Source organism: Rousettus aegyptiacus, unplaced genomic scaffold (genome assembly GCF_014176215.1).
Source record: "Rousettus aegyptiacus isolate mRouAeg1 unplaced genomic scaffold, mRouAeg1.p scaffold_m13_p_10, whole genome shotgun sequence".
In the NCBI taxonomy this organism is placed as follows: Eukaryota; Metazoa; Chordata; class Mammalia; order Chiroptera; family Pteropodidae; genus Rousettus; species Rousettus aegyptiacus.
Genome location: NW_023416285.1, coordinates 85,954,121 through 86,076,016, shown reverse-complemented (window position 1 = coordinate 86,076,016; position 121,896 = coordinate 85,954,121). Strand labels below are relative to the sequence as shown.

The following is a 121,896-nucleotide window of genomic DNA, read 5'->3' as shown; positions in this document are numbered from 1 at the left end:
GGTTAGCACTCTTATAAAAGAGATCCCTAGCCCCTTCCACCACGTGAAGACACGGGGAGAAGGCACCAGCTATGAAACAGAAAGAGGGTAGAAACGGGAACATGGTCATGCTGGTGCCTTGATCTTGGGCTTCCAGAACTCCAGAACTGTGAGCAATAAATTTAGGTTGTTTATAAGCCACCCAGTCTGCAGTATTTTGTTACAGCAGCCCAAATGGGTTAAGATGCCTCCTGATTACCCTGTGAGGTAGATACTATTATCATCACCAGTAACCAGATGAAAAAAATGAGACCGAGACGGTCTACATTACATGTCTACTGTCACATAGCTAGTCAATAGTCTCTCTGCTTCCATCTCAGATCCTCCTGATCCAAGAGCCTAAGCTTCTAACTACTGGTGCTGCCTGTGAGGTGATGGTGGGGAAGACGAGGCCTCTGCTGTTATTTGGAGCTCCCAGAGGTTTGAGTGGAAGAGCAAGATCAAAGAACTATTTTAGAAAACAAATTCTTCATTCATTGTCCTAGACATTGTGGATACAAATTTCCATTCGATCACATTGGAAGTGTCAAAGGTCGGAAAACATTGTGAAATCAAAACAAACTGAAATGAGTTGGTGGTTACTTGCATGGAGAGGAATGAGAGAACAAGGAGAAAAAGAAGAACCAAAGATAAGTGCAAACCCAAGATTTTATACACACACACAACAACAACAACCACAACAAATTAAAACCATGAGAACTAATAAATGAATTCAGCAAAGTTGCAGGATATAAAATCATCACACAAAAGTCAGCTGTGTTTACAATGCAATGTACAGATGATGTATTATAGAATTGTACATCTGAAACTTATATGTTATTACCTAATATTACCCCAATAAACTTATCTAAATAAAAAAAATTTTAATCAATTGTTTCTATATACTAACAATGAGCAATCTGAAAAAGAAATTTAGAAAACAGTTTCATTCCCAATAGCATAGGAAAGAACAAAATATTTAGGAACAAACTTAACCAGGTAGGTGAAATATTTGTACACTGAAAACTATAAAACATTGCTGAAAGAAATTAAAGGAGACACCAATAAATGGTAAGACATCCTGTTTTCATGGATTGCTAGAGTTAATATTGTGAAGATGTCGATGTGACCAAAGTGATTTACATATTCAATGCCATCCCTGTCAAAAACCCAGTGTTTCTTGCGGAATTAGAAAATTTAATTCTAAAATTAATATGGACTCTCAAGGGACTCCAAATAGCCAGGACAATCTTGAAAAAGAAGAACAAAGTTGGAGGTCACATACTTCCTGATTTCAAAACTTACTAGAAAGTTACAGTAATTAAGACAATATGGTACTAGCATAAAGACAGTTATATAGCTAGACCAACGGAATAAAATAGAAACCAGAGATACATCTTCATATGATCCAAGAGTGCCAAAACCATTCAATGGGGAAAGGCCAGTCCTTTCAACAAATAGTGCTATGAAAACTGAATGTCCACACGCAAAAGAATAAAGTTGGACCTTACCTTACATCATATAAAACATTAATTCAAAACGAATTAAGTCCCAACATAACACCTGAAACCATGAAACTTTGGGAAGAAAACATAGGGGAAAAGTGTCATGACATTAGATTTGGCAATGATTTCTTGGCTATGTTACCAAAGGTTTAAAAACTTTTGTCGATCAAAGGATAGATAATACTGCCAGAGTGAAAAGGCAATCTACACATTGAGAGCAAGTATTTACAAATCACATAACTAATAAGGGATTACTACCCAGAAAATTCAAGCACTTCTACAGCTCAACAATGACAAAAACAGATTTAAAAAAAAAAACAAACAAAAATGAACCAAAGATTTGAATAGACATTTCTCTAAAAAAGGAATACAGATGGCCAACAAGCTCATGAAAAGACACTCAACGTCACTAATAATTGGTGAAATGGAAATCAAAACCATACTAGACACCCCTTTACACTAGCTGGGATGCTATTAGCAAACAAAACACAAAACATAACAACAACAACAACAACAACAAAAAACAGAAAATAACAAGTGTTTGTGAGGATGAGAAAACATTGGAACTCTCGTGCACTGCCAGTGGCACGGTAGAAACCAATACGGTACGTCTTCAAAAAATTAAAGATAGGATTACCACGTGATCTAGCAAGTCTACTTCCGGGTGTGTACCCAAAATAACTGAAAGCAGGGACTCGAACAGATATTTGTGCACCACTCTTCATCGAAACATTATTACAATAGCCAAAAGGTGGAAAAAATGCAAATGTTTATCAACAAATGAATATAAGACAAATGTGCTATATATATACATATATATACACATATACACACACACATATACACACACAACGGAATATTATTAAGCCCTAAAAAGGAATGAAATTCCGATACATGCTACAACATGGGTAAATCTTATCCATCGTGCTTATCCTCTGGAATATGGGCGATGCTTACACATTATGAAGACATTGTGCTAAGAAAGCACGACTCATGTAAGATTCTGCTTATATGATGTCCTTGGAGTAGCCACATTCAAGAGACAGAAGGTAGAGTGGTGGCGGCCCGGGGATGGGGGAGCGGGCATGAAGAGTTACCGTTTAACATATACAGCTGAGGAAGATGAAACAGTTCTGAAGATGGATGGTAGCACAGCAATGCGCATGTACTTCTGCCACTGAATGCGCATTCAGAAATGGCTGAAATGGTCGATTTCACGTTATGTATTTTTACCACAATAAAAATATTTTTAAAAGAATGTGTAATCTAAAACCACACGACTGTGCACAAATGACCGCCTACAGTGACCTCTCTGACTGTGGAATGTCTTCTTTTCCCTCAGCATGCCGTGGGTACCACATGTGACATTTAATTCTCTGATGTACCAACTAAGTGAGGGCGTCAGGACATAAATGTGTATTACATATTAATAAAGCTTAATTTCTTCCTTATTTTTTTAGATAAAAAAATAAGTAAAAATAGAAGCTCTAATATTGTCTTCTCAGGCTGTACCTTTTTAAAGGAACCACTTGTTTTAAAGAAGGGGTGATGGATGTATTTCCACAGTGTAGTGGTTAGCCAGTGTAGTAGTTAGCACATCTGCTTTACATGCAGAAGGTCCTAGGTTCATGCCCCAGTGGAGCCACAGTCCATGGTCTATGGTCATGTCACTCTGAACAAGCCTGATCCCGTCTGATCTCAGAAGGTAAGCAGGGTCGGGCCTGGTTAGTACTTGGATGGGAGACCACCTAGGAAGACCGGGTGCTGTGGGCATAAATAATACAAAATAAATAAATCAAGGAAGGGGAGGAAAGAGAAACCAACAAAGACTGCGAAGGGACAGATGCTCCTTGACTTCTGATGGGGTTACATCCAGATAAACCCGCTGTCATTTGAAAATATAAATTGAAAATGCGTTTAATACACCTAACCTACCAAACATCATAGCTCAGCCCAGCCTACCTTAAACACCTCAAAACACTTCTATTAACCTACAGTTGGGCAAAATTACCCCCTGCCGCTGCCCAGCATCACGAGAGAGTTTTCGTACTGCACGTCGCTGGCCTGGGGAACGATCGAAATTCAAAATCCGAAGTATGGTTTCTATCGAACGTGTATCACTTTGCACCACTGAAAGGCTGACAAATCGTAAGTCGAACCATCGTACGTGGAGGGCCATCTGTGCCGTGAGAGGGGCGTGAGGAAACCGAAAAGAGCGTGTGCCCTGGACGTGAGGGAAGACGGATAACCGGGGTGCGGAGCTGTGTCCGGTGCTGTGTGAGGCAGAAAGACGAGAACCGAGACGCGATCCCGGAGCTGGCAACAGGGAGCCGGGAGAGACCCTGACGGGAGCAGCGTGGGTGGACGGGTGTGGATGGAAACCGAAGAGGGGCTGCGAAAGGAAGCAGTGGAAACAGTAATTATAATCACAGCCTTCAAAACATTTTGCTTTGAACGGGAGCAGAGAAACGAGAGGGGAATTTGACAGTTGTTATGGAGTCGAATAAGGTGTTGTGTTTTCAGTTTTCTCCTAGGACAGATTACAGTGCGTTTGGATGCTGGCAGAAAAATCTAGACGCGTTGGAGGAGCTGTAGGAGCACCGTCCTCAAGAACAAGAAAGAAGATGGGATCCAGGGCCCACATGGAGGAGTTGGTGGGAGCTTTGGGGTAAGGTGTGTGTGGGTAAGATAGTAACTTCGGTGAAGGAAGGACGATAAAGCTCTTGGCTGGGAAAGAGAGGTGTTGGGAGGGGAGGATGCATAGGGCATTTGATGGGAAAGAAGGTATAAAATAACTATTTTGAGTTAGAAAAGCAAATACACCAGAGATGTAAATTAGGACCCTGGGCAATACTGAAACTCACAGTCACAGATTTACAGTGAGACTGTTTAGCAAGGCAGAGCGTTTTTTCCCAGCCCCACTGGGCTGCCCAGGGATGGGCGCCGAGCAGGCTGGTGTTTGGCTTTAACCGGACTGAGGCTTTGCTGGAGAACAGAGGGAGAGAGAGGACGAGGAAGTTAACAGGTTTGCGAGGTGTGTGCTGGTGTTTGGTAGTGGGAGAACATTAGGGTTTGGATTGAGTTTGGTTGGTGTCTAAGTGGGTTGAGAAAGTGGCCACAGGAAGCGAGCGGGCAAGGGGCTTAGAAGCCGAGGTGCATATATGCGACAGTGGGGGTGTGTCAGTGAGGCACAGAGCTGAGGAAACTGACCTGATCCTCTTCAGTCCCACTTACTCGGAAGGTGCAACTTCCCTTCATGCCTCTACCCCATGCGACGTGGCCAAGTTCCCCACCCTCCGGTCAAGGGCAGGACCGTGCCCAGGAACAACAGAATACTCCCAGTAAGTGGGCGCTTCCTTCCCACGTGAGGACAGCTTGGCACCGAGTCCCGTTCACGCCACCTCCTAGTTCTCTCTCCGGAGGATGCTTCTCACCCATCCCACTTCAAGAACTCTTTTAGACCACAGCTGGAAGAGGCGAGGCGTGGATTCTCTGCTAGGGCCACTAGGGCTGTGGCCCTGCTGTCATTTTGATATTGGCCCAGTGATACTGATTTTAGAATTCCGACCCCCAGAACTGCAGACAATAAATCTCTGTTGTTTTGAGCCATCAAAAAAAAAAAAAAAAGAAAGAAAGAAAAGAAAAAGACTCATTCTGTTATCATGAATTTCTTTTGTCAAATTGATGGCCCCAAAAGTAGAAAAAGTGTATTCTAATTTTTACAAGCAACAGCAAACACTGTAAACAAGTTTAAATTCTGTATTGTTGTTACTCGTGTACAACATACTGAGTTTGTCTCATAAAAAAGTAACTGCTTTTTCACGGATTTCCTCATCTTTGTGAACCACCCTCCTTTACCTGCTCTGTGCTGTTTCCGGAGGCCCACCTTGCTCAGCTTGCCCATGTCTGAGTCTGTCTCGTTTTCGCAGCAGAGGCTTCTCCGAGTCTTTGTTTCTTCCGCACTGTGTGCTGCGGGAAAGAAAAACAGGGCCCTAGAATGAGAAAAAGAGGAGAGACGTACACAGAAAGCACACAGGAAATCAGAGATACACCCTGTATCAGATGGATTACCCACGAGACTGTTGAAGTCACCCCAAAATGAAGACAGAAGTAGAAGTGGTAGAGAAGAGGATGAACCAGGTGATACAGTCACCAGTGACTGAGTAGAGTGATCAGGGCAGGCGTCGGCCACAGAGCGGCGGCCGGTGAAAGCTTTGATGGCATGTACTTGGAGGTGGGGTGGGAAAGGTTAGGACTGGAGATGGCGTTTGGGGAGCAGGGAGGGCCCTGCCTCTTTCAGGTCCTAGGTATATGAGGTACAGGCGGGATCCTCATGGCATCTAGTATTCATGGTGCCTCACGGAGGATTGATGAAAGACTGCTTGACCATGTCCTCACCTCACCACCAGCAGCTACAGGAGAAGACAGTCAGTCATTCAAGTGTTTCCTGCTCTTCTGACTGAATTGGCTTTCCATCGTTTTCCACTGTTAGAGCTTAAGGGAAGTTTAGGGGCCAGCAAGTAATAAGCTTTTAGTTTCTCGTTTAGTTCGAAGCCAAATGAAAATCGATGCTGGAATCAGACCGATTGAAATAAAGACATCAGATTTATTTACACTAGGCTTAAAGATCATGATTTGAGCTGTGGCCATTAGCAGAATCCCTGATAAGGTCCCCTTCTCCACAGACTGTACCAGCCCTGGACAGTTTAAGGGAAGGTGAGCAAGAAGTAAATCTCCTAATTTCATGCTGTATCCACCAAGGGAGCCCAGAAGAAGCTGGACCACACATGCTTTGTTCCTTCAAATATAAATTGTTCCCTAGCTTTGGCGAATGAAGTGAATGAAGGGGCAGAAAAAACCTGGAAACTTCCTCTCATATTTTTCTTCCCCACCAAATGGACAACACTTATTATTTTCTGTTCTTTAAAATTATAGCTCTTCTAGTAAGTATGAAGTGGTATCTCTTTACAATTTTAATTGTATTTCCCTAATAACTGATGCTGAGCACCTTTTTATGAACTTATTGTCCATTTGCATATCTTTCTTGGAGAAATGTCTATTCAATATCTTCGCTTATTTTTAATAGAGCTAATTATTTTTTTTGTTACTGAGCTGTAAAATTCTTTAATAATTCTGGATTTTTTTTATGAGTTCCCTAATTCGATATATGATTTACAAATATTTTCTTTATTTTGTGGGCTATCTTTACAACTTCTTGATTGTGCCCTTTGAAGCGCAAAAGTTTTTAGTTAAGATGAAGTATAATTTATCTTTTTTTTTCTTTTCTAGCTATGCTTCTGATGTCATATCTAAGAAACCATTGTCTAATCCGAGGCTATGAAGACATATACCTATGTTTTCCTTTAGGAGTTTTGTTTCAGTCTGCACCCCTCTTGGTAACAGCTTCATTCATATGTAATTCCTACATCACACAATTCACCCATTTAAAGTATACGATGCAATAATATTTACTATATTTACGGAATTGTGCAACCATTACCACAATCAATTTTAGAACATTCTATCATTCCCTGAAAAAAATCCTATCATTTAGCCATCATGCCCTATTTTTCCCAACCCTTAGGCAACCACAAGTCTACTTTTGATCTCTATACTCCTGTCTATTCTAAAAATTTCATATGAATGGAATCATATAATAATGTGGTCCTTTGTGATTGGCTCGTTCACTTAGCATGTTGTAGCATATCAGGATTTCATTCCTTTCGATGGCTGAATAATATTCCGTTGTATGGATACACCACTTTTCCTTTAACCATTCATCAGTTGATGGACATTTGGGTTATTCCTACTTGCAGGTGTTGTTATAAATAATGTTGCTGTGAAGATTCTCTCAAATTTTATTTATCTGAGAATGTCTTCATTCTCCTTCTTTTTGAAGGTCAGTTTTCCTGGATAAAGAATTTTTGATTGACGGTACTTTCTTTCATCACTTTGAACATACCATGTCACTGCCTTCAGGCTTTCATAGTTTCTGATAAGTAATTAGATGTTAACCTTACTTAAGACCCTTTGTATGTGGTGAGTTTCTTCTTTTTTGCTGTTTTCAAGACTGGACCATTTCTTCCTCTTGGCTTTATATCCTTTTGATTATGATGTGTCTAAATATGTATCTCTTTGGATTTACCCTTATTGGGATTTGTGTAGCTTCTTAGATATGTAATGTTTTTCATCAAATTTTGGAAATTTGGGGTCATTATTTCTTCCAGTATTCTTTTCCTTTTTCTTTCCCTTTCTTGTAGGAGTCCCATCATGTGTATGCTGATATACTTATTGGTGTCCCACATGTCTTTGAGTTTCTATTCATTTTTCTTCATTCTTTTTTCATTCCTCAGACTAGATCAAATGAATCATTTTATCCTCAAGTTCACACTTCTGTCAGCTCAAATCTTCTGTTGAGCCCCTGAAGTGAATTTTCACTTTAGTTACTGTACTTTTCAACTCCAGAATTTCTATTTGGCTCTTTTTATAATTTCTATTTATTGGTATTCTTTATTTAGTGATCATCATTCTCATACTTTTCTTTAGCTTTTTAGACATGATTTCCTGTAATTCTTTGAGTATATTTAAAAATAGATGATTTAAAGGCTTTCTCTAGCTAGTCCATGATTTAGGCCATACTTTCTTGTTTCTGTGCATGTCTCATAATTTTTGGTTGAAAAGTAGAAGTTTAAAATTATATAATGTGACCAATCTGGAAATCAGATTGGCCTCCATTCCCCAGGGGTTTGCTGTTGTTGCTGATGCTATTCGTTTTTTAGTGAGTTTACTGAATTGATTCTGTAAAGTCTGTATTCTTTTTCATGTGTGGACACTTAAGTTCCCATTTGGTTTTCTTAGTGGACAGTGAAAAATTGTACACATATTTCCTCCAGTGCTTGGAATCAATAAGTCTGCTTGTCTTTGCATGATGTTGGGACATGCCTTCAAATGCTCTAGTAGGCAGTTTGCACTTCTGCCTAGCCTTCACTTCCTGCTTGCACAGAATCTAGAGGTGAGAGTTCAGGGCCTTCTCAGATCTTTCCTGGGCATGTGCATAGCCCTGCGCATTCCCAGGAATTCCCAGGAACGTGTCAGCTTCTCACGGCCTGCTATTGATATCTCATTCCTCTGATTTGCCTTTTAGGTTTGTTTTTGTTTTTGTTTTATTTTGCTCTTTGCTGCAACTGCTATTACCATCTCAGGAAGCAGTGATGTTACACAATTGTCACTGATTGTTTTCTACAAACACCCCTGAAGAAAATGCTTTTCACAATGCATTGGGTCAAATAACGACAAACCTGGTAAGTGGGATTTTCCAGGGAACTGCCAGACACGTCACACAATGACAGCTATCTGGGAGCGGAACTTTGGAGGAAATCCAACATTCTGCCCCTTCTAGGGCTGCCATGCTGCTGGTTTGCACCACGATCGCAGGTCTGCCTGTTTTCAAGGCTGTCCTGGAGCTGGGGAGAGCAAGATGGGAACTGGGTAAGTTAAAACGCCACAAAGCTCACTGTTCTTACCATGATTCAGTGTTTTTTTTTGTTTTGTTTTGTTTTTTGAATAAACACCTCTCAAATTGTTCTAAGCCTCTGGTTAATTTCTAGAGTTCTGAAAAGGTCGATTTTGACCATTTTTGCTAGTGTTTTTTTCACTTTTATGAAGGAGCGAATTTTCAGAGGTCCATACTCTGCCATTCCTAAAGGATTTTCCAGTTCCTATCATTACTTTTAACTTTTATTTTGAGATATTGTGGATTCACATACAGTTATAGGGAGTGATACAAAGATCCCATATACCCAGTTTCTTTCAGTGGCAACATTTGCATGACTAGCGTACCCTATCCAGGAAACTGATACTGCTATAATCTACTGAACTTATTCGGATTTTACCATTTATATGTACTTATTTGTGTATGTGTGTGTGTGCATTTAGTTCTATGCGATTTTATCACATGTGTAGATTTGTATGGCCACCACCACTGTCATGATAGTTACCGGTTCTATCATAAGGACCCCTCATGCCGTCCCTTAATAGTCACAGTTACATCACCCCCTCGCCCACAACCACCACTCCTAACACTCGGCGACCACTAATTGGTTCCTCATGTCTACAGTTTTGTCATTTCAAAAGCGTCGCAGAATATATTACACAATAAAACATTATTCGGCAATAAAAATAAATGAAGTACTGCCACACGCCGCAACATGTGCGAACCTTGAAGATGTGCTAAATGAAAGAAGCCAACTACAAAGACCCACAAACCGGACCGATTCCATTTCCATGTAATGTCCAGAATAGACAAATCCATAGAGACAGAAAGTAGATTGGTGATTGACTGGGGCTGGATGGGATGATGGTGGGAGAGGAAAATAGTTGGTGATGACTGATAGGTACGGGGTTTCTTTTTTGGGGTAATGAAAATGTCCTAAGGTGAATATGGTGATGGTTGCACAACTCTACGACTACATAAGAAACCACCGAATTGTATGCTCTAAATGGGTGAATTGCATGGCATGTAAATTATATCTCAATAAAGCTTAGAGAACGCTATATAAATAGAACCCTACAGTATACAACCTCCTGACACTAGTCCTATTATTTTTAAACAAAAGTTTGGTCCTAAAGAAAATATCTGTTACCAGAAGTGGTAGCTACACATAATGTCTGTAGTACAGAAAATTTTATGTATAAGATATCATAGTTGAGCAGGACAAAAGGCAATCGGGCGTGACCAAACAGGACTCTGTCCTTGCTCTCTGAAGAGTCTGGAGAGCATTACTACTCACATACAAATGTAAACAGGTGGGTATCTTTTCAAGTCTACTCGAAGGATGGGATTTCTCAACTGTTTATGAGCTAAAAATGGTACAAATGAAAACAAGCTGTTTCAGCTCAATTCAGTAAGATAGATTTTTATTGGAAGAGAAAGCCAGCAGCAATCATAGCAACCCACAAACACTCTGAGCTTCACAGTCAGCTGCTTCTCGATTCACAGATAAAAAGTGTGGCTAAGACAGCCCTTCTGTGCTTGGCACAGAAATGAAACACTCTCCTTTCATACGTAGCTTTTGTTTTCTGGATTCTTATTTCCCTCCACACAAGATCATTACAAACCTTTCTACAGGAAGAACCATGTTTGTAGCCCTAAGATAATTATTTTCTGGTGGAAACAAAGTGACTTGCTCATCTACAAAATGCTGTACCTTGATCACTGTTATCGTGATTATTCACCAATGGCATTTAGTAGAAGTAAACTTGGTTGGGTCTATAAATATGAGTGTGTGATATAGTTTCAAAGCTAGAAATTTGGGAGCTTAAAATTTTCAAAGAGAGCTCCTAAAGGCAAATTCTTTAATAATTTCAAAATAATAATAACTCTTCATTTCCTAAAATACACAGCTTACTTGAGCAGTATTTAATCCTTACTTGAGGGGTGGAGTGGGGAGAGCAAGAAAGAGAGTGAATGAGAGAGAGAGAGAGAGCGAGCGAGCCAGACAGCCAGCAGCGTTTATTGCCATTATCCTGATTCCTTTATTCTCTTCCATTGTGTACTGCGTTTTCACTGTAGAACAAAACTACATGAGTAATTAATTTCAACTGGCTTAACAAACTCCCTTCCACCCAGGGGTTTCTTCTCTGACACCAGAGAAATTAACTACAATAGAAATGATCCACAAGTGTAGCATTTCATGAATGGTAGAACAGAGTTCACTCCCCAAGCCAGGGGTTGCCAAACTTCTTCTGTAAAGGGCCAGACAGTAAATATTATAGGCTTCATGGGCCAAATGGTCTCTTGCAACTAGTCAACTCTGCCACTGTGGCATGGACACAGCCACAGGCACTAAGTAAACGAACGGGCATGACTGTGTTCCAACAAAACTTTTTACGGACACTAAAATTCAAATTTCATATAATTTTCAACTGTCTTGAAATATTTTTCTTCTGTCTTTTTCTTTGGAAAAATTCCTTAGCTTACGGGCTGCACGAAAACAGTGGAAGGGCCAGGTTTGGCCCGCAGGGCTTAGTTTGCCAGCCCTGCTCGAAGCAGAAGGAAAAGCAGAAACATCGGATCCGTGTAGCAGAGTGGTCTGTGACCCACACTTTGGAGTCAGGCAGAGATGGGTCTGGATACTGGCTCTGCCACTCACTAGTTGCGTGACTTTCATGCAACCTGCCTGAAACCATGTCCTCATCTGTAAAATGAGGATAATAATAGCTATTCCATAGGACTGTTGTGAGAATTTACTGTAGTAATACATGTACATGTAGCACATGCAAGGTCATATTGAATGGATTTACTACTATAATGAATGTCTCGAGGAGTGCCACCAAGCCCCGACTTTCCCCAAATCTGTTCCACTGTGGAATTTATAGCAGGAGATTTACTGAGATGGCGTATATTAGGCCAAATCTTAGCATCAGCCCTGAGTCCTCATTCTCTCCCCACTCCGTTCATTAGCGACTCATACCTGCTCTACCCAACATACGCCCGGAATATGACCACAGCTCTACAACCACCACCCTGATCCCTGTCACCACCAACTTTCACCTGGTCTTTCTGCTCCCACCCTTGCTTCTGTATTTTCTACAAAGGTTCTTTAAAAATATAACTCAGATGACGTCATTCCTCTGCTCACAAGCCTCTGGTCATTCACTCAGAGGAAAAAATCCTAAGTCCTCACTGTGTGAACCCTCAGACCTGCTACCACCCTCTTTCCCTTGCTCCCTCAGCCCCGACCATAGTGGCCCTGCTTTTCTTTGAACCCATCCGCATATAACCAATCTTTTCAATTTTACTACTTCTTTCAGGTCTGTGCTCAATAGTCTCATCCTACTTGGTGGTCACACTATCATATCCTGCCATTTTTCACAATTGTTTGTTGATTGAATGCCTCCCCTCCCCGCCCCCCCCCCCCAATAAAATGCGAGCTCATGAAAGCAAACATTGTGTGTGTGTTCAGTTGTATTTTCAGTGTCTAAAATATTGCCTGGCACACAGCAGCTTCAAATTTGTTGATTGCACCAATAAATGAACTTTTGCTGCTCTATAAGATTCTGAAAAATGAGAACTTTTTGAGTATTATTCTTGTATTGATTAGAATATATGTTTGGCTGCATATAAACCACAGCAGCTTAACAAGAGACCAATTAATTTCTTTATTACCTAAGAGGCTGGAGGAAGGTGGTTCAGACAATGTTCTGTGAGGCTGTCCAGATAACCAGGCTTCCTCTATTTTGTTGCTTACGATCAATAAAGTGCATTGCCCTTGTCTGGTCCAAGATGTCTCTTCGTTAAATATATGTTTCAGGCAACAGGAGGGAGGAAGGGTAGGAAGGCCACACATAGGCTCTATTTAAAGATACTTTCTGTAAATCATACAAAACATTTCCACTCACTTCTTATTGAAAAGTTAATCACATGACTATACCCAGTGTTGGGAAAGTGTGGAATATGTCGTCTTTCTTCTGAGTGGCCATTTGCTCAACTGAAAATCGGCAGTTCTATTTCTGTAAGGGAGAAGGGGAAATACGTATGGCGGGGGGGGGGGATTAGTTTTTGTCGCAGTTCTCTACACTTTTCTTCCTCTCATTGTGAAAAATGTAGCCAAACTGAGGAGGCTACAGCCCTGTTTCTTGGCCCAAGTGTTGGAGAGACTGCCTGGGCTGTCAATATTCCTTTGCTGGAATAAGATGCTAGGATATTGCCTTTGAGTTTATCAATTGAATTGACCATTCGTTTGCCTCAGGTCCACTTTCTAAGAAAATGGAATTGTTTTCTGATTCTTTGAAAACATCTGCCCTGGTTTCCACAGTTCAATACCTGAATTCCTCTGAAATAACCATTCAGGGCCCACTTCATGGGCCTGTGATCTGCGCAGTCACACAGGACCCCACACAAGGTCAATACTCTGCTACCTCCATCTTGAAAGACTTAATAATGTTATCTTTGAATCTGACCTTTTTAAGTGAAGTCCAAAGGGACAATGCAGCAGAGACAGTGTACATTAATATAAGAGCGATTCCTTCCTGCCCTGTTTGAATATAGTGTTAAGATGGTGGTGGGCACAGAATTCCAGTGGACATTTGACGGAGGGGAGTTCAGTGTGACTCAAAGCAAATAGGGGTAAGCGTGTTGCATGTCTTAATTGTATGATGGGGCGCTGACATCCCAGGGAAGCCAATCTTTCTGTTCAAACCAGAACTGACTTTAAACACAGAAAGAAAACAGCGGTGTTCTAAGCAACAAGGATGACCAACTAAACTTACCATATCCTGTCTCACTCACATTACTTCTCCATGTTAGCCAACTACTTACACTGAAAGGATAACACATAGAAAAGGAAAGATAAGGCAACCTGTAGGTCTTTTCCTTTTGGTCCTTCCTTACTCATTAGTAAGCCAAAAGTAGAGAGTGTTGGTAGAATGTGCATGTATCAAGAAGCGAAATAAAAACAGATGAGTTCATTGTGTACAGTGTGTCCACTTTTCTGGTGAAAGCAAAACACAAAGGCACATACTAAGTACAAAGTACAAATTGTATTAATTTGATAATTCTGCATAAAAATGAAATGCTCTTCGATTTCCATTCAAAACTAGCTACATGCACCATAAAGATAAATAATATTTATGTTAATGATACAATTTTTATTTTTCTTGACATAAAGTGACATTAAATAACAAATAGAGAGCACCGTGACATGTCGAGAAAAAGGCTGCAGAAGACAGGAAAAGCTTTATATTTTAGCTCCTTTAATGGCGCTTTCCCTCCCTGCTTTTTGAACAAAGACCCTTGCATTTTAATTTTACATCAGGCCCTGCGAATTATGTAGCTTGCTCTGTATCCATTTCAGTTGAACCTTGCTTAAATTTCAGTCTTTTTATGTCACCTGAGTGAAGAAAGAAAAATCAGCAGCCAAATAAAGCAGAAAATAACAAAACCCTGTCCCATGCCAAAGGCACTTCACAGCCGTCATGTTCATCTTCTTCAAGCCTCTCTCCCTTTGGTGGTCACTTTATCCCCTACCTTGGGGTTCTTGTGCCTTGAATTGAGAGCTGTTCTAGAATACTCTGGTGACTCCCAAGCTGCCTTTGCATCCAAATCCAGTAGTGTATTACCCTTCCTTTAATTTTCTGATTTGCCAAGAGTTTAATTGGTCATCTGGTAGATGCAATGTCTGTCTTATCACCTTGCTTACTTTTCTATACGGTGATTATAAAGGGAATATTTAAAAGTATCAGAACTCTCTAAATGACATTCCATCTCTAAGTCTGAGCCATGAGCCTAGTCATCTAGGGATGCAGAAGTAAATGGGTACAGAGCATAGAGGTCATTGTCCAGCTTCATGTCCCTGGATGACTTCTTTTTTTGAAGTGTGTGTGTGTGTGTGTGTGTGTGTGTGTGTGTGTGAGAGAGAGAGAGAGAGAGAGAGAGAGAGAGAGAGAGAGAGAGAGAGAGAGAGAGAGAGAGAAGATGAGAGGACTTTAATGCTGGGGTTTTTTCAACAGAGGAAAAAAATTCATCTATTTATCTGTGCACATATAATAGGACCAACTTACAAATTACCTGGGCAAGAGAGTTTTATCCAGACAGAAAGTGAGGAAAGAAAGTCTGCCCTTTCCTGCTATGATAGCTTGAGAGAAGGAAGGTAGTAGAGGCAGGTGCAAGATTCTAGGGTATTTACTGCATGGTTTTCCAGGAAAGCACCCCGGCTGGAGGTTGGGGGATGTGGATGGAATATCTAGATTGTTATGGGTTGAGTGACCATATGTCTCAGCTTGCTCAGGACTGTACTGATTTATGTTCAGAATCTCAATATCATTTATTAATAGCTCTCCTATTCACTTTCAAAAGTGTCCTGGACTTGATAATAAACTATAAGGTCTAGTTTGGAGAGCATGAGAAGTTAGTGGCTACTTTGCTTGGCAGGGTAGGGATAGGCAGTCAGACCCCAGTAGGCTCAAGTATGAAGACCCAGAGACAGTGAGGGAGGTGGCTGAACAGATGAGCCTAAGGCAGTATGACTTGCTCCCCATGTCCTGCTGGGGACGTGTAAGGGAGCCAGCAGCACTCCTGTGCCCAGGGGAGGGAATCCTGGGGTCAGGGTGAACTCAATAGAGGTATTTACGAAAACTACAGACAACCACAGCACAGATCATACTTAATCGGGCACTTAATGAGAGGATCTATAGAACATTCTCGTTCAAGTTAAAAAAGATAAAGGTGCCTGTTCTCATTGAAAAATGAACTGAAGGCTCCAGCCAATGCAATGTAAAGGATTATAGCAATTCTAACAGGTCGTATTCACCCAAAATGACAACAATATTTCTAGTTTCACATGCTCTTCTAGCACCTTGCCACCATCCCATCAACAGAAGTCTATGTCCCCTGCCCCCGGGACCTACATGGGTCTGTGTGGCTGTCCCAAAAGTCACAAAGTTATGGAAAGGAATGATGTGTGACTTCTGAGGCTAAGTCATAAAAAGCAATACTTCAGTTCTCCCTTATCCGTAGTTTCAGTATCTGTGGTTTCAGTTGCCTGTGGTTAACCACAGTTCAAAAATATTACATGGAAAATTCCAGAAATAACCATTTATAAGTTTTAAATTACATGGCATTTTGAGGAGTGTGATTAAATCTTGTGCTGCCCCGCTCTGCCTCACTGGGGACATGAATCATCCCTTTATCCAGCGTATCTACACTCTACAGTCCCCGCTGTTAGTCACTTAGTAGCCCTCTCAATTATCAGATCGACTGTCATGGTATCACACTGCTTGTGTTCAAGTGAGCCTTATTTTACAAAAATTATGGAACATGATGCTCAGATGGAATGCAGCATCAAAGTCACCCGTATGATCACTGAAGGATTACAACCCCTGCAGCAACATTTTGATGGAATTAAGAAGAGACAACAATTTCTGATTATAGTGTTCTTCCAAAAGGTTTCAACAAGAAAACCTATCGAGCATCTCTAGCCGTCGACATCATCTGCTCCTGACATCCAGCCATTGACGCTGTCATGGCTCGACTATCCAGGATTGCCTGAAGCAGATGGTCCTCCTGACCTATCATCAGAAGGTCAAAAGCAATCTTGACACTATGTCACGGTGCCCACATTATTCACCTCACTTCATTTCATCATGTAGGCATTTTATCATCTCATATCCTCACAAGAAGGGTGAGTCCAGTAAAATATCTAGAGACAGAAAGAGACCATATTCATGTATCTTTTATTACAGTGTATTGTTTTCTTTGTTCTGTTTTATTACTAGCTATTCTTGTTATTGTCTTACAGTGCCTAACTATAAGTTAAACTTATAGATATGCATGTATAAAAAAAAACACAGTATATATAAAGTTTGGTACTACCTGTAGTTTCAAGCATCCACTGGGGCTTAGAATGTATCCCCCCCAAAATAAGGGGAGACTACTATATGCTGTAGAGCCTCTCTCCCTCTCTCCCTCCCTCTCTCTCTCTCTCTCACTCACTCACTCAGACACGCTACAGAGCCCTGAGCTCCCATGTAAGAAACCCAGCTCCCTGAAGCTACCACACTAGAATGATCACATGGAAAAAACATGCAGAGAGAGAGGCCTCTGAGAGGCCCCAGAAATCCCGGACCTCCACTGTGTGAGTCTTCCCAGCACGGGTGCCAGACATGCGAGTGAGGAAGGCGCAAAATCCAGAAAACTGTATTAAAAGTTTTGATATGTTTGACTATTGAATATCGGCATGGTGGACATCCAGCTTCTGCTTAGGATGCAGAAAGCTAGAAAGAGCATTGCCTTTATACTTAGAATAAAAAAGAAAAGAAAGCCCAGATAATTTGCAAAAAAAGATCATAATTTTACTTTTATTTTATCTATAGTTCATTGAATAGTGGCCTCCAAAAAAGATATATCTGTGGTGTCTGGATCTCCCAAAACCTGTGAATGTGTCCTTACCTGGAAAAAGACCTTTGCAGATATAATCAAGTTAAAGGGCATCCTGGGTCATCTGGGTAGGCCCTAAATCTAATAAGTGTCCTTATAAAAAGAGGAAAAGATACAGGCACAAGAGAAAAAAAAAAAAAAACAGAGGAAAAAATTGGGCTATAAAGCTACAAGCCAAAGTATGCTAAGAGTCTCTGGCCGACAGCAAAGGCTAGGAGAGACGCAGGCAAAGGATTCTTAGAGTCTCCTGAAGGAATCGACCCTGTTAACACCTTGATTTCAGATTTCCGGCCTCCAGAACTGTGAGAGAATACACTGGATGGTGGTTTTACACCATCTAATTTATGATAACGTGTTACGGCAGCCTTATTCCTAAAACTCCATCAGAGAGCTGAGATTGCTGGTGGGCAATTCACCTGAAATCTACGGGAAGGTGGGTGCCGCCGAGGAGAGACGCTACCTGGGCCAGATGCCGGATGCTGTGAAAAGGAGGTCAGCTGAAATGTTGAATGAATTGTTAAAGGCCAAATATGGGCTAGCCAGAGAATGTAGAATCACTACCACAACACGATTATGAAATTCAGAAAATATAACATTGACGCAATGCTTTCATCGAGTATAAGATCCTTGTTTAAAATTTTCAGATGGGCCCAATATCCTTCCTAGCAATTTTTTTTTTCCTTATTCAGGATCCAGATTGGGATCATGTCTTGCATGTAGTGGTCCTTTAATCTGGAACAACTTTTGAACCTTGCTTTGCTTTCATGCCGTTGGTGTTTTGGGAGAATGCAAGCCAGTTGTTTCGTAGCAATGTTTCTCCATTCGAGTCTGCCTCATTGTTTTCCCACAAGCGGATGCGAGCTTATACACTTCTGGCAGGACTTTCACATTAATGATGACATGACCCTTCAGGGCTGCATGGGTTTCCCGTCATGGGCAATATTAAATTGAACCAAGTTCGGTGAAGGTGCCGACCACCAGATTTCCTCACCACAGTTGCCATTTTCCTCTTTGTAACTAATAATCTCTGTGGAGGTATTTTGAAACTTTGTAAAAACCCTGTTTCCATTAAACTACCAAATAATTTTAACATCCATTGATTTTTTTTTTTTACTAAATTATTACTATGATGGTTGCAAAATGGTGGTTTTTCTGATTCTATTATTCCTTCTCCATTTACTGATTGACATCCATTATGAAGAGCTTTTCCCCCTATTTCCCCATCTACTGCTGCTCCTCCTCCTCTCCTGCCATCCCTCTTTTTTCCTTCTCGGTGTGGATTCAAGAAAGCGATGAATTCTCCCAGCAGGGCTTAGCCCAAGTTCATCGCGCTTGGGCCCTGAAATCGCTCAGCGGTCACTGAGCGTCGCACGCCTTCTGACTGTCAGGGACTCTGCATGGCAAGTCCCAGGCGTGTAGCTCTGGATATCAGGCCTGTGCTTCTTTTCCAGGGCATTAGGGAGGAGGCAGTAACATAACCCTGAAGTCATGTTCAGGAGATGACCAGCAGGTTAGTAAGAGGGCCACGCATGTAGTTTCTGGGTTGTTTTTGTTGTTGTTTAATCTGCATGTTAAACAATTATATTGCTTATCTCGGGGCTGTCTCCGTTCAAACAAATGAGGATTTCATTATACATTTTATTCATGATTTTTCTTCTAGATGATTTTGAAAGGTACTCAACCTGAATTTGGTTGCTGCTAACACTTCAGTAGCCATCCCTTTGCAATACACACCTAAAATATGACTTTAAGAAGGTCTGAACATATTTCGATTTAAGCATGTGGTGAATGCTGTGGTGAGTGACCTGGGCACCCCTCGACCTGTCTCCTACTGCCCAGCTCTCAGCTCAATCCTCTCTGGGAATTGCCCTCAGCCAAAAAGAGTCCCTCACAGAGGAGGACTGGACAAGGTGAAGCCATCCTGACCAATCCCCTTGCCTCAGAGCGGTACTGCCCGGCAGGCCCTTCCCAGCTCTGGAGCTCCCAATAGTATTGCCCCACGTTTCCATCCCACCCTCTTCTCAATCCTATTTCCTCTGCTTTCCCCACAGGCGTCGGGGCCCACAGCACTGGCCAACGAATTCCTGCACACAAGTCTCCACCTCAGAGTCTGTTTCTCTGGGAAAATTGACCAGACTTGAAGAACAATCCTATTAATAGTCTGTATGGTTCATATGTCAGTCAGAGGACTATTCTATTTACCTGATTACAGGAAGAGATAATTTTTGGTTGGTAGTCTTTATTTTGTTTCACATCACAATGGAAGAGTATTTTTGGAAAATGTGAAAATAAATAAAAAGAACTCATAGTGTTAAAATATGTTGCCTGTGTAACTTTATATTTAGAAAATAAAAGATGTTCTTAATGTATTCTCTAGCTCACTCTCTTATTAACTTTTAGAAATAGAACAATAAATATTAAAATGATGATTTGTGAAGAAAAAGAGAAAACTAAAGAAAAGTAGAAGAATTGGTAGCAGTTATCTAAACTTTACCACTGTTCTGGTTCAATTATGGAAAATATGTTCAATGAATATATTTGTTTTTTCCTAGAGTCTATCATGCTCTACGATTTAGCCACAAGTTGGGAAAGTAACTAATGAAATATTAAAATATCGAGTACTTATGGGCCTCCTGCTTTACACAGATATTTTTAATTTCACAACCGTATCATGCTGTAAGCATTACTGTCCCGCTTTTACAAACAAGAACACTAAGGGTCAGGAAAATTAAGTGATTCTTCTGGATGGAGTATGTGGTGGAGTCAGAATAGGACTCAGATCTGTCTGATTTTAGGGTCACGTAGTGATCTAATTCCGTACTGTGCATGGTTTCTGGTTTCTAAATGAAAGCACGGGCTGGACCAGATGACAGAGTCTGGTTCTGGAATGATAGTGGGTGAGAATTAGGACTTTCCCTAGTTCCAAGTAGCTTTTACATAGGTTGGCCCCAATAACAAACAAAGTATAGAAGATATTCTTGAGACGACCATTCCGACCGGTGGACACAGCAACCAGGGCCTCCCTCGGTTTTCGTGGGAACGCGCTAGAGCTCAGGTGGGCGAAGCCAGCTGTGCGGGAGACACCTGCTGGCTGGAGGAGCACACACCTGTGTCCGTGCTGCCCTCGCCCCACCAGCCACGTTGGCGTTCAGCAAGCACGCACAACTTGCGCAGCTAGATATGGCGATAACTCTGGGCCCGAGGAAGCCATGCTGGGGTTTGGAATTCTCCGTCAGCACTGGGCATCGTACCCTCATCTCGCTTGGGGCCTCAGGGCATAGAAATCCCCACACACGGCCTCCCCCAGGAAGGCAGAACCAGCCATCTGGTGAAACCATCACACCACAGTAACCAGAATTCAAAGAATTCATATACTAATTGTCATATCTGTATAAATAAGTGACTTAAATCACATGGAACAATATTTTTTTATGGTCAAAAAGAAAAGAGTTATTTAGAGACAGAAGATTGTGGGAATCCTTAACAGTTCCTCAGCTCCTTACTCAGCAAGAAGTAGTGTTTATCGTTCCTCCATTCACTCCTCAACACGGATTTATCGAGTGCCTGTTAGAACACTAGATTTGTGATAGATTTTATAGATGCAAAAGTGAGACAGGAAAAAAAAAAAAAAGGAAGGAGAAGGTAGAAGGTGTTGAGACACAATTCTAATCTGTGGCTAATGCATCTCCTGGCGCAGAACTGACGGCGATGGGCGTGTGGATGGACGCCCAGAAGGAAAGACACAGAAGTCGCTCTAGGGCAGACGTCCTGCTCCTCGCCCAGGTGTGTGGTGAATCAGTGAAAGCAGACACAACGCCGACCCCACTGGTGCAATTTTCTTTCTTGGAGAAGAAAGAGGGAAATGAGGCAAAATAAGGGAAAACTATCTCCAAATTAAAATAGGCTTAACAAATCGGAGTGGAAAAAAGATAAATTAAAAACTGCTGGAGACAAGGACGGTACTTGGAGAGTCCCATGGATAATCATTTTCCTCTGTTGAATACACAATGGTGTCTTAGCTTGAACTGGGAGAAACCCTACATTTTGTCCTTTCCCTTTTGTTCAGGAGAAAAGCTTGGGATATAGCTGGTGGATAAAGAGTGTGCAGATTACTCCATCAGGGGTAACAGTTTCTGATAGTATCAAAGGCTTGGCACGATCTGAATTAGAAGCATAATCAGGAAACAGAGGCATCCCCCTCTTCCAGGGTCCCTGATCCAATTGTGAGAACAGATAGAATAATCTGGAAGAATGGACTCTGCTGCAGTTCTTTAAACACAACCATAGATGTGCACGTGATGACAGAAGTCTGTCAAATCTGCCGATTGTCCCTGCGCCTAGGTCTGTGAACTGCCAACAAAAGGCAGAATACAGAATACAAAAATATCGAAGGCCAGCCATTAGGCTGGTTAACACGAGAAAAGATGAGCAATCTCCTTGCTAAACAAGAAATCTAATAGAGTCATGGGCATTTATTCGTTTTAATATTGCAAGTGAGAGAAGGAAAAATGCTAGTGATCGGGCCTGACAGAACAGTCTTACAAGCCTTCACACCGCATAGGAATGTATAGACATGTCGAACGTCACATGAAGAGAACACCAGATTGCTGAGTAAGACAACTCATCAGAATTACAGGGCACTTTGGGAGATTACTTTAAGAACGTGGGGATGATTTCCAGAGTCTTTCTTCATATTATCCTTCCAGGGATAAATTTATAATAAAGAAGAGAACTCAGTATAGTTATAAATATTTACACAAGTGAATATATATATTTATAACTACACCACATCAAACCAGATTCTTCGAACGTGTTTTATGATACCAGAATGGCCACTCTTTTGTAGATGCGGAGGACAGAGCATCTCTCCTTCGATTGCCTCTTACATGCGTTTTTGTTAGTTACACAGACTTGCATTTTTAAGAGCTGACTCTGGAATTTTATTTATTACTTAAAGCAAAAGTCAGGCCTGTGGAGCTCAATTTTACTTGAGGAAATGGAGAAAAAAGATGAATAGGATTTTACTAAATAACAGTGAAATAAGATGAAGCTTATTATAAAGAGAAGCTGTAAACTGGGCCTTGATAAGGAAAGAAGGGAAATAAAAACCACTGTAATTGGAAAACTAGCAGCTCAGATAAATAGCCAAATTATTTTTAGAGTAAGTAGCCTTTGGGACAAACGGTATTACTCAGGATAAACAGGGATAATTTATAATTATGAATGGTTGATTCCAACTGGTAGCTTCAGCAATTTTAAATTTGTATGCACCTAATAACTTAGCCTTAAAAATTGATGAACTATTAAGAGAAATAGACAAATCCACATTCATAATGTGGTATTTTAATATAACCATTCAGTAACTGATAGAGAAAATGGAAAAACGGTTCTTGAAAATATGAGGTTTAAACATCATGATTAATAAATTTGACCTAATAAACATATATTGAATAATGCATTGAACAAGCACATTTAAAACATTTATAAAAACTGACCATATACCCAGCCTTAAAGCAAGCCCAAACAAATGTTATAGGATTGAAAGAATAACAAGCATAGTTTTCTTAACATAATACAATGAGTTAGAAATCAACAGCAACAAAAAAGACATTAAGAAAACCTTCATATATTTGGAAATTAAATACACATCTAAGTAACTCATGGATCAATATCAGAAAAAAAAGAACATTACTATAAAAGCTAGAAATATTCAACACAGAATAAAAAATCATTATGAACAATTTTATGCCACTCAATTAAAAAATGTATATTAAATGAACAAATTTTATCAAAGTACGATTTAAACAAACTGTCTCAAGAAGAAATAGAAAATCTGAGTGGTTTTAAAACTCCAATGACTTTTCAACACTATCGAAGAAAATGATTCAAGGAAAATTTGGGGGCTAGATGGCTTCAATTGAATTCTAACAGTGAAAGAATAATTCTGACCTATTCTGCTATTACATACGAACTCAGAGAATAGAAAAAGAGAGAACACTACTAATTTCATTTTATGAGGTTAGCATAAACTTGACAACAAGAAAAAAATTACAGTCCGATTTCACTTGAAAATATAGATACAAAAATGGTAGCAAAATATGAGCAAACTAAAGCCAACAATATCTTGAGTATAAAAATCATGACTGTTGTGGCCAGCCTCCAAGATGGTCCCCAATGATCACACCTCTGGGTAGCTGCCTTTCAACTATGTATCAAGGTTGGTGACTGTGACCAATAGAATAAGAGAGATATAATGATATATCACTTCTGAGATTTGGTTACTAAAGCTGTGACGGCTTCTAAATAATGATCTCTTTCCAGATCATTCCCTTTGAGTGAAACTGGCAGCCATGTCACGAGCAGCCCCGTGAAGAGGCCCCCATGATGGGGAGTTAAGCCTGACCACGACCATGTCAGTGAGCTTGGAAGTGGAGTCTCCAGGCCAGCCAAGCCTTCAAGTGCCTGTAGCCTTAGCTAACACCTTGAGTGATACCTCATGAGACCCTGAGTCAGACTCACCCAGCCAGCCATTCCTGAATTCCTGAACCACAGAAATGGTGAGGTAATACATATTTGCTATTTAAGTTGTTATATTTTGGGGTAACTTGTTATGGATCAATAGATAACTAATACACACAATGACTGACTTGGCCTTATTCCAGATATGCAAAACCAGTTTGATAGCAGAAAAATCAATTAATGAATTCCATCACTAGAAAAATTTATGTGGTTATCTCAATCGATATAGAGAAAGCATTTGATAACATTTAGGATGCATTTATGATTTGTAAAGAACAACTTCTAGCTAATAGGAATAGAAGAAAATGTCCTTAAAAACAATGAAAATGAACAAATTAAAGCCTCATGCAACAACCATGGAAGGAAAAAAATTTTTTTGGAAGTAGGCAAAAAGAAACGATAGTGTTTAGAGATGCACAGGGGATGGTCATCACATTCATCAGGACAGCGTCGTTTACGGGACTCGGGAGGCAGATATGGAGAGATCCATGGGCCGCTTTTAAGGGTGACAACGCTGCTCTGTTTCTTGACCCGGCTGGGGATTACACAGAATTTTCTTTTATAATTATTTTTTATATGATACATGTATAGTTAATGCACTTTTCTCTATGGATGTTATCTCCCATGGTAAAAAAAAAAAAAAAGTTGATGCAAAAATATAATATGTATTAACGTACCATATTAATAAAGATGAAAGACCATATCACCTCAGTAGATGTAGGAAAAAGCATTTGATAAGATGAAATAGACATTTTCTAACGAAAAGACTTACCAAGTTAGTACAGGGGAAAAAAAAGGAACATTCTTAATATGATAAAAGGTATGTACAAAAAACCTACAGCAAACATCATACTTAAGGTAAAACATAAAAGCATCCTTTTAAAATCAAGTGTTAGGTAAGAATGTCTGCTTTTGTTGCTTCTCTTCACCTCTAATAAGAGGACTAGTCCTTGCAGTAAGACAAGATAAATAAGTAAAATGTATTAAGATTAGAAAAAAAGTTAAAAAGAAATCTGACATTAGTCACACATGTCTACAAGGAAAATCCAAGCAATATCAATTAACCATTAGACTTAATAAATAAACCATTAGACTTAACAAATGAGTTCAGTAAGTTTACTTAAAATCAAATTTAAAAAATGGCATTTCTATACACCAGCAACAAATACAGCCTTGATACCTCCCCCCCAAGAAGAATTAAGAGCAAATATTTAAAATATATATGCAAGAGCTTTATGACCTAAATAAATTTAGGAATAGAAAAATCTAGTCGTATTTTATATATATATATATCAATTCTCTCCAAATTAATAAAATGCAATGAAATTATAATTAAAACACAAAACTTTTTGTGGACTTGGTAAGATGATTGTAAAACATATTAGGGAAAAGACAGGAGCCCAAAAGCCAGAAGAAAAGGGGACAGAAGTCTTGTTCTAGATTAATTAGGACATTATGCTGACTTATGACTGGTTATGGCAGAGGGGGCCTTGTAGATAAGTGGGTCAAGGACAAACTGTTTAAAGAATGGTCATGGAACACTTGGCTTTCTCTTTGCACAAATGTAATACTGAATCTTTATTTCCCACACATACACAAAAATGATCTCTGGGGCGTTGTATCAATCAGGGTTTTCCAGAGAGAGAGAACCCAAAGGAGATATAGATAGATAGATAGACAGACAGGCAGAGAGATGATAGACAGGTAGATTTAGAACAAAGAATTGGCTCAATAATGGAGGCTGGGAAGCCCCAAATCTTCAAAGTGGGTCAGTAGTTTCACCGAGAGCCAATGTCTCAGTAAAACAGCCATCAAGCAGGAAGAGTCAATGTTGGAGATAAAGTCTAAAGGATGTCAGCTGGAGAATTCTCTCTTACTCAGGGGAAGGTCAGCCTTTTAGGTCTAATGCAAGCCTTCAACTGATTAGATGAGGCCCACCCACATTAGGGAGGGCAATCTGCTTTACTCAAACCCACCAATTTACATATTAATCTCATTCTAAAACACCCTCACAAAATACCCAGATTAATGTTTGACCAACTAACTGGGCACCTGTGGCCCAGGCAAGTTAGCACATAAAATTTACCATCATGGGAGTTAAAGATCTAAGTAGGAATGACAAAACTTTAACATGAAGAAGAATATCTTTAACACCTTGTGGTAAAGAGAGATCTTGAAAATAAGACACACAAATACAAACTTTGAAAAAATATTAATAAATTCAACTATATAAAAGTAAAAAAAATTAAACTGTCTATCTAGCAAATAATTCCATATTTTAGATAAGAATGAAAAGACAAGCCACAGAAACATTCTAAACTCAATGTCAGCATCCGCTTCTGGAGTGCTCAACTGTGACGTGCTATTTATACAGTTTTAAAGCAGGCAAAACAATATACTATATTATCTATAGTAAATGTTTATAAAATATGATTTAGAACATTGGTGGTGACGGGGTTTGGGGGTTAGAAAGCACACTGCAGAAGAAGTCGTCTGGCAACTTCAAAAGTATCTGTAATACTTTACTTCTTAAGCCAGTGGGAGGCATCAGTATGTATTATACCATTCTTTGTACCTTTGGTATTTAAAAAATAAACAGTTAGGAGAAAATAAACTGTCGGATTTATGATCTCTTAGGAATTAATCAAAGAAAAAGTGAAAGTTCTCATTTTGTACTTTAACACATAGGTCCCAGATTTATAAATTAAACATCACTATCTGTACGTTGAATTTAAAGTCTTGAATAAACTGAAAATTAAATCACAAGCAACTGAATATTTCATTCTGGCCCACAGCCTCTTCTAGACATTAAACATTCACTGGAAATAGTTTCTCCTTTTTACAAATGAAACATGCCTCCATTTTCTGTGAAGCATGAGACTCACAGATCCACTTATTGCAAAGCCATTAAGATTAGCTGAAGTAAGAATTAATTTCCAAAAATGAAAGATCTATATTTTATATATTAATCAAGCTTTTAAAATTAGACTTAGTATGCATTTTATCACTCAACAAATATTAAATACCTCCCCTATGCCAGGCACTATTTTCAGATGATATGGATAAGCCATGAACAAGAAACACAAAGTGCCCTTAAATCATTGGCATAATTTGTTTCAATAGTATGTTCTTACATCATTAAAGTATCTAATTGCTACTGTCTGATTCAGGTAAAATATTTCCATTTAAATCGTCAAGCTATTAGAGGATATATAGTATTGTGTGTCAGGGGAAAGTCTCCTCAAAGATTGCACAGAAAAGTAAGGAGTTAATTCTGTTTCTGTTCTGTGTAGTAATGGAATTTTTCTCTCCCAGACTGTTCACACATGTCTATTTCCCTGAAAGCATCAAGGATTATAAATTTAGAAGCAAATGTTTCTGACCATAAAAGTTAACTATCCAAATCTTGAAACACATTGAAACCCGCATGAGGTCTAGGCAAGGAAAAATTCACAAACAGCAATATTTATTGAAGTAGAAACATAAATTTTGAGTAACCACCCAGGCACCTTAAAATAGAGCACAATAACCCTAGTTTTCTTAAACCGCTATTTCTCCTACTATACTTAACATCAGTAATACTTTCCACTTTAAGTTTCTCATAGTGTTTTCATTGTTTTTAAAAACCTGTGAAACTCAAAGCTAAAATTAAAAATCAGTTTAATTTTCAAAATCATGAGCCAATAAACTTTTTAACTTTGGAGAGTAGATAGGATATAGGAGATTGAGGTTGTCATACACAGTTTGATTGTTTTATATTCATGGATTGCATGAGAAACTAAACATTTTAGTAAAAGAACTCTTTGAATGATTTAATATCTCCCAACAAAGAAACAAAAACCTAAATTGAATTTTGTTTTTTTTTTCTCTCTTAATTGTTTTAAAAGTTGGATTCATGGCATGATATTTTGCATCTACATATTTCGAAACATACACTTAATGTACCTATATTTATTTTTGGCTATTTTCACATGCTATTTATACAACACAGACTTATTGAGTGCTAATTATGTGCCGGATACCCTCCTAGACCCTGGAATGAGCAAAAACAGACACGATTCCTCCCCTCATTTAACTGCTGGTCAAGTAGGCATGAGAGACGTTAATCGAATGATCAGCAAACCCAATAAAGCAGTGTGATTGTGACAAGTGCTACTTGTTACTGAGAGTTACACAGCACTATCACAGTCCTTAAGAAGGGCATTTCATCCAGTCAGGGAAGGGGATCAGGGCAGGCTCCTTGGAGGAAGTGGCCCTTGAGTGGAGACTGGAAGGTCCTTGGAGTCAATTAGGTAAAAGGGGAGCCAAAAGGATGTTGGACAAAGGGTCCCAGATATATGTGTAGGGCTCTGTGGCTCGAGGCCGGTATAAGGTTCTGAAAGACAAAGCATGAGCAGTGACTTATGCCAGATGATACCCGGGAGGTAGGTAAGGACCAGCTCATAAGGCCACAGTGAAGAGTTTGTCTTTCTCTTCACATGTGTACATTACACACTCCTGGCCACAATGCGGAGGACAGATGTCAGAGGGACCCGGGCAGAAGAGAGGAGGAGACCAATCAGGAGGCTATGCCAATAGTCTGAGTGAGGGGTGACCCTACAAATGGTGTCAGTGGCAGAAATAAAGATACTTTGGAGTTGGAATTGGCAGGACTTGTGATGGATCGATAATAAGAAATATGAATTGGATTTGTGGTCAAAAGTGTTAATAATAAAATACAATTAACTATAAAATCGAAGTGAACAGTGAAATCATATCACGTTTAATTAGCACACATAAACCTGAGTGGAAGTCTCCATAACAACACAGGATGGCATTATTTTAGTAAAAATAATTTTGGCGACATAATATAGTTTGAGTTTGCGGCTTTCTTATTAAAGAAAATTCACCTTTACCACATTGACTGTCTCGCGCCTCTTTTCTTGAAATGTTTCATTTAAAACTAAAATCAACATCATTACATTCATTTTTTTAAGTGATAGATTTTGAAAGCATCAGGAAGTTTAGACTTACGTGTTTTCTATTCAGCTGTGTGTGACTTTTTACCTTTTCTGGTTTATAAACTTCTACGATAATTCAAATTCACTAAATGAAACATAAATCTCGTCAAATGAAGGCAAAGGTATTCACTTTGACATATACATCTGTACACACACACACACACACACACACACACAATCTGTAGAAACTTCACAACTGGACCTCTCTTTTAAATCCCCAGAATTCCAAGTGCATTTGCAATAGCTCCTGTGTCCTTCATGAATATAAGCTTTAACATAATGGAATCTATTCTTCCTTTCCTGTTCGGCACTGAGTCAACTTGAATGGAAATTACATGGACACCAGGGAGAGCAAGCTAATTTAATGTGAAAGCCAACGATGGCAAGGCCGGGGCCTCACAGAGTCTAGTCCGCGTTAATTTTCACGATGACTGTGTGGCAGGCGGGCTTTTCTTCTCTCATCATCCCCGTTTTCACTCCTACCCTCCGCCCTGGGAGGCATCTTTTTCTAAATGGAGAAAAGACGCAGAGCGTAACAACCCTTTGCATTTTTGTCGTAAAGGTGATCAGCATCAGCCAGAGGAGAGGGCAGAGTTGGTCTGGTGGAGGTTTTCCCTTCTCTAGAAGGACCTACAGTCCTCGCCCGAAGCACAGACGCTGTGCCGTCTGTGACAAGTGCCACTGGTTGCTGACTGAGGAGGAAACCAAAGCGACCAATTGACTGGAACTGGGGTGGGGCTGAGAGCCAGAGAAAGGGGTGAAAACACTGGGGGAACAAAGGCAGAAGGAAGCAATTCACCAAACGCCTTTCTGATGTGGCCTCTACGCACTGACAGCGAACCTGCTGCGAAAAGCGAACTTCTGTTCTGTGGCTTAATCTTGCCTTTCTGTATTTGTGATCTGATTATGGAATAATAAGCTTTTTCTCTCTGGAAAAGAACAGTACCTTCATACCCTTCCAGAGGTTACAGGCTTAAGCAAGCGTTTGCGCTCACTATTAATGCTATAAATTACCTTTACTTTTTCAAAACCTAGACTTAGAATCCGACACTGCACTTTATGATACCTAAGCTGGCCTTTCTATTTTGATGCCTTGTTTTATAATATCTTATATCATTATCATCTTTGCCACTGGAGTTATCCTAAAGATTCAGTACTATTGAACTATTGCAACACATGGTTTGTTCTTTAATCATATTATAATATTCATTCTATTCCGCGCTTAGTAACTCAAAGCCTAGCATCCTGAGTAGTTCCGGCTATAAAAATATGAAATACCACAGTCATTGGATAAAAGCCAGTGATAGAAGGGAACAAGACAGACCATGAAACTCCAGGACATGACAATACTTATAGACTCTTGGGAACGAAGCAGCCCTAGCCGTTGGTTATGCATAAGTTGCCAGGCTCCATGTCATCTGATCCTGTTGCCTTGGCCATGATTGATTAGATTCTGGACATTTGCAAAACAGCAGCCAATACAGAAAGATCTTTCCCACTGGATCAAGACTAATCAGCACAGTCAGGTTCTTGCTCACTCAGAATTTGTGCTCTAGATGCCTAGAGGATAGAAGAGGAGAGGAAGCGGGAAGGACACTGTCGTGAGCACGGCGGAGCCACCAGAACAGGGGGCACTGAGGCCCACTTGGGGCCCAGGCTCCTCAGCTGTCGAACACCAGGAGTTACCACCTAGGGTGTTCCACGTCTCCCCCACCCCCTCCCATATCTCTATTGAGATATAACATCGTATAAGTTTAAGGTGTACAACATGATCATTTGATACACGTATATATTGTGAAATGATAACCACAATAATATTGTTAACACATCCGTCACCTCACGTAATCACAACTTTTTGTTGTTATAGTGAGAACATTTAAGATCTACTCTCTTAGCAACTTTCAAACGTACAATATGGTATATTATTAACTATAGTTGCCATGCTGTACATTACTCCTCTTTAATTCTGGTCACCAATTCCAATGTGTGTGTACCAGGCGGGGTGCCAGGGTGTTCCTCATATACTGGTGTCAGCAGTTCTCTGACACTAGTGGGGTGTCCCACAATGCAACTCAAGTCTAACACTATCTGCCCAGAGACAGCATCGGATCCCATAGATTAAGGGAGCGGTCCTAAAAGACTGCCCTACATTCCAGGTGTCAATCACAAGTCTACAGTGCTTGTGACTGATTGGCTACAAATCAGAGGTTCCCATGACCCCCTCCTTGGGTTTGACTAATTTGCTTGAGCAGCTCACACAACTCAGAAAACTAGCTTACTCACTAATTACCAGTTTATTATTTAAAGGACACAAATCGACAGCCATAGGGCAAGGTCCCCAACAAAGGAACTTCTGTCCCTGTGGAATTTGGGTCCTAGCATTCTGGTTCACCAACCTGAAAGCTCTCTGAACAACCCCCTTTGGGTTTTTTATGGAGGCTCCATTATATAGGCATGATTGATTAACTTATTGGCTACTGATGACTGATTCAACCTTTAGCCCCTTTTCCCTCCAGGGAAATCAGTGGGCGGGACTGAAAGTTCCAACCTCCTGTTGATGGTTGGATCCCCTGGCAACCAGCCTCCATCCTTAGGTGCTTTTCAAAAGCTACCTCATTAACATACACTCAGGTGTGGTTGAAAGTTTATTATAAATATCAAGATACTCTTCTTATCATGTAAGAAATTCCAAAGATTTTAAGAGCTCTGTGCCAGAAATGGAAACTAAGACCAAATAAGCATTTATTATTATAAATCATAACATCACGACAACCTATACAAGATGAACTTCTACTCTTAGTACCCCAAAGCAGTTATTTTAAAGACTGGGAACAAAACTAATTTGTAAAAACTAATTTACAAAGCAAGCCTTTTGCCTCTAACTTCAAAGGTTAAAATTCGGCATTCGTTAAGATTTTTTAAAAAATATAGTATTATTTTAAAATACATAGCATGCAAGAAAGGCAAAGGTAAGCATACAATTCTAAAATATTACAAACTTCATTATGAAAGGATAAACTTCTATAATATGTTACTTTGATATCAAAATATATGACATTTATGTGAAAAGCCCATACAAAATAGAAATCACTACAAGTAAATGATATCAATTAATCGGACCTCCTCCTGGGCATGTCCACATATTAATTTTATTATTAATTATCTAGAAATCTGTTCTCAAAAATATTTTATCTTAAAAACTATTAACTCATGCAAATTAGCCTCTTTGCAATCGTGCCCGATTAGAGCTTTTTATGCCTAGAGAATTTCACCATTACATCCTGTAAGAAACTATTATATCCTGACAAGTCCCTGTTGGCTAGAATGTGAGTCCTCTGAAGGCAGGGACTCTGCCTTTGTTCATCTTTTATCCCCAGGATCTAGGTCATCAATAAAACACTGACGTTTGGGAGCCCAGAGATGGGAAATGGCAAGGGCTGAGGCAAAAGAGAGGACCGGCAGGTAAGGGCAGGATACAATTCCATGGGCGAAAATATTGAGAAATTTAGTGTCTGGAATATAAAAATACAGGCTATTTTAAAAGTTAGTCAAAGATAACTGACGTTAATGAGCCACTGTTGATGACAGGACAGTACACGCCTTGCAGGTGGTACTCAGTAAGTATTTTTACATGCGTGGATGAGACGCCACCAGATAATATGACCAAACCCTTGGAATTATGCCCCAAACTCACCTGGGTAGTCTCTGAGTATGGTTTTTCCACCCCTGGGTATAAGATGTGGGTTTCTTACAGCCCATACGTTAGAAGATATAAATGAAAACAAAGTACTGCAAAGTCAGGAAATAATTCTGTGAGCGCAGTTTAGCTTTCTTAGTACAGGCTGTTGTCTGACCTGTTAGTGGGTCTAATGGCGGGAACCCATTGCTGAGCGCCTCCGCGAAGCTTCTCTGGACCTGTCTTCCCTTTACTTTCCTTCTTGGTGTCCCCATTGTGCCTTAGGCCAGCAGTCCTCCTACGTGCTCCTGTGTGAATCTAATGCCTGATGATCTGAGACGGAGCTGAGGTGGTGATGCTGGCGCTGGGGAGCGGCTGCAGATACAGATGAAGCTTTGCTCGCTGGCCCACCACGCACCTCCTGCTATGTTAGCCCAGATCCTAACATGCCACAGACTGGTACCAGTCTGCGGCCCGGGGCTTAGGGACCCCTGCCTTATAAAACTATATCACCAATTCTTTGTTTCCAAGTGAAAACAGAAATCACAAATCCCATGACATCCCACTAAGAGCCATTAATAACTATGCTTGTTTGTGTAGCTCTCACAACAGACTGATGTTTTTTGAGAACAGTGAATATTCTGTATGGTGCTTAGAATATAATAGTTGCTCAATCAGTATTTAGTGATGGAATGAACTGAATGATCCACATTTGCTGTCCTCACGGAACTTGCAGTCAGAGGGAGAGAAAACAACAAAATAAGTGAAATTCTGGCCAAAGGAACAGACTGCTGTGGGGTCAGCTACGAAGCGGTGGTCATGTCTGCCTGGCGGGGTAAAAACACACACGTCGAAGCTGGTCCTCTACGATTAACTGCATTTCGCCAGATTAAAAACAGAGGGTGAGAAGATATTTCAGAGAGTGGATACGGAAACAGACACAGAGCTGCTAGGAGCACAGCACGTTCCCGTGTCCGGTGTGCAGAGCATCGAGGGCTCTTGGGAGGGAGGCCTGGGGAGACAGGAAATACGCATCTGTGGAGCACCGATGTGCCAGGTGCGAGGCGCTCGGCATCATTAACTCTGCTGCGAGAACGTCGTAAGGTGGCGATGAGGCGCATGAAAGGCAGCTATCAGGTATAGACAGGGGGTGCTACAAGGGTCGAGCCCATCTGGCAAAAGGCCTTGAAGGTCATCCAGTCAGGGGCGTATAGAGATTTTAGGCAGAGCAATGACCTAATCAGAGCTGTGTAACTTTTTTAGTCGATAAGTACCTAACGAGGCACTTTCTACTCATCGCCATTAGGGAGCAAGTTTACCGTTTTCCTCCCATAAGTTGAGTCACCAGCATCTCATTTCTAGAAACATGACTTAATGTTTTTTTCACTTGTTATTTCTTACAGATTGAAGATAACCTTGACGATATTAGGCCTCTTCGTCTTTCTATAGGACCTTTCTATAGGACACCATGTAAGTTGTTATTTTTAAATTTTACTTTTTAAGCATCTCACTTTTTTAGCTCTCCTTTTTTGTGTTTTTTTTTTGTTTTTTTGAGCTTTCTCCATCATACTGGGGACTTGTTATTTGTGTCTCGATTGAATGAAGCCGAGTGCTTTTTCTTTTCAACTGCTTTCTTTCATCAATACATGAATCTTGCTCAGAGCCTTAACATCCCGTAACTCTCTTCGGACCTCAGCTTTGATTCTACTTTTCTGTCGTTCGTTTGTCTCTGCATCCAAACACCACATTGTGTCATCGATCAGAAAACTTACTATGAACTTTTCATTACAGGCTTCGCTTAATTCTAACTGTGTCTGTGAACTCGTGCACTGTTATCTTCCATGAAAATAAATTTCTCTGCCTTACTGATTTCTTTCCTTTTTTTTTTTTTTTTTTTTTACCTGTTATTATCCAAACTGAAGATTTGAGTATCTGTAGAAAGCATCTGTCCTTCGCGCTCATTTCTTTTCTTTACTTACTGACTTATGATCTAACCCTGAGGAACAAACTGATTCTAATGGACCCACGCTGCTCTTTGCTTCCTTGTTAGGTGGCCACTAAGAGGATGTGAGATCACATTTTTCATACAATTATCAAATGAATAGACAAAAGGATACAAAACATCTGGACTTTTGGGTAAGCATTTGTTAGCACATGCATTAGAGAAATGGAAATGAATTCCTTTGGCCATTTGATACCGCACAATGAATCCTGGGACTGTAAACAATGGATAGTTTAAAATGAAGCAACATGTGGGTGAACGATCTTGATTTAGATTAGCAGACCTGGTGGACTTTAAGGTCAGACCCGGCTTTGTTTAACATCTTTGTAAATAATCTAGTAGACCGATTTTTAAAAAACCCTTTAATTACATGTTTGAGTGACTTTGAGCTGGGAGGTGTTAAACATGATATGAAGAGAAAGACTAGAAGAGGTAGAGAGAATGATAATTGTTTTGATTCCCCATTAATCAGGAAAAGTATAAAATAATAGCTTAGTGTGAGCACAATTTCAAGTCAACTTATTAAAAGGAAAAACAATGTTGAAAGAGGCCACGGAAAGCAATTTTTAACAACATATAGAAGCTAAAATGTTCACTACTATATAGAGTTCTTTTAAAATGACTAATTTCTAACAAGGGTGCATGTAATTTGCTGACCCGAATGCCAATATGACACAGTATCATTAAGATTTTTATGCTAGTCATGAAATCATATGCATTTTGCGTTTAATTTTTATATTTTTTCTTTAAGAAATGAATATGTAGGAAGACTGACTTTGGGAGTGGTATGGATTTTCACACATGTAGATTCACGTAACCGCCACCACGCTCCGATGACAGAGGGTGCCCGCCAGCCCCACCCACCTCCTCCTGCAGCCCTCCCCCCACCCCAAAGCTCCGTGACCACTTATTTTCTCCGTTACTATAATTTTGCCTTTTCAGTATGTCATATAGATGGAATCTTATATTACATAACTTTTCTTGTTGTTCTTTGAGGTGGATTTTTTTTTATTATGGTCAAAAGCATATCACATAAAACTTACCACCTTAACCATTTTTATGTGTACAGGACAGGAGTGTTAACTATATGCAGATTATTGTACAGCCAATCTCTGCAACTGTTTCATCTTGCAAACTGAAACTCTATATCCATTGAACAACAACTCCCCTCTTCCTCCGCTCCGAATGTCCTGGAATTCGCCATTCTCCTTTCTAAGAGTTTGACTATTTTAGATTCCTCCATAAGTGGGGTCACAGAGTATCTGTCCTTCTGCGACCAGATTATTTCACTAGTACAATGTCCTCAGGTTTATCTCTGTTGCAGCAAAGGACAGGATTTTCTTCTTTTTAAAGGCTAAATAGTATTCCTTTGTATGTATATAGCACACTTTCTTTATCCATTTGTCTGTTGATAGACGTTTAGTTTGCTTCCACCTCTTGGCTATTGTGAATAATGCCGCAATGAGTAAATATTTCTTCAAGATACTGTTTTCAATTTTTTTGGATCTACACCTAGAAGTGAGATGGCTGTATTAATTAGTAATTCTATTTTTAACTTTTTGCAAAGCCTCCACGCTGTTTCCATAATGACTGTACCATTTTATAGTCCCATGAACAGTGAGTGCATAAGGGTTCCTACTTCTCCAAATTCTCGCAAATACTGGGTATATAGTGATAGCTCACTGTGGTTTTGATTTACATTTCCCTAATTATTAGTGAGGTTGAGCATCTTTTCATATACCTTAGGCCATTTGTATATATCCTTTGGAGAAATGGCTATTCAAATCCTTTGACCATTTTTTAATTGAGTTTTTTGCTTTTTGTTGTTGTTATGAGTTGCAAGAGTTCTTTATATAGTGTAGACATTAACTCTTTATCAGATATATGGTTTACAATTATTTTCTCCCATTCTACAGGTTGCCTTTTTGTGCTGTTTTTTTCCTTTGCTGTGCAGAAGTTTTTAAGTTTGAAGTAGCACCATTTGTTGATTCTTGCTTTCATTTCCTGCGCTTTTGGTGTCATAACCAAGAAATCTTTGTCAAATCCAATGTTATGAACTTTCTCCCTATATTTTCTTCTAGCAGTTTTATGGTTTCAGGCTTTACATTTAGGTATTTAATTCATTTTGACTTAATTTTTGTATATGATGTCCGATAAGAGTCCAACTTCACTTCTTGCATGTGGATATTGAATTTTCCCAGCACCATTTGTTGAAGAGACAATCCTGTCACCATTATGTAACCTTGGTACCTTTGGTGCCATATGGCAAAACATAGGTGAGGATTTATGTTTGGGTTCTCTGTTCTGTTCTATTGGTCTATATGTCTCTCTCTGTGCTAGTAACTTTATAATATGTTTTGAAATCAGGAAGTATGAAACTTCCAGCTTTGTTTTTCTTTGTTAAGATTGCTTTGGCTATTTGTTGTTGTTATTTTTTTTTTTTTTGCATTCTATATTAATTTTAGGATGTATTTTTCTATTCCTGCACAAAACACCATAGGAATTTTTATAGAGATGGCATTCAATCTCTAGATCGCTTTGAATAGTATAGATATTTTGACAGTATTGTCTTCCAATCCATGAACACAGGTTGTCTTTCAGCAAAGTTTTATAGTTTTCACTGTACCACTCTTTTGTCTCTTTGGTTAAGTTTATTCCTATTTTATTCTTTTTGACGCTGCTGCAAATGAGATCATTTTCTTAACACCCTTTTCTAATGTTCATTGTTAGTGTACAGAAACATAACTGATTTTGGGGCGTTGATTTTGTATCCTACAACTTACTAAACTCTGTTATTAGGTCTAAGAAATTTTTTTGTTGTTGAATCTTTAGCATTTTCTATAACAAAAGAGTATGTTATCTGTGAACAGAGATAATTTTACGTCTTTATTTCCAATTTGCATGCCTTTTTTTTTTTTTTTTTACTTGCCAGATTGCTCTTGCCAGGAATTCCATTACTGTGCTAAGTAGGAGTGGCAAGGATGGACATCTTTGCCTTGTTCCTGATCTTCAAAGGAAAGATTTCAGTTTCTTATCATTGAGTATGATGGTTCTGGGCTTTTCATATATGGTCTTCCTTATGTTGAAATAATTTCCTTCCTTTCCCAGTTCGTTGAGTGTTTTTATCTCGAAAGGGTATTGAATTTTATTAAGTGATTTTCTGCATCAACTGAGATGATTACGTGGCTTTCGTCCTTTATTATGTTAATGTGGTACACATTACATTGACTTTCCTATGTTGATCCATCCTTGTATTCCTAGAATAAATCCCACATGATCATGATGTATAAATACATGGTTGTGTATTTTTTTTTTTTTTTTTTTTTTAGTTCTTTGTGTGTGAAAATGCCTTTTATTTTGCCCTTACATGGCTCTACTAGATTCTTGGATTTCTCACTGTCTTCTAAATATGATTTTATTATTTTCTAACTCCCAGTGCTAAAGGTGAGAGAACTGATACTGGTTTGATTCTCTTTCTTTTATGAAGTAACAAGTTCTCTTTGACAGAAAGCTTACAAGAGTTCACCTTCGGGATAATGAAATTTCACCAGGACATGACAAACTTTTTTCGTTATTCTGGCCCACAACTTGATGATCTTGATCAATCCAAAGATCCAAGTCCTTTCCTTCGGGGACCTGTAAAATTTGAAACTTTTTTTCTACATAGCTCATGATTTGCTCTGTATGGTGAAATAAATTCTCCATTCAGTTTACTTCCTGATGACATGTTTAACAGTGATCATTTTTTCAATTCATTGAATTTTAGAATTTTAAGTGCACAATCAAGTTCTGTCCTTTCAGAAAACTTCTTTGGTGCTTTAATTCTATATCCTTCAACACCTGGTACATATTATTACAGTACTCTTTTATTCTTCAATTAAGTCTGTCTTCTTGTGAGCCAACTACTTTGATTATTTAGTAGCATGCCTCCTTCGAGTTATAGAATCTTCCTAAATGGTTAGTGGTCTTTTTGATTGATTCTTATCTTTAGGTATAAATTCCCTCGGTAGGTGGAGAACTGAGATTTATCAGCCACAGTGAGAAGAAAGGCATCTACTCAGGACAGTTGGTGCCCCTCACCCCGACACGATTTATTGTCCTTACTCCTGGGCCCCCATACAGACAGGCCTGTTTCACAGCTTTTGAGTCTACAGCGATGCTCTGAACCTGTCATTTCTAGCCCAGAACTCAAGGCCTCGGATGTGTTTGGGCACTCCTCCAGGCTTCAGCAATAGTGGACAGCTGTCTGAGCAGCCTTGGAATCAAAAGGGAAAGGAGTCAGGAATCTGAGCTCCAAATCCCCTTTGATTTGATTTGATTTTTGAGACTGTAACTTTCAGGTCATTGCCACAGAGCACAAGAACAAAATGTTGGCACATTAAATATATACACTGTGTTGTCATGTAAGGTTATGTAATATATAATCATTATATAATTATGTATAGCTATTAAGCATATATAATTAATTGAGGTGTATAATTAGTTGGAGTCATAATGAGAGCAAATTATATTATAAAATAAATTGAATCCAAAATACATTTTCTTTTGTTTCGAGTAAGAACTTTGCCACAAAAATACCACATACATTTAACTGTCCCATTAAGGATTAAAGAGTATAATTATAATTCAGGTTAGAGTTTATAGTTTAGTTACAACGTGTGAGAACTTACGTGTTGGTTTCCGAATAATTCTTACTAAATTTAACTAACCCCATCGATAAGCTAAAATGGAGGTGGAAATTTAACAGATCAGATGTTTGAACATCTACAGCTACATTAGATACATTATGTCTAAATAGAGAACTGCGGAGATATGCAGTTACCCATCCTAGACTCTGCTAATTCAGAAAGTTTTAATCACTCTGGTTAAATTAAGGCCTCTAAATAAATTATAAGTTAACAAAACGTTTGTCAGGCCAAACTCTGATCCAGGCTTGCCTCAGTGTGAAGCAAACAGTGGCTACCGGCCAAGGACGCTTCGTGCTCTCATGCTGAAATATGAGCTGGGCCTGGGGAGACCAGAGAAGCCTAAACAAACATCTGGGCCCTACTAGCTGCTTATTACTTTCAGTTTTTATAACAGTCTTCTCTGAATTTCTATATATTTCTATATATTTATATATATATATATATATATATATATATATATATATATATATATATATATAGTGTACTTTTCCTTAGAAGAGACAAGGAAATATTCACGTTATTCACGTTGAAGCACCAATTTGGTTTTGATCGGCATGAATGCTTCTCTTTTTAACAAATTTCTTCTGTCTCTGCAGTCTTCCCATTTCCGTTATCCCTCTTCTTGTTTTTTTTTCTTTCTGCATTTTGATTTTTTTCTTTAAATTACTAAGAGGCATTTGATTGCTATCAACTAACGACAAACCTATGAATAGGAAAATCCATCTGTCACAAAAGTAGTTGGTGTGCTTGGATAACCAACAATTTAAGATAATAAACTGATTCACTATCGAAAACTAGAGCTGGCCCTGTAGATACACTTGGTTTGGTCAACAAAGTGTTCTATTGAAAAAATGAATGTGAACGACATTGAGCATAAAGCCCTTTTTTCAGTTGACCCCAGGCCAAATGGTCTTAAACTCCCTTTCATATTTACCCTAGCTGAATAGCCTCAGTTAGCTAATTTTGTACGTGTTTCTTCATCAGCTTTAGGTTGTCCTCTATTGATGCCCCACTATGAAAGAGGAAAATTTAACCTGAGTGATTTTTTTCCATTACTTCTACCTCATCCCAAGTTCCTGACCACTGTTAGCTATGTCACTAATCTTTTGTTGATATAGTTAATAATATTTGCACTATTTTCAGTGATAATAATTAAGTAGTCTATGCTTTTAAAATAAAATTTTAAAACTTTAAATCCACTATAAATGCCATTTACAGAATTGTTGCAGAATCAAAGAGTGTGATTGAATGCATGGAGAAAGATTTACAATCCTGGGTCAGTAAACCCGTACTACTTGCAGGAGGATGTCCAAGGTACAAGAACCACCAGGTGAGATTGTAGCATCTTTTGCAGCTTCTTCAGTTCTTCATCCTTCACACTCAGCTGACACCATTTCTTATATCATATTGTCCTATTTCTTGTACTGATGGTTTATAGTTATAAAGCACTTGCTGGAAATTTTCTTTCTTGTGATGTATTTGTATCTTTATTTTATCTTAATACTCTGCCGATATTTTGGCTTGTTATAGAACTTTATATTTAAAATCATTTCCTTGAGTTTTCAAAGGGATCACTTTAATGTTTTCTAGCGCTCCATATTGTTGGGGAAGGCCTGTTGCTGAGATGATTCTAATTCCATCGTAAGTGATCTGGGTTTTCCTTCTCTGTAAACTTTTAGGATCTTCTGTGGAGTTTTGGAATTTTACCAGGTTATGTCTAAGTGTAAATCTTTATTCATTCACTTTGCCTGGAAAGCAGTGGACCTATTCAATCTAAAAATTCACGTTTTTCTTTAGCTTGAATATATTTTCTTCAAAATTACATGTTCCTTTTCATGTTTTTAGCTATCTTTTGAAAAAAATTTGGGACTCCTATCAAACAGATATTGGACTTAGGATATATTATCTGTGTCCTTTAATTTTCTCTCATATTTCCCATCTTTGTTATTTTTTTTTTCTATAATCTTGGGTATTTCCTAAACTTTACTTTCCAGATGACCTATTTACTCTTTACCGTATTATGTAGCCTTCCCATTACATTTCTCACTTGAGCAATCATGCTTTTTAATTTCCAAGAACCTTTTCTTGTCTCCTGGTTCCTCCTTTTTTTATATATAGTAGTCTTGTCATTTTTTATGGATACAATGTCTTGCATCTCTCGGTGGTTTAAGAATTTTAAGATTTTCCTCTTTTCTCTAAATTACCTGTTCTCTCTGGAAAGCAGTTGATCAATATCTTGGTCTTCCTGTTTCATGCTGCCAGCTATCCTAAAATAGCTGGTGGTTCTGGGTGGTCCACTCACATCTGAGACTGAAGAACCAGATTGGCTAGCATCGCTGGGGGCAGCAGAACAGGTCTGTTTCCCAACAGAAATATCCCCTGAATACTCGGCCTCACTCGCGCCCCATAGGCACGGGTGGGTTGTGTTCACTGGCAGGCTTTGCTTTAGGTTTGTTTGGGCATCCACAGGAGGCAAGCTGCCCCATCTCACCCCCAGATGCCGAAATAAGGATGCTGTTAATCGGTCAATAGCGGATTTCACCAGACTTCTTCATGGGGTAAAGCTGCTTTGCCTTTCTGTCCCTTCTATGATTCCTTGTGAGGGTCCAGAGTGATTCCAAACTGCTTTGCCTTTTTTTGAGACCCCCTCCCCATTTGAGGAGCCCCCCAAAACAAATAACTGTTCAGAGGGCAGCTCTAAGGCTTCGCTTCTACCAAAGCAGAATGCTCTGGAAAGAGGGGAGAGCAGGACGAGGGGCCGGCATTCTACCCTGTCAGCTGTTCTGAACGCAGTCCCTCGGTCGGCCACCCCCAAGGTAGCTGCCGGCCCTCTCCCACTCTTTATCTCGGTGGGCGTCGCGGGCGGGGGTTTTATGGGAAGGGGCTGCCCTGAGCTGCTATTTTCTCTGTTCTGTTTTCGCCAGGCTTCCCTTCCTGCTGCTTCCCCGTTCAGGATTTCCTCAAACTTCCTATTCCAAGGTGACTCCCCTTCCTATTTTTTCTGCTATGTTTTCATTTCTTAAGATAATAAGTAAATAAATAAATAAATAAATAAATAGATAGATAGATAAATAATTCCTGCTATTTCAGGGGGACCTTGGGAGACAGGAGAAGTAAACGGGAACTCTCATGTTTCTGTCTTGACCTGGAAGCCTGTAAGTTTTAAAGGACTCAGCATCATAAAAAAAAAAAAAAAAAAAAGAGCCACGACATCGCATTTTCCTCTCATCCCTTTGAAGCTGTAATTCTTTTTCATTTAGTATAATTCGAAATAAACCCAAACAACATAATTTCATTTGGCTTCGAAACGATTTGCGTTAAATTTAAACTAAGAAGCCGGTTTGGCAATTAAGAGCACAGATTGGGGTCGGAAAGATCTGAATCCGGTGTCTAGCTTTACAACCTAGGTCACTCGCATCTGCCTCATTGTCCTTGTATATAACTTGAGGACAGTGCATCTTCTTCGTTAGGACTGTAGGATTAAACAAGGTCCTGCAGGTGGAACAGGATGTGAGACTTCTGGCCTCAAGGTCACCTGAGGGGACTATACAGTGGAAATCAGAGTACCAATGAGAGTGAGAGACAAGACAGCTCCAAGCGCACTAAATGCAGAATTTACAGTGGGGACACAGTAAATTACCAATGACTCTTAAACTCCCTCACCCACTGAGAATACAAGAGCTCAACTGTGGGAGAAATTTTCGTGGGAAGAATGTTGCAGAAATTTCTTTGGAGAGGGTGACTGCAGAGCTTGGAGGTCCCACTCCACCTCTGCGCATGGAGGGTGACTTTCTAATGCTAAGTTTAGTACGTGGCGGTGGGGGCAGGTTCAGTGGAAGCGCCTAGGGAACACAGAACTGTTTCCTGTGATAGTGAAACAAAGAGAATTGGCCCAGCCCTTTGCCTAAAGGGGACCTAGGTCTGACAGCTGTGAAGCCCAGAGAGAGACAGGCTGACTGGCCTGTCACTTTGACAGCAGAGTTAGGAGAGGGTGGCTGGGCTTGGATTGGCCTGTACTCCTAGGGGTTGTTGGGACCAGGCATGGTGGAAGGTTCTTGATGGACTGGATGGTAGGTCCTAGAGGAGAGAGAGGAATCCTACACAACAGGGCTGTCTGGAAAGTGAAGAGATGCTGGGTGAGGACATCAGTGGTGCCCTAAGGGACTTAGCCAAAGAGCACAGGAAAGCACCCCATGAAAGAAACAGTGCTCAATGTCTGCCTGGCCAGACCCTGCAGTCTCAGAGCCCAAGGCCACGTGGCCAAGTGAGGATGGTCCGACCCTCTCACTTTCTTCCTTCTACCAGTCCACAACCATGGGACCCCAGCAGAGGGTAAAGCAGCAGCAGCAGGTATCCATGGGCTAAGTGAAGGAAGAGTTGAGCAGGTGGGACGCCATAAAACAGTCTCTTTCTTGGCTCACAAAATTTGTCAAAATTGCTGTCTAAAGATGCACTGCCCAACATGGTACCTGCATTTCTGACTGCTGAGCACTGAAGATGGCTAGTTGGAATTGAGATGTAAGTGTAAACTACAGGCTGGATTTCAAGGACTTGGTATGAAAGCAAGAATGTAAAAATATTTCGCTACTGATCTGTTGTAAAGCAATGTTGCACTGTTGATTGCTTTGGCCTGTATACTGATCATACGTCAAAATTGTAATATAATGGAAATATTTTACTTTTTAAAAAATGTGTCTACTATATGCGAAAGAATGAAACTGGATTGCTGTCTGAGACCATACACAAATATGAGCTCAAATGGATTCACGACTTGAATATAACACCTGAAACAACAAAATACATAGAAGAAAACATAGGCTAAACTTATGGAACTTGGTCTCGGAGGGTTTTTTGTGATCTTTACCCCAAAGGTAAGGGAGTAAAAGCAAAAATAAATGAATGGGACTACATCAAACCGAAAAGCTTCTGCACCGCAAAATAAACCATCGACAACAGCAAAAAGGCAACCAATGGAATGGGAGGAGTTATTTGCAAACAACACCTTCAATAGGGGTCTAATATCCAAAATATATAAAGAACTCATACACCTGAAAACAAAAAACAAACGATCCAATTTAAAAAAAAAAATGGTTAGGACACTTGAACAGATACTTTTCCCAAGAAGACATACAGATGGCTAATAGATATACGTAGAGATGCTCAACTTCACTAGGTATAAGGGAAACAAAAATCAAAACCATAATGAGATACCACCTCGTACCTGTTAGAACGGCTATTATCAATAAGACAAGAAATAACAAGTGTTGGAGAAGGTGTGAAGAAAAGGGAACCCTTGCATGGTGCTGGTGGGAATGTAAATTGGTACAGCCACAGTGGAAAACAGTATGGAGGTTTCTCAGGAAATTAAGAATAGAGCTGCCATATGACCCATTAATCCCTTTTCTGGGCATCTAATTGAAAAATTTGAAAACACTTATTCATAAAGATATACATACCCCCTTATGATCACTGCAGCATTATTCACAATAACCAAGACATGGAAGCAATCGAAGGGTCTTTTGACTGATGATTGGATAAAGAAGATGTGGTACAGATATACAATGGAATATACACAGCCATAAAAAAATGATGAAATACTGCCTTTTGCAACAATGTGGATGGATATCGAGATTATCGTGTTAACTGAAATAAGTCAGCCAGAAAAGGGCAAGAACCATATGGTTTCAACTCATAGAAAACAGAAAGCAACAAGTGAACAAACAAAACAAACAAACTCAGGCACAGACAACAGGATGTTGGTTGGGAGGAGGACGAAGAGGGTAAAGGAGTCAAATATATGGTGACGGAAGGAGACCGGACTTTGGGTGGTGAGCACGCCACGGAATGTACAGATGATGGAATTGTACGCCTGAAAGTTACATAATGTTATTAGCCAATAAATTTAATTAAAAAATGAAAAATGCAGAGAAGTATAAAGATCAAAACAGATTAACCTATAACCCCACAATCCGAAGATTCAAACAAAGTGGCTATGAGAACGTGTCAAACTGCATACGTGTCTCACATTTACATTCTGTTGGGCTCTCCTAGCTGAGTGCTCACTCTATGCGTTTTCCTCCTGGTTACAAACTTACTTCGCGACTTTCAAAACGCAGCATTCTCAGCAAGACGAGCTCTCTCTGTGGTGTGACACACGCAGAGGACCAACAGAAAGGGGAATGTGCCGCTGCACATGCCAGAAACACCTGCGTCTCCTCTGAACGTCCACCACAAGGGCTTTCGAAGCCTCATCTCATTGTCGCAAGACAGCATCGCCACGCGAGGCAGGATAAAGAGCAGTGGAAATAACGCGCGCTAACTTGTAGATGAGAAAGGGAACAAGCCTTTGATCGATATACTGTAGCAAGCTTTTGAATTCCTGTACTGGTCCACGTATCTAATTTGAAAAATCTACAAAGTCGCATATATAAATAAATACATGCTTCATGAGTAGCGAGTCGTTTGACTCATACGTGCAGGAAGGCCCCGAGTTGAGCTGCCGGCCGCGGCATTCTGTAACGAAGGCATGCCCTTCTCCACCTCTGTGTTTCCTTCCCATTGCACGTCCACGTCCGCTGGTCACAAGGGGGGCTGCCCGGGGTGGATCCATCTCGGGGTGGAACACGGAATAAAAGATGAAGGGCCCTGTCACCACACAGTCTATCAAAGCTCCACCAGACAAGATGCCTCGGGTGACATGAGGGCAGCCTTGCTTCAGGGTGATGTTAGCATCTCAGTGGTAAGGGTTCTGGTCCCGGCAGGGCGTAAAGTCTGATGGACAAGTTCCTCTCCAGAGCTTCCCGTAGTTAAGCAAGGCTTTTTCACGTGCATTTGTTGGATCTCTCCTTCTGCCCAATTCTTCTTTCCTTCTCCTCCACAGATATCAACCCCCTAATAAACATCTTGTGCCCCAAATTTGGTCTTGATGTCTGCTCCTGGAATATACAACCTCTGCAACCCGAGGCAGCATCTCACCGCTTAGCCCACTGACTCGTCCTGCTGTGCTCCAGTGCCGGTCTTAGAGGCAGAAAGCGGGTAGCAGACTGGGGACAGACGCCGTGCTGCCAAGTGCCTCGACGCCCCTCCCGGCCCCCCTCAGTACACATACTAGGAGTAGGAGGTGGTATCTGCTGAGCTGGTGGCATGTCCCTGTGCTCAGGGCACTCCTGGCTGGGGACAGAAGAGGCAACATGGAAGCGCTTCTGGGCATGCTCTGGGATGCTGGCCATGCTGCTTTTTCTTGCCACTAGCTCGAGGCAACGGTCCACTCCAAGACGTGAGCACTGCCTTCTCGGGCTCCTGGTCACCTACCAGGACAGTTCCCTGTGCACCCCTGAGGAAGGAGCCAAGCTTTCGGGTAAAGCCTCCAAGCCCCATCCCTAACCCCTCTGCTCCCGCCCAACACCTGTGAAGACGAGGACCTGTGCACCTCCTGATGACCGGCTCACCGGAAGAGAGCACCCCGCCCCCCCCCCCACGGCCCCAGTGGGTCTACCTGGGTCACCTCCTCCTCCTTCCTGTCCCCCGTGTGCCTCCGATTGCCACACGTTCCCTGAGGCTCCCTGAGGACAGCAGTGCCTATTGACGGCATTTGGGCGACAGCTGTCTCACGATACAGATTTGGGAGTGGTGCGAGAGGGTTCGATCCTCTGCAAAATAAAACCACCCGCGACTCTCTCCACTCACGGGGTCAGATGGGCCGCCGTTCGTCTCCTGGTCCTCCGATTAACAGCTGCCTATTCACTGGCACATTGACAACCATAAACATCTATTTTAAAATACAGAACCTGGCCACAGAAGAACTGGGAAAATGGCATTATTTCCTGTCCAAATCGATCCTTCCTAGGAAAGTGAAGGGACTCACCTGTCTTGCAGTAGCCAAGAGGGAGATTCTCCCAGTTATACCCTTGAGGGTAAAGGACAAGGCAGAGAGCAGGGGCCACAGCTGAAACCCACTAGCTAGAAGTCTGCAGGGTCCAGAGTCCACCCCGCCCTCGAAGGAGAGGCTGGGGATGGAGAACACCAAGCCTTGCTGCGTGTGAAACGCAGTGTTTTTCCACCCTGGCTAATTAAGACGACTCTGTTCAAAGTTGCAGCTCCTGGCTCCGCTCTAAGAGGCCTGCTCTTAGTTCTTGAATCTGTGCCCAAGCTTTGTAGGTTTTCTGCATGGCCTGCCAGTGGGTGACTCTGGACAATGTTTGCAGGAGCTGTCAGGCATGAGCACCAGTGAAAGAGGCAACTGTGTACTTAAGGAAACGGCACAAAAATGGCAGCGCCTCGCGGATGGAGACAAGACGATTTTTCCAAATTTAAAGCTTACTCTGGTGAACCTGAGGACTTTCTGTGTAGACATGGTTTAGGTGTCACATTATGGGGAGCTCAGGGTTGCTGAGATCACTTCTTAGAGTCTCTGTGACCTTTCCAGTTTGCACCGATTTTAAGGGCGAGTTTTATAATGAAATCATCTTGGGCTGGACACAGCCCTACTCAAAGCCAAACATTGCGCAGGCATTAGGAAGAGGGGCCAGTGTAGGGGAAGAGGATGATGGTTCCCTCTTATCCTCGGAGTCCTTCCAGACCAACATGACCTCTCCTAAGCTTAGGGTACAGAGTTCAGGGTTTTCAACAAGGTACCAATGAGCATCTGAGCAGTCAAAGATGTCTCCCAAGCTGGTAGTGCAGCCACTGTGGAAAACAATATGGAGGTTCCTTAAAAAATTAAAAATAGAACTACTATATGAACCAGCAACTCCACTTCTGAATATAAATCCAAAGGACACGAAATCACTATCTCAAAGAGACATCTGTACTCCTGTGTTTATTGCAACATTGTTCACAATACCCACGATACGGAAACAACCAAGAGTCTGTCAACAAATGAATGGATAAAGATGCGATGTATTGTGTGTGTGTGTGTGATATTAGTCAGCCATGAAAAAAGGTAAAACTTGCCATTTGTGACAAGGCGGATGAAACAAGACAGAGAGAGAAAGACAAATACTGCATGGTATGATTTATATGTGGAATGTTAAAAAAAAAAAAAAAAAAAAAAAGAAGCCAAATTCATAGAAACAGTGATTAGCAAAGTGGTTGCCAGAGGCTGAGGACTGAGGACATAAGGAGAAGTACAAACTTTCGACTGTAAGATGAATATGGCCTGAGAATCTCATGTAAAACCTGGTCGACTACGGTCGACGACACGGTTCTGCGTAATTGAAAAAATAAAAAATAAAGAAAAGACAACAATGACAATAAAAAAGATATTTTTGAAGATAAGTGCTGGCCGGACTGCCACCTATTTTAGGTTCTTTCCCTAAAATAGTAAAAATCAACCTTGCCATTTACTTAGCTGGGCTCTGAATAACCCACGGCTACCCCTCCAGGTAACCAGCGGGACTTCCGGGGCCAGGTGCCTCATCTGTAAAACCATAATCATCCTGACCTCTTGTGGGGGGGGGGGGCTCCCATGAGGAGCAGATGAGATGACACATGAAGACTCTTTAGAAATGCATCAGGCACAGCTGGCTATTTATAGTACTTATCATCCTTGCTCTGCTACCCAGCATCTGCAACTGACAGTGGTCACAAAGTGTGTGTTCTCTAAACCTGGCCAAAAGCCGCGCTATCACTATTTGAGAGGTACGTGTTAACTTGTTTCTCTAGTTCTCACCCTGTATTACCAGATAACCAGAAAACCACACAGTTGAACAAATTATTCTGACTGCCTATATTCCATTGTTTCTACTCCACCTTATTCTACCAAGGATTTGAAACCACATATGTATAGTTAAAGACATTGTGAAATTTCACATCCAGAGAAAATGTAGATAGAAGGGGAGATAAAATTGATTTAAATCACATGATTTATTTAAATTATAAATAAAACTGAGTGTGAAAATAAACAGTACACAGAAACGATGTATGTAAAGAGAAGGCTGGGATGCAAATTTGCTTCTAAGTTTCCTAGAAATGAAAGAAAAAAGAGAAAGATGATTAGCCACATATCTATGCTGTCCAAAACATGAAAGCACACTAGTTCTTCTAGGAAACAACAACAAGTAAACGAGTACCTAAAAATCTTTTCCTGACACTTGGGTATTTCTTTTTTTAAATGCCTGTTTTATTTCACATGGAAATACTGAGACTTGCGGTGTGGTTAATGCCCTCACCACATCTGGATAGCGAATGTGGTAGCCGATTCAGTATGAGGTTGTGATAACGTCCTCTGGTGTGTTAGTAAAGCCAGGCATGGCGGAAGCAGTGGTGGGAGCTCCAGACCAGGTGTTCGGTTCGAGACTTCTCCTCTGACCTGGCTTCACGGAGGGGAAAACATAGACTTCGAAGAGAAAGTGGGGACTGCACGTCCTTCGAACTCTTTTCCACTTTGTACAGTTTCTCTCAACTGCGTTGGCAAAAACCAAACGAATGAAAGGCAGCAGCAAATTAAAATTATATATATACATTTTGGAATGGGCCAGACTGGATTATAGTTTAATATTTTGAATTTTGCCCTTTTTTTTTTTTTTTTGGATTTGGTGTTAGATGATATATGACAAAATTGCTGTAATCCTTAAAAAGTGCTTTTCAAGACATTCATGGTTTTCAATAACATTTTGCTAGATTCACATGATCTATTTTCTTAGGATTCTGTGCTAGTAAGAAACTGATAAACTGGTATGCTTTCAGGCATTATTAGGTAACAAGACTTCGGTGCCAGAAACTCAACAGTAAATTTTAGAATTAACATTGACATCTCTCTCTCAATAACCACCTTTCTCTCGCCTTACTTCGATTTTATTCTGTTACCACGATTTGAACGGTTCTGCACTATTTGCGTCATTTATTGTAAGCTAAGCAGAACATTTTTTGAAAGACGATGAGGCATGAGTTTAAAATCAAATGCACAAGAGCATTGTACGATGCCGTCTTCATCCGCATTGTTTTTGCCCGGGAGTAACACAGAACCTGACACAATTGTGGTTTCAAGCCTTTGTCTAACACATCAAAAAGTCTAAAGAAATGCAGTCCAGAGCTGATATGGATGCTTAACAATAGAACCGAGGATTCGGACTCTTTCTGTCCGAACACCAGCGTATCACGTATGCGTACCAGACAGGAAGAAGAGGGAAGGGACCAAAGGAGGCCATAAAGCGACACGTTGGCTGAGTCCGTCCCTTTTAAATCCCCGCCCCCACTGCCAGTAGCCTCTCTTTCCCTGTCACTGCTTAAAACTGTGTCACATTGCCACCTCCAGCCGCAGACGGCTCTGGGAAGGGGGATATTTACTTTGGAAACTTTGCTCCTTAAACAAACTCATGGTTCTGTTAACGAAGATGATCAAAGAGTGACTACAAGGCAGGCGCTTAAGAGTATCGACCACAATAAAAGTCTGTAATATAACATTGATAGAAAAAAAACAAAAATAAATTGTCTCTCGTGTATGACCTCAATCGTATAAACCAACAGACACAGGATGAGAAAAATGACCAAACTGTAAGAGTGGATGCTTGGTGATGGAATCGTCAGCGACCTCTGTTCTCTCATATATACTTTTGTATGTTTTCTTTGTTTTATTAAAATAAATGTCTGCCAGTTTATAATGAGAAACAGAAATGAATATTTATAAAATAAAAAAAAATTTCGTTTTTATCTTATTGCAAGATTTTCCAGTTGGTCATTCACAGCTCCATCCTGAACATCGTGAACTATTTTTTGATGATCTTTCTCATCTAGTTTTTATTTTTATTTTTATTTTTTAATATGGCTCCTGCCTTTAAGAGCTTCTAGGTGGTAGAATACAGACTGGCGTGTATCACATGTCACAGAAAAGTGGCAGGTGGCAGAGTTGGTTCGGTCGAAAGAGCACCGAATTAGGAGGCAGGGGTAAAACTGTCAATCGCCTCCACATCCGTGTTACCTGGGGTAGGACGATTAGCTCCTTTGAGACCCCGTGGCCTCCGACCATAAGATGAGAGTCTGAAGTCCACAATTTCCAGAAGTCCTTCTCGATCTCGGCATTCTGCTTATTTTGGCTGCATGTCAGCCTCTCCCAGGGCTCCCTTTTATGGCCCTCGGAAGCAACTGTCTGCTTGTTCGCCCTCACGCGAAAACCGCGTCCGCCCGTGAGTGACGCCAGCCTGCCTTGCCCCTCCTTTACTCTTTTTGAATACTTCTTTCTCTCTCATTTACTTTCCACCTTCACCTCGGAAGTGTGGACGACGCTCAAGGCTCAGCTGTTCCCATCTGGCTCTTCTCCGTGGCCGCCCTTAGCAGTTTCCTGCGCTTCGACGCCCACATTATGGAAGAGTCCCAACTCTGTCTGCCTCTGACATCTCTAAGCTTCGGGCTCCCACTTCCACCTGCCTGTGAGCCATATGTGGCTTGGATCAATGTCGCCTGAAGTTCAATCTGTTTTAAACCAGACTCAGCCCTTCCTCTAGCTCAGCACTCTTTCGCACCCCTTGGTTTCTTGTTATTGCTCTGATTGGTATCATTCTTTGATTAGTTTCTCAGGCTTCAAAGGATGTCTTTGACATCTTCCTCCAGCTTGCCCACCATGCAAAATCATGAGGAAATCTTTTTGGCTCAGGTTCTAGGTAGTGATGTAGGAAGATCCTGAACTCACCTCCTCTCATGGACATACTGAATCTATAGCTACATATGGAACTAAAGAAGTAAAAAGAAGAAGAAGAAGAAGAAGAAAAACTCCTTTAAACTAGCAGAGTGACTCCTATACATCAGGCAGAGGTTAAAAAAAAAAATCCACACTGGAGTTGGTAGGAGAGACCAAGACATAATTTGAGCATAAACCCCACCTCCAACGCAGCAACCCACAATCAGGAAGGAACTCAAAACCTGGAGATTCTTCCTGAGAAGTGTTCAAACCCCTCAAAGGGCACCCCAACTTTTAAGACATGTACCTGAGAGACAAGCCCCCAAATCACCTCACTTTCAAAACCAATGGGGCTCATGTCTCATAGGGCGATAGTGAACTGAGAAATGGCTCTTACAGGGTCTCCCAATCACCTGGCCCAGGCAGGAGCCAGCGCAGATCGGGACTGAGAGGCGCCCAGAATTTATGTGAAAGAGGCTTATTTGCTTATCTGAAAGCGGTGGACTGAGGGGCGATCATCTGATTTAACACACATCTGGGGGCCTGCTGGGGTTCTTGCCAGAAACAGGCTAGCAGAAGCCTTATTTGTTCTCTCTCTCTGCCTCTCTCCAGCTCACTGGTATCTTCTGGAAAGAAACTTGTACCCTCCTCTGGAGACTGAATTTTTGTGGCTGCCACCAGGGGATATCTCTAGATCTCCTGGCTCTGGTGGCCTGTCACAATCAGAGGGAAGGTTCTTAGCTAGCTACTCCTCCCTCCGCCTTTCCAGGGCACTACACAGACAGCAGACTGAAACACACCCTCAGCCTTTCTATGAAATAGATGCATTTGCTCGTCCTAGAGCTTCAGCCTGAGGGGCAGGCTTTTAGCTCGGCACAGCACACACACTTAGCAGATGCGAGTGACATCCAGTTATAAAGTAAACAAGTCATGGAGATGTAATGTGCAGCATGGTGACCACAGCTAATACTACGGTGCACATTTAAAGCTGCTGAGAGAGTAGGTCTTAAAAGTTCTCATGAGAAGAAAAAAAAATTGTAACTATGCACAGTTACAAACGTTAACGAGATGTATTGTGGTGATCATTTGGCAACATACACAACTATAGAATCACGATGTGGTCCACCCGAAATTAAGAGAAGGTTATACGTCAATTATACCTCAATAGAAAGATGTAGTTAAATAGGTTAGTCTTTTTATGATTTGAAATTATACTTTAAATTACAAAATATTTTTTAATACTCCGCGATTATTAAAATAATCATCTTAGGTTTTTTTAAAGCAGTTTTTCATTTTACTTTTTAAGTTTACATTCTAGTCCCAACCCGACCTGGAGTTTCTGACATAAGCTCTAGGGTCGCACATCTAACACCTCCCCTTCGGTCTCCGACAGGCATTATGGCCACATAAGAATTCTTGGAGTCTCGCCCTCCGGAGCTGCTCTTTCTCCCGTCTTCTTGGCCTCGGAGGTGGCGCCGCCATTTCCTCAGCTGCTGAACCCGTCCGTGATCGCATTGCCCTCTTTCCCTCGCCTCCAGCATCCAAGTCGTCAGCGAGGCCGTCGGCTCTACCTCCGAACCACACCCCGTATCTGTCCATCGCTCCTGATACCACCCGAGCCTCAGCCGGCAGCATCTCCTTCCCCGACTGCTGTTCTCGGCGTTGAGATCTTTGCTTCCCACTCCCTGACGCTCGCACACACAGGATTCCTTCTCTACATCGCAGCCAAGGAGATTTAAAAAGGTACACCAAATTACACAACTCCCCTGCTTAAAATTCTGCCATCACCGATGAACTGAGGTCTGCAGTTTTGGCCGTAGACTGCAAGGCTCCATAATGCTCAGCGCCTCTAACACGGGTGAGACCCCCATCCTTTTTCCTTTCTCCTTGGCTCCAGTGTTCTCCAAATAGCTGCCTTAGGGCCTTTCGCTGTTCCGTCTGCTTAGACTTCTCTTCGCTCAGACCTTCCCATGGCTGGCTGCCTCTTTTCATCCAGCTCTCAGTGCAAACAGCGCCTCCTCGGCGAGGCTTTCCCTGACGCGATTCCAAGCGGCCCCAGCCATTCCCTCCTTCTGTCCTGTTTCACTCCATCGTGGTACTCACCGTTACTGCTACTTTCTTTACTTGTACGTTATAAACAAATGATCAGGCTCTACTAAGCAGCCGCGCCCCAGTTAGAAAGCTGTCAATGCAGGCCAGGATGGATTGGCACTTGGGAAGACTCGCTCGGGCTGTCAGGGAGAAGGCAGACCCGAGTGGGGTGAAAGCAAAACCAGGGGGGCCCCGAGGGAGGCAAGGAGGCCAGTGCTGAGGCTGCAGCTCTCATGCGGTCAAGCTCTGCGCCTTATAGCTACGTAAGGTCAAGGTCAAGCTCTGCGCGGTCAAGCTCTGCGCCTTATAGCTAAGGCAGGTCAGGTCCTCCTCACCAAGGTGGAATTTACTCTACTTGAAACGAGCTCATGAGGAACTTTGTTCCTTGAAACAGTGACAGATGGGAAAGGTAGGAGTCAAGCAAACGAGATGCCGTGGAGAAGAAGCCCTGCATTTCCTCTGTGTGTGTGTGCGTGTGTGTGTGTGTGTGTGTGTGTGTGTTTTAAGCCTCAAACTTAGAAGGAAAAAAATCTGACAAATATATTCTCTTCTGAATTTCCTGCCTGCCCTTAGCCAGCTCTCAGCAAGAGAAGCCAGGTTCTCCTAACCTCCGTGGGGAAGGCCAATAGGCTGACAGCTGGATATCAATATTTACATTCTGTTATCACGTCTGTTGAGGAACCGCAGGCCTAAGTAGCTAAACTGAATGATTCTGGTTTTATCTCTCTACTGCTGAGTTCTGAAAAGATACTTCCTCTTTTGGAAAGCATGGGTTTTGTTAAGGCCAACATAATTTTTCCCCCCTAAAATGTCATAAAGACATCATACCCCCAGGGTTAACCCTTCTCTGGCTCAGCTGGCACTCAGTACATTTCAAGTGCAAACTGATTGACATGACGTGTTATTAGCCAACATTAAAACAATCTGCCATCTGCAAGACACATCTCCAACATGTCAGTAAACAACAAGGAAAACAGACTTTAAGTGACCACTGACACGAGTCAGCTGTGAGCAGCAGCAAACGAGAAACACGGGAAGGGGCTGCCAGACCTTTCTGGGACGCGGATGTTAAAAAAAAGAAGAAGAAGAAGGAACTGCTACGTGAACCTTTCTGAGAGTCGGCTGACCACCCAGCCTCGGGACGGTGCTCAAAATGCACTCCACAAATCACGGGCAGGTTGCCAGACACGCACTTTCATTGAAAAAAGACAGCCTCTGTAATAGATGCCCTTGGTTAGAGGGTGCCCACGGGATCGGAGAGCGTAAATGGTTTGCCTTTCTGCAGAGAGACGTACCTTTTCTTCTCCCGTTTCAATCTCTTTGAGATTTGCACAGATGCAATTTGGAACAATCCAGATTTGCTTAGAGCATCTTTATTGTCTGCATTGTACGTGGTTGGTTTACTGGGGTCAATGCTTAGCAGGTATCTCTGCTATGGGATCTCTTCCTCTTGCAAATGATGTAAACGTATGTATGCCTGGTTTACATGCGAACGTTTCGCAGAAGCGTGAAGATGGAAGGAAGCGTCTTTGGTCTTTCAGTTTGGCCTTTAAACTAGTTTCTCCTTCACAGATGTGGCGTCATTTCAAGCACGTCGAGCCCATGTCATCCTCCCTTAAACTTGTATTCAAGGTTCCCACAACCGCCCACTAACGTCTGACCGAAACTTGGTCAGAGGCCGATTCGCAGGGCTTGTGACAGTGTGTTCCCTCACATGCTGCAGCAACAGCCAGCCAGGGCACGGCTGCCATGAACCTGTATCCACAAAGTCACCCTCAGAAGGAAGTGGCCAAAAAAAAGCTCTTTAAGTATCACTTGTTGGCATGAAGGCACAATAGCTTCTTGAGCACCAGTGCAGAATTAAGGAACAGGCTCATTTCTAAGTGTAAACTGTTTCCTTGTTTGTGTTTTTGTTTGTTTTTGTTTTTACTGGCAACCATGGAGTTCGAACACAGTTTGATGGGCACCTCTGTCATCTTTTGAGCTTAGCAGCAAGAAACGGCATTCTGCATCATAAACCTGGTGTGCGGTGGACATTTGCTGGAAGGTATTTTTGTGTTTTGTTTTTTATAGCCCAGCATCAGAGCCCCTGTGTGTGAGGACTTCTCTATCTTGCGAGTGTAACATTCACCACAAAAAGCAGAGAACAAAGGGGTTAGGGTGCCGTGATGTTCATACACCTCGTATGTGGAGGAGCCGGGGCGAGAAGCACTTAATTATGGCTCTCTACCCGCCCATAGACTCAGAAACAGATTCTGCGCTGAATGTGTCTCGCACATCCTTTTTATGGGTGAAGAAGGCCTTCTGTCACCAGGCAGGCGCAAATGCCATCAATACGAATTAGACCCTTGAGTTGTCTGGAGACGTAAGACAAGCATTTGTTCTGTTCTGCTTTCCAGCTCTGGCTTCCCTGAATATGACCTTCATTTTCAGGGGTGTTTTGTCTACTTTTCGAAATACTACGACTTCAAGTGGGAAATTTATGAAGGGAACAATTTTATCCTCCAGCTAAGCCTCTGGAAAAGATTTCTGGGAGCCCCTAGCGACACCCCGTGACTTCTGTCATTTCTCTCTTCTTCCTTCTTGTCTTCCCCTGGGCCAGTCCTACCTACAGGACCTGGTTTGTCTTTCTTTTCAGTTTTCTAGATTCTTCACGTAGAAAATATCCCATTGGGACTATTTTTAAATGACAACAATTAAAACTAGGTGGAAAATTTGGTTTATATCACCTCGATTAAAACGTGCTATTTATGTTTTCTAATTCTGGGAGTATTAGGCAATCGTTCTGACTCTCAGAAATGAGTTGTGACCCTTTCTGGTTCAGTGAATGAATTCAATCGACTTTGAAAAGTTTCTCTTTTTTCATTGGATGTCACTGGATTTTTAAAAGTCAACGTATTTGACCAGAATCTGTTCTGAACTTTGCAAATGAATACCAATCAGCTCACAAAGGCAAAGCATACTGAACACTTGAACTGTGTGTCTTCCTAACCGATGTAATAAAGCCTTTCTGTCTTAAGCTATTCATTCTTTGCCATACTGTGGCAAATATATTTTCCCTAATATGGTCATTTTGAGCATTTTAACTTGTTTCTTTTTAGCACGTAAGCCAATTTATATTGTTTCATGTTTGCTTGATACTTCTTACGATTTCCATGTCTCCCATCCAAACATAGCCACTGCACTGACCTCCCTGACCTTAAGCACTTTGCTGCTACCTGCCCGCTCCCCCCCCCCCCCCGACCCCACTGCTCCTGCCACACCAGCCTCCTTACCACTGCTGCTGCAGCTCGCCAGACACACCGCCGCCTGGGAATTCTGGCCGGTTCTTTCTCCTCTACTCCAAATCTCCTCCCCTAGATCTTCCCCACTCTCACCCGCTGGCGTCCAGTAGATCTCTGCTGATGTTTTGAAGTCCCTCTTCCTGGTTTCTCTGTCCATCTTTCAATTGTTTCCATGTTCAGATGTGGGGAGAGGTAAGGGTGTTATTAACTGGCCCCCTCAGTCCTAGGGGCATCTTATATTATAAATGAAAGCTATTATAAATGAAAGCTTTAGGAAAGTTATGCTTCCTAATTGTATGGGAACCTAGCTGGTGGTGATATTTTGATCTTGTACCCAGGAAGGCGAGTGAGCACGCGTATCAGTTCTCATAGTTAATCTGCAGATTCCCTCCAAATGCCTACGCTCTCGACCATGTTATCCGACGCCAGTTTGTTTTTCCTTTTCAAATCCTTATCTCTTTCAGTTCTTCTTACCTTACTAGGTAAGACCTCTAGAACGACATTGAATAGAAGCTGTGGTGGCGCTGGCATCCTTGTCTTGTTCCCAATTTCGAAGGACATGCTTTTCAATGTTCACCATTAAATGAGGTTTGCTGCACGTTTTTGCTAGGTGCCTTTTATCAGAATAGGAAAGTTCTCTTTCACTGCATTTTCTGAGAGGTATATTTTCATCACAAATGCATATTCAAAAATAATGAAGAGAGTCTTGCCCTACTAGATATCGATACATTACAAAGTTACAATAAAGAGTGTGGTACCAGCACCAGGATAGACAGATAGAACAATGGCGGGTTAACAGACACTCTAGAAATAGAAGCAAATGCAAATAAGAACTCTGAAGATTTGTTCTCTGTTCGCTTTGTCTCATTTTGTTACAGTTTCCTTTTATTCTGTTACAATTTCATCTTGACTAGTTCTCTTCCTAGTTCACTGGGGCCATGTCTTCTAGCAGCCTATAAAAGTTTTCTAGAATTTTCTTTTGAATTCTGCAACGGCCTTTCTTCTTCAGAGAGATTTCTCTAACTTTTCCAAATGATGTTCATTTTTTCTTTCATTTCTTATTCTGGAAGAAATGTTTTATCGTTCAGCTATGCTGCTGATGGTGTGTCATTTTTTTTTTCTAAGCTTCAGTCTCCTTATCCTTAAAAAGGACAATTAGAGCTCCTATATCACTGGGTTCTTGGAAGAAATAAAGGTGCTGCTGTGTATAACATGTCTGGCACAGTGCCTAGCTGTGGGCGACACTCTATACATACATCCGGGTTTGTTTCTCTTTATTCCTCCTCGATCAAGGCAAGTCCCAGTTAAACTTGGACAAGATGTAGGCATTGTCCCTCACCCTTATGTGATGGCTGAATTCTCTCTCCAGGTCTGCAGTGACGGGGTAGGCTTGGGGGCAGAGCATCCTGTCCAGTTTCCAGATCCTAGCAGGCTTTTACACCGTGCACCTCTGATACGTTGAGCTCATGTCTTCTACCATGTTGCTTGGTTCACTTATCTTCTGAACCCAAGCTGTACGTAAGAAATTAAAATCCATTCACTATTATAAGCTTATTCCATGCCATCCCAAAGCACTGTCTTCACAGAAAATGTATTCCTAAAATACAATATCCACAAAAGCGTAGGCTTATACCTGAAGAATGTCAACTCAAGACGATGATGACAATGACAAGGATGGACAGTAGTGATAGCAATGTTTACTGAGAGTGCATTGCAAATGCAATAAGGCTCCTACCCAACTCATAGACATGTGAATGAGCAATTCCTAAAGCAAAAAAGCCACTGTACCAAACTGTAGTGCTCCCGTTGGGGACATAACACCTCTTGCATATATCAGCTCTTGCAGTCTTGATCGAGCCAGTGTGAGGGTTGGGGTGTCGAAGCCTAGATCTTCAGTCTTTCTATGAAGCTTGGATGTGCAATAAGAACCATTGAAGGGACACACTTAACAACAAGAATTAGAAACTATCAGACAGAGATTTCAATGACAGTTGTAGAAAATTAAATGGATGTAGAAAATAAAAGATTTCTTAAAAAGTTACTATTATATCTAAAACAGTTAAAACGTTATGATATATCCTTACTAAAGACAAGTTAAAATAAGTGAAAGTGTTGAAAGTAAGACAGACTGCTGCTAAATATTCGATCAGCTTATAGAGAAATACCTCATTTTCTTTCCACGTTTTTTTTTTTTTTTTTTTTTTTTTTTTTTTTTTAAAGAGGAAAGCTCAGGGTTGGGGGTAAATTCAGCTCAAGAGACTTGGGAAAGTACAAGTGCCGAGGGTTCTGGAATCTCAACAGTGGGCTAGTCTGCAATGGGCAGAGATGGTCTATGGAAAGTTAACCACGGTACAGGGCTGACTCCGAACGAACAGGGTGCAATGTGTGCAGTAACACTAGGATTGACCTGGGTTTGTACCGGTATCGAAGGTGGTCCAACTCAGAAGACAGAGAATGGCAACAAAGCCATAGTGGTGTTGCGGTTAACCGTGGGTGGTGTATCTGGCTAAGAACAAAATCTCAGCCAGTCCCTGGGGAATATTCTCTCTAGATATAGCGATGAAAAAGGCTAGGCCGAGTACCAGAACCTCGGTCAATGAAGTTGAAGTTCAGGGTAGGCTCAAGTCTTTGTGAAAATGAGCAAATCAAGAGAGAAGCCCAGCAAACACACCAAGAAAAGGCTCATGTGGTCTGTGTAGTTAGGCCTGCGTATGGGTTTTCTTGTAGGAGATTAATTCCATAGCTTGACTACTCAGTATGGCTGCCTGAGATTAACTGGAGCATTCAATAAGGGCTTCCTTAGCCTCACTGCTGTCAGCCGAGTAGGACCAAATCATTCTGCCTCTAATGGGGCTTTATCTTTTCAGGCCTGAAAAAGTGTTGGGGCAGGACAGGAATCCTACTCCAGTGAGCGAAGAGTTGCAGATAAGGGACTACGATAATGCAAAGGAAGACTATGGCTGCATTACTGTGGTCCACGGCGTGGCTTATCCCACACACCAGACTTGATGAGAACACCACACAGTCTGTATCAGGGCCATACTATGGCATATGATTATCAGTGACTTAGAAAAGGACACTCAGGATCCCCTGCTAATGGTCTGAGACCTGAGTCATTTTTTCAACTTCTTGAAGTCATCTTCCCATAAAACGAAGCTTTTATTTGCCACCTTTCGACTACATCAATATGTTACAAATATAAAGAAGATATTATTGTAAAAATGTGTTGCACATATTTATAAAAATTTAAAAGGCAGGTAATGGAAGAAAGTGAAAGATTTCTTAAGGTTTGTTTAATGGAATTTCACGACACAACTAGATATGACCCAAATAACCTTTTCCTGTTTCCCCAGGACCAGAAGCATATCTCCCCTTTCCTCAAATTTGCTTTGGAGGAGTTATTCCATGGATAATAGAGAACTATCACAGGTTTCTTAGGAGGTGAAAAGTATAATATCTGGCTTTAGGTAAGAAAGTTTGGAGACTGTGAATAGGATCTACAGATAACAGAAATTCAGAAGTTGTTGGTTCTCTTTTTGCCTTTACAATGCATTTACCTGTGAAGAACTTAGCATTCATTTTCATGTTAACAATATGCAGATTCTAAAACAATGTAACCATGGCACCCCTAACAAATGAAGAAGGAAGAATTCAATTCATCATGGACCAGTAAGTACAGTACAGGATAGCCTTCAGGATCCATGGGTTTCATCCCCACAGATTCAATCAACTGCAGATTGAAAATATTTGGGAAAAAGTATAATGTTGCTGCTGATGTTTACTGTGTAGTTAGGCCTGTGATGGTTGCATCTGTACTGAACACCTTGTCATTATTTTCTTGTCATTATTCCCTAAACAATACAGCATAAGAACTATTTACACAGTGTTTATATTAGGTATTATATGTAATCTAGAGATTATTGGAAGTATACAAGAGAACATACACAGATTATATACAAATAGCATGTCATTTTACATAAAGATTTATCTCTGGGGGATCCTGGAACCAACCCCCATGGATACTGAGGGGTGATGTATAATAATAACGACTCTTGCTAACTCTATGAAATTATTATTACCCAATCTTCTTCCGCGGCTACATATACAGTCTCCTCTAATTACTGGATGTGTTTATCAGCTGCATCTTCATTATATAAAAAAAGAAATTCTAACTAGGTTTGCTTTGTGTACCTCTTTCCCTTCTACTCCAGGCAATCTGCAATTAACGGCGAAAGCAATATTGAAAGGGGCTTAGAAAGAACAATCAAAGATGTGTGAATTATGCGTGTAACTAAGTTTAATTAAATCCCTTTGCTGAGAGAAATGCAAGAGCTAACAGTTACTAGCACTTTTCAGCTGCTCACATCAAGCTCCCGGTGCGGTGCGAACTTTTCAAGAAAACTGTGAAACGTGGAAATTCTGCTCTGGTCAACCCCGCTAAAGTCCAATTCTGAAACTGCTTACTGGGCAGTTTCCAACCCCTGTTTGTGGTATAGTTAGGTCACTAAAACTTGATTGCTTGTGGCTAATTAACCTAACCCATTAAATTACTGAGTTGTTTAATGAGACACAGTTTGTTTAATATTTCGGCTGCAAATCAAAAAGTGTACTCTATATATTTATTATCTTAATTTCTCCTCTTTTTTTTTTTTTTAAACAGAATGTATTTTTTGCACAAAACCTCTAACTATTCTCTAAATGAATTTTATTTGGGAACTCTAAATTCTCTCTGTTTGATTCAGGAAGTCACTGTGTTTGTTACTTGGTGGGCAGGGGGTAGTACATTTTTCAGCTAAAGCAGCCCGGTGTTCATGCCAAGAGCTTACACTTTTTAAAATCCGGCATTTCTCTGGGTATCATCGACCTTTTATTACTGCCCTAACAGCAGATAATACACTGTTTTCTAGGCCAACATTGTTCATGCACTAGGGCATAGAAGTGTCGCATCTCTATCAAGCACTTGCCTATGCTCTTTATGGAGGATTTCGGTTTGGTTCGTAGGTGCCCGTCTCCTGGCTCAGGCCAAAGTGGGGCTCCACCTGAGTGACCAATAGCCTAAGCCTCTCAACTTTCATAACAGAAATGCAGATATGACATCCACAAGTGTTATGACAGTTATGTGACATACGCAAGTGACATTATGAGTATGTCTTAATCAGCAGCCATTCCGTTAAACCCCTTGCTAGGAAGTAGAGACTGGAGTTCCCTATCCAGACCTGTGACTGCTTCTTCCCTGCTCCCCATGCTTCCTTCCTAGTGGAAGAATCCCAATAACAACAGAACGTCTTGGCTTCTCTCTGCCCTAGTGAGCTCATCTGACAAGGGAGTTTAAAAGGAGGAACTGGGTGTGCATGGGCTAGACTCCTCCACTTCCACTTGGGAAAAGAGCAAAGGGCTCTTCCTAAGCTTTCTGGGGAAGGCCTTCCCTAATCCAACTGAGACTGTGTGGATTCGGCCATTTGTTTCTGGGATTCCGTACTGGGTGGTCCACTTGTCTATACTTAGAGGCCACATTTTCCAAAATCAGCCTTATGAGTAATGAAGGTGATGTCTGTGATCTCCATCTGCTGACTGATACGTCTTATTCTTCAGTCAATTCAGAACGTGATTGATAAAAAGTGGTGTCATTTATCAGGCCACATCTAACTAAAGCCTGACTGAGAAAAGTTATATTTAATAAAGATAGACTTCCAAGCCATCTATTCATTCCTTAAGACTGTAAAAGTTCCAGCCTAGTGTCACATTGTATCAATATATATCTAGAGCATATTGATATACAGCCTCTCAAAACTATCTTCGCGGAGTCAAAAATTGACGCCAGTTTCCACTGAAAGTCACCATGAGAAAGGGCTATGAAAAATAATACATGTTTCTGCTAATTGCTGATGAAAACAGTATCTGCTATATGTCGGTTGCTCAATGCTCCACTTATTTATTCCATGTGGTAAATTTACTTTAGAAATTAGAAGCAGAAGAATATTGTCTTTACTCAAAATTGCCATGTGAAGATAACTATGCAAGCTATAATACAGCTCTCCTTTGCTTTCGCTTTTTGTTGTATTCCCCTGTTATTATAGAGGAGCCCTACTGAGGAGGTGGCAGGTACTGGGGGAGGGGAAGCATTCCCGGCCCAGGGTAATGCTCAGGCGCAGAAGCTATAATAGTCAATATAAACAGCGTTCTTGCGTCATTCTTTTCACAGCTTTAATACCTAATTTCTGTTTAAATAATACACACGATCAGTTTTGCAGGCCATTCTAAACTCTTTAAAATATGAGTAAGGCACGATTAAAATAAAATAATGTAGAACAATGAAAGCAAAAAAACTTTGAGTTTCTGGCCCAGCATGTAAAAAGCTTGGAAGTCATCACTCCTAACCTCGCAATAAGAAAATAAAGGAACAAACTGAAAATCAACAATTCTTCTTAGATCCATCAGAGAACTGAGGTAACAGCGTAAATCACTGCCCCCCTCCCCACAAAAAAATTGGGGCAACAGACTGTCAGATACAGAGAATCAGAACTAACTGAAGCAGAAACCTGGAAGTAGACATTTCTACAAGAACCAGGATATGAAAACTTAATCTGCAATTAATGAATTGCTAGAGGCTTAGTGTGTATAAGATCAAGGATTAAAAATTCCAGAGAAATCTAGTTTTTTTCTGGGGGGACAGGGTAGAGCTCCACGCTTTTGTGAGTTTTACCTCAAAGCCCCTTACCTGGCTCTCTCAGGGAAACTGGAGAAAAATCTCCTCCTGCTCCTGGCAAAAGTAGCCATTTTTGAAATAGGCTCAGATAACTCTGTTCTTCTAACAAGGCATGCCCTCAAGAGAAACTAGTTTTCCAGGGTGGTTTTACCAGAGTTTGCCAGCCCATTCTAGTCTTCCTACCTCACCTGCAGGGGAGGCAAAATGAAACAAAACTGAGAAGCACCTATGATCACAGCCCAAGGACACAGGCTCGCTAAAAGACTGAGACCTAATCATAGGACTACAGAATGCTTCTCCTCTCCCCTGTACCTACCACCTCATCCATAGGGCTCCTGTATAATAACAGGGGAACACGACAAAAAGAATCGCACATCTCAGACCTTATTTAAGAAGAAATCTCCAGGAAAACAACAGAGACAAAGCAAGGACACTAAAGGAAATTTTTGCCTTTGACGCCTATAGCTATAGCAAGCAGTAAACAGAGCCTGACGCCTGGCTAAATAGACACAAAACCTCACGCTAAAGGCCTAATTACCTCAATTCCTTCTACCCAGTACATCATGTCTGGCTTTCAACAAAGAACAGTTTGAAGAGACAGAGTAAGCATCAGAGCCAAACTCAGATATGGCAGAGACACTGGAATTATCCAACTGGGAATTTAAAACAACTATGATTAATATGGTAAGAGCTCTAATGGGGAAAATGAAACGAACAGATGGTTACTATAAGGAGAGAGACGGGAATTCGAAGAAAGAATCAAAAGGAAATGCTAGAAATCAAAAACACTGTAACAGAAATGAAGAATGCCTTCGATGGGTTCATTAGCAGATTGGACACAACTGAGGGAAAAAAAATCAATGAGCATGAAGAAATGTTCATAGAAACTTCCACACTGAAATGCGATGAGAAAAAAACATGAAAACGAGAGAGCAGAATATCAAAAACTGGTAAATTGCAAAAGGTGTAAAATATGCATAATGGGGGATAAGAAGGCGAAGGAAGAGAAAAAAGAACAGAAGAAATATTCAACTAGTGATGACTGAAAGCTTACAAAATTAATGGCAGACACCACATCAGAGGTCTAGGAAGCTCAGAGAACACCAACCAGGATAAATACCAAAATACCTATACTTTGGCATATTATCGCCAAACTACAGAAAAATCAAAGGTGAAGAGAAAATCTTAAGAGATGCCAAAGGGGGGGGGAACTTATTATGAAGGTGCAAAGTTTAGAATTAGATCCAACTTCTCTTCCAAAACAAGAAAAGAATGGAGTGAAATACTTAAAGTGTCAAAGAAAAATACCGCCGGTCTAGATTTCAGTATCTGGTGAAATTATGATGAAAATTTTCACACATGGCTCCAGTCTCATCAGATTTTCCATACTGTGGTGGTTGCAGCAGCCTTTGTACACTCCAAGGAATTCAGTTAGGTCCTAGAAAGTGGCTGTGCTGATAACTCCTTCCCTGAGCCTTCCATTCGAAGACCTTCCCAAGGGCTTTTGAAAGTAACATCTTTGCTGAACTGAGAGGAAGAGCTGTTTGTTTCTAGAAGAAATCTTTTAGGGAATTCGGTACCGACCAAACTTTCACTTCTAGCTCGTCTAACTAAGAAAAAAGAGAGAAGACACAAATTGCTAATGTCAGAAATGAAATGGGAGCCATCGCTACTGATCCCGTGGACGTTAAAAAGATAATAAAAAATATTATGAACAATTATATGCCCACAAATTTGATAACACAGGTGAAATGGGTTAAAATCTTGAATGATGCAATCTACCAAAATTCATAAAAAGAAACAGATACTCTGAATAGGCCTTTATATAGTAAAACAATTGAATCAATAATTAATAACCTGCCCAAAAAGAAAGTACCAGGCCCAGAAGAGTTCACCGGTGAACTCCTCAAAACTTTTAAGGAATAAATTATTCCAATTCTCTACAATCTTTTCCATAAAACATAAGCAGAGGCAATACTTCCTAACTCATTCTATGAGGCCAGTGTGTATTACCCCAATACCAAAACCAAAGACATAACGAGAAAACTACAGAGTAATCTCTCTCATGGATACAGATATAAAATCCTCAAAAAATATTAGTAAATTGATTCTAATTGTGTATAAAAAATTTATACATCACAACCAAGTGGGATTTATCCCAGGTATGCAAAGCTGGTTCAGCATTGAAAATCAATGAATGTAATCAATCACAACAACAGGCTAAAAAGAAATTCACATGATCATATCAATAAATGCAGAAAAAGTGCCTGACAAAATCTAAAACCTAGTCTTGATAAAAATTCTGAGCAAACTAACACTAGAGGATTTCTCAACTTGATAAAGAATATCTTCAAAAAACTCACAATGAACACCGTACCTAATGGTGTGAAACTAAGAGCTTCCCACTAACAACAAAAATATGAATGTCCACTCTCAGCATTCCCTTTCAAAATTGTACTGGAAGCCCTAGCTAATGTAATCAGAAAAAGAAAGGAAATAAAAGATATACATATTGGGGAAAAAGACATAAAATTGTGTTTGTTTCCAGATGACGTGATTTATTTATGCAGAAAATTCCAGATTCAATAGCAACAAAAAATTCATAGAACTAATAAGTGATTGTATTGAGGTTGCAGGATACAAGATTAATAAATAAATATATAAATGTAAATTGCTGTCTGTATACCAGCAATGAACAATTGAAATTTGACATTAATACCATAATACCCTTACAGGCAAAAAAATGAGACTGGACCACTTTCTCACACTACATACAAGAATAAACTCAAAATGAATTAAAGACTTTAATGTAGACCCAAAACCATAAAACTTCTAGAAGAAAACATAGGCAATAAACTCTCTGATATTGCTACTAGTAATTTCTTTCCAGATATACCTTCTTGGGCAAGGGAAACAAAACAAAAAATAAACAAATGGGACTACATCAAACTAAAAAGTTTTTGAAAGTAAAGGAAACCATCAACAAAATGAAAAGACAATCTACTGAATGGGAGAAGATATTTGCTTACATCTGATAAGGTATTAATATCCAAAATATATAAAGAATTCATACAACTCAACAACAACAACAACAACAACAAAAAACAAACAATCCAATTAAAAAATGGGCAGAGGACGTAAGTAGATATTTCTCCAAAGAGGAAATATAGAGGGCCAATAGACTTATGGAAAGATGCTCAAGGTCGCTAATCATTAGAGATTGCAAATTGAAACCGCGATGAGCTATTACCTCACACCTGTCAGAATGGCTGTCATCAATACATCAAAAACTAGTGTTGGCGAGGATATGGAGAAAAGGGAACCCTCACACACTGTTGGTGGGATTGCAAATTGGTACATCTGTTATGGAAGATGGTCTGAAGGTTCCTCAAAAAATTAAAAAATGGATCTACCTTTTGATCTGGCAATTGCACTTCTGGGTATTTACCCAAAGAAAACCAAAACAATAATGTGTAAAGATCTGTGTATCACTATGTTCATGGCAGTACTACTATTCACAATAGCCAATATATGGAAGCAACCTAAATGCCCATCAACAGATGATTGAATAAAGAAATTATAGTTCATATATATATAATGGAATATTACTCAGCCATAAAAAATGAAATCCTACCATTTGCAATGACATGGGTGGGCCCAGAGATTATTACGCTGAGCAAAATAAATCAGAGAACGATAAATACCATATGATTTCATCTGCATGTGGAATCTAAGAAACAAAAAGAACAAACTAATCAAAAATAGACACAAATATAGAGGACAATTTTGTGATGGCCAGAGGGAGGGGCGTGGGGGCTGGGAGAAAGGGGTGAAGGGTTAAAGAAGTATTAATTAGTAGCTGATGGATGGTCACGGGGATGGGGAGCGCGGCACAGGGAATACAGTCAGCAATAATGTAATGGCTACATGTAGAGCCAGACAGAAGACAGAATAATAGGAGGAAGCATTTCATAAATTATATAAATGTCTAACTAATGTATCGTATACTTGAAACTAATAATAAAATAAAATGCTAAAGATAAATAAATGAAAACATAATACTCTTAATATTCACAACAAAAAATTGAAATATTTTGATATAAATCTAATGAAATATGTACAAGATCCATATGAGGAAAACTACAAAATAGATGAAAGAAATCAAAGAAGATCTAAATAAATGGAGAGATATTTGATGTACACAGGTAGGAAGGCTCAATATTGTAAAGATATCAGTTCTTCTCAAATTGATTTATAGATTCAATGCAATCCTAATCAAAATTCCAGCAAGTTATTTTGCAGATACTGATAACCAATTCTACAGTTTATATGAAAAGACGAAAGACCCCAAATCGCCAACTCAACATTGAAAGAGAAGAACATAGTTGGAGGGCTGACCCTACCTGACTTCAAGACTTACCATAAAGCTGTGGTAATCAAGACAGTGTGGTTTTGGTGAAAATACAGACAAACAAATGAAAAGAACAGGATACAGAGTCCAGAAATCAACCCAGACAATTACAGTGAAAGATCTTCGACAAAAAAACCAAGGCCATTCAATGTTTAAAAGACAGTTTTTTTCAGTAACGGCGCTGGAATAACTAGACATCCACATTCAAAAATAAGAATCTAGATAAAGCTTACCCATTTCACAAAAATTACTCAAAATGAATTGTAGACCTAAATGTATAATGCAAAACTATAAAACTTTTAGAAGATGACATAGAAAAACAACTCAGTGATCCTGGGTTTGGTGATATTTTTCAGATACTTTTCAGTATCATCCATGAAAGAAAAAAAGTGATAATTTTAACTTCATTAAAATTAAAAACTTCTGCTTTGCAAAAGATATTGTTATGAGAATGAAAGGCAAGCCACAGACAGAGAGAAAATATTTGCAAAACACATATCTGATGCAGGACCCTTATCCAAAATATACGAACACTTAAAACCCAACAGCAAGAAAATAAACAACCCAATTTAAAAATGGGCAAAAGGTATGAACAGATACCCTATCCGAAGACAAACATCTGGCAAATCAGCATATGAAAAATGCTCAATATTATATGCCATTACGGAATTGCAAATTAAAACAACAATGAGATACAATTACATACCTATTAGAATGGCTAAAATCCAAAACGTTGGCAAAGCTGTGTAGCAACAGCAATTCTCATTTATTTCTGGTAAAAATGCAAAATGGTACAGCCACTTTGGAAAAACAGTTTGGCAGTTGCTTATAAAACTAAACATACACATACTTTCACCATATGATCCAGCAATTGTGCTCCTCGGTATTTACCCAAATGAATTGAAAGCTTACATCCACATAAAAACCTGCACACGGATGTTTATAACAGCTTTATTCATAACTGCCAACCAACATGTCCTTCAGCAGGTGAATGGATAAACAAACTGTGGCACATCTAGACAATGGAATACTATTCGGTGTAAAATGAGCTATCAAGCCATGAAAAGGCACGGAAGAACCAAGGCTGGAATAATTTGAGCAAAAAAATAAATTAGTATTGGATTATAACCCAAAGTATAAAATGATTACTCATGAACTCATACTAATATAAACAAATATTTGCACAGGTAAATAAATGGGGAGAAGAAAAGCAAATCGCCTATGCAGAAGGATTCCAAATGATTTATCTATAGATACTCCTTTTTCAAGGATGTAGAGCATAATATTAGTGTGCAGGTTTTTGTGCAGACATGTTTTCAACTCCTTTGGGTATATATGTTGTTAAAAATAATAATTTAGAGAATCCATTGTGCAAATTTCTGGCAATAAGAAATTGCAGAAATGATTTTAGGAAAAATATAAAATGTCAAAATTAATTCAAAAGAAACAGAAAACCAGGCTATCCTAAGTATAGAAAGCACAGAAGATTGTCAAAGGCATGGCTTTCACAAAAGTGACTTGTATCTTTAAGAAACAGATAACTCCTAATACTATTCCAGAGCATAACTAAGGGTAAAAACTTTCCTCATGTGTTCTATGAGGCTAACATAACACTTATGCCATACACACAAAGGCATCTATAAGAACAGTTCATACACACACACACACACACTCACTCACTCACACACAAGACATCTATATCTTTTCAGAATTAAAGAAAACTCCCTTAGCTTGATAAAGATTATTTATTAGAAACTCAACTGCGTATCCTGCAAGCATTCTCATCAGTGTCAGAAAAATACAGACATCATCACTGTATCCTGCCCGTTTAACATTATTCCAGAATCCTAGGTAACATGTTACTAAAACAAAAATCATAAAAATAATAAACATGGAAAAGGTAGAGAGAAAAATGTCATTATTTTTGATGATACTCTCGGCAACCTAGAAAATTCAAAACAATCAACTGAAAAATAATTTGAAATAATTATGAAAGTTTAGCAAAAGATAATTATGAAAGTTTAGCAAAATTAAGATAAATATACAAAAACCAATAATAACCAATAACTATGTAATTAAAAGTAAATTCTACTGAAAATAATAAGAAAGTAATTTTTCAAAACTATCAGGGAATAAACTTAACAATACTTGACAAAATAAGCCATGTTGAATTGTATACCTGAAACTTACTGAATTTTGTTAATCAATGTCACCGTAAAAAAAAAAAAAGCCATGTTGTTATATATGAAAATTATAATGGTAAATATGTCAGTGTTTCTCAACTTAACATGTAAATTCGGGGCAATCCCAATCAGAATTCCACTGGAACTTTTAAATTGTTAGATTGATTCTAAAATTCAACTGTAAGAGTAAATCGCTAGAAATACTTGAGATGAGTATATCAGTTATCAAAACATAGTCTAAAGCTATTCTAATAAAAAGTGTGATGCTGGAAAAATTAATGGGGAAAAATGAGTGTTCAGGCACCGGTGTACATATATACATGAATATTATAGTATAAAGGAAGCATCTCAAACTACTGAGACAGAATTGTCAAAAAATTATCAAGAAATGAAACGATTGGCTGTTTGCACAAAAATGGCATTGTATGAATTAAAGACTTAAAAGCAAGAAAAAAATGAAATCACAAAAGAATTTGTAGCAGAAAGGAAAAGCCATTTCAAATTAAAATCAAAGGAGGAAACCATGAGTAAAGAGAGTGACAGAATTGACTACAAAAAACTAAATGTATATAGATGCACAGAAAACACTGGAGGATTTTTCTCTGTGTATAATATTAAAGATGATATTTTTCCTTCTTTGTATTTTTTAATTTTTTTCAAATGTTCTATAAAAAGTGTTCTTAATAGTCAAAATATTGCTATTAAATAAAAAAATTAAAGAATTTAACCAGGAAATTTATCCAAAAGGCTATCCCACCTCAACAGAGTTGGCCAGGGTCTATCTGTAAGCAAAGTCTCTCACTGTGTCTTTTCACAATTATAAGTTATTATTCGTGTGCATACTTATTTAATATTCATCGTCCCCCACCCACCTAAATCCACCAGCCTTCTTTAACCGGGGAGAGAGGCAGAATTGGTTCCTAATAACCTAAGGTCTGTACTGTAAGTAATGAAATAACTTCCCTCCTAAGCATCTATAATGGTACTAGCTACATTCCATCTTTGGAAGAGTTGGGAATGTATTATGTAGTTCAGAGGCAAAACCATGCTTGAAAAAGGCACAGAGCAGACCCTAAGCTCTGCTGAAGCCAAAGGCAGAAAACAGATCTGTTCTCTTCTAGGTTTGTGTTTGGTGCCCAATATGGGGTACGAGGTGCTCAGGCAATTGATACCTGCTCAGCATTCTGTTGGATCGATATCTACTTAGTCAAAGAGAGTCTTTCACTTGAAACGACGGGGAACTCACTTTGGGGAAAAAAAGGAGAACCACTTCCTGCATTTTTTTAATTTCAGGGACAAAAATATTATGAAGAAGTTTGTAAATACTGGGCCCCACGGGCCGTCAATTCAGCTTACTGGAATCCAATAAGGAAATATGGATTTGTACCACTGAAAAAAGAACACAGTGACATCTAACAATGTTCCAGCTTTTAGAACATACTATCGGCCAGATAGGTACTGAATATACCACGTGGTTGCCTTCCAGCCTGCGTGTGGTGAACAACACAAACAGAACATGAGAGTCATAATTTTGAGCAATTTCCCTTATTTCCTTACATACTGGATGTGATTAAGATAGTGCAAATAAACAAACAAACAAAAAAATCCCACCTAATGACGACTGGGACTTAAGTAAAGCACCTCAGGTAAGTTGTTGACCTTCTTTATTTTGGTAACATTATTTCTCTTCCGAGGCTGGAAATTCAATAAATTATTACATAATCGTATTTATTCCACAATGGTCACCGTGAAGAGCGCTAAGGACGGGATAGTCTAATATCCTGATCTAAGTGCTTCGCACACGTGACATTATGAATGAGGACCTTCTCCTCTCTTTGTTATTATAACATCCTCATTCTTCACACACCCTCAATGCCCAGTTTTTCATTCCTTCCCTCTCTGTTGTCAAGGATCAATGAATCTGAACGTTTCCAGCATCCTGTTTTACATTCTTCATCCAAATTAAATCCAAAAAGGAAATAATTATCTCAGGACAAGACTCGGTATTGTCCAGTGGATGCACCTTTCAGTTCTATTGATATTCTCCTGAGTTTGGGGGGCACAGCATTGTTCCACGGGATTTCTTAAAGCCACGCTAATTAGTCTCTGTCCTTAACTTTGCATTTCCATATAGTATAGAATTACAGGAGAAAAGTGTGTGTGTGTATGTGTGTGTGTGTGTGTGTGTGTGTGTGTGTGTGTGTGTGTGTGTATTCTCCTCTGTAATTCAATATATTGTCAGGATAAAACAACCCGGTATAAATCTCTCTATATATATTCTTCTAGAGAACAGCAGACTGCACATTAGCCACCATTAACTGAAGACCAAAAGAGGGTTCTTTGTACAATATATAAATAAGGCCTTTCTGCTGAAATTACCATTTATCAAACTGCCATTTGCAACAAGGTGGTCATTTAGAAAAAAATTCTCTCCCAAACCTAAGCAATTTACATAGTGCTGCTCTTAATTATAACTCCTTTTGGTTTGGTTTTTGAAAACTGACCAGCTGGAGTATGTCTACCCATGCGACAGCAGAGCTATGAACCAACCTAGAAAGGGCTGGGTGAAGAACGAATGACCCAAAACAAAACTTGAGGCTGGAGATGAGCCAGTGCCCTCTTAGGTGGCAATGGTCTCTTCCAAGATTTAGGTCCCGGTATCTTCTTTATTTCATTGAACAGCACTTCTCTGCCATCCTGCAGACAGACAACTGGGAGGCCACATGAGCAGTTTAGAGGCTACGTGTCAGAGTTACCACACCTAGGGCTGGATCCAGATGGTCTAATTACTAGCTGGGCAATCTAAAAACTCAGCTTCCAGAAGTCTCAGGTTCCTGATCTGTCAAATGATAGATAACAATTCCCACTTTTCTGTGACCTAAGCTGGGCAGAAGCAGGGGAACAAGTTGATGAAGAGCAGGCATTAGATGCAGGTTATGGTCCTGGATTTTGTTTTGGGTGGGGGATCATAGGTGCTTATCAGATTATTAAAACTCAATAATTAAATAGGTTAAGTCAATAATTAAATAGAAAGAAAGAACATCTTAAAAAGTACTCTGAAGAAATGACGGTATCTCATAAAGAGAGATCCTTTTCTATTTATTAACGTGAAATGCAGGAAATTGAAATTGTATCTAAATGACTCCCTGGCACAAATTAGATCATTAACACATCATTTAAAAGTCTAATCCTACATAATATATAATCTAGAATATTTTAAAAGTTGCCTGTTTCATAGGGAATGCAGTTAGCATGAATGTAAGGGCTGGGTGGAGAGCCAGAGGAGAGAGAGAGCAATCAGGGGGATCGTTTTATAAACTACACACACGTCTAACCAATGTACTGTATACTTGAAACTAATAATAAAATAAAATTTCTAAAATTAGAAAAAAAAAAGTTGCCTGTTTATTTGTTTTCTATATAAAACAGGTCTTGCCGTCAAGAAGCTAACATTATTCAAGACAGAGGGGGAATTGTACTACGATGTGAAACCATTACAAAACTAAAATGTACTAGAATATATGATACAAATGACAATTTTTTAAAAGATCCAGACAGAAGAGAAGGCTTCCCAGAAAAGGGGCAGGATTCAAAAATGTGGTAAACATTGGGTGGAGCACAATCCCATTTTTATTTAACAAATTTATTTTTTTTATTACATTTATTGGGGTGACTGGTTAATAAAATTATATAGGTTTCAATTGTACAATTCTACAATACATCATCTATATATTGCATTGTGTGCTCACCGCCCCAAATTAAATCTCCTTCCGTCACCGTACGTTTGAACCCTTACCTACTTCCCCACCATTCTGTTTTCCCTCTGGTGACCACTAACTGTCGTCTGTGTCTAAGAGTTTTTGTTTGTTTGGCTTATTGGTTTGTTGCTTTCAGTTTTATATACAGTCATTATAGAAAACTGTATGGAGTTTCCAAAAAAAATTAAGAAAAAATTGCCATATTACCCAGCAATCCCTCTTCTGGGTATCTACCCCCAGAATTTGAAAACATTTATTTGTAAAAATATATGTGCCCTTATGTTCACTGCATCATTATTCATGGTGGCCAAGACATGGAAACAACTGAAGTGACCTTCAATAGATGATTGGATAAAGATGTGGTATATACATATACTAGAATATTACTCAGTCCTAAGAAAAAGTGAAATATTGCCATTCGTGACGACATGGATAAATCTTGAGACTATCATGCTAAGTGAGATAAGTCAGATGGAAAAAGTCAAGAACCCTATGATTTCACATTATCATGTGTGGGATATAAAACAATCCCATCTTTAAATAAGACAATGTGCTTCCTATTGTTTCCAGGATATAAGGCCCATGTCCTCCCCTTGCGGCCATTACTTTTCCATTGTCAACAAAATATGCCCAGGGAGAAAATATGCCCAGATGGTGTTAAACAATCTCTTTCACTTTCATGCTTCTTAAACACTAATCTAATTTTAAAATGGATTCTAAAATATTGCATAGAGGTAAAGTTGTCAGGGACAAGCACAGAGACAGAGGAAGTGCAAGAGAGTAGCTCAAGTACCATGTTCGGTTGTATCTGAGACTCAAAGCACAGGAAAATATGAGCGGCTCTGAGAGAATGGGTACAGAGGAAGACAACTGATAACAGGGAAGAAAAGGAACCTTAGAGATAGTTGAGAGATAAAGTAAAAACACCAAATAATGTTTTCCTTCTGTATAGGTTATTAAAAGATGACATTAAAAAAACACATAATTTTGATGAGAGGGTAGTTATTTCAATCAGCCTAACTTCCAAATAGTGAAATGAATTGCATTTAATATGTTAAAATTGTAAAGAATATAGTGCAAACTGATCAAGATGGTCCAACTTTCTATTCCCAACACGACCAATGACAAAAAAAGTTTTTAGGAAATTAAAAAATAGTAACTTAAGCAGAGAAAAAAGTACAGAAAAATTACACAGGATATGAAAATTGCCTCTCAAATCTCCCAGCATGTAAAACCATATAAACAAATTTATTTAAGTAAAAATAGTGTGCTACTTTGAAGAGGAGGTGACATTTAATAAATGTTAACAAACACACATTCGTCAAAGCTCTTGCTGTGAAGCAAAGTCTCTGCTTTTATCGAGCTTATATTCTACTGGGAGAGAGAGAAAATGAACGAGTATAAAATCAAATAAATCATATAATTTTAGATCGTGATAAGTGCTATGAAGAAAACAAGCCAGGAAACAAGATAGAGAGTAACTGGGGATGTGGTGAATTGTGGTGCAGTTTTAGACACTGTGGTCAAAGAAAACTTCCCTGAGGTTATATTTGAACACAGATCTGGGTGATGAGATGAAACCGGCCATATGAACATCTATGGGTGCTGTTTTCTAGGTAACAGGTATAAAGGCCCCACTGTAAGATAGATATGGGGCAGGGGTGGATTAGTGGATGGGTGGGTGGATGGATGGATGGATGGATGGATGGATGGATGGATGGATGGGCAGGGAGAGGGGGAGAAGAGAAGAGGGGGAAAGGGGAAGGGAGGGAGGGAGGGAGAGGGAGAGGGAGAGGGAGAGGGAGAGGGAGAGGGAGAGAGAGAGAGAGAGAGAGAGAGAGAGAGAGAGAGAGAGAGAGAGAGAGAGAGAGAGAGAGAAATTTATCTACATAGAACACTCTACCAAACAAAAGCAAAGTACATTTTTTCTCAGGGGAAATAGAATGCCCTCCAGGACAGACCATATGATAGCCCATAATAAGCCTTAGTAAATTTAAAAAGATTGCATTCAAAGTCTCTTTTCTGATCACAATGAAATGAAACTGAAAGTCAATAACAAAATGAAAATGGGAAAATTCACAAATATGTGGAAATTAAACAACACACTCTTGAACTACCAATGAGTCAAAGAAGTCCAGGGAGGAATCCAATTGGTAATGTCATGTTTTAAGTACTGGTGAACTATAATTGCCATTGTTTTATTAGGAGGTTAACCTAATTATTAAAAAATGGGTTGGCCCTATCCTGTTAGGTGTTGATGTCACTGGTATATTTTCTTCATAAATATAATTTGAAGGATTTATTTTTTTGGAGTTTTACAACAGTTTAATTTCCATTCAACTTATTTGTTTCTTAAATATTTTAAAGAATTAACAGTAAAACTATGTAGACCTAGAGATTTTAAGGAACAAACTCTTTGACAACTTTTTTGATTGCTTCTGTTGTTATTTGTCTGTTTAGATTTGTCTATCTTTCTTCTATTCAATATTTTTCACTTATATTTTCAAATGTATTTTTAAGGATCTTTTAATTTCCTCTATATCAGTAGTTATTTTCCCTTTTTCATTCTCATTTTGTGTATCTGTCCTTTTTTCCTTTTTCTTTAATTTGATTATAATACTAGCCAGGGGCTTGTCTGGTTTTTTTGTCTGTTTGTTAAGCTGCCTTCATAATAAATCATCTCTTTTTTGCAATGTATTGTATTTCATTCTTCTAAAAGTATGATTGAATTTTGTGAGTTTTTTTCTTTTATCTATTCTATGGCTTTTTGTAATGGGTGAATTGATTCTCATTTATATACATTAGTATAAGAGATGTTTAGTATTTATTTTTCCATTTCATCTTAAGTTTTCTATTACTATCAATTGCTATATACATAGTCTTTTCTATATTTGGGTTTTTTAAGCATCACAAAGACATTTACTTGTTAATCATTAAAGAAGATAAGTGTCTCTATATTTGGTTTTACAGGTGTGTTTCTTTGCATAATTTTGAAGGTATATTATCTGCTTTTTGGGTTTGCTTTGTTTTACTTTGTTGCAATCATTACAGCTCTATTTACTATCAGTAACTGTCCATTTCTTGATTTAGTAACCTCAGATCACATCTGTTGAGTTTCACTTATTGAAGACTATCAAAAAATGATTACAAATAAAAAAAAATCACCCAGATTGGAAAAGAAGGATTGAAATTTAAAATATTAGAGTAGCATAATACTTCCTCCCTACGCCTCCATGCTTGATTTCTATTGTCACATTATCATTTACATTGTCAAGGTTTATAACATTTAATTCTATGACCACATTTTCTATAATTGCTTAGTTTTAATTTATGTTTAAATTAATCGAGTCCTTAGCACCAAGACTTGTATTGTAGCTTTTCTCTTTACTTCTTGATTTATTGGCTTTGATTTTTCTTGTTTTTTTCAAAATGGTGATGTGGGTTCTGGGCTTGTTTATGATTGAGACTGCCTTTATATTTGAATGTCAGCTTGACTGTTAAATTGTATACCTGAAACTTACTGAATTTTGTTAACTGATGTCACCATAATAAAAATAAAATAAAATTCAAAATCAAACAATATAATACACCAAATAAATACACTATTAAACATATTAAATATATATAAACATGTATTAAAACATATATGATCATCTCAAATGATACCATAAAAGCATTTGATAAAATCTAACCTATACTTAATAAAAACTTTCAGCAAACTAGGAAGGAATGAAAGCAAACTTCTTTAAACTGGAAAAGACATTTATGAAACTAGAGCTAACATCATACTCAGTGGTGAAGGACTGAATGTTTTCTTCTTAAGATCAGAAAGAAAACGATGATCACTAACAACCTTGTACTGGAGTTCTAGGTTCTAACCAGTGCCGAAGGGAGAAAAAAAATCGCCCAGATTGGAAAAGAAGGATTGAAATTTAAAATATTAGAGTAGCATAAAAAAAGGTTTAAAGATAAATCTGACAAAAAGACTGTAAGGCCTGATTCCTGAAAACTACAAAACATTGCAAAGAGAAAAATTTTAAAGATCTAGGTAAATGAAGCAATATTCTGTATTCGTGGTCTGTATAAGTCAATATTAAGCTGTTGATTCTTTTTTTTTATTCTATTTGCTGGGGTGGCATTGGTTAATAAAGTTACATAGGTTTCAAGTGTACAATTTAATAATACATCATCTGTATATTGCACTGTGCATTCACCACCCTGAGTCAGATCTCCTTCCATCGCCATATATTTGACCCCCTTTACCCATACCTACGTCCCCCCTTCCCCTAAGGGGTCAATTCTTCCCCAATGGATGTGTTCACACTCAAAATCCCAGTAGGCTGTTTTTTTCATTAACGAGATGATTCTTAGAGATGCCAGTGATCTAGCACAGCCAAAATGCCAGCCATTGACAAAGAATGACACACTTGGAGGATATTTATTGCTTAATTTCAAGACTCATTTATTATAAGACTACAGTCATCAAGACAGTGCTATTGACACTGAGATAGGCAAGTAGATCAATAGAGTAGAATAGAGTCTTCGGATATAAATCCACACGTACCTAGCCAATGATTTTTGACAAAGATGCAGCAACATTTGATCGGATAAAGGGAAATATTTTCAATAAATGATGCTGGAACATTTGGCTATCCATGTACAAAGCCAAAATAAACAAAAAACTTTGATGGAAACCTCATACCTTTACAAAATTATCTCAAAATGCATCACAGACCTAAATGTAAAACCTAAAACTAGAAAGAAAAAAAATTCTAAGAGAAAATTTTTGTGACCTTAGGTTAGGCAGAGATTTCTCAGATATAACACAAAAAATACAATTCATAAAATAAAAAATAAAAAATTGGTAAACCGAACATCATCAAAATTAAGAACTTTTGCTCTTCAAAAGATATTAAGACAAGCTACAGCATGGGACAAAGTATTTTAAAATTCCATATCTGTTGAACAATTTACCTCTAGAATATATAAAAAGCTTTCAAAACACAATAATAAGAAAACAGACAACATAATAAAAAATGGAAATAATTTAGACACTTTACCAAAGAAGATATGTGGATGACAAACAGCCACATGTTTGGACAGTCAACCTTATTAGTCAATAAGTAAATACAAAATAAAACCTCAAGGAGAGAAGCTTATAATTTCTAGAATTAAAAAGACTAACCACACCAAGTGTTGGCAAGGGAGTAAAAAAAAATGGAACTCATGTATACTATTGGTGAGAAAGTGAAATGTTACAATCACGTTTGAAAACAGTTTGAAAGTTTCTTTAAAAGACATATATCTACCACAAGATCCCACAATTCTTCTCCTAGGTACTATTTACCCAAGATAAATGAAAGAATATGTTCATACAAAGACTTGTACATGAATGTTCATAGCAGCTTTATTTGTCATAACCCAAACCAGAAACAACTCACACATCCATTAACAGGTGAATAAATTGTAGTCTATCCATATAATGGAGCACCACCCACCATACGAAGGAATAAACTATTGATACATCCAACGACACGGATGAATCTCAAAATAATCATGCTGATTGAAAGAAGCCCAAGAAGAGTATATACCATATCATTCTATTTACACGAAATTCTTGGAAATGCAAAATTAACCCATAATGACAAAAAAGCAGACCAGTGGTTCCCTGGGAATGGAATGTGGAGAGGAAAAAATAAATTAGAAAGAGACAGGAACAAACTTTTGGAGGTGATGGCTAAATCTATTATCTTGATTGTGGTGATAGTTTGTTGGGCAACTGAACACTTTATTTATGTATAGTTTATTATATGTCATTTTTACATTAATAAACCTGTTACAAACTTACTAAAGTTAATTATAAATGCCTTCATTAGAAACAATACAGATTTTGCTTAAGAAACAAAATGTCAAGGTGTTATGCAGTAAAAAAACTCATTGAGAATTTCAAAGGTTCTGTTTAAGGCATAACGTAAACCTGTTTTGTTTTGTTTTGTTTTAAGTTAATTATTAGTTTGACAAGATGCTACCTCAAAGTAAAGCCAAGATTTATTAAACTCAGATAGTAATTTTTCCCCTCAGGAAAATGCACTGCAATGGTTAATTTGTAAGTCTTCACGGTTATTATAAAGGACTTTCGAAGTGCTATGTACGGTGATGTGGGGGAAGAAAGTATGTTACTAAGTCTGAAGACTAAGACACAACTCTAAAAATGTGCTTAAATAGAGTACTTTGGGGTGTCAGTAGAGGAAATTGAAAAGAGAAAATAGAGGAGTATGGAGGTGTAAGATGAGGTGCTTGTTAAAGACATTTGATACCTTGGCAGAAACATAAGTAAAAGACAGAACCTTCTTCTTCACAAAATAATTACAAGACAATGCGGAGAAAATTTATCCTCTGACTACAACCTCCCTGTATACAGGAACAAAAAATTCCAAGAGAAAGAATTTCTCCAACTGAGAGCTGAGGATCTTCATGGTACCTGAGTGCAATTTTAAAATAAAGAAAGCAAGGCTGAAGCATTCCAAATCAAATAGATCGTTTTATGGCAACATGCAAATCCGGCTGGGTTATAGGCTCCAGATGATACAGGATTCTCTACCATATCCATCATTAGTTAGTTGATTTATTAATCTAATCAATAAATATACGTGTCGAGGATCTACTGTGCACTGACACTTAGCCGGGTGCTCTTCAAAATTCTGATCTAAAATTAGCAAACTCTCCTCTATCTTCATCATCATCTGTAAATGATCATTTCAGGTTTCGTTTTGTGTTGTTTTTGGTTTTTGCCTTACGAGAGCCATAAATGCCCCTTAGGGTTACCACGTCTTCTGTAGTGCTCTTGAACAGAGGACCCACCTAAACATCCCCCTTCCTAATGCCACTCCCAGTATATTATTTCCTCTTCCTTTTGACAAACTCCTGCTCCTTGGAGAATCAATCATCTGTTTATATCTCCCTTTCCCCCTCCCCACAGCAAACACCTCCTGCCCCTCATTCATGCAAGACTCAGTGCTTGGCTCAGGCTTCATCCATTCTAACTTCAGCTACCGTCCTGGGTCGTTTCAACACAGGCTTGGGTGACCCATCAACTAGTCATTCAATTCGTTAACTACCTCCTCTTCTACCTCAGTGACCACTGCCAAGTCACACCTAGACCAGGAACAACATCGTATCATAACACTAATTTATGTTTGCCTGCTTCCCACCACAGTCTTCCATCCTTCTAGTTCAAGTATTTAGAGTACACCAGTTTTTGTCTTTGCCTTTTTCCTTTCTTTTCCCTTTCTTTGCTTTCCTCTATTTTTCTCCCCCTTTTTTTCTCTTTCTCTCCTTATTTTTCTTTTTAATGGATAATTCTCCACTTTCTAGCCATTGCTTCTCTGTATTCACTTCTTCATTTATTCACCTTAAAATTAAACATTGGGATTAGATATCTTAGAAAACTCTCACATTATTTGTTTGTTTTTCTGTAGGTTCTTTGGAGTTGCTATGTATGTCATCTGTAAATGATAATTTTTTTCAGATTCATTACTTTCCAATTCTTGTGCCTTTAATTTATTTTTCTTGCTGTTTTACCTAAGATATAAACAGGTGTAATGTACTATTACAGTTTCTCTGAAAATCTAATCCAAATATTACCCTTCCCTCAATCTCCAAAGCAAACTCCTTGGTCTAAGCCACCATTATGTTTCCCTTGATCAACTAACTTTCCCTCTAAAATGGACTGCCCAGTTTTACTCTATTCCTCTCCATTCTTTCTGCACTTAACAGCCAGAGTAATCTTTTCAAAACATTGTCATTGCTTTGCCTTAAGGCTTTCACTAATCGCACCTAGAATAAAATCCAAAAGCTTTAACAGAGTCTACCTCTTCAAGCTCTTCTTTGCTCACTAGATTTTCTCACACTGCTTTCTTCTATTTCCTGACGACGACAAAGCTTTCTTGCTTCAAGTTCTTCTCCTTCTGCCTGGAATGCCCTTTGCCTTGCCCTTTGCATAAAGGACTCTGAATCACCCTTTAGGGCTCGGAACTCTATCAGAGAGGCCCTCCTACTGCTCCAGAAATTCAGTCAGCTTTCTCTTTTTTAATATTTCATATAACTCTTCACTTTTCTTTCAGAGTGCTTACTGTCTTTTGTAATTATATATATTTATTTGTGTGACTCCTTAATATATGTCTCTCCCATTATACTAAAAGCTCTGTGTTTACCCAACATCCCTAGCCTGTGGCATTTTGCCCAGAAAATAGTGTGCTCCTAATAAATATTTATTAAATAAAGAAACGAATGAATGAGGATATAAAGATGAATAAGACACAATCCTGGCTCAGAGAATGAACTCACAAATCTTTCCTTCCAGTCTCGATGATTTGTTTTCCTTACCATGATTAGAAATGGCAGTAAGGAACCATCCATGATCCTGACTTCATATTCCTTAGTGAGAGGACCTCAGGTCAGAAATTGACTAACATTAGCAATTACAGCAGCCTGAATTGGGGTCTGAAAATGGCAGGAGAAGCAGGATAAATTGGGGCAAGAAACTAATAGTGGATTTATTCATTACCCATCCAAATCCAGAAGCCAGGGCCACTAAAATATCCACAATTGGAATTTATTGGTTTGAATATAGACCTAAACAATTCAATACTTCTATTTCTTTTCACACATTTGTTATCTGTCCCTTAAATTCTTAATATAACATTTTAAATAATGTTACATGTGAATAACTAAGGGAAAGATCCAGGCTTTTCCCCAAAAAGAAGTGGCAGCAACTGTTAGCTTTCGAAGTCAGAAGTGGGTTACTTGAAAAAAAATGTGGAGTCTCCCACATTTACATGCAGGTTGAATGGCAAATGTGGGTTTGCCACATTTTTAGAGATTCCACCTTTCTCCCGGTCCTGAATAATAACCCATTCCCCCTCACATTCAAAGATCCCTACACCTGTGCCCCGAATCCCACCCTCTCTCCTCCCCTGAGACCTGCACCTTGCATCACCTTGAACCTCAGCCTTGCTTACCTTCTCTATTGGAAATGTCCCCTTGAGCTATAAAGATGCTTGTTTCTCCCTTCTCTAAGTTCATGTTATCCTCTGGCTACTACATAATTTATACCTTTCTTTCTCATTAAAGCCTTTCCATTTTCATACCTCCCACTCCTTAACCCACTATATAATCTGGCTTCTATGCCGCCACTCAAATAAAATCCCCTCTGGAATTAGTTCCTATCTGATAAACCCAAAGAGCATTTTCTAGTCTTTATCCAGTGGTGTGCCAGGAAATGTTGAACAACTAGCTTCTCAGAACAGGAGTCAAAGAGCCTGGATTTGTGTACTTCACTTTCAATGGTGCAAATACATTCACCAGGGCTGATTTCAGCTACTAACTTGGCATTGACTGGCTTGAAAAAGTCCTACAAATTTAACATTGACTCTAGGAGCCACCAAAAGCCTGTTAAACCTTCTGTTATATGGGAATCTGGCGAACACTCTTCCTGGCTTCAACTCCCCATTCTCCTGTATTCCCTGAGACCACTGCCTTTGAGATCCCGTCTACTTTTTTGACCCTTTCTGTCTGTTACGCTCTTGGCTCTTCTTTCATCTCATGCTTAAGGGTTGGGGTTCCCTCTGCTGGGTCTGTGTTCTGTCCAATACTGTTCTTCCTCAACAAACTTTCCTATTTAAATCAAACAAAATCTGATAGTTTCAAACTTATATCTCTTAAACAGCTCTACCTTAACTGCTTGATGGATATCTCTACTTGAAGTTCAGACAGGCTTCTCAAACCCAAAATGTCATCTTTCCCGCGATCTGGCTTCAGTACCTCTGTTTAACCTGGAAAGCCCTGCTTTGCTCCTAAATAATTCTAAAATTCATGTCTGCCTCTCCATTCCTCTCTCTTTCTGTTACTTCTGAGAGCTAGAATCAATCTATAGAAGTCAAAGTTAATGCTGTCCTTCCCTAGTGTCGAATTGCTCAGTGGGTCGCCACTCACTGGTAGTATTTCTCAAGGTGTGTATTGTGTTCTAAGGGGGGAAAAAAGGTTTTACAGTCAAATAAGTCTAGCGGTCACTGAATTAAACAAAGCAAACTTTTGTTTTTTGTTTTTACTTTTCAGAACCTTTAATATGTTAACATGCATCACAGATTTCTGAGAGGAATGGAATTTGTAGGTATTTCCAAATATATTTGACCAACCTAACCTTTTATTTTTTTAATGGGAGGAGAGGATGAGTTAAAACATGAGGAGAAAAAGTTGAACTCACAGAAATAGGATAAAAACGTGGTTGCCAAGGGCGGAAGGTGGGGAAATAGGGATAGGTTGGTAAAAACGATACAAACTTTTAACTCTAAGATGAATATCATCTGAGGATCTAATGTAAAACCTGGTGACTGTAGTTGACAGAAAATACTGTACCGTAAATTGAAATCTGCTAAAAGAATAAAATTTAAATGTTCTCATCGATAAAAAGGTAAATATGTAAGGTGATAGATGTATTAACTCACCTGATGGGGGAAGCTTTTCACAATGTTTACATATATCAAATCATATGTCATACAATTTTAAATATCTTACAATTTTATCTGTCAATTATACTTCAATAAAGCTGGGGAAAAAACACAATTGCCTGGGAATTGAGTTTGATCTCTCTTTCCTGTTGTAATAGCCTTGAATAAAGTCTTCCTTTAAAAAAATAACACTATTACCACCTTGCGGTATATAAGCATTTCTCAGAATACTGTTCGGTGTAACTCTGGTCTACAGAACAAGAATCAAAAACCTCAAGAAACCCAAAGCCCTCTTTGACTTTTTCTCTGCCTAGCACTCCAACCTTAAAACGTTTACCCCCTACCTTAGATTTTACATTTTCAATACTATATTTTTGTAGTCCACCATATAAACCATGTTGTTTGCCTCCATCCTTTTGTTCATGCTCTCCTCTAAGCAAGAGCTTTTCCTCTTTGGCTTTCTCGTCTAGGTAGCACCTATTTTGACACTCAGCTCCAGTATTACCTCTTCCAGGGATTCCTTTCTGGTTTTCCCAGCACCCTGATCTGAGCTACATGCCTGCCTATGGTATACCCAGTGTACATCTCTATCATTGTACTGGCTACATTGTTCTATCAACATATGTCTGTGTTTGTTTCCCCTCCAGATTGTGAGCTCCATGAAGGCAGGAACCACGTCCTGCTCATTTTCACCATCTCGCATAGTACTTGTTTGTGTTAAGTGTATCTTTCATCCTGATGATTTGACACCTGGCACCTCCTTGGCGCTGGAGAGACTGTCCGTCCCTCCTAGAGCTAGGTAATGGTAAGAGATAGTAAAGAACTCACCTGCGAGCACACCTTTACACGCAGAGCAACCAATCCATAACCCATACCTTCCACTACCTCCTTTCTGAGGTCCTCCCAGGCTCTTACACTCCGTCCCACTAGTCCCCTGCCTGATTACCCCGGGGAAGAGACAACTGGAAACGGCCCCTACTCTCCAGAGCCTGTTGGAAACTAGCCGGTCCTAAGCGTGTTCACCCTACCGCATCGGTTCCTTCTGCAGAAACCACTGTAAACGCTCTTGCCCGTGTTTCCCCTTCCGTCCCTCTGCCTCTTTGCTGACCCTTGTAGCCCCACATAGCGTGCTGCGCCGCGCCTCCTGATTCTAGGGATCTGTGAGTATAAACGTCTTTCTTCCTGAGAATCATTTTCGTGTTTGCCTGATAAAAACAAATCCCAGGTACCTTTTACAACACTGCCACGTAGTAGGTATGTAATAGATGTTTGTTGAATAATTAATTTACTGCTGGTAAGGATATAAAAACCGCCTCCTTGAGTTAGCTTGCTAGTTTATATAGCCCTGTATTCTGACTTCAGTGAATCCAACATAGAACAATATAATTGTCTTCCTTGACATCAATAGCTAAACCATATCTTTAAAGCGAACACAGAGAAATCTCCTTCAGGAAAACAGAAAGGAATTTCGTGCTGTTCCCTATCTTCCTTGAATACGGAATGAAAGAAGTCGGGGCAGGGGAAGCACCGTGCGGTTGTAGCCAGGGAGTGAGCTTGCTCCCCTTCGCGCCTTCCATCTTTAAATCCAACCCTTACATTGAGGAACGGTGAGGGAAGTCCACCAATTAAGGCTAGGTAAACCCTGAGACAGCCTAGCTAAAATTCTGTCTAGGAGATGGCAGGAGAATTCCTCCCCCTCACTTCTGCATGAGGAGCATAAGGGTGTTGCTGCAGATCATCCATAAACGCCTGTAAGCAAATGTGAAAAGAGACCGTGTCTCCTTCGTTTTCAGTTAAGCCTGGTCATTGAATCAGTTATGCGTCTCTCTGTTGCAAGTGCCAGAAAATCCTACCTCAAACTGGCTTAAACAATAACAACTCACTTGCATGCAAGCGATGAGTCTGGACTAGACTGATGCCCTTTTAAGGTTAAAAATAACTGAAACAGAACATTCTTTCAAGAAAACATATAGATGCGATAAAACAGTATTAAATGGGAGAAAAAGTATGAACAAGGGGTTACATGAGGACAGGGAAGGTCGGGGTTACCTGAGGTCAGAGGGGTGTGACATAAGATGTGGAGGACGCCATATGGTTAAGATTTGGGTTATTTGTCAAGGGTTCACTTTTGTTTTGCATAGATTTGAGGGTATTTGTTACACTATTGAAAACATAATAAATCCGTAAGCAAGCACATTTAGTTGGAAGCAGAGCTGGAACTGGAATGAAAATCTTCTGATCATGGTCCAGAGTTTTAGGCTGCTAATGCAGAAGAGGAAAGCTGTTTCAAGGGGGAGAGCAGGGAGATCCTGGTCTAATAGCCCCTCCTCCGTAGCAACAGGGAGAGGGGGGCACGGTGGCTCTCCCGTAGGCACCAAGTCAGGTCTCTATCTTACGCTAAGAGAGGATTCACGCTGAAGACTTTCAGATAAAATAAATACCCATATATTTCTCTTTGGAGAACAAATTCAAACAATAGCCATTCCTAAATACAATGGATTGATGGGTAAAATCAATAAACCAACAACAACTATCCATTAGCGAAATTCCCCTTTCATTGTTAACTGCGAATTTGCAAATACGGAACAACTAACTTTGGCATCAATAGTTAACGCAATTTAGTAATAATAGGAGAGCTATCTGATTAAGAAGCTTAACTCAGGTCACATTTTGATGAGTAAGACCCATAACAGGTAAGTCTGACTCTTATTAAATTAATCTCAAATGGATAGGCTCTTGAAATAATCTATCATGTGATGGGTGAGGCTTCCATGCATGTAATAAAAAAAAAAAATTTCAATATTTTCACCCTGACTCTTGGTTGATGTTATTGAGGACTGGGTGAAAGAAAGAACAAGTAAAAATTAAGTGTGAGCCTTATAGGAACTTTTTTCCTACTTCCTTCCGTGTTTAAAATTTTCTCCTAACGATTGGTCAATATGCTACCTACTGAAGCCATGATTCCTCAGGCAAAGTAAAGCGGAACTCAATAATCTTTTGTAAATTTGATCAATATAGAAAGCCGAACTAAATAGCATGAGGAAACAGAACTCGCAAGGGGGCTGCGAAGGACACCGGGCAGATCTGAAGGATGAATACCTGAGAGTAGCTGATCTCAGTCCTCAGCAGAGTCCCTGCTCCACCACACCTAGAGGCTTTACCATCAGGACTCCTCTACGAACAACAGAGAGAGGGAAGGAGGGAGAGAAACAGACATAGAGAGACAGATAGAGCTGTAACATAAATACACAGAGAGGTTGACTCTCACTCCAGGATGGTCAAGGCCTTAAGGAAAGAACATATACACATCTTGGTTATAAAATGTTTGTGTAGGTTCAGGAAAGACTTTCCCCTACCCTCTTAGTTTCTGTGGCTGGGCCTGAGAATTCAACTACCAAAAGACAGGTTGACAGGAGAAAAGCATACGGATTTTTTTTTTTTATGTTAATACTTCCACGTGTACACAAAAGCTGTCACATAAAATAAATGGAGATAAAGAGAAAGGGCAGGCCCGCGAGCTCACACACCACTGAAACGAAGTCAGAAACTGTGGGAACAAGAGAAAGGAAGAGCGGGTTGGGTCTAGGGGCACGAACCGTGGGACTGTGACTAGGAAGGGGGAAAGAGGCCACGTGGGAAAAACTAGAGGAAGATGCGGGTTATTTTAGTAAGGTGTTTTTGGTACAGAGTCATCTCGGCATCGATTTCCTGTATTGGGTGACCAGAAGGTTCTCTCTCTGCTACAGGGAGGACACCTTTCGCGTAGGCAAATTATGCCCTGCTCTTAGGTAGAAAGGGGGAGGGCAGAGATTCCTTCTTGCATCTACTGGGTCTCAACTGCCTTCATCTCAAAATAATATGCTGAAGCGGCAAGACTGTTGTGGCTTGGCATGCTCTGATGCCCCATATTTACCATTCGGATTTTGTGAGCTGTAACATAAATACACCGAGATTTTAGCACATGTGGATGAAGTCCATCACAATATGAAACATATATATATATATACACTGAAACTAAAAGTATTTCATTACTATTTTATAGTATTTACTTCACGGCTAATTCTTTCAGTGTTGCAGCCTCTTGCCAAAGTAGAACTTTACTAAGCACTTTGGGAAATAAGAAAATGAAATAGAATTCCACCTGTCAGTGATCATTTTTCAAAGTAAGGGAAATTAGATATAGATATAAGTAATAAATATTAATAAGGATGAGACAGGGTAGAAAGTCAGCTCATAAGACAGGGACACAAAACGCTATTCCAGATGAGGAGGTGGGGGCCAGGCTCAAGTGCTTAGGAAGGCTCCATGAAGGACAACCAAACTGAACCTTGAAGCACAGTAGGATTTGGAATATAGGGATAAAGGAAAGAGCCATCACCAAAAAGAACAACAATGGCACAGAATTGGGAAAAAGCAGCTTGTGGGTAAAAGAGAGCAAGTGTTTGGTCTGAGCCAAAGGCAAGATTTATTAACGGGAGTAGAGGATCTTAAGATTGGAAATGTTGGCTGAGGTCACATCATGATGGGCCTCAAAGGTCATGCCCTGAGAGGCTTGAACTTGATTCCAAAGCCAGGGGAGGCTGTCTGAAGGGTCAGTGGGTAGGAGGGGGCATGGTATGATCACAGCTACATTTTAGGAAGACAAAATAGCAATACTGTGCAAGATGGAGGAGGAGAGCCTAGAGGTGAGCAGAAATGAGGCTCTGTCAAATTAGGGTGCAGGGTTTACATGTCCTGATAGAGTACCGCATTTCATAATAGTGTCCACATTTTATAATGCAACTAGCCCTATTTAAAACGGTGATGTCCTCGAACTAGCATGAGAGGCAATTTTCTCTGTTTTAATATGGATTTTAGCCTAAGGAGATTTTGTAAGCATTAAGTCACTCTTGAAAATAAAGCATCTTCATAGAATAACCCTGCTGAAACATAGGAAACCACGGAAGAATCACACAGGACAGTGTCAACTGCTTTCAGAGAATACGGATAACAACTTTCAACCCTTTAGAGACTCCCTTGATCCATCACAGTTAAGGTGACATTAGGGCTTCTATTTAATTTTTACCACTCTGTTCATAAGAATGGTAGCTAAGAGAGAAGAACCATCAAAACTGATCTTTATTCCATACGACCATCAATGGTAAATGATGCTAACTGGATAGGTATTTGGATTTACGTATTTTTTTTGAGGCTGAAGTCTGAAACCTTATCAGGCGACACAGTATAAGACTTCTAAGAGGACTCCAGGGTTGGCTGTTGAAACATTCCAGTTGATTAGACCTGATCTGTCCTAACAATCCTTGATATATTTATAGCTGAGAGAGAAAAATGAGACTTTAGGGCAGTCTTCATTCATTAAGTCATTCACCTTTTGATCTTTGTCCTTCGTGGCAGATGTAATCAAATAGAGAAACATTAACCACATAAAAACATACAAATAGACATATGTTTACTAATCACAGTGAGTGTTCTGACAGGGTAAGAACTGGACCCCATGAGCAAGAATGACAGGGTAGATGTAGGGGATCAGAAAAAGTGTCTCAAAGGAAGCAGGAATTCAACCGAAGCAGGATTTAGGCAGGAAAAGGGGATCAAGAATTTCACGGTAAGACAGAATTCTCAAGTCAGGTTAACGCTAATAATTACACTGAAATACATGACCCTAGTATACATTTCATTGGACCTAGAGGTATAACATAAAAATATTATAGATCTCTAACAATATGTGAAAATGTCACACATTAATTTTAAATAGCAATTTGCAATACTAAACTATTTGGCTTGGGGCAATATATTTCCATGTCTTATGAAATTATTAATTCTCATTAAATGCTAATGATCCTTACTGCAAAGATTAGAACTAATTAACTGCTCCTTTCACCTATGTTAATTTATTAGTCACTCATGATGAATCCAGAAAACGTTTCACCATTAGTTAGCCAAAGTAAGTTTGATGAATAAGATACAAACGCCACGAAGTACACAAATAAACAAACACTACAAAAAATAAACGTTGCCATCATTAGCTAATAAAGTTGGAAAACAGATGGACAAGAGGGATAAACATTATGATACATTAAATACTCATTCACCTAACATTAGTCAGGTGATCAAACATGTTTCCATAGTAACAGGTGCTAGTGTAATAGGACGGTGCCTTATCCTCATTTCAGAATCAGAAGTGGGTAACTGAAATGACCAAAGTCTTTAGCATTGTATTCCTTGACTTAAACACTAACAAAAGGTAGACCGCTCTTGCAGATTTTTTTTTAGAACCAGAAAGATTTCAAGCAAAGAAAACCAGCAATGGCGCCAAGTCATGATCGCATACATAAACAGGAAAATCTGAGTGTTTCCCAAAGTGTGATCCCGGTACCAGGAGCATCAGCATCACCTTAGAACTTGGTAGAAAGGCGAGTTATGGGTTCTCCGCCTTAGCTACTAAATCCAGAAGGCTCAGGGGACAGTCCTGTGATCTGTGTCCCGAGCGGTTAATTCTGACGCATGCTGAAGGTGTTCTCAAACCTCGCTGATTTTAAAATGAAACCAGGTTTAAAAGCTCACCTCAATTTTCTTGCAGTTTCCTAAAAGTTATTTTCTTCCACTTCTTTCAAGTCAGGACAAGGTGAAGCCATGTAATAGCATATCATTTATAGCCACTAACTTAAGAATTTACCAATAAATTTAAATTGTTGAACTTTTAAAAAGTTGAACTTTGACCTCTGAATCCGTGGTATCACAAATATGGTTTTAGTTAGTACAACTTATATTTCATGGTAAATAAAAATATGACATTTATGGAAGAAATCTACTATATTTTCATTTGCAAGCTTTTACATATTTTAATATAACTCACATGGCATGTATTAAAATTACTAGCTGCCTCTCTTTAGGAGAGCCTGTTATGGGTCAGATCCAATTTTTTTTTTAAATATGGAAAATTAAAAAATCACTCTTCACATTGTAAAAGGACCACCTTTGGCTTTAAAAATGTATTTCTCTCACATCATCTAAAAAAAATCAATTTACAAGCATTAAATGTATGTACAATTTTCTGATACATGTATCAACTAACTCGGTTGTACTCAAATGCATCAATTTTTAAGTTACAAGTATGCCATACGCATGTCGTTTCCTGACACCAGAGAGCCATCTGGAACCTCTCCCCAGTGTACAGAAGTTGCCCCTTGTCCACAGGGACTACATTCCAAGACCCCCAGTGAATGTCTGAAACTGCAGATAGTACTGAATTCTATACATAACATGTTTTCTCACACACACACACACACACACACACACACACACACCCCTATGATAAAGTTTAATTGATAAATTAGGCACAGTAAGAGATTAACAACAATAACTAATAATAAACTAGAACAACTGTAACAGTTAACTGTAATAAAAGTTATATGGACGTGGTCTCTCTCTGTCTCTCAAAATATCTTTCTGTACCATGCTCGCCTTTTCACTTGTAGGACGCACTTTACGGCTTCTCTCTGACCTGTCTGAATTGTCAGCATCACGGTTTTTGCACTTCGGGGCCATCATTAAGTAAAATAAGGGTGGCCTGGACACCAGCACTGAGACACTGTGACAGCAGATCCGATGACCCAGAAGGCCACTAAGTGGACTAAGGAGCCAGGGGCGTCTAGGGCATGGAGCTGATTCACGACCTGAGCGGGATGGTGCGAGATTTCTCCCCACTACTTATCACAGCTGCGCAATTAAAAATGTACGACTTGCTTATTTCTGGAATTTTCCACTGAATATTTTTGGATTGTGGTTGACGTAGGTAACTGAAAGCAAGATTGTGGATGAGGGGGGGTCTACTGTACACCCAACACCTCCTCGCTGAGCACAGTCTGGTTTCCTGTGGGGAGATTTTGTCTAATCTCTCTTCTGCTCCACTAGCTGCATTTTTAGAGGTTTTCCAATGCTGTGAGCAGTCAATTAAATAAACAAAAAAAAAATTTTTAATTAAACCTACGTGTGAGAAATGGAAAGGAGCATCTTAGAGCAGAACTTGCGCTAATGCCAAAAGCAGTTCTAGGAGGAAGCGGATCAAGCGCAGTGTTTGAGTCACTGGGAATTAATATCACAGCCAATCAACCATGTAGCGTACCTAAGAACTCCTCCTCCCCTGGGGGGGACGGGCTGACACAGACTGACGGGGCAGCAAGGCGTTTGAATTCTAGAAGAGTTTAATGAGCAAAATGAAGCAATAAGAGTTGGTTTCCCTTATTCTTCCTGCTGTGTAAGTCTCAAGGAGTCCCCAGAAAGGACAAAGAGTTGTCACATAACTGTATTAGGGACTGCAATTTCTTCCTGGTAAAAACCTAGAGATAAAGCTAGGGAAAAGTTCCCACTTGGTATACATGCAATGACACTCTTTTTTTCTACATACACTACTATAACTAAGTTTAGGGAATACGTCTCCTTCAAGTGAAAATGAGTTCGAATTGGACTGAACTCGGAACCATATAGTTTTCTCATTAGATTAATAGGGATGCCGCTACCTTCTTTTTACAACATTGAGAAAAATTAATGCTGCCAGGTATGGAACACCCTTGGCACAGTGCCTGGCACACAGTGGGAACTCAGGAAGTGGGCATGTGTGTCATCACGATCAAGACCATCATCCAATGAACCACATCATCTACACCGCCATGCTCTTCGCATTCGGAATATTTTATTTACAAAATGTGACGATGTCGGTACGACGTAAATCTTCCAGAATCCAAACTCGACATTAGTCCTGCACCTAAACTGCATTTTAATCTCCCTCCACTAAGAGAGCAAAAACCTAAACCAGGTGGAACACCGCTCTACTTCATCCATGGCATAGTTTCATAAATGCCTCAAAAAAAAAAAAGTATTAATAATGTTTAAATTCAGGAAAATCAATTCCTGACATAATCCCTGAATAGCTAGATTTTTCCTATTGATGACCAGATAATTTTAGAACTGAAAGTGAAGTGATCTAGACCACCTGCTCATGGTATAAGGCGCCGAATGGTTCAGAGGCATGCCGGAAGCCACTCCGCAAGTCAACACAGGGCTGGACTGACACAGGTCTCCAGGCCACATGCCAGGCTGTCTTCATTATCATGGATGCATCGAGTATAAACTACACACAAGAGTTTCCCACCTGTCATATTAAATAGCAGACTACCAAGGATTATGCAAGCTTTCCTTCTAAAAAGTACTTTTCACAAAACATTTAATCCTCTGAGTTTCTAATGAAGCAGAGAGACACTAAAGATGCTACCTTAAGTATTTCAGTTGAAATATTTCATATAAAAGTTAAAAAGTGTTTTCATGTGTAAACTAAATAATTTGAAGCATGTAAAGTACACACGGCATATGGGAATATTTACTTTAACATTCACTTACTTTACTAAGAATTCTGAATACCAAATCTACTCATTGAATCAGATTACAAAAAGATTGTCTTCTCTACCAGTGACCTGATTTATTATCCAAAAGAATTTAAAATAAATATATTGTGATGTTTATCCAAGGCAATCGCTCTCACACACATCTTTCAGCATGTAAAATACCCGCCCTCCTTTTCTTAAAGTAAATTTACATTTGGACAAAGGGGTTTGAGAATATATATATATATATATATATATATATATATATATATCGCCTGGAATATGATAAGCTTATCGATTTAAGATAAAAATTCAAACTCCGATTTCACAAACTGGCTAGAAAACTTAATGTCATTCTAGAGACAATAAGAATACCAATATTACCAGTGGCTTCTCTAATTCTTTTTTCTTTATATATAAATGAATAGAATTCCTTTGATGTACACCAACTGTTTCAGCAATCAGCTTCCCTTTGTAAAGGAATCCATCACCCACATGTCCTGTTACCTCTCTAAGTAAATTCTGACTTCAGAATGTATCCCATCCATAGCTGAAGCGTTTGTGTAGGGTTTTTCTCTTTCTTATTTGTTTCCTTATTCTCTCTCTTTGAAACCTGTTCATTTTGCTTAAGTGGAAAACATGAGTGAATCTATACAAGATGGTAAAGAATAGCCAGTTATAAAACCTCCGCCATTCTATTACTTTCTTCAATTTCCAGGTTCAAAAAAAAACCAGATATTCTAAATTTCTCTCTTGTCATTCATTTTTTTTTTTAAACAAATGCAGAACCTGGAGAGTTACTATTTTGGTTCTTATTATGATGAAGAAAATAAAACCAAGCAGAGTGAAAAAAACAAGGAAATTTTAAAAACCAATAAAATCAAGAAAGAACAAAAGAAAAGCAATAAAGGTTAATACTTCCAAAGAAGATTCGCTCTGAAACACTTTTCTTTGTTTCATCCTTAGTTATGTCAAAGTTCAAACAATATGGATATTTTTTAAAAACAATTTTTTTTTCTCATTTCCATACGATGATGTGATTTATGAAAAAGCAGAGAATAAAACCAGGGCATGAGAAAATTAATTCCTAAAATTCTTCTCTTAAAATTTCAGTTATGACTGATACTTGACAGGGAGTGTTCCTTGCCATTCTGGATCTCACTCTGTAGAGATGCCACTCCCCACCCTTTTGGCTTTCTTCTCGTTTGTATTACTATATCTCAAAATAAGCCCTTTATTTTGCTATTTCTTTATCTTTGTTTTCTGTTCTTTCTTTAAATTTCTTTCTGTAAAAAGTTAATTTCTCACCCACCCACCTCCAACAAACAAACAAACCATTTTCCTTTCTCCCCATGTAAAGCATTATGAATCAACTTTCTACGATTCATCACTATGACCGTAAATCTACATATCTAAACTGTACAAGGTTCTGTGATATTGTTTCCCCAGATATTTCTTATTTGGTCCTCCAGTCTCCTGAGGAGTTGGGGAGAGGTAAGCTGCCCTGCTCTGTAAGGTGAGGGAGATGACCTGGGAGGCCAGGTTGTAAAGTCTTTCAAACAGTTCTCTAAACTGTCAGTGCTGCTTGGCACACCCTCTCTCAGAGGTTTCTGCTTCCTACAAATTCCTGTGGCTTTCTGCAGCTCTACAGAGAGAAATTGGCTCTCCACCCACGCTCTTGAGTTTCAACCTCATTCAAACTGCTAAATCAGGTATCACTCATCTGCTTTCCCAAACCTTTGTTGACATCTTTTGTCTGTTGTCATTTCCTTCCATTCTCTTTGTTCTTGTGGGTTTGTTCCATTTTAATCCTTTAATGTCCTTTCAGTGTGGTTTATAGAGACAACACAAATAAATGCATCTGCCCAATTCACCACGATTAACTGGAAGTATTTGCGCTCACTATTTGCAAAGTGTGATTTTCTATGTCCCTTTTTTTTTTTTTTTTTAACATCATCACACCCATTTCTCTTTGGTTCACTTTACGTTGTCTAGTTGCCTGCAGGTAAGTATGGATTAACTAATTGGGATGATTTTTTTTAAGTGGGGAAAGCTTTCAGTCCTGAGTAAATTGTAAATAGAAAAAATTCATTTTCAATGTTTTTAGCCTCTCCATTCTTTTGTCATTTTCCCCACTTGATGGCACCCTTCTCCAAGATCCATTATCTTTATTGTGGTGTCTCTCCCTCCCCCCTCTATCTAAGGGGTAGGAGAGAAAACAAATAAACTTATTCATACTACAGTGTAAATGATTGACATCATTAAAAAGTGCTTCTCGGGGTATTAAATAAAATGAAAAATTCTAAACTGAAATTAAGGTAAACTGGAATTTCCAAAGATGTATTTTGGAAACTCTCTCTGGGAGTAGGAATGTGTTGGGAGAGTAATACAGTAGCGTGAAAATGAGAGAGACGAAACGGAGAAAACAAAATAGGACGGACTAACAGAGAAACTAGATTTGTAACAATATCCAACTTCAAAGAGATCATTTAATATTTTTCTTTCTACATATGCAAATCTGGAGAAGCCAGAGTAAAAACATTTAAAAAATAAAATTCTATAAACTGCAGAAACTATAACGAGAGACATGGCACTGTGAAGATACAAATGCCATGAAAATTCTTTTATGTCTTGTGAACAAAATAATTAATTAGGAGTGTCCCTAATTCCATTTGTACCCCTACCTACTTAAATTAACGTTAGTAAGTGACCTGACTTTTCTGGTTAATGATATCTGTAGATAGAACACTAAGGTTTTGACAGGGATATAAATTTTTCTGGACTATTCCAGGGCAAACATAATGGAAAAGATGGCACTGTTTACCAGAAAGATAGCATTGGTTTTGATATGGAAAGCAAGAAACTCTAGTAACTACTAGAAATTATTATTGAACCTTTCTAGATCCATTATCTCTAAGGCAAGTGGCCAGCACAAGCAGAGAAACTGAAGTAGGACCCTCTTGCTTAAAAAAAAAAAAAAAAGAAAGAAAAAGAAAACAACAACAATGAAAAAAAACACTTTGTGAATAAGCCTTACTATGCATCTTAAAATGCATGGATTTACTTAGGAATTTTAATCTATTCATCTATAGAATAAAGGAACTGGCCTAGCTAGATCCATGGTTACCAATGCAAGAGTGTGGAGCAAAACTCTCTGTCATTAAATTTCCACCAATCTGCAGCATAATGGGAAAACGGTGAATTTTCACGAACTTAACTTTACCCAGTTTAAACAACTGTACTATTCTAAGGCTGTGTTCTATCTTATATGACACAGGAATGACAAGGGACAGCTGCTCCTCTTTTCTTCCTTCTCTCCCCCTCCCTATTCCTACTTCTTCTTTGAATTGTCCTTACTTAGCACAGTTTAAAAGCTGATGAATTTCTATTGATCGCCCAACATTTAAAAAATAAAAACACCTACTGTTCAATGATATATATCTAAAAACCTCCTCCAATATCAATGCAAATTAATGCAAAATAGTTCTCTAGTTTTATTTGCACCAGTGGATCTCACCATAGTTCTTTTAAACCTTGGTCATTTTCTTATGTTGTTATACTTCTATGTCGGCCTATGTTTAAATTATAAAAAAGAAGTAAATTTTTTAAAATGCAATAAGTACTCAGTTGAAAGTCAACTGTGGTAGTGTAGGGTCCGCCCAGGTGCTTGGCGATTGCAGACTGTGGGACTCATCTCGAAGATGAAATTACACAGTAAGCTCACTCTCTACTTTGATTTTATGTTACAGATTAGTGATGAACTAGCATTAACAGGTTTTTAAAGTATTTTTGTTCATTTTCTCCAATAAGATTAAGAAAAACTCAACTGTCCACATCAAAGAGTAAGAACAATAATTACAGGAAATCACTTCAATACATACATCTCCAAAATAATGATGCTCATCTTGGTTTTGTTCATATTGTGAGATATATCTCACATGGTATTCTAGCAAGGTCTCCCTAGCTAATTACATCAAGGTAATAGCCACAGAAATTGGCAAATCCATTGTCCATGCCTGACAAGAACATGTTTTATAATTTTTGATCAGAAAGGTCATTTTTACTCTAAAAGTACTAGATAAAGATTCAGATCCCAGCTCTGTGTTTCACTTTGCCGCTCTGGTCAAATAACCTCACCTCTTTGTGCCTTCAGCATCCTGGTCTACAAGTGGAGAGAACACTATCTCTTAAGATCCCCATGACGCTATTGTGAGGTAGATAAGGGCTCTATGAAGCAATTTCTTCACAAGGGTTCATTAAGGGCTCTGTCATCTTACAAAGGCCACGGAAACTTCTTTTTGAACTTTTCTATGGAATTAATTTTCCTATAATCACTGTTCGGTTTACAGGAAGAAATCAAATGATTTCAAGGTCCAGAAAACCAAGTAACCAGCAGGCAGTGATTAGTCTGAAGGAACGTTAACAGCTACAAATCCATTAACAGCTGAATGTACAGACCTCCACCAGTGGTTTTCCCAAAATTTCAAATATTTCAAGAACTCTGTTTTAGTGGTAAAATACCGTCATAACTCAAAAATATATATTGACTAAGAAACTACAAAATTAGTCATGCTTTTGAGTGAATTTGTATTTTCCTAATCGTAACAGCTACTATATACATTTGAGAATTAGCACATAGACAATACTTGATGAGCACAGATATCAAGGGAGCTCAGTAGTCGTTGACCCATAAGTAAACAATCTTGACCTGCAGCTTACCCTTGTCTTTATTAAAAGCATCCCTGTATTCTTGATTATTTGGATAGTTAAAAATTAGGGCTGGCGTTCCCAGTAACATCAACCATAATGTCTTGCGCACCTGTAGAACACTCAGCAGGTCCGTCAGGTACAACGGGGTTTTGTGAGTTTTCTAAAACTTGTTTCAGCCACAAAAACAGTCGGTTTAATTAACTAATCCATTACTTAGATTGTCCACTTTTCTGTTGCCCTACAATATCTTACAGTAGAATTAAAGACATCAAAGAGTAAGGCAGAAATAATAAATCACTTGCCTTTTGAAATTCTTAAGACATGCAGTTTTCAAATGGCTCATAAAAATCTGGTCCCTTACAATACAGTCGGTAATGTTGTGATACCTACACAGTGTGTATAGCATCATCTGGGTGAGCACTTCATAAGGTATGTAAATGTCTAATCACTATGTTATGCAACTGAAACTAATACAATACTCTATGTCAACTGTAATTGAAATTTTTTTAAATAAAAAAATTTAAAATGATAAAAATTAAAAGTTGCATGATAAGAAATAAAATGCTGCAGCAGGAGAAGAAATATACAAGTAAACTTACCAATTTTTCCTTTTATTTTTGTTTTATTTATTTATTTTGTAAATAGAATACATTGCAACTGAGACTATTTAAAACCTAGTTAATGATTTATGGTCCCAAGATTATTTCATTAGAAAGTTTTCCTTCCCATTTTGGTAATCTATTTTTGGCACAAGAATCTAGGCCAAAAACAAAACTTCCTGAATAATTTCTGGAATGGAAACTGTTGAAAATTCTCTATAAATATGCTTTGAGTTTAGAGCATTAAAATTATATTAAAAACCCAGTTTATAACACAAAATGTTATTATATAATCCACAAAATATATGTATTTAAGGAAAATTTACATGTCTTCAGGTTCCATTCTGCAATACAGGCAAAATTATGTTCTATCCGAAGCATGAAATTTGGTTAGTAGCAAATTTATCTAGCTTTGTCCTCAATAAATATACGCCTTATCAGTCGTCACTAACAAACATTTATTAATTATATACAAAATATAGTCATTTCCCTCAAGAAGTTACTACTGCTATTTGCATAGAGCACGAACATTTATATAAAAATTCCAAAATGGAAAACTAGAAAAGTTTTAAAAAATATTTTCTAAGCTCAATAAATGGTTTCTTGCATTCCTACAGGCATTAAATAGTATACCAAAGATACATGATAATGAGGCATCATCCTCAAGAGCAGCAAAGACATACCTGTGAAAAGAAGTCAACGGGCTGGGAAACTAAAGCGACTTCAGACCCTCTTCACTTATGGGCTCCTCCCAAAATCCAGTACCTAACTTTGTTCTGAAATTAATCGTGAGGGTTGCATGAAGCTGTAAATATGCTAAAATCACCGGACGCTACACTATTAACTGGGTGAATTGTATGGTATGTGAATTACATTAATATACAATACTGTGTATTCCACATGCAATATATAGTATACCATATCACTTTACTATATGTTATAGCAATACACAATGTTATAAATAGCTTTATTATAACGTTATTTTTTTTAAGCATGCACAGTCAAATCACAGAAGAGAACTCAAGTTCACATGAAGAAATTGTCAACATCCCTAGTGATTAAAGAAATACAAATAAAGCAATAAGGAGATACAATTTTTACCAATCAAAATAATAGAGTGATAGTTTTTAAATGAAAATTCTCACTCCTGTAGAAATGTGACAAAAGAGATACTCTCATCTATTGTAGGTGGCGTACAAATCAACATGGCCTTTTTCGAAGGCAGTGTAGCAATATATATCAAGAACTCTAAATAAAGTAATACTCTATCTCAGTGGTGTTGTTATCAAAATATCACCTAGAAAATTCATCCTAAATATGAAGGGAAAATATTGTTATATAAAAGAGACTCTCATCTGCGAGCAGAGACCAGAACAGACTGAGGGTCAAGTCCAAGACTCAATTATTATAAGAGTAGTAGAACCTGAGTAGAGGTTGAATTCTCAAGCTAAGCCAGTCTACCCAAGGATGGGGCCTGTTGGGAAGCAGTTAACCCTAAGGCATAGGATGAGGGCATCTAGACTTTCCACCTCCTCCTCAGCCTCTGGGCCTGTAGAAGTGGCCCACTTCATCTTGAGAAAGTCTAGCCAGTGCTCCTGCCTTGCTTGGAGATGAGCTGAGTCCTCCACCTTGAGAGACCACAGGCATTCCCCCCGCCGCTGCCCCACCCCACCTCCCTTCCTGGCCATCAGAAAAATAAGTAGGGTTAAGTCATAACCTAACCCAGCCTGCCGAGGGAGAAAAGAGACTGCACCCCCAAAAGGAGCCACAGGACCAAACACACACACACACACACACACACACACCAGCAGAGGCCAAGAGGAGTACATTTGGGACGGATCCTGAGGGTGTTGGATCAAATTGGGTAGAAACTAAAACTGTATAAAGGCAAACTGATCACTATGGAGCACGATTCTATGGCACAGGCTTTGACCCTGACAAGCTTCCTGGCAGATGATGCCAACACTGCTAGGATGGCCCTGAGAAGCTTGTAGAAAACACGGCTACCTTGGATGAAGAGAGGATGCTGGAACTGCCACAGCAGACAGGCAGACAAATGTTCAAAAGTGGCTTAGACTGGATATGCCTCGCTAGGCCAGAAAACCCGTGGGCCAACGATGTCCTGTGGGAGAGCCCAGAAGACACTCTGTTTAATAAACGGGGAAAGCACTGGGGTGAGAGGCGCCAACCTCGCTGTGAAGGTCAGTGTGGCTGTCTTCTACAGGCTTGGACTGACGCTGGGGGCTGGGCTCCCTGATTGTGATAGGGGGTCAGAGTCCTTAAGTAACAAAGGGGATCTTGTAGGCAGTTATTGTAGTAACTGGCAAGTTTAGATTGACGGTGTTGGAGGGTGGGGAGGTGTCTGACCCACTGAGATATGGAGATGATTAATAGAACATGGCATCCTGAGGGACAGGGTGGATGAACAGCCAAAAAGCATATTGCTCAAACAGTACGATCAAGAGAAATCAAGGCTGGATCTTTAAGAGACTGAGAGCAGTCACCACAATGAAAAATTACCATACTCTGCCTAGTTTCTGGATTCGAGCCATCACTCAGGTTGGGAAACCACTGACTAAGGATGCACTGGGTCCCAGGAGGAAGAATTCTGTCATACATGGCAAGAATGTTTGATAAGGATTCTCCAAGTCCTTCCCCCAAAGGGACATAGAGCCATTTACTTCAGTATGCTGGGGCAAGAAGAATTCCCGGACACTTAAAGGACATAGGGTCTGAATTAACATTGACACCCAAGGACCTAAATTGTCATTGTACTCCCCCCACCAGCCTGCCTCAGTTAGAGTGGGCGCTTTCACGAGCCAGGTGACAAATGGTTTCATGCACCAGCCAGCAGTGCTGAATGCATAGATGTATAATTGGAATAGATAGGCTTGGTGGTTGGCAGAAGGCCCCACACTGCTTCTGTGGCCTGTGGGGCATGAGCTACTCCAGTGGGAAGGGCCAAATGGAAGCTCTGAAATGGCCTCCTCCCGCTCCCAGCCTAGCTTGTAAGTAAAAACAATATCACGTCTCAAGGCGAAAGGCAGAGATTACTGCTACCCTTGAAGATCTGAAGGATGCAGTGGAGGTTTTTACTTTATCTTCATTCAATTCACTGGCTTTACCTTTATAAACCCAGATGAATCCTGGAGGATGACAGTGGAGTACCACAAATTCTATCAAATAGTGAGCCCAGTTGTCCAGTAGATCCTCAAATAACACTGTTTCATTCAACATCGTTTCATTGTAACATTGATGAGATGCTGTAGACACAATGCTTATTTGTATCAATGAGCCTATGGTAAAATTGGTTTGTTATATGCTGTTTCACTTAAAGTCTCAGAACCTAATGACAACAGTAAGTGAGGACTTCTGCACCTGTAACTAACATGGTCTCAGGTGTGTGGCATGTGGTCATCCCCACTGGAAGGAGTTTGCACTTACATGGGACAGACACAAGTACACATTTGCAGTCTGAGTCCACGGCTGCGTCAATTTTCTCATCCCTGGTTACAATATGGACTGGTTGGTCTGGGCTGTGAAGGTGTAAGATGGGAAGGTGGGTGTGGATGACAAGTCCTCAAAGAAGACCCCAGATGATTCTGCAAGTCCCTCAATGCACGTGTCTCTATCTGCATCGACAGGTGGAGTTTACACCCCTCGTGAATCTGAGCACAGCCTATAATTGCTTTGACCAATAGAATGCAGAGGAAGTAACATTTTAAGATTTCTGTGCCCCGGAATTAAGAAAGCCTAGCATTTTCCACTCTCTCTCGGAGCCCTGAACCTCTACTTAAAGAAACCCAGGCTATGCTGCTAGCCCGTGAAGACCTGAGGAAAGGTCCTAAAGGATGAGGTATCATGTGGAGAAAGAGGCCACATGGAGAAGAACTGAGGGACCGGACATCAAGTCCCAACCGAATCTGATTCCAACCACATCAGAGACCTCAAGTAAAAGGCATTGCTTAGTCGAGCCAGTCAATTCTTGGAATCGAAAGGTATATAATAAAAAAGGTTTTTGTTTTAAGCCACTGAGTTTTTCAGTGGTTTATTATGCAACAATAGATAACTAAAACAGAACTCGGTATCTGAAAAATGGTGTCTGCCTTAACAAGATACTAAAACACGTGGCACTAGCCTTGGGACCAGGTGGTGGACAGAAGCTGGAGCTCCTTCAAGAGACCATGAGTGAAGGCCTGACAGACAGCAGTGACATTGACAGTGGAGACTGAGAAAGGGGACCTGAGTATTACTGCGTATTAACAGCATGTGATACAAACACACACACACAGTAGTGAAACTGCCACCTGCAGTAAGGTGGGAAATAGAAAAGGTCCCTAGGGAACTCCTGCGTCTGGATAAAGGTATTTCTAGGCAGACTGTTGAAAGCACCAACTGTTTTCATTTTGTTTTGGTTTTGTTTTTAGCTGCCTATGAAAAAGTACATGAGGAGGAAGATAAGAAAAAAAAAAAGGAAGTATACAGTTTTCAAACAGGATTTAGAGAAAATATAAAGGAACCAGGACTTACTGGATTTGAAAACAATGCTGTTTCTCCAGATAACCTGAAGCTTTTCAAGGGAAGTAACAAAAATCAAAGTACACTGAAATTAAAACATATCTCAGTGTAAACTTCAGATAAAGGATGAGTTTGTTAGGCACACTGTTGAAACCTCAGGAAGATTTTAGGCGATGCGCGTCATAGAAAGTGAACAAAAAACCCCTAAGAACCTAAGGGCGTGCCGCACACAGCCTCACGATTAGCCACCAGGGCTTCTAGGAATCATAAAGAAGTTGTCCCAGAGCAGTTTCACAACACTGTTTCAGAAAGAAGTACACAGGTATGGCTTTTATCGGACGGATTAATTATAATTGGATACAAACAAAATGCAGGTTTTTAAGGGAACCGAATCCATTTGGACAGAAAAGGACAGAGCCCGTTCATAATGCCAGTCTGGTGCCTACGTAATGGTAATACACTCCAGGCCTAATTTACATTCTCCTGGTTACTAATGAAATTTAGCTTCTTTTCATATGTTTCTTGGCCACTCAGATTTCCTGTTCACGCCTACTGCCCATTTTTCTATTAGGTATTTCCTTTCTTCCTTTTCCTCTTCTTTTTAAAAAATAATCTATATATGATCCCAGTATTGATTTTCTGAATTACAACTCTTGGCTTGCCACTGCGTTCCTTTAATAGTGTCTTTGATGAACATGATATCTTGATTTTGGTGTAATCAAACTCATCAATCTTTACCTATGTGATGAGTGTGGTTGTACAGATATTTGTAGTATAACCTTAGGTATACACTACTTTAATAGCAATAAGAGATTTTGTTTGAAAAAAGGAAGTAAAACTTTGATCTAGACTTATACCCTGATTTTTTCTAGGGTGCCATTCCTCAATGATATTAAAAACTGGACTTTCTACAACTTTAAACGTAGCATTTTTTTTGCATACAGATCTAGATTTTCTGTTATTTATAGTTCCACAATGACAAGACAAGCAGTTTTCTCCAATAGAGGACACTAGATTATAATTCTTAACATTTTAGAATATAGTATTTGGGAAACTATTGGGTAATCTCATTTTACTGCAACTTTTAATCTCAAATCTCATCTCGCTTTTAACATTTTTATTTTCAAAAATAAAAATTGAATTAAAAGCAATAATGATTTCTAGAAGGTTGTTTTGTTTCATGTTTTTTAATGGATGTGACTAGGAATGTTTTTTATTTGCCTACTGACAAAATTAAGCACTATAATAAATAATAGATTTCTCATATTTTCTGACTTAATAACACAAATTTATTCCTAGCAAGTTTATCATAGATGGTTAGGTCATAAGTGAGTAGGTATGGAAAACTAATTTGTAGTTTCTATTACTTCTCCTAATCATCATATGTACTCATCCAGAGGGTTTGATAGTAAATTTATTTTTCATTCCTGATCTATGAGAACTTAAAATGCACATTTTAACCTAATAATCCATATGTTTATAGTTTGAAAGTTATGTTTTGGTGACTGGGAGAAGCACACAAGGAGGGTTTCTGGACTATCGATATTGTTTTATTTATTGATCTAGGTGTTACTTAGAAAGGTGTGTTTACTTTGTGAAAATGTATCCAATTGTCCTCCTAGGGATTTGTACACATGTCTGTATGCAGTTATACCTAATAGTGTCCTTTGAAATCATATTTTAAGAGCTTTCTTAAGGTTGTCAATCCCTAAACTACATTTTATAATTTAAATGCTAAACAATTAAAATTTTAATGACTTCTTAAAAATTTAAGCTATGAAAACTTTGAACAGTTATTTACAGTTTTTTCTCACATCATTCTTGTAAGTTCAACACTTATTTTCAATATGTAAAAACACAGAATGCACAAACACTACCAAAGGGGCTCAGCCCTGAAGAACTCTAAATAAAAGGCTGCAGTTGATAAAATCAACATTCTTATTTAAAAGGTCTTAACTTCTAAAACTGTTTTCTAGTTAACTGTATCATAGTTTATTCTACCATCAGTTTATCCCTGCTCTGCCAGATATAGCTATAAGTTGAATATTTTAGGCCTCATATCCACTCAAATTCAGACAAATAAAATTAAAATCCATGTTGGTATTACTCATTATGACATATTCTATATGCGGAAACAGGGCAATAGTGTATCTTTGGACTTTTCCCCCCTAAATCTTATATCATATGATATCAGTCAAATGTGTTAGAAATAAAAACAGGCATATAAACCACGTGGCTTCTTCCCAGCCTCCATTATCTAAAAAAATGATGCAATATTTAAAAATTTGTTAAATTATTATAAATTATATGACTATTACCTTCTCGAATAAGTTTGTAAATCATAACGATTGGTTCACTCTTTATTGCATAACTTCAGAGTAAGTTTTCCGCTGATTTTATATATGAATTTTAAGTATACAACTGATTATTAGCAACATTAGGAACATATTTACATACTTGGATGCTCAACATAACCTTTTAAATGCTCTTTAGTCTTCGATTAAGGCTGTAAATGCTCTCAACAGGTATTTGGCTTGGTTGGTATTACAGATCCAAGAAGCTAAGAACAAAATAATGCTCTCCAGAAAGAGCATTATATATTATATATTATATATATTATAAAATTATAATATATATTATAAAATTATAATATATATTATAATTTTACAAAGCCAATGCATCCACAATACTTAAGCAATTTGTCCAAAATGTTTCCCACCTATCATGTGTAATAGCTAGGTACAAGGAAATATGCTAAGTACTTGCCCACCTAATGAGATGAATTACTTACATTAAAGGGCACTTTTGAACTCCTTGCCCCAAGTCCATACTCATTTAATCCTCCTTTACTTTCTGGCCTCTATTCCTGTTAATCTCCCAAACAGGGTGAAGTAGAACATGTTTAGAAATTTAAAATCTAATTCAAAATTGCCACCTAGCATCTGTCAAATTCAAACCCTGGGGCTATCTCAAAAAAGCTGTCCTGAAAACAGGGGTCTGTGTGGGTGGCTGAACTGTCGAACATCAGCCTGAGGTCTGAGCATCCTTGGACTCTCTTCCAGATTTTGCCTGGGCTGCTCCAACCTGCCTTTATTTCCAATCTTGCCCTCTCTACATAAATGCTATCAAATTGTTTCCCAAAGATACATTTCACATTAAGGTTTCATGTTCCCACACAGTTTTCATTTCAATAAAATTCAGCAGCACCATGAACAAACACATACTTTAACTATGCCTTTTAGTATTCCATCAATGTTCAGCGGGTTTGTTTGTTTGTTTTTTCCTGCATAAGATTTGGAGCAAAGCGATAATGAAACATCACAAACCAATTAAAACATCGCCTTTGATTTTAAATTAACTCATTAAGCAAGAACCTCTCTTTTAGAGGAGAAAATTTCTGTCTTGGTAGTATAGCAGCAGGAACATGGGCTCTGCAGCCTAACTACCAGATTCAAATCTGTATTATGCTAGGGACAAACTGTGACTTCAGGCAAATTATTCAGTTGCACAGGGCGCTTCAGTTGGCTCCTCTGGACAATGGCAACAAAAGGACCTACCTTGAAGGATGCTGTGAAGACCACACACATTCATCCATAAAAGCACTTGGAACAGTGCTGGCAAGTAGTAAGTGCTCACTAAAAGTTAGCTTTCCTTAATATGTAAACCTGAGAGAAGATATAAAGAAGAGCATTACTATACAGATGCAGGAATAAGACATATCACTCTTCTCCACAATTATCTTTCGAATTTCTTTAATTTGCACCCAAGACAATTATTATGCTAAAACTATTACTTCTCAAAGGAAGCATATATTCGGAGAATAAAGTACAAAGTAAGTATTTTGAGAGAGCTTGTACTTTGTGAAATAAATGGTAATATGCTTACAGACTGGTAAAGCAAGATATATTAGCACTTTCACTTTTAATCTTTCTCAGAATTTTTTTAAGTTTAACAAACACAGTTTTTTGTTTGTTTGTTTTTTAAGGGAGGGGTGCGCCGATTCTGAATAGATGGGAAATTTTGCAGGTTTAGTCCATTTTCTAGAAAATTCTAGCACTTAAAGTAGTAGAGAAAGTAAAATATAACATATAATTGTTCTTACAATAGGTCCAAGCGAAGACTTCATGGCGAACATTTCTGAATTTATCAATATACCAGGAGTAGTCAGTCCTTAAGTTAGAAAACGGGAGTATAAGTTTATGCCGACGGGGAACATATTACCAGAATGTTGTATGAGTTTTAAATCAACTTACAGCTTGAAATTGACAGTCTTTAAATACCTCCGTTCAGACCTCTGGCATTTCAGGAGTCCTGCAACCGAGCGAGGCCAGCTGGAGCCGCGCTCCGGCCGTGGGGGCCTCGGGGCGGCGCGGAGCGGGTGACCGCCCGCACGCACGCACGCGCGGCGCCCGCGGGAGCCGGGCGAGGCCGGCAGGGGACCCGCGTGGCCCGGGCTTCAGGGAGAGGGCGAGGAGAGCCAGGGCCCCGTGGGCATGGAGCGGCCGGAGTTTGGGAACTGAGAGAGTGGACGCGAAAGGAGGCGCGGGCTTGAAGGGGCTGGACCTACGCGCCGCCCCGGGGGTGGGCAGTAACAGCCGCGGGCCGCCGGGTGCGGGGGACGGTGGGAGTAGGGGCCCCACCACGGATGAAACCGAAGAGCCTCCTGCCACGTGGACAGCAAAGTGAGACCCGAGTTTTCTCTTCTCCTGGCCGCTGAAATCGACTGCAGCGTTGCCCAGAGGCCTGAACTCAGAGATTTGTGCAAAACTACCGGTAGTGAGGCCGTAAAAGGGGAGCGTCCCTGGGTGGGCTCGAACCACCAACCTTTCGGTTAACAGCCGAACGCGCTAACCGATTGCGCCACAGAGACGCCGACATGTTTGAGTTCTCTACTCTTAACTTTTATGAAGAATAATAAAGGCATACCGTGCCTTTTCACTCGCTAATTCACAATACTGAAATCGAAAAATTTCCTTCGGCACTTCTTGCCTTCTTCATTCTATTTTCAACCTTTAAAGCATATTGGAAAATTATAAAATACGGCAAGATCGAGCAGAATTTCAGATTGCATCGTGTGTTAAAATACTGTTGTTAATTTTTCCAACTCCCGTTTGGAATGTTCCGTTTCAGGAAGATAACTATTTCTGATGTTTCCTTTTATAGAAAAATAAACATTTTAATCTAATGAAATGAGAAACTTTTCTTTTGTTTCAAACTCTTGTCCAGGGCTTTGCTCTCTAATCTTCATGATTTACTTGTATAGCTTTCCCAAAGGCATCTGAATTGCATTTGCTGTTTATTTTTATTTTCAGGTATTATTAAGTACATATATGCAATCCCTATTTGTTTGTTTTGTACTAACTTATAGTGCAATTATATGTCACTAGCATTTTGTTGTTGGAAAAAGGCATCAGGATAAACTACAGTAACATTCTTCAGTCCCAGTGCATTGTAGTTCATTGATTAATCTGCCCTCGATTGTCCCTGGAATTAGTCTTAACACCCACACTTGAGCCATGCAACTTAAAACGTACACTTCGCAGGATATTTATAATCCAATATGAGGAAAGAGAAGTTGAAGAAGAAAAAAGTACCACTTATGACTAACTCCTGAAAATCCTTAGCACACACACTGCTGGCAAACATGTCACATACCTGTAAATATTCTGTATAAAAATCTTTCCCATTGTGCATTTCCTAATGCCTTTTAAGGTACTCTTCAAAACTCCTCTATTATTCCTCTTTCCTCACCAAAGAATTGCTAGTTTCCACTTGACAACTCTATAGTTCATTTTTTTAAAGTCATTAACTGTTCTGTCTGGAATCACTCAAGAAAGAATTCATATCATGATTTATATAAATTTTATATGACCCGCCTTAGTCCAATGAACATTTTGAGTTTTTGTTGCTTGATAAGAACTTAAATTGGCTTTGGAACAAATTAGCAAGTTCGTGGAAAGCGATGGGATATTAAAACATCCGTGAATTCACACCAAGTTGTATCTCACCACTTTTAACAAAGTTGTAGAAGAGCATTTGAAAAATGTGAATTTGAAAGAAAAAAAAAAAAAACAGGAAGCATTTATAAAGAACATATAATGAGTCTTATTTCATTATATGATGCTACCCTTATATGTAATTCTAAAATTCCATTTATATTTTGTGTACCTGTTAATGGAAGCTAAAACTATCAGGCACTGATTTTTCTTCTCTGAATACCAAAATGAATGTCCTTTCCTCTGCAATTGTTCCTGCGACTATTCGGTTAGAACAAACTGCAACCAGGTACCTCACCACCCCGTCATTCAATATTTACTCTTCTGCTTAAAATAATATTAGAAACAGTTCTAGTCTTGTAAACATCTTTTCCTCCAATCTCTTCCTCACTTCAATCCTCATAATAATATTTTAACTTCCAAAAAGAGAGATGATGAGAATGGTTGTTGATAAAAACTAATTCAGAAAGGAATATTAACTCATCATATGCAAAAAAACTTGTCTACATAAGTACTAGTGTTTGTTTTAAAACTCCATCTTTAAGCTTGGTTCTGTACTGGTTATTATTTTTAATAAAATAAATAGCCATTTTCACAGTTCATAGCTTTGCCTCATTTTTTTTGTCTCATTACTTGAAAATATTTCAAAAGAACATAAATATTAAACATATAGAATGGAATCTCAAAATCTAATTCCAATGATGTATATCGAACACAGCTTTTATGCTAAATGCCCCCTTACAAAAATAAGAGTATGTTCTCATCTAAATCGTTGTGATTATCACATCTTAGGCCCTAATATCTATGCTCAGTTTTTAAAACCAAGTTAAGCCCACTAGATTAATTACAGCAACATACATTACCTTCCCTTAAATAATTCAAGAAAAACAATTCTTATAGCTTCATTAGTACTTAAATGTTTATAATTGCTAACATTGAATACGACTGGGCATTTTGCCCCTTTTTATATTATACACATTTGAACTGCAATTGTACCTTTTCCAAGAATGTGCCTTATCAAAGTGCTGACCTGTGCAGATCAATAGGCCTATCTATTTTACTTCCACCCTAGAGAGGAAAGAGTGTGTGTGTGTGTGTGTGTGTGTGTGTGTGTGTGTGTGAGAGAGAGAGAGAGAGAGAGAGAGAGAGAGAGAGAGAGAGAGAGAACATCTGTGCAAATGGAATCTACCTGACTTAACAAGGCAAGATGGACCACGTTGATTTATAGAACTTTCAGACATCATGGATCCAATGCTTTAAGATAATGTACCTCCAGCTGTACACCAATGGTAGAGGCAACTCATAGGATTCTCTTTAACACAACTGTGCATGACTTGAATTCTTTTCAATGATTATTTTAGAAGGAGGGTGACTAGTTATTAAGGGCAGACGCAGATAACAATAAAGGGGGTCAAATATACAGAGATAGAAAGAGATTTGACTTTGGGTGGAGAACACACAATGCAATAAACAGATGATGTATTATTGAATTATACCCTTGAAACTATGTAATTTTATTATCCAATGTCACCCCAATAAATTTAATTTTTTTAAAAACGAAGAAATCCTGTTAGTTAGAATTTAAAAAGAAATCCAGTAAGTTAGAGAAATCGTCCGAATAAATTAAAGACTGTGGCACCAGGAAACAAGTTAAAAAAGAATGTCACACCAGATGTCACTAAGAGCAGAAGAACTATGAGACCAATTTTCCAAGCAGTTTGTCAAACTGATTTACAGTGAAGGGGCGTTGAATCTTTACAATCAGTCTCAAGCTTAAATGGTATTTCCTACTCACCAAAAGTATCATTCCCATCAAAGATGTTGACTGAGGGTCAGTTATCAGTTTACCCACAGGGGCGCTTACCTTTCGAAGGCATGTAGTGACTATGACACCATGGCCCCCAACACAAGTGGTTTGCACCCACACACTGCGCAGAAGGCAATGGTGAACCACTGCTGCATTTTCCTGTCTCTCTCTTTCTCTCTCCCTCTTTCATTTGACCTTGAAAACCCTATGACAAGACAGTCCAAAATGAAGTATGAGATACTGCCGAAAATGGGACTCCCAGGTAGGAAAACACTCAGTTACTGGGGAAGAGCAGAGAATGCCTAGGGACGACATTGTTGCTAATGATGCCACTAGATCGAAGTCAAAAGGATGTCTAGCTCTGACGTGCACAAAGGTGAAAGGAAAGTAGGATGCGGCACGAGTACAATCAGAACGTGAGACGTGAGGAGCACGAACCGTGGTAAGCTGGACATCGTAAAGCCAGAAATGGGCCGTCTAAACACTGCAGTGCTTGGTGTTAGAGAATGAAAATGGACTGGAACGGGGCATTTCCAGCCAGGCAACTACACAGTGTTCTACTCTAGAAATGACAAATTCAGAAAACAGAGTGGCTTTAATACTGAGAAAAGATGTAGCACAGGAGGTTAGAGGCTACAACGCAAGGTCTGACTAAATAATATCAATTAGACAATAATATCAATTGTATCCATCAATCGATGGACGATCAATCAATAAAATCAATCATAACCATCATTCAAGTCTACGCTCCAATGACAGAGGCTGAAGAAAATGAAATTGAAAGCTTTTACGAAAGTATCCAAGAAGAAATTGATCACACACCAAAACGAGACATACCGATAGTTATAGGTGACTGGGACTCAAAAGTAGAAACTAAAGGAGAATCAAATGTTGTCAGAAAATTTGGACTAAGGGTCAGAAATGAAGCAAGAGACCGGCTCATGGACATCTGCAAAGCCATTAACTTGTCCATCACAAACACATGCTTCGAACAACTGAACAGACAACTGTATACATGGACATCACAAGATGAAAAACTGCCAGAAGTAAAAAGGCAATACAAATTGAGACAGATGACCAAACATTAAAAATTGTTAGAGAAACGTGAAGGCAAAAGCATAGGTGACAGAAATAGGGTTCGAACAGCTGAACGCAGTTTTTCAATAGCCATCACGTAGAGATAAAGAGAACTATTACAATACTCAAAGTAAAGAGATAAACGAGAACAACGAAAAAAGGAAAAACAGAGATCTTTACCAACAGATTCAAGAAAGTAAAGGGAAATTCAAACCTAGATTAGGAATGCTGAACGATTAACAAGAAGCGCATTATCTGACCAAGAGAAAACAAAGGAAGGTGGAAACAGTCTATTGAGAATGTGTTCAGAAGAGACAGAAAGATACCAGATACCTTTAAAGAGTCCCATGAGGATGGACCTATAATTCTAGGAAGTGAAGTGAAAGCTGCCCTGAAAGTATTGGGAAGAAATAAATCAACAGGGGTAGCATGATACCATCAGAATTTATTTAAGCCACAGAAAATAAATCTGTCAAAATCCTAACAATAATATGTTAATAAATATGAAAGACAAAGCAATAGCTTACAGACTGGAAACATTCAATATACCTCCTAATCTCTGAGAAAGGAGATGCCAAGGAGTGCAGTATCTATAGGACCACTGCCCTAATGTGCCATGCAAGTAAAATGATGCTCAAGGTGATACAACTAAGGCTTCTACCTTAAACGGAGCAAGCTGTTCAAGATGCCCAGCTTGAATGCTGGAGGTTCAAGCGTGATGCAGAAAAGGAAGAAGCACTCAAAATCTAATTGTGAGCACTCATGGACACTGGAGTGCTCCAAAGAATTTCAGAAGGTTAGTCTATGTTTTATTTACTACAGTAAAGTCTTTGTGGGGATTGCGAAAAGTTCTGAGTTGCTCGGAAAGAAATAGGTGCGCACTCGACTGTCCTGATGCGTAACCAGGATTGTGGGCAGGATGCCACTGTCAAGACAGAATATGGAGAGGCAGAACGGTTTCCTATAGGCAAAGGTGTCAAACGAGGGTGCATTTTATCTCCCTATTTGTTTAATTTACATGCAGAAAATATCATATGAACAATTGGGCTAGACACAGCGAAAGAAGGAGTGAAAACTGGTGGAAGAAAAATCAATAGCAAGATACACAGATGATACTGTTTTACTGGCAGCAAGTTGCAATGATTTGAAATGACTTCTGATGAAAGTGAAGGAAGAAAGTGCCAAAACTGGACGGCATCTGAATAGCGGGAAGACAAAAGTCATGACAACAGAAGGAATAACACAACTTTGACACAGACAATGAAGACATTGAAACGGTTAAAGATTTTGCTTACCTTGGTGCAGTTATCGATTGCAGAGACCGAAGCCAAGACATCAAGAGAAGGCTGAAACTCAGAGGAGAAGCAATGGAAGAATTACGACAGATCACTGAGAGCAAAGATGTGTCATTAGAGACCAAGGCTAAGGCCATCCGCACCCTCGTATTCCCAATTATTGTGCACGGATGTGAGAGTTGGGCAGTGGAGAAGGCTGATGGGGAAAATAACGATTCATGTGAAATATGGCGTTGGAGGAGAGCTCTACGGATACCCTGGACCTCCAGAAAGACGGACAAGTGAGTCCTTGAGCAAATTAAGCCTGAAACGTCATGGGAGGTCAAAGTGACAAAACGGAAGCTGTCCTACGTGGGGCGCGTCACGAGAAGGCAGGTTCTGCGGAAAAGGCAGTAATGCTGGGGCACATAGGAGGCAGCGGGACGAGAGGGAAACCAGACACGGGATGGACTGACTCCAGGAAAGAAGGCGCAGGCACGCGTCTACGGGAGCCGAGCAGGGCTGCTGAGGACTGGACGCTGTGGGCATCGCTCATTCACGGGGTCACAAGGAGTCAGAGCCGACTTAACAGCACATGACGCATAATCAGTGTAGTAGGCCAAAAGCGGCATTACACAAAACACTATTCTGCATCTGTTAGCTGACCATTAACCTGGGTCTACTAACAAAATAAGAAAATTGAGAAAGGTATATTAGAATATCATGTCTTTTTTTCCAACACTTTTTAAATTGTGTTACTTGTTTGGAAAATTTTGTAAAATTATTCCAACAATTATCTCCATTCTATTTTAGTTCAACAGACATATTTAAGAGAAAAGGTAAAGGGAGGCAGAAATAATATACTGATACTCTACATAGTGGGTTCAATCGAAAATTATTAAAAATACAGGTTTTTTTCTTCATGAATTTCTCCTTCGTATGTGGAAGTCATTCGTATGGCTTTGCCAAATAATACAGAACTAAAATCTTAATCACTATTTATCTCACTAGTAGGAAAGTATTATTCACTAATAGTATTATTGATGTCAACTGTGTCCAGCCCAACAGAATCTTAGATCCAGTTGGAAGTGCGGCGAGAGGTCAGGGGAGCGCGGATTTTAACTTTCTTCCATACACTCAGGAAACTTCTCCAGGATAGCCTCTGTGTCACAGTCTATTTCTTGACCACTCCATGGTCAGTAAGGGAGCCACGGCCTTTTATTTTCCATGTTTTCACCGAAGCAGTTAGAGGTCATATTTACTGGTTATTCCGTCTACACAGTGAATATGCTGATAAATTGGTGATCTGCTTATCTTTCTGGATTCACCCATTTAAAACTGACACTTAAAAAAAAAAAAAATCCGAACAGATATCCTCTTTCATTTGCTTCAAAAGAATAAAGGGAGACTCAGGTCCTCAGCTGAGGAATTCAGAGAAAGAGAGGAGGAAACCGGTGTGAGGGAGAGTTCACCAAGAGGGACAGATAGAGAAGCAGGAGCATTAAACACTGCCCGGCTTGGAGTACGTGTTCCTCTATTCCCTCCTCCATAGAATTAATAATATTTGCTTTGCCTTATTCATAGGCCTATTGGAAAATACAGGAATATATTTCCGTCACTTCCAAAATGTTCTACAGATGTGCTATGTAAATTCCCCAAAGATCAATAATTCTGTTTAAAATTCAGGAGATGCACCAGCCACTGTCACAGCACTTCCTGGTGGCCTCCAGGTGTTCGCAATGCAGGCAGAGTGAAGGACATAGGGTGAAAGCTCTGTCCTCTATTTCCACGGTTCCAATAACATTTCTGCTATGGGAGGCACAGACCAATGTCTGAGCAATAGCTCCCTCCTTGCCGCTACTTCCCACAAAATTGCTCAAAATCTTGAATTAAAGTCAACTCAATCATTAAGGCAACTATACCTAGCAAAGAGCTGGTACTCAATGAACTCTTCACGCAAGTGAAAAATTAACCATTGCATCATTAGAATTTTCGAAGGCACGTAAACACTACCTGAGGTATTAAGAGCTATAGGTATATGTTATGTTAAGCAAGCTCGAATAAATCCTTATTTAAAAAAAATAGATTTTGTAGTATTGAAAGTGATGCATAGAAGATTATGCGTGGCAAGTGCTCTGTGTATTTAAAGGATGATCCTGCCAAAGAATGTTTTACAAATATGAGATAACACGAATAAAGAACTAGCACAGTGCCCAGAGTTTATGAGGTATCGTAGAAGTTAGCTTCTTGTCCCTGTGGCCTTCGAAGCACATTACCACTCTTCCACAGCCCAAGATGAAACCCTGGCACCAGCTCAGGTTCCTCTTCTGTTATTTCTTACCTGTGATTAGCCACAAAGTCGTAGATTCTACCTTCTCAACGTCTCGCAACATCCTGCATCCCACCCCCACCCCCAGCATTCAGCAGTAATCCAGTACATTCCATGTATCTATTTCCTTACACATAACCTTAGCTCCAATCAAGGTGTACCAAAAATAGTAACACTTAATGAGCATTTACTGTCAGACACATGGGTTACATTTCTCCCTCATCTGCTCTGTAAGATGGACAGCATTGTTGCATCTGTTCTATGGATAAGGAAATTAAGGTTTACAATGGTTTAAGAACTAATCTATTTAGACTTCAAATAACCTGCCCAAAGTACCACCTGCTGTTCCTTGTCTCTGTGCCTTAGTTTTGCTCACCCCTCTGCTTAGACCTTCTCTTTGCCTGTTAAAGCTTAATGCCTCCTTCAGCCTCATACAGTGCTCTCGTCCTCTATGAAAGCTTTCCCACTACCTCCAACTAGATACCATCTTGCCTTCTTGTAAACCATCTGGTGCTTTTCCCTGCACCAATCTTTAGATGATATCGTAGCCATCTTTATACTTATTTAATCGCCTCTTCTAACTTGTATACTCCTCAGGTCAGAAATCCATCTTTATACCTCCTGTACTCTTGCCTTAGTCATGCTAAGTAAATGTGCTTAATAATAGAAAATAATAATGAAAACAAAAGAAGTATATTAATTTTTTCTTGTAAAAAATTAGCAAATTTAACAGGTTCCTAACACGAAGCTGACTAAAAAAATTAGTCCAAGAAACTATCAGGGGAGACAATAGGGATCCCAAGTTGATCGAAGAAGAGACTAATAAGAATCCAAATCAGTTTTTCTAGAAAAACTAAAAAAATTTTAAATACTACTATTTCTAAAGGTGATTTTGATTTCATGAAGGCTGAAGTGCTTTTGCAGATTTATTAATTTAACAAACACTTATATAACACTTTGTGTGTCATATATGTATGACACACATGTGACTTTTATGACACTGCTCCAAGTCCTTTGCAAATATGTACTCATTTAAATTTTATAACAACCTCGTGAGGCTCCATTATTATCATCTCTCTTTCACAGGTTGGGAAACTTAGTAACCTACCCATAATCACACAGCTACTAAGTGACAGCGCGAGGACTCAAATCTAGCATCTTTCCCTGGACTGCTTTCTTAGCCACTGGGCTATGCTGCTCCCTCCCTCTTTTATTATTACACGATAATTCTCATGTACTATATAGTTAAACATTTTTTTTTAACATTTGGAAACTTTAAAAATCTTCCACTAAAGCTTTTTTATTTTGACATAAGTGCAGACAATAATAGTTGCAAGAATAGTACAAAGACTGCAACCAAATCCTCCAGATGTTAATATCTTATTACATTGACTTTATCCTTTTTCTTTCTTTTGATATTTAATTTTTTCCTGATCTGTTCAAAAGTAAATTGCAGATACGATCTCTCCTAAATACTTCAGTGTATTGCCTAAAATTAAGGAAACTTATTACATGACCACGGTACAATTATCAAAGTTAGGATTTTAACACTGATGTAAAACTATTAAGATTAGGTCTTAAACTATAGACCTTACTCATCTTTCACCAATTGTTCCAGTAAGGTCCTTTATTGCAAAAAGAAATCAAGATCATAATGCTTCAGTCTTCTTTAGCCTATAATAGTTTCTAACGCTGCCTCTCTTTCTGTCTCTTCCATATTATGACTTTGATATTTTGAAGAACACAGGCCAACTATTTTATAAACTTTCCTTAAATGTCAGGTTGTCTGGTGTTCTCTCATGACTAGATTCGGGGTAGGTGCTTTTGCTCCCTCTAACACATTTAGTAAAGTGGACATTGTAACATCAATCTGAAACAATGGTAAAAAAAAAAAAAAAAAAAAAAGAGGCTAGAACAACCACAAAGAGATGAGTGATGGTGATGACGACTTTGGTGGAAACAGAAAGTCTCAGTATTCTTCAACATCATACAATATGAATAGTCTCAACTATTTAAGTAGAAATGCTCTTGAAATAAGAATTAAAAATGTTATTTAAAAATCCCCTAACCATATCCCTTTTTTGTTTGTTTAAGTTATATATTCACTAAATAATTCTAATCTGACACTTCCAAGAAATACCCCTCAGAAAGAGGAACACCCGTTGCATATGATTCTTTGGTGAGATGGAGCCCTCAGTGAATGGCCACTGAGTTTTGCGGTTCAAAAATGAAATCTTTATACACTTGTTTAGGAAGAATGAAGTCTTCCACTCCAGGTAACTTCTTGGTGAACAGATAAACTTGAATTTCTGAAACTGTGAAACTAAGACTCATCCAGAACTGCTGAGGTTTATCAAGGTTTAGCCAAGTGGGCCTCCTCTTGTCCTAGGCTGCCTGTCATACACAGAACAGATTGTATGAGTCGGAGCTCTTCAGAAAAGCAGAACCAATAGAATTATAGAGGAATATATAGAAAGAGATTTATTCTAAAGTGTTGGCTCCTGAGATTATGGAGGCCGAGAAGTCCCACAATTTGTCATCTAGAGGCTGAAGGTTTACAAAAGTTGGTAGGATAGCTCTGGTCCAAACACAAAGTCCTGAGAAACAAGGCAGCCAATGGTGTAAGTCCCTGTCCCGCCCAAGAACAAGAAGTATCTAAGTCTGAAGGCCATAGAAGATGGCTGTCCCAGTTCGGAGAAGTCTCCTGGGCTTTTTTTTTTGCTCTATTCTGGCCCTCTATGGATTGGATTTTGCCCTCCAACTCCTATTGCCACTTTGATGAGAATGATCTTCCTTGGTCAATCTGATTTAAATGCTAATCTCCTCCAGAAACACCCTCACTGACACACCCAGAAATAATGTTTTTCCAGCTATCTGGGCATCTCTTAGCCCAGTCAAGGTGACACAAAATTAACCATCATGCAGTTCTTATGCATGACCTATAAAACAGAGGGAACAGAGATCTTTCAAAGACTTAGCACTGCATAAATAATCACAAAAATTTTTTTTTTAAAAATCCTTTCATATATAATAGGGGGTCCATGCACAATTTAACAAATGATCTCAACAGAAACACTGGGTCCAAGGCTCCCCTTTGCTAAGAGCCGAAAAGAGTTTGTGGCCTGTTTACTTAGGAAAAACTCTTTCTTCAGGAGTGAAAGACCAAATACAACAGTAATTTTTCCCCTTCATGCGAATTTCACCTCATTACCATATTTCCTTGAATATTTGAACATTTTTTAAACTTTTTTTTTTCTATTAAGAGTCAACAACAGAAATACAGAGACTACAGCTGAATCAAGAGATTCTATTGCCCCAGAGTCTAAAGATTTTCATTTCTGAGAATTCTTGCATTTAGAGTAGAGGCATTTAAAATCCTTTGTCTAAGTCCAAGAGATACAACAAATATTTTCATAAGGTTAATAATTTGAAAAATTTTGCTTGAAGTTGAAGCTAGCTCCTAAATTAGATTAACAATAAACATTCTAATGATAAAATAAGAATGCCTCAATTCAAAACTGACTTTGTAACTGCTTCATAGAATATACAGGGAGATTGTCAAAAATCACACCATCGACATAAAAATAGAGTTATATAAAAAAGGTCCCTCTCTGCAGGTGAACATTTAAATTTAGATTTATGCATACAATTTAATTGTTTTAGATGGGAGACTTTGATGCAATGACTTCTTTTTCACAAAGGTATGGAAGAAAATCCAGACACACAGTCTCTTGAATTATCAAGTACTTAGAGATGAAAATGTCTTCCATGCAATTCACTTTACTGTTCTGGAATTGTAGTTGTGGTACCGACATAAAGATAGACATAGAGATCAATGGGATAGAATTGAGAGCCCATCCATTTGTGGCCGCTGTTTGGGGGTAAAAAGAAAGATACCAAGAAAATTCAATTTGATGGGGGGAAAAATAGTCTTTTCAACAAATGACTGGCACAACTACATATCCACATACAAAAGAATGAATTTGAATCCCTAACTCACACCAAACACAAACATTAACTCAAAACGATCAAGGACCTAAATGTCAATAAAAACGCATAAATAAAAACAGGAAGCATAACTGTGCCTTTGAATTGTTCCCCAATGTGGAAATGAAGGCACAGAAAATTAGGTAAATTGCCCAAAGTTAATAGCAGAACCTGCAGTCTGATTTGAGAATCTCTGTATTTTAATCTACTATTTTTCCCTGTGACTAGCTGGATCTAACCTAACTTCCATATTGAAACTCACCTGGTTTCCACTTATATTGAAATTTGATGACCAATCTGGCAGGAAGTACTTCCTTACCTGCTCACTATGTCAAATGCAGTGACTTGATATCTAAATCTACTCCTATGTCAGCAATTTATTTAGGACCAACTCTAACTTAGTACACCTTGACCGAGTACCAAGTACGTGCCCAGTACTGTGCACATTGGTGGAAATGTAGAACTCAAGCTCAGATAGTCAGAGAACCAGAAATCAGATTGAGAAATCATGGGCCCCTTGGTGCTGGTTAGAGTTCTAGGATTGGATGAAATTGCTCAGGAGGAGCGGGCAGATAGAAGAGAGGAACTAGAATGGAATCTGGGGACAGATGGTTCGGGGCAGTAGGAAGTCACCCCGCCAGTGACAAGCACTGATAAGAAGTGGTTACTGAATGATAGAGGCAGAAGAAAGTTACACCGCCTGATGTAAAACTGTATCTTATCTCGTTACATTGCTATTATTTGTTTACAGGACTGTCTCCCTGGCTCTTCCCTGAGTTCCTCCGGTTTCTGCCTCCTTCGCTGTAAAAAAGTCACCAAGACCCTCCAACTTCTCAGATTCCTTGGTCTCTCTCCACTCATTATTTTATTCCTGCATCGCATTTAATACTGCAAACAAATCGTCATCTTATTTTTCTTAAAACGTGGGCATGAAAATGGCGTTCCCCTCCTGGGGGGGCTGGAAAAGGCAGCCCCTTAGCACTGCGCAGTGTCTCCCTTCATGTGTGGTACTCGCCTCTCACTCCCTGCCCTTCCTCTCCAGCACCCGCAGGCACTGCAGAGCAAGCTCCTTCATAGTTCTTTGTGATGCTGCACCCAGAAAGCTCTACCCAGGGGGCACCAACACAGAAAAAAAAAAAAAAAAAAAAAAGGACCCGGATGTCTACAGAACAGACTAGTAGAGGGAGAGTCCTGACTTCACCCAAATGCATGGCCTTACACAAGCTTCCCTGCACCTTTCCTGGTCCCTTACAGACTCTCCTTCTCGGGTGACTCTCTAAACACAAGCATACTGCTTCTTGTCTACACTCACCCTCAGCAATC

General features: G+C 39.3%; 1 protein-coding gene, 1 non-coding gene and 1 pseudogene across 2 annotated transcripts; 1 reads left to right on the top strand and 2 right to left on the bottom strand.

The window, feature by feature from the left end:
* Window positions 1–3,177: 3,177 nt before the first annotated feature.
* On the top strand, window positions 3,178–3,296 carry LOC118608748 (annotated as a pseudogene).
* Window positions 3,297–3,626: 330 nt separating this feature from the next.
* Window positions 3,627–108,453, bottom strand: LOC118607783. The gene is made up of 6 exons (XM_036226655.1): window positions 108,357–108,453; window positions 108,206–108,273; window positions 107,661–107,768; window positions 8,822–8,986; window positions 5,382–5,492; window positions 3,627–3,915 (listed from the first exon to the last, which is right to left on the bottom strand). The coding sequence occupies exons 3-6, from the start codon at window positions 107,696–107,698 to the stop codon at window positions 3,627–3,629; spliced, it is 603 nt and encodes a 200-aa protein (XP_036082548.1). The 5' UTR covers window positions 107,699–107,768; window positions 108,206–108,273; window positions 108,357–108,453.
* A 446-nt stretch (window positions 108,454–108,899) lies between these two features.
* TRNAN-GUU lies at window positions 108,900–108,973 on the bottom strand. Its single transcript has one exon. It is a non-coding gene; the product is annotated as a tRNA-Asn (tRNA).
* Window positions 108,974–121,896: the final 12,923 nt, after the last annotated feature.

Coding starts and splice junctions, on each gene's coding strand:
- LOC118607783 (XM_036226655.1), bottom strand. CDS start 107,698: ATGGATGAATGTGTGTGGTCTTCACAGCATCCTTCAAG. Junction 5,493..8,821: donor TGGAAAATCCCACTTACCAG/GTTTGTCGTTAT, acceptor TCTTTCCCGCAG/CACACAGTGCGGAAGAAACA. Junction 3,916..5,381: donor CCGGAAACAGCACAGAGCAG/GTAAAGGAGGGT, acceptor TTCCTTTCGCAG/CCCCTCTTCGGTTTCCATCC.